The sequence below is a fragment of the Leguminivora glycinivorella genome, chromosome 23 (assembly GCF_023078275.1).
Source record: "Leguminivora glycinivorella isolate SPB_JAAS2020 chromosome 23, LegGlyc_1.1, whole genome shotgun sequence".
NCBI lineage: Eukaryota > Metazoa > Arthropoda > Insecta > Lepidoptera > Tortricidae > Leguminivora > Leguminivora glycinivorella.
In genome coordinates, this window is record NC_062993.1 from 7222266 (window position 1) to 7366444 (window position 144179).

The 144179-nt window shown below is 37.7% G+C and overlaps 3 protein-coding genes, 1 long non-coding RNA gene and 3 other non-coding genes across 8 annotated transcripts; 4 read left to right on the forward strand and 3 right to left on the reverse strand.

The window, feature by feature from the left end:
- Positions 1–3246: 3246 nt before the first annotated feature.
- LOC125238286 (luciferin sulfotransferase) lies at positions 3247–85362 on the forward strand. Its single transcript, XM_048145576.1, has 7 exons — positions 3247–3531; positions 3871–3947; positions 69354–69428; positions 70477–70596; positions 72666–72819; positions 84170–84294; positions 84470–85362. The coding sequence occupies exons 1-7, from the start codon at positions 3324–3326 to the stop codon at positions 84704–84706; spliced, it is 996 nt and encodes a 331-aa protein (XP_048001533.1). The 5' UTR covers positions 3247–3323; the 3' UTR covers positions 84707–85362.
- Positions 14163–47290, forward strand: LOC125238287. The gene is made up of 2 exons (XR_007178422.1): positions 14163–14282; positions 47092–47290. It is a non-coding gene; the product is annotated as an uncharacterized LOC125238287 (long non-coding RNA).
- LOC125238285 lies at positions 26709–33152 on the reverse strand. Of its 2 annotated transcripts, XM_048145575.1 has the most exons (3): positions 31822–33152; positions 31148–31316; positions 26709–27155 (listed from the first exon to the last, which is right to left on the reverse strand). In XM_048145575.1, exons 1-2 carry the CDS (start codon positions 32180–32182, stop codon positions 31174–31176), a joined length of 504 nt encoding a protein of 167 aa, XP_048001532.1. In that variant the 5' UTR covers positions 32183–33152; the 3' UTR covers positions 26709–27155; positions 31148–31173. The 2 variants fall into 2 exon arrangements, with proteins under 2 accessions (XP_048001532.1, XP_048001531.1); XM_048145574.1 differs by having other exon boundaries at positions 31148–33152.
- Positions 85363–90313: 4951 nt separating the features above from the next.
- LOC125238373 (soluble guanylate cyclase 88E) lies at positions 90314–140413 on the reverse strand. The gene is made up of 16 exons (XM_048145681.1): positions 140246–140413; positions 126853–127134; positions 123390–123595; positions 116146–116269; positions 114099–114240; positions 105717–105843; positions 102714–102918; positions 99852–99998; positions 96724–96856; positions 95885–96112; positions 95088–95315; positions 94229–94396; positions 93754–93853; positions 92436–92514; positions 91227–91314; positions 90314–90713 (listed from the first exon to the last, which is right to left on the reverse strand). Exons 1-16 carry the CDS (start codon positions 140411–140413, stop codon positions 90427–90429), a joined length of 2712 nt encoding a protein of 903 aa, XP_048001638.1. The 3' UTR covers positions 90314–90426.
- On the forward strand, positions 126019–126091 carry Trnaa-agc. The gene has a single exon. It is a non-coding gene; the product is annotated as a tRNA-Ala (tRNA).
- Trnaa-cgc lies at positions 128587–128658 on the forward strand. The gene has a single exon. It is a non-coding gene; the product is annotated as a tRNA-Ala (tRNA).
- On the reverse strand, positions 128936–129009 carry Trnai-aau. The gene has a single exon. It is a non-coding gene; the product is annotated as a tRNA-Ile (tRNA).
- Positions 140414–144179: the final 3766 nt, after the last annotated feature.

A 144179-nucleotide genomic window follows, 5' to 3' on the forward strand; every position in this document is an offset into this window, starting at 1 on the left:
TGTCCTTTAATACCAGCGGGTAAAAACGCATTTTATCCACTAGTGGGTAAAGTAATTTGACCTTGAATAAAGTCAAATTAACTGCTTTAAAATTGATAAAAGTAGTCGAATCTAGTAATTAAGATGATTTACTACCTGTGGAACTACTGGAAGCAGTGATAAACGCATTTTTTTGCGTTGTAGTTTCCTCGCTATACTTAGTAAGGGGAAAAGTTTTGAGTTACACTCGGGTGCAAATGTATTTTACTTCTCGTGTGTTAAAAAACTCGCAAGTTCAGGATTCTATTCTCGAACCACTCGCTTCGCTCGTGGTTCAACTATAGAATCCTTTCGCTTGCTCGTTTTTCAATTCCACACTCGGCGTTAAAATACAACTTTGCCCCCTTGTATAACAAATAACTATTTTTCATTCGCGTAACTATGCAACATCCGATTTTGAATTTCGAGCTCGCGAGTCACTCGAGACTCGAACAACTACGGAAAATGGCGATACGATACGAGCGATAGAAATTGGGAATATTAACCACGGTTTTAGTTCTATTACCTAGTAGTAGAATTGAAATGCCTAGGTACTATACCTAGAGACCTATAGTGGAGATTACCAATATTGACCGAAACCAACGAAATCGGCCGGTCAATATTCAAATGTTTGCGTCATCGTCAGCTAGCTTTAACGTTTGCCATCAATGTAATATTTTTTCATGTTAGTAATACTGAGACCATTATCAGTGCTGTATTATATAGGATAGGTATCGGTGAGTATAATATTAGATGAAATCCTATATTATACTCACCCATTTGAAGTTATAAAATTTAATAGAGAAATAACTAATTATCTAACGTTTAATTTTCCAGCAGGTATTAGTTGCCAAGTTGCGCAGATGCGCGAAACAGCTGCATGATTGTATGACATAACGCACCGCAGTTGTAATGCGGTTGGGCGCCACTGTAACTATTTTATCACAAATCGTACAGCCATTACCAAATAAGAAATATCTAGCGAAGAGTGTTTGACTCCCAACAATTACTATTTAATATAGATTGTGCCGTGTGGTGCCGGTATCAGAAACGAATAGCACCGTCCCATCTCGTCCCGTGGGTTTATAAGGCGACATTAAGGAATAGAAGAAGAGAAAGTTCTTCTAGAAGAAGAGAAGTTTATTCAAAAACGCTTAATTAAGGTGAAATACCCCATAATGGACGGTGATGCCATTATGGACAAAAAAACACAAATCCTTAAAAATAAGTATCTAAAATTAGTTTCTAATAACTGACGGCTATGTACCATAAACTAGAGTTGTAGAGCTGTTTCATTTTGAAGTTTCAATTAATTCGGTTATTTCTGAAGGATTTGGCGATAAGATAAAATTCATTTACTGAAAAAAATATCAAGACGAATTCTTAGTAATGTTGCTAAGAGAGTTGAGTTCATGTATAAAAAAATAAAAAAATAATACTCGGTGTAAACTTGAATGCGTTTTACTTACTGCATTAAGCATGAGATAAGGTATAAAACATACTAGTTTGTTGCTCCAAAGATATAAAGAAATGGCGTTATTTTGCGAGTGTCCATTACTGGAACAGAAAAACTGCCTACCTCCTATGATGGACAAGGAACAATTTACAAAACCAAAATTTACAAGAAACAATCCTATGTTAAAATAACTCAAACGAATTGTATTTATGGTATATAAAATTGACTCATTGAGTATCAGTTGGCTTTAAAAGTAAAATTTTAAACTTATTTCACTGTCCATAATGGGGGATCCATTACTGGAGAACTGCCGTCCATAATTGGAGAAAAATCACCTAGTTTTAATTTGTTAAGTATGAAGAAACTAATAGGAGTATCCATTCTGCAATACGCTTGAAATGTAAAAGAAGGATAGGACATTCAAGATTTAACACGCTTAGCGGTAGAATTTTTACATTTATGAGTGAAATATCAAAAACAGGCGAAAATTTTCCTTAAACTGTCCATGATTGGGTCCGTTACCTTAAAACTTAACTAATAACACTAACATAATAAATATTATTATTGTATTAAAGCGTAACTGAAAAGGTCTCCACTCAGCTTCATGCCAAGGGGCCCTGGAGGACCCTGACGCTGGTCTTCCGTGGAGACCCTTCCGAGAGCTGGCAGGTACAAACTACTCAAAACAAATCATATTATAGTTTTTGTATCTAAATTTATACAATAAATATACCTATAAGAAGACTTTAATGCTATTCACGTGTAATAGTCATACTCAAATGTTTTACAAAATAATCGCACAAAAATGACGTGATTAGATCAAAAATATTGGCGTAACCTATACTGGACATAAAATATACAATTAATTATTTTTGTTACATAACCTTAGCACAGGGAACTAATGGCAGCAGATACCTACGTATGCACATGAGTTTGTCCGTATCCTTAGCGAGGTCCTTGCTCACGAGACCTGAACACGCTGCCACCACAAACAAACAAAAAATGTATAGAGAAAAACTAAATAAATGCCTCGTAAAACGCTAGCAGTCGCTCACCTACTAGAAACAGAAAGCGGCCAGGAAGAAAGCATTGCAGTCGCTATTTACCCGGCAAACCTGTTTGCTCATGATGCAAGTATTGCAAGTGCACTGCAGGTTAGAGGTCTTATGGAGAAAAAATGTCATTTGCATGGGACAATAAGGGGAAAACAGAAACTTGAAGGCGTAATTACATACATATACTTTATAGGTACCCACCTTTACTTTATGTCTAGTGCATAGGGCCCCCCACATTTATCGTCTCACTAGGTGGGCCATCATTCGCTTGCCCCTTGTCCCAGTCTTTGGGGTCGGCGCAGCATATCCTTCTATTCCATACCTCTCTATCGCCCATTCACTTGTTTCAGTTTCATATCATTTTTTACACTGTCCATTCACATTTTCCTCGGTTTTCCTGGGTTGGGTCATTGGGTGGACGACATTCGAGAAATTGCGGACAGGGACCAAAATAAGTGGCGTAGGTACGTACTTGAAAAGCAGCCTAAACTTGGCAAAGTAGAAATATTGTTATTTGACGTGTAAGTACGAGAATCCTAGTTCATTGTCCTTTATTTCCTTACTTCATATACTTTATTTACACATCTCGTGTGTCCATACCTTTACCTATTTCGGTATTCCATCCTATTGGAAAGTAGTGAGAGTGGTGGCGCGCCGCACGCAACCACTCCGCTTCCGCGTAACGTTTGGAACGGACGTTCGAAAATCGAATGTTCAGTTACATTTGATTTTTTTTAAATTTATGGCCAGACCTTTCAGCCAAGTATTTTTTATTTGATATTCCAAATTTGAAAATGAGGGTCAAACCGAATTTGTCGTTTTCGAAACTGGACAACGAGACGGGGGAGCTTCTCGATAGAATGTTTGAGAAGAAAGATTGTATGGTTGAGATTAATCCTGGAAGAGTTATTCTACCGGCGGATTATATGACGATTGGGCAGGACATTTTGGATATGGAAGTGCTGGAGAATGATGTTTGGATGTGCTCGTATCCTCGAACTGGTAAGTTTATCAATCTCTAAATATTCCACTAACAAATATGCATATCCTAGGCCATTATTGAACTCTGTCTCATTGGCGCCGTGCTTTATTTGCCATAGAACTCACTTTGACGTTTACTGTGTAAAAGTTCTTCAGTCAGTGGCCTGGGATTCAAATTGATTGACTATTACCTACTCAAGTGCTCAAGCATTCCTACTTTGACTATAAATAGTGCAAAAAGTGCGCGAAATTATTTTTCAATTTGAATATTTTTTTATTAACCAATCATCCACTTAAATCTTATCTGATGGCTGTTTTTGAATAGTGCCTGGTTTTGGTAATTATTTTTTATTTGTGTAGGTTCAACATGGTGCCAAGAAATGGTTTGGCTCATCGGCCACGATCTGGACTACGAAGGCGCTAAATCTTTGCAACAGGTAAGTTATACCATAAGTTTTGGCCGACGACCGGTTTGGCTCAGTCGGTAGTGACCCTGCCTGCTAAGCCGCGGTCCGCGGGTTCGAATCCCGGTAAGGACATTTATTTGTGTGATGAGCACAGATGTTTGTTCCTGAGTCATGGATGTTTTCTATGTATATAAGTATATATTTATCTATCATCGCCTAGCACCCATAGTACAAGCTTTGCTTAGTTTGGGGCTAGGTTTTTAGTTTTATTTGTTTAAACTATCTAAAGCCAACAGTAGGTGAATCCACGTAAAAGTAAAGTCACGACTTCATTGCGTGTTTATGTGAACTACAGCTGCAAATGAAAGGATCTATGCATTATATCGGGAAAGTAACACTTATTTAGAGACAGATTATCACTTGAACTTGCATCGTGAATAAATGGAACATGCCATAAAATCGTGACTAATGTTTCTTTTGCAGCGGATTGACCCTAGTACCGTATTTGACTTTAACATGTTCGGGTCCGCAGCGCCAGACACAATAGAAAGACGTTAATAGACGAACGTGTTAAGAACAAGACAAGTTAAGAAGCAAATTCATTTAAAAATGTAAAAAAAAAAATCTGTTAATATATTTTTTTACTAATGTGGTTTTGATATGACTGGCAGTGCATATCGCGAGAGCCAATAGCAGTAATCATAGTAGTGATTTTGTTAGATCTTACCCTCCTAAGTCCCAGGCCAATTTTTCCGATTTTGAATTAGGAACTTTCTTTTATTTCTTTAGAGTACAACTAGGTACAGGATTCAGGAGGTTATTTCAGAAGCCGAAGTCCTAAATTTTTAGTACGAGCATGTCGCTGATCTGATAGCTTGACTTCGAAAGCGGTCAATTTTAGATTGACTATGAAAGCGGTCAGTTTTAAATTGACTATGAAAGCAGTCAGTTTTAAATTGACTATGAAAGCGGTCAGTTTTAAATTGACTATGAAAGCGGTCAGTTTTAAATTCACTATGAAAGCGGGCAGTTTTAAATTGACTATGAAAGCGGTTAGTTTTAAATTGACTATGAAAGCGGTCAGTTTTAAATTGACTATGAAAGCGGTTAGTTTTAAATTGACTATGAAAGCGGTCAGTTTTAAATTGACTATGAAAGCGGTTAGTTTTAAATTGACTATGAAAGCGGTCAGTTTTAAATTCACTATGAAAGCGGGCAGTTTTAAATTGACTATGAAAGCGGTTAGTTTTAAATTGACTATGAAAGCGGTCAGTTTTAAATTGACTATGAAAGCGGTCTGTTTTAAATTGACTATGAAAGCGGTCAGTTTTAAATTGACTATGAAAGCGGTTAGTTTTAAATTGACTATGAAAGCGGTCAGTTTTAAATTCACTATGAAAGCGGGCAGTTTTAAATTGACTATGAAAGCGGTTAGTTTTAAATTGACTATGAAAGCGGTCAGTTTTAAATTGACTATGAAAGCGGTCAGTTTTAAATTGACTATGAAAGCGGTCAGTTTTAAATTGACTATGAAAGCGGTCTGTTTTAAATTGACTATGAAAGCGTTCAGTTTTAAATTGACTATGAAAGCGGTTAGTTTTAAATTGACTATGAAAGCGGTCAGTTTTAAATTGACTATGAAAGCGGTCAGTTTTAAATTGACTATGAAAGCGGTCAGTTTTAAATTGACTATGAAAGCGGTCAGTTTTAGATTGACTCTGAAAGCGGTCAACTTTAGATGAACTAAGCCTTCTCCAAGCATTCTAGTGTTTCGGGTGTCCATGGGCGGCAGTGATCGCTTAAAAAGACTCTGAAAGCGGTAACTTTAGGTTGACTCTGAACGCGGTTTTCTTAGTTAAAAAACAAGGCTGTAAAGTAAGGTGCGTTGTATTGTATATAATTTAGTTAGAAATAAATACATTAGGTACATGTTGTTAAGCGATTGCAACGCCATCTATTATGTATAATTTTATTCCGCTGCGCTGCACTTCGCATAACACTGGCAGTCCGGTGATATAACTTCCGTAAATTGAAAAATAAACACGCAAATTAGTTATTTAATGAATCAAAGAAAGAATTATTTTTAAGTATCAATAAATAATAATGATTAATAGGTACCTATACAACGAGCTATTTAGATTTAATTTAGCTATAGGAAAATTATAATTACCAAAATCAGAACCGGTTAACCGGTATCAACTGTCCCCCACATGGCGGCATTTTGCTTCCGCGTTTACCAGGAGTACAGAAAACTTAGGAGTCAACTGTGACCTAAATACCTAGTGAATGAATGAATGAATGATTTAAGTCCTAAAAGCTGCACCAAGTGGCATATTGCAGCTAGTACGCATGTGCAATGTGTCTATAACTGCACTAAAATATTAAAACGTGATTAAAACGTAGTGAAAGAGAAAGTTTTACTATAATGGAGTTTCAATGCGTTAGAAAGAGATGGGATGAGGGGTAGTTTCCCTGTGCATAGGCGAGACAAGAGCTGTCTGCACCTACGACCCTACGTTGTAACGTAGCCTGCTTCAGGCCTATTCTAATAAAAACTTATCGATAACTGGATAGGTATGGTATGAGCCAAAAGTTACCTGCAAGAGATAACTATTAAAGCAATAATATTAGTTTTGTTATTATGTTAAGTTGTGATAGAAATACCTACCGCTGTATATAGGTAACTGGTCTACAGCTGTTCCATATTACGTCTGTACATCGATCAAATATATGAAAGAGGCGCGTTCCTAGCACACACTCTAAGCTCGTGTAGGTGAACGCGTACCATGCTTGTATGAGTGAGATATGACAAGTCGACTGTTCGCAATGACATTTTATATCTATGACTGTTCGCGTTTTTGACAGGCGGTAAATGTGAGGTAACCGACAGGGGGTGGGCCGCGCGGCACTTTCAGCGGGGAGCGGGAGTGGCCATACTGTACGTACAGCGAACTTAAGCTGACACATCGTATCCGTAACCGTTTTATAACAATACTAGCATTTGCCCGTGACTTCGCTCGCGTTAGAAAGAGACAAAAAGTATATAGCCTATGTCTCTCTACTCTCCATCCCTTCAACTATTTCCACTTAAAAAACGACAATTCGTCGCTCCGTTTTGCCGTGAAGGATGGACAAACAAACAGACACACACACTTTAACATTTATAATATTAGTATGGATTACAAAGTTAGAATGCTCTTCTTTTGACAGCAATTTATTTATATGGTTGCAGTCCCAGTCCACTATTTATTGGACTACCAGAATAACCAGTTAGCCGGGGTTCAAACTTTACATTGGTTATAAGGCGATGCGCTGGGTAGGAATAAAAGCGCTGAAAATAATATTTAACAATGTCATGCTGTCCTAGTAAACACGGAAGAGAAATGTCTTTAAAGCTCCAAGGATAAGGAATCTGAACTGGAAATTATATGAGATGATGCGAAACTGGGTCATACAGGAATGGAAGCGCTGAAAATCGATATCCTCAATTTTATGCTGCCCTGGTAGACGCGGAAGAGAAATTGCCTCTAAAGCTACAGAGGTGCTACGAGATGAATCAGTGGATAACTGGGTCATGGGTCATGGGAATGAAAGCGCTGAAAATCGATATCCTCAATTTTATGCTGCCCTGGTACACGCGGAAGAGAAATTGTCTCTAAAGCTACAGAGGTGCTACGAGATGTCAGATGAATCAGCGGAAAACTGGAACACAGGAATGAAAGAACTGAAAATCGATATTCTCAGTTTTATGCTGCCCTGGTACACGCGGAAGAGAAATTGTCTCTGGGTGCTACGGACGAGAATTTTCAGCTGACGCGGACGTCTGTGTTGTCCGGCAGGTTGCTCTCAAATAGTGTTTTATGGATGCTGTGAATGCACTGAACTGAAAGTGATATTTTGAATGTTATGCACCCTTGGTATACGCGGAAGGGAAATTCTCTCTAAAGCATCAAGGGTGCTACAGATACGAGAATGCAGCGGATGCGGATCGGATGTCTGTACTGGGTTGTCTATTGTTTGCCCGACAGTCATTTAACATAATATTCATTTGCCCGAATCTAACTTGCCTGAATTTCATTTGCCCGAATGATTTGTTTACCATAAAAATCATATGACATACTCGTTGTTTATCCGAATATTACCTTCCATAATCATACAATGCCATACTATTTGTTAGCCATATTATTAAGTGCAATAATATGGTTTCATAGAATATTCAAACGCCATAAGCAATTATTGCCATATTAATTGTTGCCCGTATTATTACCTAACCTAACCTACTTTCTGATAGCAGTTTCATTTTCCAGGGGTCACAGTTCTAACCTAACCTAACCTACTTTTCCAGCAGTTTCATTCTCCAGGGGTCACAGTTCTAACCCCGCAGTCGTGACAGACAGGACTTTCCTCTCTACCAATTCGGTGCAGGTAATGACCGAAACAGCCATGTCCGGTCATTATCTGCACCAATCTATAAGTCAGCCTCCCATGTGTCCTGTCTGCCCACGCCTCAAACGAGCCGAGGAGGGCCACCACCGTTCGAACCCCATAAGGGCTGTCCTCGAGGTCAACTCGCCATCTCTCCCTTACTCTTCGCTTTGCCTCCTCTTCGGCCGCTCTTGCTTCATCGGGAGCAGGGTACACTCCAGTTACCCTGCTTTCGACCCTTCTTTGGTGCGCCTCAGCCAGTCTTTCGGCTTCCAGTTCCCACGGCGGTGTGCCGGCCAAGGCGCACGCAGCCATCCATCCCACCGTGCGGTAGGCCCTGCACGCCCGTTGGGCAATAAGCCTTTGAGGCCTCCGCAACAGCGCCTTATTTGACGCCCCGAGCCTATCTACCCATATCGGGGCGCCATAAAGGGCCATGCTTTTGGCCACTCCAGCGTACAGGTTTCTGCACGCGGCAGAGGGCCCTCCGACATTGGGCAGGAGTCGGCCCAGGGCTGCCGCCGCCGCCACGATCCTCGGAGCAAGTTGGCGGAAGTGCTCCCCGAAGTCCCACCTGCGGTCCAGAGTAAGGCCCAAGTATTTGATGTGAGCCCTAATCTGGACCGCTTCGCCTTGCACTTTTAATTCCGCCCCTGCACGCGGGCGCCACCCCTTCACCCCAAATATGATAGCCTCGGTCTTGGGAAGGGACACACGCAGACCGAGGAGCGCGATCCTTCCCACGATATGCTCCGAGGCTGCCTCCGCCCTCCTCATGGTCTCTCTTAACTCCCTACCTCGGACAGCCACCATCGTGTCATCCGCATAGCAGATGACGGCTGTCCGGGGGAGAAGAACGGCGCGGATGGCCCAGTCATAGCCGATGTTCCACAGTAAGGGCCCTAAAACGGACCCCTGCGGAACACCGCGCGACATGGGCCAGTGCTGCGTAACGCCATCCTTCTGGTAGAGCACTACCCTGCGTGTGAGGTAGTGCTCCACCACTCTCCTCAGATAGAGAGGCACCCCGTGATAACGGAGGGCCTCTCCCAATACTGGGTAGGGGATGGTCCCGAACGCGTTGGCGATGTCCAAGGACACCGCCACCACCCCCTCGCCCCGCTCTGTCGCCTCCTCGCTGAATCGCTTGAGGGCCCCCAGCGCGTCCATTGTGGACCTCCCGGCTCTGAAGCCGTATTGACGGTCCGATACGTTTGGGCCCACCTCCTCTAGGTGCTGGACGATTCGGGAAGATATAATGCGCTCAAATATCTTCCCGATCTCGTCCAACAGCACTATGGGCCTCCATCCGGAGGGGGAGTCGTGCGGTCGAGTCCCCTTACGGAGGAGGCACAGTTTCCCCTCCTTCCAAGCATCTGGGAACCGCCCTACCCGCAGGCACTCGTTCATTAGGGCCTTGAGGCGGTCACCCAGGTGTTCCAGGATTGGCGGCAGCACTCTTCCTGGTACACCATCTGGACCCGGGGCCTTATTGCAGCCCCTCAGACGGTATACCGCGCGGCCAAATTCCCCCTCTCCCACCGGTGGCACCTCCTCGTTTTCCTCCACCACTGCCTGAGGCTCAACCATTCTCGGGGGGTTGAAAATTGGCTCCTCCGGTGGAAACAGGCCCTCGACGACGCGGTTCAAGAGCTCCGGCTCCAGAGAATCCATGGTGGGGCCCCTTTGCAGCTTGTTCCGCACAAGCTTATACGGTCTTCCCCATGGGTCCCTGTCAAGAGTGGCCAGGAATTCCGCATGCGCCGCGTCTTTGGCTCTGCTTATTTCCTTGGCCAGTTCTTCCTTTGCCCCTTTCAGCGCCTCGAAGAGCTCCTCCTCCTCCTCCGGTGTGTGCCTTCTTCTGCGGCATCTGGTGTACGCGCGCCGCGCCCGATTGCACGTGTACCGGAGGGCTGCAACTTCCGCTGTCCACCAATATACTCCTTTCTTGGGCCCAGCCGGGTCACAGTTCTAACCTAACCTAACCTACTTTCTGATAGCAGTTTCATTTTCCAGGGGGTCACAGTTCTAACCTAACCTAACCTACTGTCTGATAGTATTTTCATTTTTCGGGGGTCACAGTTCTAACCTAACCTAACCTACTTTTCAAGCAGTTTCCTTTTCCAGAGGTTCACAGTTCTAACCTAACCTAACCTACTTTCTGATAGCAGTTTCATTTTCCAGGGGGTCACAATTCTAACCTAACCTAACCTACTTTCTGATAGCAGTTTCATTCTCTAGTACTTCTAGTACCTATTATAGTAGTTTTCGATTCTGCCAAAGCACATTATGGAAATTGACTTTTCTGGACGCTAATTTGTATGACAAATGATGGTATGGAATGTGGTAATTACGGATTTCGATGATTCTGACAAATGACATTATGGAAACTGACTTTATGGGAAACAAAGTTTCTGGCACTAGATTAATATAGTAAACAATGATTATGGCATAAGATGTTATGAGAAACAATATTATGATTGTTGAATAGGATGGCAAATAAAATTATGGCAAATGAAATTCTGGCAAATGGGGGTATCCCGATCCTATAATAATTGATGCAGTTAAGGTCTTTTATAGATGAGTCATGAACGACCTGGGACCTCTGACTATGATGGCTTCATAATCTGTGGCAGTAAGGCTTAGTGCACACTTTTATTAGGCGCATTCCACGAGGATGTCCCTTACGAAAATGCATTTGTCTCGTATGGCAGCTACTTCAATGAAATCCGTAAAGCTCCAAACAACTGCCAATTTCTTAGACAGGCCCCGTAGTCAAATGGCATTTGTACGATGCAAAACGCCACCGAATCGCCGCAGAATGTAGTCTGGCTCTGTCGCGCCAACACGCAAGAGCGACAGAGATAGATAGCTACTAAAGAGATATTATCGTGAGCGTTTGTGCATTCGGTTACGAACACTGGTCATGATATATTATAAGAAGCAAAATCCTCCTTTTTCAAAAGTATTAAACACTCCATTTTGTAAGGGACATTTTCGTTAAATTTACTATTACTATTAAGTTCGTGGATTATGCTTAATGAAATGTTTTGCGTTAATTACCTAACCACAAACCTAAAACTATATTAATGCAAATTTGCAAAATGCAAATTTATTTAAGGAACGCAAATAAAATCAATGCTCGGAAGATTTTTTTATTATTTAGGCAGTGAGTTCTAGGCCTTATCATAAGGTCGCTCTCACACGATCATAATGCGTCGCGCGTGCGTGGCAGATTTAACGGTCGCTAACAGCGATAAGGGAAATTAACTTCTTAACATTACAGTATGTTCCTGTTCCTGCATACCTATCCATAAGTTATTTAAATTTTAGTTATAGGTATTTGAGAAACTGAAATTTCGATAGGTTCTGGGCAGATTTTTAGAATAGTAGTAACTTATTATGAATTTATGGGAAGTAACGCTTGATTGTTTCAGTGCCTAATCGATTCCACTTAATTCTAAATTTTACATCATCTTTAATTTAATTATTGTATAAGTACAACATGCCACGCCAGTAGATTAAAACATAAAATATTACCTTTCGATACATACATTAGTAATAAACCTGATTGGATAAAAAATGGTTGTTTCGAAAAAACAATGTGTGAAACAGTCAATTTGTATATAAAGACATGTGACACCCATAACAAGCATTCTTTTCACAATGGGTCTCACACAGATCACCTCCATTGTGATTCTCATTGTCCAACTTTCTGTATTCAGTTTAGCTGCCGATCTTCCTAAGCTACCCAATAACAGACTCGCCGAAGGACAAGACAGGGACCTCCCCAATGGAGTACCAATCCACTGCGGATCTGCATCTCCAAGGAGGGTCAGTACTACCACTTATAAAAATCCAGGACAAGTATTGACAAGTACAATCTTCGGAAGAGATGCGATCACTGCTGGTGCATTGGGAGATCCAAACGGCCCTAGACCGGGAGCTGGAACGCGCTATAAAATGGCAGAATTCCATGGAGCTAAAGTCTTGTACGCTCTCGAAATAGACCCCGCTGGGGAGGCAGCCTACTGGCTCCCTCAAGGCGGTGTCGTAGACATTCACCATCATCCGTCCGACAGACAACCAAAGTACGTGTTCACTCCTGACTTCAGTGGTTGCTCTTGGACCGTCACTCCCATGTCTAACGGGATGCTCCGCCTGCGGCACGTCGAAGGCGGCAGGGAGAGAGAACAGTTCAACAGCTTAACAGAAGCTCAGAAAGGAGGACCTACCACTTACGCCATGCAATACAAAGACTACGGGTACATCGTGGAGACCCGCAAGCTGACTAGCAACGTCCCGGCGTACGCTTACATGCACTACGCCAACGGCCATTGGACCCTCAACTTCCAGCGCAAGTCTTGCACTCCGGAAACTGGCGGGTACACGTTCAACAGTGCCCATATTTTAACTGGGTTGGTGATGAACGAATCGAAATCTACTTATCCTGCTATATCGGGTACCAAGTCTTACAACATTCCTTAAACGTCGTGATTTCGTGATATCAATTCTTCATCCTCTTGGCATTTATTTATTTATTTATTTAATCTTTATTGTACACAAAGAAAGAAAAACTTATAGTACAAAAGGCGGACTTAATGGCATCATGGCATGTTACTCTTTGATCTAAGGCCTGTGTACTGTGTAGGGGTTCCTAAATTAAAATTTTATTAAAATATTATATTTTTTCCATTCAGATACAAATACGCCTTTCTTGACACATTTTGTGTTATTGTTTTGTAGTTCTTTACCCATGTCTCATATCATCTCATATCTCCACCATGAACAAGTTTTGAGTGCTCCTTCTTCTCGGATATCGCGGTTCAGTCTGACGTTATGGGGTCCTGTTTTCATAAAAAAATAATTGGAATTTACCTTTCTGGATCCCTTATTTGAAATTATTTTTTGCGTTATCAGTTTTACTTTAATTAGCACTAATTTCACAAATTTATTTAAATTTACTGTACAAAAATGCACGACAGTTGATTTAGATATGAATATATCTGAAAGCAGATACATACATTAATTGCGAGTTAAACCTGATTTGATAAAACGCAATTAGCTGTTTAATAAACAATGAACTCGAAGTCAATTTGTATATAAGCACATGTGCCACCATCGCCTGGTATCATTTCAGCAATGGGTCTGAGACACATCACCCCGGTCGTGATTCTCATCCTCCAGCTTTATGGATTGAGTTTAGCGGCCGACCTGCCCAGACTCCCCAACAACCGGCTTGCAGAAGGCCAGGCCAGGGATCTGCCCAACGCTACTTCAATCCGTTGCGGCGCAGCAACTCCTAGAAGAGCCACCGTCTCCGCCCATAAGACTTTTGCCCAAGTCTTCACGAATACAATCTTCGCGAGAGACGCGATCACAGCCGGAGCATTAGGAGCTCCCAATGGACCCCACCCGGCAGCCGGTTCCCACTATAAAATAGCTGAACTTCGTGGAGCCAAAGTCTTGTACGCCCTTGAAATCGATCCCGCTGGCGAAGCGGCGTACTGGCTTCCTCAAGGCGGTTCTATAGACATTCCCAAAAACCCGTCTAATACTCAACCGCATTACGTGGTCACTCCTGATTTCAGCGGTTGCTCCTGGACGGTCACTCCTATGGCCAACGGAAATCTTCGTCTGAGACACGTCGAAGGAGGCAGGGAGAGAGAACAATTCAACAGTTTAACTGAGGCCCAGAAAGGAGGGCCAGTTACTTACGCTATGCAGTACAAAGACTATGGATACATCGTGGAAACAAAGCGGTTGGTCAGCAATGTCCCAGCCTTCGCGTAGGCGAACGCTACGCAAACGGTGACTGGTCCCTCAACTTCCAACGCAAGTCTTGTACTCCAGAAACGGGTGGATACGCATTCAACGCCCAACGTATTTTGACAGGATTGGTAATGAATGAACTGAGGTCTAGTTATCCTCCTATATCAGGTAACAAAAATTATAATGTCCCTGAACAATAAATAAGTTCCAATAGGCAAGTTCAAGTGCAGTTTAGTTTCATATATTTTGCGAAAACCCTCAATTTCTTCTTTCATTTCGGCATGTTTCTTTGTAAGTATTTAAAACCAATCATTTCAAATCAATTTTCCTTATTTTCATATCTAATAAACATTCATTTCATATTTTATTTCGTATTATTATTTCTTTTATATTTGTCCTTATGAATTAAATAGGTTATGTTTGATTGCATAAACATGTTTGTTAAATGCCGAGTTCCAGATGTTCAACATAATAATGTCAATAAAAATGGCCCGTGCAATTCACCACACCTGCTTCAACACAAAAGCAACTAATTTGACTTATATTGCGCAGATACAATCCAACAATGACTCTCCAAAGGTCTTAACAGAACCTGTAATCTATAACACTTAAGTCGTTTTCATTATTAGCAAGTAATACTTCATGTGGTGTTCTTAGAGTGCAACAATAGGCCACCTCAGAGAAACCACCAAAACAGTTCATTGTGGTCAAGGAGTACAAATGGGACAATAGATTTCAAGGGGCAACTGTAGGTACTTAACGTATGATTCACAAAGCTGCCCTGGGTGTCAAAGGACTATTGAGGATTTAATTGATTGCTAATATTTAAGGTAGACTTTGTATGTCTTTCCCATCACGGAACAATGGTATTCCGGACCTTTGGGAGGCGTGCGCGGGGCCGAAGCCAACACGTAGAGGCCCTTTCGACACTTTAATGAAATGTAAGGGGTACACCGAGCGGATGTTGCCCTTGCCCGTATCATGGGACACACGCAGAGGCAATACCCGCCAGGGTGTAAGGACTATTTGAGAGTTAATGGAATCTAAAATGAACTGGTCTATTTTGATGAAAGTGATGGACTAAATACTGGGCTATGGATAAAAAACCGGACGCCTGCCTAATAAAACGGTATCCAATTTTATTTCCGGCAGACGGTGACTCGTCCCCACAAGATGGGCCCCCACAAAAAGCGACATCCAAGATGGCTCAAGGGCAACACCGGTGTGAGAACTCAAGGGTGTCGAGAGGTGTACACCGCTTTCTGCCCAGTGGCTGTTAAGCCACTGCACCAACTCGCGTCTTATGCAAATTTTCACTTCCACCCCTGGGGCATATAGCCCTAACGACTCCACTCTGGACGGCCAGCCAAGGCAAGTCAGAGGTAGAGAGTACTGTCCCACCCACCCGCCTTACGGGTAACAGAACTCCCCAGGAGCACTCGGGTACGTGGGGTCGCTGTTCCCCAACAGCTCGCCACAAGCTGCCCTGCGTTGACTGATTGCACTGGTAAAACCAATGGGCGATGGGGTCGTCTACGCATAGGTAGACTTTTATTATTATATTATGTGGTTAAAACGGTTCAACTATTTATGATGAAGTATGTGAAACAGAATTAATTTAATTTACCTGACCTCAAACGCAAATTTTGATTTTACAAAACAATTTATTTTGTCTACAAACAAACAATTTATGTTGTTTCTAATTAACACAAGTCAAATTATATTCTATTGAAAATATTTCAACTTGTGCTTGCTATCTTTAAGTACTCACACCACTATATATATAAATTAAAACCGAAATAAATTACACATATGAAAGAAAAACCTCAGGAACTGGAGGCCTTGGTCACTTTTTCTTTCATATGTGTAATTTATTTCGGTTTTAATTTATGTTGTCTTATAAGATGTTTTATAGCTTCCTAAATTGTTTGTCGAAAACCGTAATAATATCCCCCGTACCTACTCCTGTACTAGTACCTAAAGGTTGTGCCTTAGAGCTTCATTTTCCAGCATTTATTACAATTGTAAAATAAAAAAATAAATCTGGTTTCTTTCATTTTCCATTTGCTACGTCAAACTTTCTTAATGTCTCCAATTAGGGAACAATTACCCATCCGAAAATAATGAACTAGATACAGTAGGTACCTTATGCTCCTCAACCTCAACCCTCAAAGTAATGGCAAGACTGAGCGGCAGTTTGAACATTAAGAGGCCTTATTCCTAAAGACGAGCGTTTTTGGCAAAATGTAACTTTTTCATTCAAAATTATAAAGAAACTATAAATGATTATTAAAGACTGATAATGTTCCTAAAAGAACATATCTTAAGCTAGGTAATAATTGGATAATATTTTAAAATATGTCTTTTTATACTTCAAAAAAATCAGTTTCTTCGGAAGACGTTTTCAAATTTCATAGTGGAATAACTCGTTTCGAATCGTGATTGTGCTGTTAAAAATGTCATTTGGGGTAATAAATGATCACAATCCTATTTATTATATCCTATACGAGGTAATCAACGTTTAACATTTTAAGATTTATTTGAAATGGAGGATAAATAACCTTCCGTGTCTTCCCCATTTTTTCGATAAAAAGAGGTTTACATTATGTATTTTTCCTGCGGTTCCTGCGTATATTGTAACTCTTAAACAAAAATATTCTAAACTAGAACTTCTTGTTGACATAATAAAAAAAAAATCATACATATAGGACATACCTTTCTGTCGATAGACATTTTTTTAAAGCACCTAAAATTCGAATAAAATACACTGTGCTGACACGGGCCCGCTCAGTCTGCGCCGAGCGCTCGTAGACAACGGACCTGCGTTCGATCGTCCGGCGCTCCTTGCTTTCGTAAGCAGCTAGATAGTTCCGAGAAATGCTGTATACTGCGCTGCGACTAAACAAATCTTGATCCTGTCTTGATGCAATTTTAGAAATCGATTTGCATTTCAGATGGTTATATGGATTTCAATTTTTACTTGAAATCTGATGAGAGTTTGAATTTTGACTATATTTCGGGACCAGGACGAGGTTCTGGTTCTCATGATGGAGTCAGGAGATGGTCAACAGAACTGCTACTCTACTCATCATAACTCCGCCGTGTTTGGGCTCATTGGATTTGGGCTGACGAGCAGAATCGATCTAGACGAGGTCCAAGGTCTCATGATGGAGTCAGGAGATGGTCAACAGAACTGCTATTCTACTTATCAGAACTCCACCATGTTTGGGCTCATTAGATTTGGACTGACGAGCACAATCGATCTAGATGAGGTCCAAGGTCTCATGATGGAGTCAGGAGATGGTCAACAGAACTCCTATTCTACTCATCGGAACTCCACCATGTTTGGGCTCATTGGATTTGGGCTGACGAGCAGAATCGATCTAGATGAGGTCCAAGGTCTCATGATGGAGTCAGGAGATGGTCAACAGAACTGCTATTCTACTCATCCTAACTCCACCATGTTTGGGCTCATTAGATTTGGGCTGACGAGCAGAATTGATCTAGATGAGGTCCAAGGTCTCATGATGGAGTCAGGAGATGGTCAACAGAACTGCTATTCTACTCATCGGAACTCCACCATGTTTGGGCTCATTGGATTTGGGCTGACGAGCAGAATCGATCTAGATGAGGTCCAAGGTCTCATGATGGAGTCAGGAGATGGTCAACAGAACTGCTATTCTACTCATCATAATTCCACCATGTTTGGGCTCATTAGATTTGGGCTGACGAGCAGAATCGATCTAGATGAGGTCCAAGGTCTCATGATGGAGTCAGGAGATGGTCAACAGAACTGCTATTTTACTCATCATAACTCCACCATGTTTGGGCTCATTGGATTTGAGCTGACGAGCAGAATCGATCTAGATGAGGTTCAAGGTCTCATGATGGAGTCAGGAGATGGTCAACAGAACTGCTATTCTACTCATCCTAACTCCACCATGTTTGGGCTCATTAGATTTGGGCTGACGAGCAGAATTGATCTAGATGAGGTCCAAGGTCTCATGATGGAGTCAGGAGATGGTCAACAGAACTGCTATTCTACTCATCGGAACTCCACCATGTTTGGGCTCATTGGATTTGGACTGACGAGCAGAATCGATATAGATGAGGTCCAAGGACTCATGATGGAGTCAGGAGATGGTCTACAGAACTGCTATTTTACTCATCATAACTCCACCATGTTTGGGCTCATTGGATTTGGGCTGACGAGCAGAATCGATCTAGATGAGGTTCAAGGTCTCATGATGGAGTCAGGAGATGGTCAACAGAACTGCTATTCTACTCATCGGAACTCCACCATGTTTGGGCTCGTTAGATTTGGGCTGACGAGCAGAATCGATCTAGATGAGGTTCCAGGTCTCATGATGGAGTCAGGAGATGGTCAACAGAAGTGCTATTCTACTCATCATAACTCCACCATGTTTGGGCTCATTAGATTTGGGCTGACGAGCAGAATTGATCTAGATAAGGTCCAGGGTCTCATGATGGAGTCAGGAGATGGTCAACAGAACTGCTATTCTACTCATCATAACTCCACCATATTTGGGCTCACCAGATTTGTGCTGACGAGCAGCATCGATCTAAATGAGTTCCAAAGTGTCGTGATGGAGTCAGGAAATGGTCAACAGAACTGCTATTCTACTCATCATAACCCCACCATATTTGGGCTCATTAGATTTGGGCTGACGAGCAGCATCGATCTAAATGAGTTCCAACGTGTCGTGATGGAGTCAGGAGATGGTCAACAGAACTGCTATTCTACTCATCGTAACTCCACATGTTTGGGCTCATTAGATTTGGGCTAACGAGCAGCATAGATTTAGATGAGGTCCAAGGTCAGGACTGTCAGGATATAATTCAAGTCCTGAAGTGTGGTTCTGGTTATCCTATAGTTAAGGGGCGTTCATTAATCACGTCATATTACATTTTTGGCCTATTTTAAACTGGCTGACAATAATAATGAAATCTTACTTACTGGCCTAAAAATCTTATCTTACTTGACTAAAAATTATTTAATACAATAGGGATCATCCACATATTACGTCACACCAAATTTCAGGTTTTTGGACCCCTCCCCCCTCCTATGTCACGCTTTTTTTGTATCCCTTTAACTGGGATTGTCACATTTAGTATGACACCCCCCCCCCCTTACACTGTGACGTAATATATGGATGACGCCAATTATCTCTACTCTATTTAATACAAACTTTGGGATTAGTTGACAAAGCGGACCCCAGGATCCCATAAGCCGTGGCAAATGCCGGGATAACGCAAGGAAGATGATGATATTCGTCTTTGGGTCAAAGGAACAACATATGTATGCAAAATTACAGTAAATCGGTTCAGTAGTTTTAGAGAAAATTGGCTGTGACAGACGGACGGACAGAGGCACGAGTGATCCAATAAACCTTTTTCCTGTTTGAGGTACGGAACCCTAAAATAATAGCGCCGAAATATGATTTTTTGTTTACTACCGTTTACCACTACAATCCATACAGTGTACAGTCACCGGCATAAATAAGTGATGATTTCTGTACCTTGTCATATACTCTTTGAAATGTCATACGAAATTGTCGAACGATCTATAGCGACTAGGTATAGAAATCTCATCACTCCTTTATGACGGTGACTGTAGCACAGAGAAACAAAAAAAGTAATATGTTTCAACCCCAACCCTCCCCCTTCTCCATCATGATGATAGTTGATGATTTTTCCATTTTTTACCCCCTTAGGAGAAAAGTATCCAAAAACGCTGCTGAAATCACTTTTCTCTTATTCTCTAATTTCAAGTCTACGAGTATAACAAAAAAAAATCATCCCCCTACAAACTTGCACCCCATTTTTACGCCCTTATGGGTGGAAGTTTTCATAATCTATTCTTATCTCTTGTAAACTTTTAAAGTCCCCATGTAAAACCAAAAGAATTGTTACTAGCGATTAAATTCAAAACTATCAAGATTATAATTTTAGAACAAAACGGGACTTAATCGCGTAAACACTTACATTTATATTAGGCCCGACGTTTCGAACATCACATTATGTTCGTGGTCACGGGTAGACTGGCGAGGAATTTATTATTTAAGTCCGAGGATTAATTTATTTAAGTCCCGTGTTCTAAAATTATGAGTGCAAATCGTGTTAGTCTAAATCAATATATCAAGATTATTCTTGCCTGTATTGAAACACGCGTTGCGTTGCCGGTGCTCGCGTACCGAGCGTCAACGCCATCTATCGATGGCTTTTTCACGAATTTGATGAGCGCTCAAAGGAATAAGGGCTCTTAAAGAAAAAACACTTACTATCAGGTGTGATCGTGGTCAAACGTCTACCTATTCATACTAAAAAAAAGAAGAAAAAGAAATCACAATGCACTAATTTGTTTCTAATGTTTCTTCGCGCCCACAGAAATTTGCCACCACCTGTCCTTCACCTGTTGCAAAATGTTGATTTATTGCATTTAATTGCCCCAGACTAATGTATACATTATATTAGAGATTGATAGAGCTAAGACAAAGCTAAATTTGCAAAGATTTTGATAACCTGATGACTAAAGTGTATTTTAATACACACAGTAACAGCTTGCGATGCGACGAAATCAAACCTTCTATCTCTATGGACGTGTCTTAGGTGGGCGACGGAACGCGACGGCGATGCGACGCGACGAACTAGCGATGAACATGCGAATGTTAAGCGACGCGATTCACGCGATGCGATCAAACCGCTGTGTTCATATGGGAGTGTCTTGCGTAAGTGACGGCCCGCGACGGCGATGCGACGCGATGCGATGGCGATGGGCGCGCGATCAAGCTATTTGATTTTTAGAAGCGAATTCAATACGTAGAGAGGTCGGACTAGAGAAATAACGATTGATTACTAGTCTCACATTTCATTCTTTATATTTTCTTATAATAAAAATTCAAAATATTCAAATTAGCATAAGTTGACCAAAGTAGTAATGTGCCTAAAAAGTAAGGAAATTACAACTTTTGTAACTTGTATTGACAGCCTTTGATTATGTGCACGGTGATACGTGATTGTCTGCGTAAAATATTAAAATTTAAGTGTGAACTAAAAATATGAAACACTAGTGCGATGACCTTGCAATATATGTACTAGCACTTGACTTTGGTGAATAGGATCACAAAATTAACTAGTTATTACAACGGGCTCGTAGCCTAGCGGTTTCGACGTCTGGACGCCGCGCCAGCGGTGTGAGTTCGAACCTCGGCTGAAGCGTGCTTTTGCAGTTTTATTTTTATTTCTTTTATTTTCTATTATTTGATTGTTTACTTTTTTCTTTCTGTAAGAATCTACATTCTTATTTTTATTTTATTTTTAATAACTCCGGCTTTTATACTAACAAGGAATGGTACCCATACAAAAAAAATATAATTAGACTACTCTTTAAGGGGCGTTCATTGTAATTCCTGCGATTCCTGCATTTATTGTAACTCTTAAATAATAATATTATCCTAAACCAGAACTTCTTGTTGCCATATAAAAAAAAAACATACATATAAGACATACCTTTGTGTCGATAGATATTTTTCAGTACAGATGGTGTTTTTTTACGCACTAGTGCGAGAAGTGGTTCATTATATGCCAGGTCGAAACTACGGAGGCTCATCTGTACTGAAAAACCTCGTACGATACACGTGCGAAAAGGAAATTCGTAACTCGTGTCGATTTAAAACACTCCCTTCGGTCGTGTTTTAATTTATCACCACTCGTTTCGAACTTCCTTTTTTACGCACTTGTATCGTAATGTACTATTTTAAAGCACATAAAATTCGAATAAAATACACTGCTGACACGGGCCCGCTCACTGCTCAGTCTGCGCCCAGCGCTCATAGACAGTGGACCTACGTTCGATCGTCCGGCGCACCGTGCTCTCGTAAGCATAAGCAGCTAGATAGTTCCGAGAAGTGCTGTATAGGTACTGCGACTAAACAAATCTTGATCCTGTTGGTGGCAAACAGGCATACGGTCCGCCTGATTTTTACACATGCAATTTTATCCAAGAAATTTTACTTGAAATCTGATGAGAGTTTGAATTATTATTATATTTCGGGACCAAGGGACCGATTTTTGAGTCTCACGCGTTCGAATGCAGAAAATTGTCACTGAAAATACTAAGCAATTCACTGTTTTCAACCGGTATTTTAGTGACAAATCCCATATGTGAGATTCAAAAATCGGCCCCCAGGATGAGGTTCTGGTTCTCATGGTGGAGTCAGGATATGGTCAACAAAACTGCTATTTTACTCATAATAACTCCACTATGTTTGGGCTCATTACATTTGGGCTGATGAGCAGCGTCGATCTCGATGATGTCCAAGGTCACATGATCGAGTCAGGAAATGGATAACAGAACTGCTATTCTACTTATCGTAACTCGACCATGTTTGATCTCATTAGCCGGGCCAATAACACATGTAATTTTTTGCACACAGCTCAGCTCTTTGAAACTGTTTATTTTAAGTTACTTACAATTTAAGTAGGTACCATATAATAATAATATATTCTTATCTCTTGTAAACTTTACAAAAAAGTTAACACATAAAACCAAAAGAATTGTTACTAGCAATTAAATTCAAAACTATCAAGATTATTCTTGCCTGTGTGTTGCGTTACCGGTGGCTCGCGTACCGAGCGCCAACGCCATCTATCAATGGCTATTTCACGAAATTGATGAACGCTCTAAGGAATAAGGGCTCTTAGTGTAGTGGTTATGCCAGTCGACACTAGATGGCAGCATTAAAAAACACTGGGTTACACTGTATGACATTTTTTTATTTCAACATTAAGTAAATAGCATTCGGTGCACGTGGAATTAGGTACAAATTATAATAATTTTATTGGATAACACTGGTTTGTTTGAGTCTGGACTATTTATTTGATGATCCCGTGTTCACGAGTTTTTGTTTTGTGTGTAAATAATGTCGGACACTGAATTGTTTATGCTCAGATTTATTTATTTATTTAAAAAGTTTAAATATAATAAACAATTTACATCACATTACATTAAATAATATTAAATTATAGTTATATTAATATTCGATTAAATTAAGTTAAATGTTACCTAATTCAGTTGATAATTTATTAATATTAAATATAATATAAATTTACAGAAAAATATTAATTAAATATTAATTAATTATTATTATTGTTTATTAGTATGGATTAAAATAAACATTAAGTTAATAAAAACAAAATGCAGTATTATTGTGTGCTACTTAAAACTTTCCTTGTTAGTATAAAACCCGGAGTTCTTAAAAAAAATTAAGAAAGTAGAATCTTAGAGAAAGAAATAAGCAGGTAAACAAAATCAAATAATCCATACTGATTAAATTGGAAAGTGTGTGTGTGTCTGTTTGTTTGTCCGTCTTTCAAGAGAAGCCGCGGGCAAAAGCTAGTAGAACGTAAAAGAAAAAAAGTAAATAAAAATGCAAAAAGATTGCGTGAGCCGAGATACGAACTCACGACACTCATGGCGCAAACGATTCCACCTAGAAGTCAAACCCGCTAGACCATTTGCACATTGTGAAAGACGGCGAATCTTGTGATTCTAATCACCAAATTCCAGTGCTAGTGCGGCGCAAGGTCATCGCGTATTGGATACGCGATGACCTTGAGCCATCGCCGTCGCATCGCGTCGCGTCGCGTCGCTCGTCGCTCACGCAAGACAGAGCGCAACGTTCCTTTCATCAAGAGCGTTGTTGGAGAGATGATGAGAGCTGCTGAGCTTAATCTGAAAAGGTCATTCATGAGACTTAGGACCAGTTGCATCAACCACATTTGACAGACACATCATCGTCACGCAGCAGAGGTCTATAGAACGTCCCATACAATAAAATTTAACGAATGCTTTAACGGTAACAGACGGTTTGGTGCAACCGGCCTTTAGAGTCAGATATCATATTTCCCAGTTACATAATTTCAAGTTTTACAGATTCAAATCGTAAAATTTTATTTTTATCTGAATATTTCATATCACACATATTTGGTCAGACAGAACGGCGATACGAATTCATTTCATTCTCTTAAAACACAATAGACGAATTTGTTTCTAATGTTCTTTCACGCCCACAAAAATGTTTCCATCTGCTTTACACCTTTTGTATTATGTTTGACACTAAAGATTTATTGTATTTAATTGCATGGTTGCATGATTGCATGGTGACTTTGAAGATTGCGAAATTAAATTTATTTTCAAGTTGTCATTGTTTAGTTTTTCACAGACCAGAGGAATGAAGAGAACAATTGAAATAAATTTACAAATGGAACCATTATAGTTTGACTTCGTCTGTCTGTCACATTGATAATTTTTGAACGCTAATTCTGAAAACAACCTGGAAAGACGGAAAACATCCAGAAAGCACAAATATATAGCTAAAATATTGTATAGATTTTACTGAGTCTCCGCCCCGCACTCTTCCAGATGCAAAGGAGTCATATGATGGACAAAGACATTGGACCACACTTATTCGGGCTTCTATCCACTAAAACTCTCGGCCTCGGCGCATCAACAGGGACAGATGAGTTTCACAGCATACTTATCCCGCTTTCGAGTTTCCGCTAGCTCAGCCGTTGCTACCGCCTGGTTAACATTCAGACTTGACTACGTCTTCGACTTACCTAACTATTTTAGCTCAGTGATCCAAAGTGAATATGTGTTGTCAAAGAGGACCCCAGGCTCCCGGCCGGCTCATGGGAATGAGCCATGGCAAATGCAGGGATAACGCAAGGAGGATGATGATAATCCAAAGTGAATATTGGCCTCTGAAATGAGAGATCGCCACCTGATTCTGCGCAGCCTCTTGTCAGTCACTGATTTGGGCTGATCCAGCCGCCATCCCTCCCAGCGATACCTGGGTCATACAGGGTCGACCCGCCGGTCGGCCGAAAACTCTCTTGACAGCCAGTCTTCTACTCCACATACATACTATTTTAAGCCTACCTTTTTTGAAAGTTATTGCAAATTAAATGCAACAAATCTAATCCTGTCAAACAGCATTGTGCAAAATTTCAAGGACAGGTGGTAGCAGATTTTTATGGGCGTGAAGAACCATTAGAAACAAATTTGTCCATTGTGCTTTTAAGTAATAGTTTTCGGCACCGTGCACCGCCGCACTGTCTGTCTGACCATCGGTTCGACTAATCTATTGCGAGGTTTGTAGATGCATTCAAATCTTTGGAAAGCTTTGGTAGAAGTAGAAATCGTGCCAAAAACGTCTCCAACATTTCTTTTAGATTTTTTTATAATATTGATTTGAACGTGCAACCTAGGGCAATTATGCCATCAACCCCGACACTTTACTATTAGTCTAAGTATTAGCGTGAAATACTATTTGGAAAAGGCCTCCCCTTTCCCTTTCCTATTCTCCTTATGCTGAGCTGAATTCCACCAATTTTGTTGAATTATGCATCGAAGTCGTTTTTTTGGTCCGTGCCTCGACTAATTCTGGTCTGGAGACAGCTAGAAGTATTAAATTAAATATACCAAATGAACATCTGGCAGCCTTGGGTCCAACCGGTCAATAGTGGTCAATAGTTCTATCCTTAATGAGTCACCAGATGGCGCCCCAGTCACGCCACCCACTGATGTCAGAAAATCGCCGCCATTTCACGCCTCTCACACCTACTATTGTTCGGCTAACTTTCGGCAATTCTGCGACCATTATTCGACTATTCCAAAACTATCGAAAGTTCTGTGAATGGCAAGTGATTTAAGATGGACCGTGAAATTGTGGAATTACTTTTCAAGTGGTCTTTTGTTAATGGACGAGGTTGGTGGTCAGTTGTTACAAGTAATCATCATAGCCTTTTGGCAAATTGAAGAAGTGGCGCTGATTGTCACAAATACACTTAATCTAAAGTCAGATTTTGGAATAAATAGTAGGTTATTATTTAAAATAGTAGAAATGATTAAAAACGTAATGTGGATTTGACATCTTTTTAGGGTTCCGTACCAAAAAGGTACAACAGGAACCCTTATGGTGCGACTCTGTCCGTCTGTCTGTCCGTCTGTCACATTCCTAAATATCTCGAGAACTACTAATGCTATCAACTTGAAACTTGGAATAGTTGTGAACATTGTAAACCTCTACAAATAGAAAGTATAATTTTTTTTAAGTATATTAATTTTAATTGTAGAAAATGGCCAAAATGAAAGGGGGGCAAACTGTAAATTTCAAGTTACTAGGTCAAGTGGGGTATCGTTGGAAAGAGCTCAAATTGAACGTAAATAAACTATTTTTATAATTTTTTTGTTGTGGAAAAAAAAAAGAATTTTGAAGGAAAATGTAAAAAAAATACCGTTCCCCCCCTTATCTCCGAAGTTTACCAACGAAAAATTATGAAAATTTTAGTAAACATTGGTTTTATGCTATATATTACAGGAAAAATATAATCGTGTTTGTATTTTGAATACTTTTTTTTTAATTCACAATAAACTTTTCAGATTTTTACTTTCAATTTACCCACCCTTGCGGATGTATATCGTACTTAAAATTAATACGAGATGTTACGTAAACCATCTTCTGTCCAATTGTTGTGGATTGGAGAAGGACCAGGCAGAATAAAAAAATGTTAAAAATATAAAAATCCTCTATTCTGCCACAAAATACAAAATAGGAAATAGGATATCGGTTGCTCGATACGAGTTCAAAAACGAAAGTCACGAAGATGGCCAATGCGCAAATTAGAGCGCATATTTTAAGGCAGAGGTCGCTCCCGTCGCCGTAGTGATGGTTGAAACTTTGCGTTTAGTTCCAACATGCCCGCCCACGTTGAAAGCTTGGTCTTTCAACCGAGGAATTACTTGTCGACTGGTAGTGGACATATCTTGCTGAACGCACGACGGATGATCCCGGATGACGTCCTGATGTCGGCCACGCGACTGATGCCATCGGATCCAGGAATGACGTTGACGATTCTGCCGAGCTTCCATTTCAATGGAGGCAGGTTGTCGTCCTTAATAACGACCATGGTGTCGACTGCAAGTTGACCCTTGGCTTGCCTCCATTTAGTGCGCTCCTGAAGTTCAGAAACGTATTCCTTGTACCAGCGGACCCAGTAGTGTTGTCTTAATTGCTCAATCCTCTGGTACCGTGTTAGCCTCAAAGGAGGAATCTCTGTTAGACAGGGAGTCGGAAGAGCTGTAAGTGGTCGTCCGATCAAAAAGTGACCTGGAGTGAGTGGTAACAGGTCAGAAGGATCGCTGGTTAAAGGGGTAAGAGGCCTAGAATTTAAGATTGCCTCTATTTGACACAGTGTCGTATATATCTCTTGGTATGTTAAGTGACAGTTACCTAGAACTCTAACTAAATGGTGTTTACAGGATTTCACCCCCGCTTCCCACAACCCACCGAAGTGCGCTGAATATGGTGGAATAAAGTGAAACCTAATACCGTCATTTGCTGCAGACTCAGATAACGTCCTTGCATTCGTGCTAAGAAACCTTTTTAAATCGTTATACGCCCCGACAAACTGGGTTCCATTGTCGGAGTAAATGTCAGAAGGCAGTCCGCGGCGGCTAACGAATCGCTTTAACGACGCCATGTAACCTTCTGCAGATAAGTCACTGCATAATTCGAGGTGCACGCATTTAGTTTTAAAACACACGAAAATCACAATGTAGACTTTCATTGTTTGACTACCACGACCTTTGCGAGACGCGGCCAGTATCGGACCGGCATAATCTACGCCTACAACCTCGAACGGAAAGCCTGGTGTTACTCGCGGGGAGGGCAAGTTGCCCATGAGTGGCGCTATAGTCGCACCGCGCATGCGAGTGCATAGGACGCATTTGTAATACGTTGACCTAGCTTGGATACGACCACCGATTGGCCAATACGTAGATTTGATATATACTAGCATGGCTTGAGGTCCCGCGTGTAACAAAATTATATGAACCGAGTTAAAATATGTCACCGTTATAAAATGCCCTTTTGGCAAGATAGCTGGGTGCTTTTTGTCAAAGTTAAAGGCCCATTTCTAAGTCTACCGCCTACACGCATAAGTCCTTCAGAATCCACGAAAGGATCCAGTTTTGTAAGCGGGTCTTTGGCTTTGAGCATAGTCTTATTTTTAACATCGTCATATGAGTGAAATGATTCTATTTGTGCTAATTTTACTAATGTGTTCATAGCCGTCTGTAGCTCTGTAGTGCTAAGGAACCCTGAACGTTTAACACTACCTGGTCGCGCGTTGTTAACGAACCGTAAAACGTAAGCTGTGACACGTTTAAGTTTAGTAAAATTAGAAAACTTCGTAAGTTTCAATTCTGATAAAGGTGATAGTGTGACATCGACCGCTACATGAGCCGTGATTACCTCAGCCTTAACCTCATCACTATCATTGCTCGCGTGGTGATTTTTGGGCCAGTCCTCTTCGTCATTACATAGGAATGCTGGACCATTCCACCAAATATCGGCAGCAGCAATAGACCCCGCGTCAAGTCCGCGTGAGACCAGATCGGCTGGATTGTCGTTAGTAGGTACGTGTCGCCAAGGCCAACCACCGGTGATTTCGAGTATATCAGCTACGCGATTTCGTACGAATACCTTAAGTTGGTTTGGTAGCATCCTAAGCCATCCTAAGACGATCATGGAGTCGGTCCAAAATGTGCAGCTGTCTGCTTTCATGCGAAGTGATGTTAGCGCTTTCTGGTAAAGCTGCGCTCCGATCAAAGCTCCGCACAATTCCGCACGGGGAATAGTTATCGGCCGGAGTGGCGCTACTCTACTTTTTGACATGAGTAACCGAGTAACTACTCCTGAACTAGTGATTGTGCGTACGTACAAACAAGCCCCGTACGCTGATTGAGACGCATCCGTAAAAATGTGGAATTCCACCCGCGATGCATGAATTCCTATGACCCTACGCGGAATACGTAAGTGGTTTAACTCTGGTAGAGACGTGGTAATATTATGCCACTTGTTATAAATCTCTTGAGGCACTTCATCATCCCAAGAGAGCTTTGAAAGCCATAAAAGCTGAAGCAGGATTTTGCCCTGTATTACAACTGGTGATAGAAGACCTAGAGGGTCGAATATCTTTGCTATCGTGGAAAGGATGTACCGCTTTGTTAACTTATCTGGGGTTTTCCCTAAATCGATGGTAAAGTACAAATCGTCAGTTCCACTTGTCCAACCTAGCCCTAACGTCTTACTCTCATCCAAGTTACCCAGATTAAGGTTTGTAGAGTCATCACTATGCTCATTTATGAGTCTAGGCTGATTTGAACGCCATTTGCGTAAATGCATACCGGCACTCTTAAGTACTGCGCTAACCTGAGCTATAATACTGGCAGCCTGTAGCTCAGTTTCAGACCCTGACAAAAAGTCATCCATGTAAAAATCATGGGCAATGATTTCAGCTAGCTGAGGCTCTGAGCATTCCAGTGCTAACTGTTTAAGACACCTAACAGCTAAGAACGGAGCACTAGCCGTACCGTAAGTGACCGTATTTAATTGATATGTGCACAAAGGATCAGATGGATCCTTGCGAAAAAGGATTTGCTGCAAATGCCTGTCGTCAGGGTGCACGACTATCCTTCTATACATTTTCTCTACGTCAGCCGTGTACACGAAGCGATATTGTCTAAAACGCAACAAGATAGCTATGAGATCATCCTGAATCGTGGGTCCCACGTGCTGAATATCGTTCAGCGTTACTCCGGTTGACGTACGCGCACTAGCGTTGAACACGACACGACACTTTGTCGTGAGGCTAGAAAGCCGTAACACGCAGTGTTGAGGTAGAAAGTTTCCTACCTTTTCATCGGAAGTAACCTTGGACATGTCTCCCAAAGTCTCGTATTCATTCATAAACTCCATGTACATAATAGACTTCAATTGCGGCTGCCGTTCTAGTCTGCGCTCTAACGACAGAAAACATTGCCTAGCCCGCTCGTAAGAATCGCCCAACAAAGATGAAGGCTGCTTTAAAGGGTACCTAACCATAAACCTACCGTCCGGTAACCGAGAGGTATTTTTAACAAAATGTTCCTCGCAAGCCCGTTCATCGTTGGAATAATAAGCCGTCGCGGGTTTTATTGTGGCTTCATCTAACTTCCAAAAACGCGTCAATTCGTCGTCTTGATTATTTATTTGAACAAAGTTGCAACAAATATTTTTTGAATAATAATTATCCATACTAGGACCAGACACTACCCAACCTAACTTGGTCTCGTAAACCACGGGCTTGTTTCGTCCCAATTTAATCTTGTCCCTGCCTACTAATTCCCAAAAGACTTCGGCACCTAGAAGAATATCGATAGGGGCCGGCGTGTGGAACTTAGGATCCGCCAAGACTAAATGTTTAGGTATGTCCAACATTGATTCATTTACCTTATACATAGGTAAGTCGCATGTTACTTTTTGTACTACATAAAATGACAGTTTCATGCTAAAACTTTTGTCCAATAAAGATGAGAACTTAGCATTACATATTTTACCTACGTCTGACTTTATATCTTTAATGCCAGTTAAAGACGCAGCTATATCCCTAATAGGTAAGTTAAGTTTTTTACAAAAGTCAGCTCTAATAAAATTAGGTGAAGCTCCGTTGTCTAAGAATGCGCGTGCCATATGTGGTTTACCATCACGATCATATACTTGTACTAGAGCGGTAGACAGTATGACTTGCCCTTCGCCTGACTCGACAGCCGGAAGGGCCGGCAACAACACGCCGCTACTAGCACTGCGACTGGGCCCAGGTTCATCATCGTCATGCTCACTAGGGTCGCTAGGACTCACTTCTATGACTGGCATTGCTACGGGAGCCGTCGTCGGCAACATATCTATATGTAGAAGCGAGTTGTGACGTAATGAGCATTCTTTGCACGGACCACGCCTACAATACTTTGCTATATGACCGGGTTTCAAGCAATTGAGACATACTTTCATCCCTTTAACCTTATCTGCGCGTTCTTTATTCGATAACGCGAGAAAGTCGGGGCACTCAAATAGCCAATGACCACGCTTACACAACGGACATTCATATGAAAAAAGTGGGCTACTCACAGTATTAGTTTGACGTTCATCTAGTCCTACGAAACACTTTTCCTTAACTTGTCGCACAGCGGAGCGCGCGTGCGCAGCGGAGGCAGCGCCGGCGCGAGCGGCGAGCGGCCAGGACGCGCGGCGCCCGGGCCCGTCCATCGCCATGGTTTCCAACAGATCCGCACGGTCGCTGAGGAAATGTATGATAGCATCGAAAGTAACTGTTTCGCAACTAGGCACAAACTCCTCCCACTCTCGTCTAGTAACATTGTCAAGTTTTTGACATATTATATAAACTAATAATGTATCCCAATGGGTGGTTGGTTCATCAAGGGTCGCTAACGCACGTATATTTTTACATATCGTATCTATAAGATGCCTAATAGCTGTCGGCGACTCCTTGGTAATTGGGGTTAAATTAAATATGGCCTTAATATGATTATTCACCAATAACCGCTTGTTATTGTACCTATCGCATAATAACTGCCAGGCTATTTTATAGTTACTACTAGATAAGGCTAAGGATTGTACAATTATCGCGGCACTTCCTACTAATGAAGCCCGCAGATAATGAAACTTATTTACATCATCAATGGAGTCGTCATTATTAATTAAACTATCGAATGTGTCACGAAACTCAAGCCATGTATCATACGAGCCTCCAAACTTCGGTAAAGAAATGGTAGGTAACTTACATTTTACATGTGGATGGCGCCGCGTATTGTTGTCGGAACCCCCATCGCTAGGCGCGACCTTGGAATGCATGGTTACCAATTCCTTAGCCGCCGCGACTGACGAGTAGTATAAATCCTCGAACTCAGACCTCTCGTCTAACTGGGCCTCGTCATCCTCTGCCATGTACTCCAACTTGGTTTGAATTTCATCATACGTGTTGTAAACACATTCCAATTTAGCAATCCGAAGCTGAAGTTCCGTCACCTGAGCCGCACACAACACTTTTTCGGCTAACTCGCGTATGTAACCTGAAAATTTAGTTAATCGCGACTTAATATGACCCCTTTTTTTAATTAACTCTTTCATCACGGCTTCTGACATCTTTAATTGTACTTAATATTTACCTTCTTAGCACTTAAACACTTTATTTCACCATAAACACCAGCACAATAAACCAGGAACGTAAACTTAACCACTTTCTTATGAATTTAATCCTAATTATTCCAATGTTGTTTACTTAATGCAAGCCGGCTGAGTTATGGCGATAAATACCTATGGCGGCCGGGCGTCCCGTTAGATATAGCAAAAAACGTTATCAGCGCTCGGCCGATTTACCTATGCAATTTTAAAACTGAAGATTTATTTGAGTTTTAGGTATGATTTATTTGTATAGAAATCGTAAATAGGTAACGGTTATTGATTTAATGTATGTTTAAAATAGGTATTGGGTTTTAAAGGATAGGTGATTAATTGATTATCTTAATACGCTGTGTCAAATAGAAGAATGTTTTAGAAAATAGGTATTTGTAGAATTTAGGATGGTAATTAAGGAACGGACTCACTTTTAGCTCTTCTTAACCTGTTCACTCCTTATGGACGTCGTCGAATACGGAATAATGATATGGGTCGTCGTATCCGGAATATAGGTAGAACAGTTGAGCACTTCGTAGCTGGATGAAGAAATAGCCGCCTCGGGATACTTCTAGCTGCACTCCTCACTGGAAAGCCGGTATGTTGGATGGGCAGGAAATATTCCACACGATGCGTTTCTCCTTTGTCTCAGCCGCAATGGAGGCCCTTGGTCCTTAATAGCTCGTAGCTCGCTGATTCCAAATTATCTGGCATCGAAGACCATGTTGTGGATTGGAGAAGGACCAGGCAGAATAAAAAAATGTTAAAAATATAAAAATCCTCTATTCTGCCACAAAATACAAAATAGGAAATAGGATATCGGTTGCTCGATACGAGTTCAAAAACGAAAGTCACGAAGATGGCCAATGCGCAAATTAGAGCGCATATTTTAAGGCAGAGGTCGCTCCCGTCGCCGTAGTGATGGTTGAAACTTTGCGTTTAGTTCCAACACCAATAAAGTAAAAACTGTTTAAATCGGTTAACATTATAAAGAATTATCCCTGAAAAACCAGGTCGCGTAAATTAGTTAGCAAATTGACCGGGAGATGGCGCTATACACTATAATACTCATTAGTGCCTATACTTTTGTCTTCTAGTCAAGTCATTAGAGTTATATGAAAATATGAGATTATTTTTACTAGGTAGTTTGAAAGAAAGTTTGTACGGAACCCTCGGTGGGCGAGTCCGACTCGCACTTGGCCGGTTTTTTATCTTTGGCGAATGTTTGTTTCAGCCCACATTGGGTGATTAGAAAAGGTGCAATTTTTTGCAAAATACTCATATGACTTTTTTTTGCATTATTCAAAATTTAACCCTTAAATGCATGACCTTGACAAATATTTATTCAAACTTGAATTTTGACACGCTGTCAATAGAGTCAAAAATGCATGATGCATATACATATACATCACTATGTATTTAAGGGTAAAATGTCAAAACTGCAGTAAAAATAAAAGATCTAACTGGATAAGAATCACAGACATTTTAACCAACTTCCTTTTATTTCAACCAATCATAATATCTACTCGAACATTCTCGTTAAACGGAGATCGGCGTCTTTATGTCTCTAACAAGCTTCTTTGATATATTTTTGTTACAAAATAATGTAGAAAAGCAGCTTTGAAGAGGTTATTTGCTTTATAAATTGAAAGAAAAATAATAATGTGCCTAAGCTGCTGGTAATGATATTGCATTATGTAAATCATAATGACATTAAATGAACTAAAGGTAAAACAGATACGAGTAGTATAAGTATTTGAAGGGTCCGTTTGACAAAATTGCAGAAACAGTACTAGGTAGTTATGTTTTTAATTATAGTATTTGTCAATCGGTCGTTCTTTCACCTGTCCTTCCGTTAATCCATCTATTTGTCCCTATCTATATAACTACCAAGGCAAGTTTACTCATACATGGAAACAATAAGATGTTATTGATTATTAATGTAACTGCACTTGGAACAAAAACCTTTGGCTCTTTTATTATTGCACATTATAAGCAGTTGGTGGAAAAAAACCGGCCAAGTGCGAGTTGTACTCGCGTTGCAAGCGTACACTGCAAGAAGGGCTTAAACGCCTCCTTTTTAGTAGGAACTTAAGTCATTTTTGCGAATAATCGATATTTTGAACAAAACGATGTAGCCGGCTAGTCAGCGGAGAAATGAAACAAAGGTTCTTCAAGTAAACAATATATAAATATATAAACTAATATATACAATAAAATGGGTAATATCTGTCAGTACGCGAGTAGGTAGTAAAAGATCGTCACTGGCCTCAACGTTCCTTCTGCTGGTCTTCGTCTATCCGTATAACGTGGTCTGTCCTCAGGTGCCACTGCGCGAGTTGTACAGAAACCAGGCTGAAGATGTTCCAGCGCTGAGTAGTATAAGCAGCGACGTTCAGCAAAGTTCTTCTTAAATTTTAAAGTAGAAGAAAGGACTGCAACAATCGTGCGTGCTTAGGTCTGCAGTCGGAACCTAGCCCAGGCCTTATTCGCTTTCGCGAAACAGTGACGTACAATAAGACTTGGATTAGGTTTCAACATTAATAGTTATTTGTTATACAAGGGGGCAAAGTTGTATTTTAACGCCGAGTGTGGAATTGAAAAACGAGCAAGTGAAAGGATTCTATAGTTGAACCTCGAGCGAAGCGAGTGGTTCGAGAATATAATCCTGAACTTGCGAGTTTCTTAACACACGAGAAGTAAAATACATTTGCACCCGAGTGTAACACAAAACTTTTCCTCTCACTATAGCGAGGAAACTAAAACGCAAAAAATGCGTTTGTCACTGCTTCCAGTAGTTCCACAGGTGGTAAATCATCTTTATTACTATATTCACCTACTCTTATCAATTTTAAAGCAGTTAATTTGACTTTATTCAAGGTCAAATAACTTTACCCACTAGTGGATAAAATGCGTTTTTACCCGCTGGTATTAAAGGACAAAACACGTGTTTCCGAGCTAGTGGGGGGAAAATGAATAAACTTAACTATTTACACATATTATACAATTATAAGTACCTGCATAAGAGGCAGCCCAACACAAACACACTGTTTTTACAATAGAAGTATTTCACAAGTTTTAAATGCAATTAAATAATTAGCACTTGAAATGTATATGAGCCTTCCCCGGCAGAGAAAATTTTGTGCAAAAAAACAAAAGACGCGTGATATGGCCGTACTTTTTCTTCTTAGCGGCCAGTGCGCGCGGCGACTGCAACATGCAGGTTTGCCATGTTACAGTACCCCTCGCGCCCAGGAGAATTTTCCAGAATAGAACATGAGGAAAATTCCAGAAAGAAAAATATATAACACTGTTTATAATTTCAAATCTTTAATGTGCCATCTCCCTATGGCACGCCCAGTGGAATCAGCTAATTCATACACAAGAGGAGAAAGCTTTTTTAAAACAGTACACTTTACAAATTTGGGAGCAAGTTTAGCAGTAAAATATTTACCAGCGTCACTTAACTGATAATTACGACGCCAAACAATATCGCCTTCATTAAACTCTGCATGTTTACGCCTTAAATTATAATATTTACAATTTTTTACATGAGCCTCCCAAATTGCAGCTTGCACTTTGTCAAGAATGGGCGACAAGTGGCCTAAATTCTCAGCGTATATGTCACGTGGTGCAAATATGAGGTCGTCATAATCGACTTCACTAGAATTAGGGGCACCGTAGAAGGAACCACATGGGACAAGCTCCCTTCCGAACACCAGAAAAGCAGGACTGAACGCAGTGACTTCATTAACACTGGTGTTGATGGCAAATTGGATCTTAGGAATATTAAGATCCCAATTTCTATGATCGTTTTCTACAAACGAGCTAATAGCTATCATTAAAGTCCGATTGTATCGCTCCACAGAATTCACTTGAGGACAATATTTAGGAGTAAAGTGTACTTCAGGAATCTGATATTTACTAAAAAGGTCTTGTAAATCATTGCTAATAAACTGAGCACCATTGTCCATTATAACAGTCCGCGGAAAACCATGTACTATGAATACGAAATCCTCCAAAATCTTACATATTATACTCGACGTTGCCTTTTTAATGGGAAATATTAAGCAGTATTTCGAAAAGCAACAATTGACAACTAAAATGTACCGATTTTGTTTACGAGTCATTGGTAATGTGCCAACAAGATCAATGGACAAACACTGAAACGGTCTGCAACACTCTTTGGGTTTGCCCATAATTCCCAAAGTTTGATGATTCTGGTACTTATACGCTAAACATGTCTCACATCTTGCGATATATTTACAAACTAGTTTTTTAAAGGTGCGCGGGGCCCGAGGGCCCCGCGGTGTTCTTAAGTCTTTTTGCTTTGGGGTGATCAGACTGTTGTATGTCTGACTAATTTGCCTCATGCACTAACTACTGTAGTAGTAGTAACCGTGGTAAGAGAAGACTATTACTTATTAGTATATAGTTTATAGTATGTAGTTTTAGTTTTGACTTGAGTTTACAAAAGAGTTAGGCGTGGGAGCACTGTCTGCCCGCAGCTCGGCCTGCGGCCTCGCGTGCTTGGGAGCCTCTCAGACACGCTCCGGGCTTTCGGCCCTCCGCGTAATTACTATGGGGGTTGTAGGGAAGTTGAAGCTTAAACACGACCCAATAGTAAAAGTGTCTTGAGAAGCTCACGACGGGCCTACGGCCTGCGGCCTCCGGCCCGTCGATTCGCTTCTCTAAGCCACTTTTACTATTGGGTCGTGTTTAAGCTCCAACTTCCCGGTCCGCCGGCAAGCCTATCAGGGACGCTCCGGGCCTTCGGCCCTACGCGGAGCTCGGCCTTCGGCCTTCGCTGGGTTTCGAAGCTCCGCGTCGGGCCTCCGGCCCGCCGCGTCGCTTTTAAGACACTTTAACTATTGTTTTCCTTGGGAGCACTGTCTGTCCGCAGCTCGGCCTGCGGCCTCGCGTGCTTGGGCGCCTCTGAGCCACGCTCCGGGCCTTCGGCCCTCCGCGTAGTTACTGTGGTGGTTGTAGGGAAGTTGGAGCTTAAACACGACCCAATAGTAAAAGTGTCTTGAGAAGCTCACGACGGGCCTACGGCCTGCGGCCTCCGGCCCGTCGTTTCGCTTCTCTAAGCCACTTTTACTATTGGGTCGTGTTTAAGCTCCAACTTCCCGGTCCGCCGGCGAGCCTATCAGGGTCATGAACGACCTGGGACCTCTGACTATGATGGCTTCATAATCTGTGGCAGTAAGGCTTAGTGCACACGTTTATTAGGCGCATTCCACGAGGATGTCCCTTACGAAAATACTTTTGTCTCGTATGGTAGCTACTTCAATGAAATCCGTAAAGCTCCAAACAACTGCCAATTTCTTAGACAGGCCCCGTAGCCGAATGGCATTTCTGCGATGCAAAACGCCAACGAATCGCCGCAGAATGTAGTCTGGCTCTGTCGCGCCAACACGCAAGAGCGACGGAGAGATAGAGAGCTACGAAAGAGATATTATCGTGAGCGTTTCGTGAGCGTTTGTGCATTCGGCTACGAACACTGGTGAATGAAATGACCTAAAAAAACATGACATAGACATAGACATAGACATTTTATTAATAATATTATAAATATTACACGTTCATCAATAAAATTATTTAACAACAATTAAATTAAGATTATTACAATTTCAGTCTAGTTATAATTTCGAATATTTAATTGAAAGATGCATTCATTGATTATATTACATATGATATGTCATTTAGATTTGTTAATTTAAATATTATAAGAAGCAAAATCGCTATCTTAGCCTCTTCAAAAGTATTAAACATTCCATTTTGTAAGAGACTTCTTCTTAAATTTACTATTAAGTTCGTTGATTATGCTTAATGAAATGTTTGCGTTAATTACCTAACCACAAACCTAAAACTATATGCAAAATGCAAATTTATTTATGGAACGTAAATAAAATCAATGCTTGGATTTTTTTTATTATATCGGGAGTGAGTTTTAGGTCTTATGTAAGGTCGCTCTCACACGATCATAATACGTCGCGCGTGCGTGGCAGATTTAACGGTCGCTAACAGCGATCAGGCCCCGTAGCCGAATGGCATTTCTCCGACGACAAACGAAAGCGATACGCCGCTGGCTCTGTCGCGCCAATACGCAAGCGCGATAGAGATAGATATCTACTAGCGCTTCGTTTCGTGAGCGTTTCGTGAGCGATTGTGCCATTCGGCTAGCCACCCTGGGAAATTAACTTCTTAACATTACAGTATGTTCCTGTATACCTACCTATTCATAAGTTATTTAAATTTTAGTTATAGGTATTTGAGAAACTGAAATTTTGATAGGTTCTGGGCAGATTTTTAGAAGAGTAACTTATTATGAATTTATGGGAAGTAACGCCTAATCGATTCCACTTTATTCTAAATTTTACATCATCTTTAATTTAATTATTGTATAGGTACAACATGCCACGCCAGTAGATCTAAATATATTATAAAAGAAGAATCTGACTGACTGACTGACTGACTGACTGACTGACTGACTGACTGACTGACTAACTGACTAACTGACTGACTAACTGACTGACTGACATATCAACGCACAGCCGAAACCGCTGGTCTTAGAGATTTCAAATTTGGCACGTAGGTTCCTTATACAGTGTAGAGGAGCACTAAGAAAGGATTTTCCAAAATTCACCTCCTAAGGGGGTCAAATGGGGGTTCAAAGTTTGTATGGGGAAACAAGATTAGTTTGACTATTTTATTCGAAACTTCACAGGAAGATTCCTTAAGACATATGACTGAATACGTGTTTCAGGTTTTTTGAAAATTTAACCCCTAAAAGGGTGAAAAGGGGGTGATAAAGTAAAAAAATCAATATGGGTATCGTTTTTATGGTTTATCGGGTCGCTGTTCACGATAAATACAACGTTTTTAAAATCTAACGAGGCGGAAGTGAAATACCTTCTCCCCTGTTGTAGTGCAAATAATGGGGTTTAAATATCAAAAAAATATATAAAAGAAGATATTGACTGTCCCTGTCCCTGTCCCTGTCCCTGTCCCTGTCCCTGTCCCTGTCCCTGTCCCTGTCCCTGTCCCTGTCCCTGTCCCTGTCCCTGTCCCTGTCCCTGTCCCTGTCCCTGTCCCTGTCCCTGTCCCTGTCCCTGTCCCTGTCCCTGTCCCTGTCCCTGTCCCTGTCCCTGTCCCCCTGTCCCTGTCCCTGTCCCTGTCCCTGTCCCTGTCCCTGTCCCTGTCCCTGTCCCTGTCCCTGTCCCTGTCCCTGTCCCTGTCCCTGTCCCTGTCCCTGTCCCTGTCCCTGTCCCTGTCCCTGTCAAGCGCGGATCCAGCTTCGTGCCCAGGGGGGGGGTCACGTGGTAAAGGCCCGGGGCCCCAGGGGGGGGGGGGGTCACGTGGTCTATTTGTATGGCCAACTTAGGCTCCAGGGGGGGGATAGGGATAGGGATACGGATAGGGATAGGGATAGGGATAGGGATAGGGATAGGGATAGGGATAGGGATAGGGATAGGGATAGGGATAGGGATAGGGATAGGGATAGGGATAGGGATAGGGATAGGGATAGGGATAGGGATAGGGATAGGGATAGGGATAGGGATAGGGATAGGGATAGGGATAGGGATAGGGATAGGGATAGGGATAGGTATAGGGATAGGGGACGGGGACGGGGATAGGGATAGGGGAGAGACGGGGGCAGGGACGGGACGGGAACGGGGTCGGGGACAAGGATAGAGATAGGGACGGGGATAAGAATAGGGATTGGGGTTGGAATAATCGGTCGGCAATCGATATCTAGGAAGTGTAAAATGCAGGTGGCTCAGTGGGAAGGGATTAGTATTTAAGTAGGCATCGGCGAGTATCCTGCATCCGTAATAACTATTACATTCAATGTGCTGTAAGAAGATCGTTGTTTGCTTGCCTTTTATATGTTTACGTTTGCAATAAGTATAAGCAAAATGGAAAAAATTGTAAGCGATAATGCAAGGAAGTACTTTTTACCCTACCGTCGTCGTCACCATAGCGTCGAGATACTGGCTATGTGGGTTGTATGAAGTTTCCCCAGTATAAATATTTATATAGGTAAAATACATACATATTCGTACCTACTACCTACGCTGTGGTCGCTGTGTAACAATTCTACAATCATTGCTAGAATTTCTTTTAAAACAAGTAAGTAAGTAAGTAAGTAATTTATTTATTGTAAGCTGTGTACATATAGGTGTTCAATATTTCAAAAACAAAGTATCAACAGTTGCTCGTTACATGCGTACAATATAGAAATTAGAAACTTAAAGAATAAATAACAACTATATACATTGTAACGTCTTAGAATCTAATACATTTCACTATCTGCCTCCATCACTTCGAAAAATTCTTTGAGGCTATAAAAAACATTATCCGTAAGAAACTTTTTCAACTTAAATTTAAATTTCTTACCATCTAACATTTTAATATAATTAGGCAAGGCATTAAATACTCTAATAGTAATATGTGTAAGGTACAGTCAGCCAAAAAGCAGTGTAAGGTTCTTGGCTGACCGTACAGCAAATAGATCAGTTACAATGGCCCCCCAGTCGAGAATTGCCCCGCTTTACCTTAATCGAAATAATCGCGGACAGATGTGGGCAAATTTTTTTTTGTTGTATGGTACCAAATTTGGCATGTCCTACCTCTTCTGACAAAGATTGCACAAATTCTATATCAATTTTTTACAGGCGTTTGATATTTATGCATAAATAAATAAATTGTATTTCAGAAATTATTAGTTTTGAATGAATATTAGTCATATTTTTAATAAAAACTTCTGTTTGAAGTCAACAAAAGTGTTGTTTTTCCCATGTCCTACTATGAAGTACTTATGTTTCATATGCGTTAAAATATTATTTTTGTATCATAACAATATGTTTTTATTTACTTAAATGTTTCTTTGTACATTAATTTCTAATTTAAATAACGCTTTATCTATCATAAATAGTTTTAGAATACTAAAAAATAATTTCAAACATAAACCACAAAAAGTAGCTCTGTGGAAAATCCTACTGAGTTACGGAGAAATTTCGTCAATATTTACTTATTTTACTGGATTTTCAATGGCTTACTGGAGAATGCGGTGGGTGTGGACAAGGCAAGGCTCAACGCATTGTCTAAACTAGAGTCCGGCGCGTGGCTTCAGGCTCTTCCTTCTCCCTATGTGGGTACCCTCCTTGACAATGACTCGATGCGGGTGGCCGTGGCTCTCCGCCTGGGCTGCAGTGTATGTGAACCCCATGTATGCATCTGCGGTTCCATGGTGGAGAGAGACGGTCATCACGCATTGAGTTGCTGTCGGTGTGCATGGAGGCACCCTCGTCATCACGCCCTAAACGATATCGTGCGGAGGGCGTTGGTCTCGTCTCGGCGAATACACCGTGCGTGCTGGAGCCACCAGGTCTCAGCCGATCGGACGGGAAGAGGCCCGACGGGTTAACCTTGGTCCCTTGGGAGAGGGGCAGATGCCTGTTGTGGGATGCCACGTGCGTCAACACTTTTGCTGCTTCCCACCTTAGCCGCACCGTGCGTTCGGCGGGGGCGGCGGCTGAAGCGGCGGTGGCTCGAAAGCGGGAAAAATACGCGGTCCTGTCCAATTATATTTTTGTCCCTCTTGCCGTAGAAACCACTGGCTGTTGGTGCGCAGAGGCCAAAACCTCCTTTATTAGAGAATTGGGCGGGAGGCTGAGCGAGCGTGGTCACGACCCCCGCTCCGGGTCGTTCCTGTTGCAAAGGTTGTCCATCGCGGTTCAACGTGGCAACGCGGCGAGCGTGATGGGCTCCTTTGCAGCTGGAGGGACTCGGAGTGGATTTAGTGAGTAGTTTATTTCTAATTTTATTTGTAATTATTAATTTATTTAGTTATTTGTATATATAGTATAAGTCTTAATTGTAATTATTTTATTTCCATATTGTAGTTGTTTAGAGACAAAGTTTTGCGGATGGCAATCGTGAAAACGAAATTAAACATTTAATCTACTAAAGTGGTAGGTTATTTTTTATTCTGGCAACATTATAATATCTTGCCGTGTACGCTATATTGGTTTTTTGTTGTCAGTCGCACGCCATAACTCGTGAAGGAAGGATTTGTTCGAGCGTGTTTTAGAGGTCCGTTTCTGAGTTCCACATAGTGACTACGTTTTCGAAGGTATATTGTATAGTTTATTAAGAAACTACCTGTTCATATTACTAGTTAGTTTATCTATTTTAATAATATATAACGTTTATGGGAAGAGTTTGTATAATTTAATTTACAACCAGAATTTTGTTTCTCAAAGGCGTAACCGTTACGTTCCATTGAGAAATATTGTTTCTCAGTGGATTAAAAAGTAACTCAGTGGAACGATAAAGCCGCGTTATAAGTACACATTTATATTTTTACGGTTTCCATCTTACTCAATACTTTAGTACTCTACGATACATGAGTGGAATTAAATTTTAATATATAATGAATAATATATTGTTACTATTTAAATAATATAATTATTGTGGTTGGTTTCGTTTCCTTTTCAAGAAAAAGTGTACGTTTCACACATTTTTTTCAAAGTATTTACATTATGGGCTCATTTTACTTTATGATTTAACTTTCACATCATATACATGAAAAAAAAAAATTATCGTCACTTTTTTATATGGAAGTTTAATTATTTTCATGAATGTGATGCAATATACAAAGAAAACAAATTACTAAATTAAGGGCCCTAATTTTCATACGTGAGGCGTAAAATGAGTCCAAAAAGTAAATATTTTGAAGACACTGAATATGTACACTTTTTCTGAAAAAGGCTCAGTTAATTTAATTTTTTTTTATTTGAGATATTAACATCCCCGTAAAAACAGTTTGCTTAATTGTTTGACGTAGTTAAATTAGCTCCATGTTAATCGCACCCTTAGTTTTATGTTACGTTCCACTGAGAAATTGTCCTAGCAATTTCTTAGACGTAAATTTAAATTTTTATAAGATTTTGTTACCCTTACCTACCTGTGAGTATGATATTATATAAATCTAACATCTTCTTTACATTTAAAAGGAGTTTATAGTTAATTTTTCTACAGATTTTTATGTTTTTACGAAAAAGTTTTGAAGTTTTTTGACCACAATGTCACTCAGCGGATATGTAAAAGTGATTTTTAGAGGGTTATTTTGTGTTTATTCTACTGTTTTTTGTAAAGTTCGTAACTCAGTGGATCACCCAGCTCCAGAAACACCGATTAAAGTTCATTTTTTTCTCAGTTCTTACAAAAATGCTATTACAGTGAAACCTGGTTAAGTGGGACCTGGATAAGTGAGATACCTCTTTAGCTGGGACCCAAGGTGCGGTCCCGACACTTTCGCACCGATTTACCTCTGTTAGTGAGACAAAACAGACCTCTATAACTGAGATTAGCCTTTTCGATTTTTTTGTCACATTTCCCTCTATTAGTGAGACAGATTGTGTATTTTACCTCTATTACTGATACTATATTTGAAATGTATATTCACTTAATTGTTTGTTAAGAATTTTATAGAAATTTACCTCTGTATCTGAGATACAGTCAATCTATGACCTCTGTAACTTAGACTTTAATCATCTCATCAATTTAAAAATCTATTTCCATATTTTTAATAATTCTTAGCCCATCTGTAAATTACGCGATTGATTCTTTGTGTTTCGGTGAGTTAAGGGTTTTCTTGGTTATTTTAAGTAATTAGAACTAAAATTTCGATTTGTAACATAAAAATTATAAAAAAAAATAGCATAATATTGAAATACTATTCTTTTTTTTTATTTCCCTTCGGGGTGTACTAGAGGAGGGGAAGAAAACTGCTCAGAGTAGTAACATACAAAATTTATTTAACTCTGCACCAAATGGGCTTGCTTATTGACAACTACTTATGGCTTAGGGCCTTTTAGCTTATAACTTATCTAATTACGGGAACACAAGGTGATATTTGGTCGATTGCGCTATAGTACGGAGATGTTACAGAACTACTAGGCCGGAGAAGAGAGCGGCAACAACGTTATAAGGCTGTTTGGTAGAGGCGTGGCCGTTGGAGGGCCAGACCCAGCGCTGCGGCTCCTCGTGGTTCCGACTGGCAGGTGCGGAGTGACTGGAAGCTCCGGCCAGCTGAGAGGGAAGACCATCGCCTCGCCGCTTCAAACCAGCTAAGCCTTATAACGTTGTTGCCGCTCTCTTCTCCGGCCTAGTAGTTCTGTAACATCTCCGTACTATAGCGCAATCGACCAAATATCACCTTGTGTTCCCGTAATTAGATAAGTTATAAGCTAAAAGGCCCTAAGCCATAAGTAGTTGTCAGTAAGCAAGCCCATTTGGTGCAGAGTTAAATAAATTTTGTATGTTACTACTTTGAGCAGTTTTCTTCCCCTCCTCTAGTACACCCCGAAGGGAAATAAAAAAAAAGAATAGTATTTCAAAATGGCGTTGGTCCATCTTCATACTCCAGCTCATCCTTCTTTAAGAGGTTAAAAGCTATCGGTCTCTCCTCCAACGCAGTCTCAGTACCCATTTTTACGAACGAAATAATAGTAAAGAATTAAAATTTCTATGACACAATGACATTAAAAGTCTTATATTTTATTTAAAGACAAAGGCTTATTTACCTTTTCTTTTAGTATGCAACTAATAATAACTATATGAAAAACACCTTATTACCTCTATAACTGACACATCCCCCTATTCTGGCCTCTATTAGTGATACCCTCTGTAAGTGAGACAAACATTGTATTATACCTATCTAACTGAGACCCTGAATAAGTGGAATACCTCATTAAGTGAGATAAATTTTGTTGTCCCTTGAAGTCTCACTTATCCAGGTTTCACTGTAATTTCATTGAATTTTATGTAGATGAATGACTAATGAACACGAAAAAACAATTGTATCATTCAAACTAACAACATTTATAAAATCACAAGTTTTTCAATACGCTATAACAAAATAAAAATCCACCCTGTACCTACAAAGAAATCTACGGATCCAAATGAAAATCTTATTTTTTGTAAACGTTTCAATAAGAATACTTTTATTACGCGGGCGAAGCCGCGGGAAAAAGCTAGTTAAAACATAAAATATTACCTTTCGATACATACATTAGTAATAAACCTGATTAAATAACAAATGGTTGTTTCGAAAAAACAATGTGTGAAACAGTCAATTTGTATATAAAGACATGTGACACCCATAACAAGCATTATTTTCATAATGGGTCTCGCACAGATCACCTCCATTGTGATTCTCATTGGACAATTTTCTGTATTCAGTTTAGCTGCCGATCTTCCTAAGCTACCCAATAACAGACTCTCAGAAGGAAAAGACAGGGACCTCCCCAATGGAGTACCAATCCACTGCGGATTTGGATCTCCAAGGAGGGTCAGCACTACCACTTATAAAAATCCAGGACAAGTATTGACAAGTACAATCTTCGGAAGAGACGCGATCACTGCTGGTGCATTGGGAGATCCAAACGGACCTAGACCGGGAGCTGGAACGCGCTATAAAATAGCAGAATTCCATGGAGCTAAAGTCTTGTACGCTCTCGAAATAGACCCCGCTGGGGAAGCAGCCTACTGGCTCCCTCAAGGCGGTGTCGTAGACATTCACCATCATCCGTCCGACAGACAACCAAAGTACGTGTTCACTCCTGACTTCAGTGGTTGCTCTTGGACCGTCACTCCCGTGTCTAACGGGATGCTCCGCCTGCATCACGTCGAAGGCGGCAGGGAGAGAGAACAGTTCAACAGCTTAACAGAAGCTCAGAAAGGGGGACCTGTCACCTACGCCATACAATACAAAGACTACGGGTACGTCGTGGAGACTCGCAAGCTGACTAGCAACGTCCCGGCGTTCGCTTACATGCACTACGCTAACGGCCATTGGACCCTCAACTTCCAGCGCAAGTCTTGCACTCCGGAAACTGGCGGGTACACGTTCAACAGTGCCCATATTTTAACTGGGTTGGTGATGAACGAATCGAAATCTACTTATCCTGCTATATCGGGTACCAAGTCTTACAACATTCCTTATCCACTTGACAGTCCTACGAGACCATAGTATCCAAAAAAAAATTCCGGTAGACAGTCCTACGATACCTTACTATCCAAAAGAGGGGATGGAGACACAGTTGATTAAAGTGACATCTAGCGAAATATTGCGGCATTATTTACTTATTCTCTTGATACAATATAATAATAATAATAATAAAGCCTCTTTATTCCTTAAAAAAAAAAACTAGCATAGTTTAAATAATCATTCCATAATTAAATAATTAAATATAAATTTTTAAATTAACATTCCTTGTCATGCTTTTAAATATAACATTACAATTAAAATTTAGATATTATTTCATTAATAATAATTAATTTAATTGAGAATAATATTTAATTTAATTTAATTTGTACATAATTATTAATTTATATCTGTATTATTATTTTGTAAAATATTTATTTAAGGACCTCTCTACGAGTGAAGGCCTCCTCCATATCGTTCCAATTGTCTCTATCCATTGCCCTTAGAATCCAGTTATTTCCAGCTGCTCTAACTATCTCGTCAGCCCATCGTCCTTTCGGTTTTCCTTGAGATCGTGTACCGAGTGGTCCTGGCCACGTAGTTACTTTATACGCCCATTTGTCCCGGTTCATTCGTGCCACATGGCCTGCCCACTTCCATTTTAGCTTTTTACAGTGTTGTAGAGCGTCTATTACGTTTGTTTTCCTTCTTATGTCTGTATTACGATGTCTGTCTTTTTACAGTGTTGTAGAGCGTCTATTACGTTTGTTTTCCTTCTTATGTCTGTATTACGATGTCTGTCTCTTCTGCTTATTTTTAGTATAGTAGTTGACAGGATTGGTAATGAATGAACTGAGGTCTAGTTATCGTCCTATATCAGGTACCAAAAATTATAATGTCCCTGAACAATAAATAAGTTCCAATAGGCAAGTTCAAGTGCAGTTTAGTTTCATATATTTTGCGAAAACCCTCAATTTCTTCTTTCATTTCGACATGTTTCTTTGTAAGTATTTAAAACCAATCATTTCAAATCAATTTTCCTTATTTTCATATCTAATAAACAATCATTTCATATTTTATTTCGTATTATTATTTCTTTTATATTTGTCCTTATGAATTAAATAGGTTATGTTTGATTGCATAAACATGTCTGTTAAATGCCGAGTTCCAGATGTTCAACGTAATAATGTCAATAAAAATGGCCCGTGCAATTCACCACACCTGCTTCAACACAAAAGCAACTAATTTGACTTATATTGCGCAGACACAATCCAACAATGACTCTCCAAAGGTCTTAACAAAACCTGTAATCTATAACACTTAAGTCGTTTTCATTATTAGCAAGTAATACTTCATGTGGTGTTCTTAGAGTGCAACAATAGGCCACCTCAGAGAAACCACCAGAACAGTTCATTGTGGTCAAGGAGTACAAATGGGACAATAGATTTCAAGGGGCAACTGTAGGTACTTAACGTATGATTCACAAAGCTGCCCTGGGTGTCAAAGGACTATTGAGGATTTAATTGATTGCTAATATTTAAGGTAGACTTTTATTATTATATTATGTGGTTAGAACGGTTCAACTATTTATGATGAAATATGTGAAACAGAATTAATTTAATTTACCTGACCTCAAACGCAAATTTTGATTTTACAAAACAATTTATTTTGTCTATAAACAAACAATTTATGTTGTTTCTAATTAACACAAGTCAAATTATAATTATTCTATTGAAAATATTTCAACTTGTGCTATCTTTAAGTAGTCACACCACTATATATATAAATTAAAACCGAAATAAATTACACATATGAAAGAAAAACCTCAGGAATTGGAGGCCTTGGTCACTTTTTCTTTCATATGTGTAATTTATTTCGGTTTTAATTTATGTTGTCTTATAAGATGTTTTATAGCTTCCTAAATTGTTTGTCGAAAACCGTAATAATATCCCCCGTACCTACTCCTGTACTAGTACCTAAAGGTTGTGCCTTAGAGCTTCATTTTCCAGCATTTATTGCAATTGTAAAACAAAAAAATAAATCTGGTTTATTTCATTTTCCATTTGCTACGTCAAATTTTCTTAATGTCTCCAATTAGGGAACAATTACCCATCCGAAAATAATGAACTAGATACAGTAGGTACCTTATGCTCCTCAACCTCAACCCTCAAAGTAATGGCAAGGGTGCCCGATTGATATTCCGAAATAAAATACGCCGATTTTCGGTTCGCTGACAACGATTCGCCGACGTCTTTTTTGGCCGAATAACGATTGGAAGATTCTCATGTCGCATAATATTCGTTCGAAAACGGAGTCGGTAGCCTGAGCTCCGGGCCTTCGGCCCTACGCGGAGCTATACACTATATCGACATAATCGACACACAGAAGTAAGAAAAAAAAACATACACCAACTACACAAAATATAACCTAAGTTATGTACAAAACCGTATATTATTTACAAGTATGTACATAACCCAATCCAAGTCCTTAAAGACCCACGTACTGACAGAAAACCCTATGGGCGCCAATGTAGCCGGCTAGTCAGCGGAGAAATGAAACAAAGGTTCTTCAAGTAAACAATATCTAAATATATAAAAGAAGAAGCTGACTGACTGACATATCAACGCACAGCCGAAACCGCTGGTCCTAGAGATTTCAAATTTGGCACGTAGGTTCCTTATATAGTGTAGAGGAGCACTAAGAAAGGATTTTCCAAAATTCACCTCCTAAAGGGGTCAAATAGGGGTTCAAAGTTTGTATGGGGAAACAAGATTAGTTTGACTATTTTATTCGAAACTTCACAGGAAGATTCCTTAAGACATATGACTGAATACGTGTTTCAGGTTTTTTGAAAATTTACCCCCTAAAAGGATGAAAAGGGGGTGATAAAGTAAAAAAATCAATATGGGTATCGTTTTTATGGTTTATCGGGTCGCTGATCACGATAAATACAACGTTTTTAAAATCTAACGAGGCGAAAGTGAAATACCTTCTCCCCTGTTGTGGTGCAATGGGGTTTAAATATCAAAAAAATATACAAAAGAAGATATTGACTGACTGACTGACATATCAACGTACAGCCGAAACCGCTGGTCCTAGAGATGTCAAATTTGGCACGTAGGTTCCTCATATAGTGTAGAGGAGCACTAAGAAAGGATTTTTCAAAATTCGCCTCCTAAGGGGGTCAAATGGGGGTTCAAAGTTTGTATGGGGTAACAATGTTAGATTCACTGTTTTATTCGAAACTTCACAGGAGGGATCCTAAAAACATATGACTAAAGACGTGTTTCAGATTTTTTGAAAATTTAACCCCTAAAAGGGTGAAAAGGAGGTGATAAAGTCAAAAAACTAATATGGGTATCGTTTTTACGGTTTATTGGGTCGCTGATCACGATAAATACAACGTTTTTAAAATCTAACGAGGCAGAAGTGAAATACCTTCTCCCCTGTTGTGATGCAATGGGGTTTAAATATCAAAAAATTATATAAAAGAAGAAACTGACTGACTGACATATCAACGCACAGCCGAAACCGCTGGTCTTAGAGATTTCAAATTTGGCACATATGTTCCTTATATAGTGTAGAGGAGCATTAAAGGATTTTTCAAAATTCTCCTCTTAAAACGGTGAAATGAGAAATGAGAAACAAGATTAGTTTGACTATTTTATTCGAAACTTCACAGGAGGATTCCTAAAGACATATGACTAAATACATGTTTCAGGTTTTTTGAAAATTTGACCCCTAAAGGGGTGCAAAGGGGGTAAAGTGAAAAACACAATATAGGTATCGTTTTTATGGTTTATCGGGTCGCTGATCACGATAAATACAACGATTTTAAAATCTAATGAGGTGGAAAAGAAATTTTCTCCCCTGTTGTTGTACAATGGGGTTAAAATATCCAAAATAGCCATAAGTATAGGTTTAGTTTTTATCTCTACTTCTGGTTCAAGAGATTTAAAATTAACACGGAAGTTCCTTAGAGGAGCACTAAGAAAGGATTTTTCAAAGTTCACCTCCTAGCATGATAATTTGACAGGGGCAGGGACAGGGACGCGCAGGGAAGAGATAGGGATAGGGATTGGGAAGGGATAGGGATAGGGATAGGGATAGGGATAGGGATAGGGGGATAGGGATAGGGATAGGGATAGGGATAGGGATAGGGATAGGGATAGGGATAGGGATAGGGGGATAGGGATAGGGATAGGGATAGGGATAGGGATAGGGATAGGGATAGGGATAGGGATAGGGATAGGGATAGGGATAGGGATAGGGATAGGGATAGGGATAGGGATAGGGATAGGGATAGGGATAGGGATAGGGATAGGGATAGGGATAGGGATAGGGATAGGGATAGGGATAGGGATAGGGATAGGGATAGGGATAGGGATAGGGATAGGGATAGGGATAGGGATAGGGATAGGGATAGGGATAGGGATAGGGATAGGGATAGGGATAGGGATAGGGATAGGGATAGGGATAGGGATAGGGATAGGGATAGGGATAGGGATAGGGATAGGGATAGGGATAGGGATAGGGATAGGGATAGGGATAGGGATAGGGATAGGGATAGGGAGGGATAGGGATAGGGATAGGGATAGGGATAGGGATAGGGATAGGGATAGGGATAGGGATAGGGATAGGGATAGGGATAGGGATAGGGATAGGGATAGGGATAGGGATAGGGATAGGGATAGGGATAGGGATAGGGATAGGGATAGGGATAGGGATAGGGATAGGGATAGGGATAGGGATAGGGATAGGGATAGGGATAGGGATAGGGATAGGGATAGGGATAGGGATAGGGATAGGGATAGGGATAGGGATCGGCGAGTATCCTGCATCCGTAATAACTATTACATTCAATGTGCTGTAAGAAGATCGTTGTTTGCTTGCCTTTTATATGTTTACGTTTTCAATAGGTATAAGCAAAATGGAAAAAATTGTAAGCGATAATGCAAGGAAGTACTTTTTACCCTACCGACCATAGCGTCGAGATACTGGCTATGTGGGTTGTATAAATTTTCCCCAGTATAAATATTTATATAGGCAAAATACATAAATATTCGTACCTACTACCTACGCTGTGGTCGCTGTGTAACAATTCTACAGTCATTGCAAGAATTTCTTTTAAAACAATAGTAATATGTATAAGGTACAGTCAGCCAAAAAAGTGGTTTACTTACCACTTTTCGATCAATAGAGTCGAAAAGTGGTAAACCACTTTCTTGGCTGACCGTACAGCAAATAGATCAGTAACAATGGCCCCCAGTCGAGAATTTCCCGCTTTACCTTAATCGAAATAATCGCGGACAGATGTACCTACAAAGAAACCTACGGATCCAAATGAAAATCTTATTTTTAATATATAAACTAATATATACAATAAAATGGGTAATATCTGTCAGTACGCGAGTAGGTAGTAAAAAATCGTCACTGGCCTCAACGTTCCTTCTGCTGGTCTTCGTCTAGCCGTATAACGTGGTCTGTCCTCAGGTGCCACTGCGCGAGTTGTACAGAAACCAGGCTGAAGATGTTCCAGCGCTGAGTAGTATAAGCAGCGACGTTCAGCAAAGTTCTTCTTAAATTTTAAAGTAGAAGAAATGACTGCAACAATCGTGCGTGCTTAGGTCTGCAGTCGGAACCTAGCCCAGGCCTTATTCGCTTTCGCGAAACAGTGACGTACAATAAGACTTGGATTAGGTTTCAACATTAAATGAATAAACTTAACTATTTACACATATTATACAATTATAAGTACCTGCATAAGAGGCAGCCCAACACAAACACACTGTTTTTACAATAGAAGTATTTCACAAGTTTTAAATGCAATCAAATAATTAGCACTTGAAATGTATATGAGCCTTCCCCGGCAGAGAAAATTTTGTGCAAAAAAACAAAAGACGCGTGATATGGCCGTACTTTTTCTTCTTAGCGGCCAGTGCGAGCGGCGACTGCAACATGCAGGTTTGTCATGTTACAACGAAACAGAAATGAGTTTATATGTAATATTCAAACGCGCTCACACAATTTCAAGAGATTTGGTAACTCCTTGCAGCGGCAGTGAGTGAAATTCGTAATTTGAGTTTTTTTCTTTTAAGTCCGACTTGTGCTTTACTGTAGATTTCTAATAGGTTTTCCTGTAATCTATAGATTGAAAACTATCTCGTGTATTTTCTTGAAAATTTTACGCTTAGTAGTTTCGGAGATAAGGGCCGAATGGCAATTTTTTGCCTATTTTCTTAAATTACTGGAAAATATTTTTGAAACACTTACAAAAAGCTCTTTCATTTGATATGTAACACAATATAGTTCTAGAAACTTTGATTTTTAATTTTCACTTTTACCCCCAAAAGTGGCTCCTATAATTGAATTTTCTTAATTTAAATTACATTTTTTTTATACTACGTCGGTGGCAAACAAGCATACGGCCCGCCTGATGTAAAGCGGTCACCGTAACCTATGGACGCCTGCAACTCAAACAGTGTCACATGCGCGTTTCCACCCCATTAGAAGCTTGTACATTCCCTTTTGCTGTGTTAAGTACATAGCAAAAAGGAGTGTACAAGTTCCAAGGAGGGTTCGGGTTGCCGACGGATGACGGACAATAGACGGAACAAGTTAGTTCCGTAAGTCCTCCCGTCATCAGCACACCGCACCCTCGTTGAGCTCTGGCAGCCTTACTCACCGGCAGGAACACAACACTATGAGTAGGGTCTAGTGCTATTTGGCTGCGTTCTTCTGTAAGGCGGAGGTACTACCCCAGTTGGGCTCTGCTCTAGATTCGAGCGAGACGATATTCGCTGTGCTGTGTCCTACCACACAAAGCGGAATATCATTCGCTATGCCCTACCTCCTCCTAGATTACATGTCCGTCTTTGGGTCCCAGGTTTACATATGTGTGCCAAATTTCAAGTTAATCGGTTCGGTAGTTTCGGAGAAAATTGGCTGTGACAGACGGACAGACAGACACACGAGTGATCATATAAGGATTCCGTTTTTCCCTTAAAAACTAAGCTCTGGTCGCATGAGGCTTATAAATACAATAGGGCATGAGAAAGAGCCAATAAAACTGAAATGGATGGATTTAAAACACTTACATTTGGGTCCGTTAAAAGACACGTACAAACTTTTAAAGACAGCTCAAAAAATATAACTGTTTGCCAAACTATGCCGCGAAATACCTTCGCAACTGACATCCCGAACGCGACAATTTTAATTAAACCAAGCCCAAAAAATATATGACGTAAATATATGAATGTAAACAATGAAACAAAATGAAATGTAAACACGTAAACGGAACTGTCAGAAACTAAATATAGGCACTGAATAAATGGGGCGAATGACCAATGAAAAAGACGGAGATGGACTGTATGGAACTAATTACGAATGATAACTGCTGTTTACCTTTTAAATGTATATTTAATAAATATTATGAGATTACAAAACCAAACACAATCAATGACAATTTATAACTAAACAAAAAACATATGCCAAATTGACAGGAAAAATCTATACTACATATTTCAATTCTGCAAAGAGTTTGGAACAACGCTCATGAAACGAAACGCTCGTAGATATATATCTATATCTTGGGTAGGTATTGGCGCAACAGAGCCAAACTATCTTTCAGACTACGTTTCGTTTTCGTTTCGCGTCGTAGAAATGCCATTTGGCTACGGGGCCTGATGTCATTGGGAAGTAATAAATTCGGAAATAAACATGAAAATGTGAATAATTTGCTTTTCTAATTCAGTTTAATTGAAACGGAAATCAGCCACTGTATCTTAAAAACAGAACGTTTTGTACTGAAAAGTCCGGTTAATTCGTCAAACTTATATTGATTAGGTCGAGCTCAAAATGGTCACTTTTTTCATTAATTGTAGTCTCTGTCTTTTGCACTCACGGGATGTTCATATACGTGACAGATTCTGTATTGTACTTCCTCCTTGCTTCGCTCTGCAGTGTCGTGATCTCCTACCTGGATCAATTTACTCCGGACGACAGATTTCCAGGCCTTTCGGTCCCTTGCAACTTCTAAGGCATCATGGACCTTGACGGAACGCGATTTGCTGATTTGGTCGGACCATCGCGTTGGACTGCGTACAAGCAGCAGTTCTGTATTGCACTAGTCATTAAGCGTAACCAAAATGATGTCTGTGGACGTAACAGTCTGTGTCGCACCAATTTACGGAAAAGCGATAGATAAATATGAATTTCGTTCGTCATGGAGCGTGAGCGATTTGCTACTTGTCTACGAGATCTACCAGTATAAATTCTGTCTCATACAACTTGTAGCTCTACTATAAAATCAGCGGTAGAGTCTGGGTAGAGTGCGCAATAACCTGAGGTTGTATAGAGGCATTAAATACGCGATACCAGGAGCGAATAAATGTTAGCGCGCCCATGATTAAGATCGGAGGCCTAATTAACGAGGTTGTACTGCTTATTGATGGTTTTACCTTTAACGCTAAAAGAAGGTAAGTAAGTGGTGATCATTTTGTTCTGTGTAATTTTAAGCGTTTTTACCACATACAATCACGCCTGTATCCCATAAAGGGGTAGGCAGAGGACATGAAACTGCTCAAGTTTCAGTGCTACTCTTGGGAATCAAAGCGTTGAAAGAAAACGAAATTGTGACATTGCAGTGACAGGTTGCCAGCCTCTCGCCTACGCCACAATTTAACCCATATCCCACAGTAGACTTCTACGACACCCACGGGAAGAAAGGGGGTGGTGAAATTCTTAACCCGTCACCACACGGGACCCGACGGGACGGGACGGGACGGGGTTTTTACCTTCCTATTTTTTGTCGACCATCTCTTTACTCCATAAAATGAATAATGAGGAGACGCATTCTCATTCTCAAAAGAACGTCTTTATCCAAAGGTTTCGAACTCGTAAAGGCACTAAAACTAATATTCGATTAAAATTCCCAACGGAGGTAATCTAAATCTATACAAATAATTGTCGCTAACAAGCTAAAGACGTCAGTCGTAAATTAAAAGCGTCTGAACGTCTGTAAGCAAAAATCATTTCACTATTCCATCATCTCTCAGCCTTTGCTTTTAAATTTATGAATATTACCACCATCACGCCTACCCTCAAAGGAATCAATGGCAACGTCTCGTATAGAAGATTTATTATTTATTAGTCTCTATTCGAACATAATATACACTAATATACCGTAGAAAAACGAACTCCAAAAGCCACCTGGATCGGCCATTGTCGAAGCTCAATATATTTTAAATTACTCTCGGCGGCTCAAAATGCTACTATTGTGACTTGATGGACTTCCTTTTTTGAAATAAACCGAATTCCCGAGTTCGAAATTGGAATCATAAACGTTTATAGATTCTTAATTTTATTACCGTGTAACTTTTTAATAGCGGCCAGATGCAATATTTGTATTTAGAACGCTGGCTGGTTAGAATTTTCTTGCGAAATTTTTAAATATGGAACCTCCGGACTACCATTTCTCTTAGCTTTTTAAACAGCTTTTTTTAGTTTTATCGATGGCCAGTGCCGTCCGTGTCAAAAGCGGTATGAAAGGAGTCTGGTTGTTTTTTTCTTTTTCGCCTTCTGTCGACTTGTGCCGCATTAGGAGGCTTTTGTTGACGCTCGCGAACGAAGTCGAATATCAAATGAGCTGTCGATATTACTTTTGTAAGTGTTACTACTTCGTGAAGTGATTATTATGGATTCATTATTTTCATATCTAAAAATACAAAGTACTTGTACTTTCAAGGTAACATAGCAAGGACATACGTCCTTAAATACTCTTAGTTCTTATAACTATGTGAACACCGTAATTATGGAGTATATCTCGTTGTCATTGTTAAATAAAGAATAAACTGCAGCGTCCTGTGTCATTTTTAACCGACTTCAAAAAAGGAGGAGGTTCTCAATTCGACTGAATGTTTTTTTTTTTTTGTATGTATGTTACTCGATATCTCCGAGAATCGTGGACCGATTTTCAAAATTATTTTTTTGATCGAACCGGTATAACCCCGAGATGGTCCCATTGGCACCAAGTCAGGGTCTGATGATGGGATCCTGAAGAAATCGAGGGAACTCTTCAAATGTTATAGGCACATGTAATGTTTTTAGTCTATTTTTCAAAGGTACACCAGTATTTACGTCTAATGGTAATAATTTTATGTGGCTGAGCTGATGATGGAAGGTCAACTCCTCAATGGTTAGGAGTTAAAGGATAATTCTTTCACTACTGTACATGTATTCGGACGGATACATATAATATCACTAGGAACCACTAAAAATCAACAAATAAATAAACTTTTTAACAAAAAATAAAACCGCCTTCAAAAATAAGCGCGTTACAAAACACGGAGAAACTAAAAAGCCAAAAATAATAAACCTTTCAATTCAGATTTCTTATCGTATTGCAATAAGCTAAACATCCAAATTATAAACAAATCAATTATTTTTAGAGTCAAGACAAAAAGTAGCCTATATCAACTACCTCCACTTAAAAAATCAGGTCAATTCCTCGCTCCGTTTTGCCGTGAAAGACGGACAAACAAACAGACACACACACTTTCCCATTTATAATATTAGTATGGATTTTCTGTTTGCTTACAATCTCGCACGACAACTTGCGGATGCTAAGGGTCTTACTCAGGGCAATTAGCGCTGTGTCGAGAACGCTTAAAGCCTTTGTGTTCAGTCTTGTCCTGACTTAAGAAGATATATTCCAAAACAATTTGTTTTAGAATATAATCTATGGCATCTGTTGACCGTAATTTAAAAACAGTTCACCATGTGGTTTCATAGAAATTTCCTCCCGCAGACTCTCGGAAAGTAGATGAAATCTCGGGTACAGGATACCAAAAGTTTTCAGGGGACCACAGAATTTTGGACACTTTTGATAGCGTTCTTAGGTCGACCGGCTGGTGGCCGTCCGGTGGGTCGACCCAGGTATCGCTGGAAGGACTGTGTGGTGGCGGATCTGCGTCGGCTTCAAGTCAGTGACTGGCAAGAGGCTGCGCATTATCGGGACAGGGGGCGATCTCTCGTTTCGGAGGCCATGATTCACTTTGGATCACTGAGCCAAAATAGTTAGTTTTTTTAGTTAGTTTTCCTAAAAAGGAATTAGTACCAATATGTATTCTTTTTTATTTACTTCAGATGTGGCAAGAATAATAAATTATTCTAAATGGAAATTTCAGTTTAAATACTCGACAACTTTGCTGAATTTTGAATGATAAGGTTCTTACTAAGCGCGGCAATTAGCACTGTGTCAAGAACGCTTAAGGCTGCTTTCAAAAAAAACGTCAAAAGAATGTAAAATTGATAGTTTTAGTCGGTGAAATACTACACTTTCCGTTATCCAATAGATTTATTTAATTCAAGTTCCAGTTAGAGCATCTCATTATCTTGATTTTTATAAGACTGGATTTTTGAAAACTAACTCACTAAATTAATTATGAATATTTCTCTAATGCACGTTTAGAAAAACGCACGTATAGAGCTGAATCAGTCGATCTTATTTGTAAAATTTGGACAATTTTGAATATTAAAACGGGTAAATTTATAATTCGTATATCCTGTACCACAATCATTTCAGACTAGATTTTTATTTTAAGTTTTTGAAAAAGAGTAAACTAGCCTAAGGCGAATTCAATTTTTTTCAGAAATTACCTAAAATTAAGTGACAATTTCTTTGAAAATCTACATCACATCGAAGTAAGTTTTGTACTAAATTAATCTGCAACGTTTACTTAAATTGCTGTTATGCCTTAGTGATTATAAATTGTATTATTGATTTTTGCCAATTTTTTGAAAACGAGCCTTCACCGGTACAATTATTACCACTTTTGGACATTTTCTCATATTTTGTTAGACCAAGTAGAAAAAGTCCTGTAATGTGATATATATTTATAAACTACTCGCAAAGCCCTTTAATTTGATACCACACACGGTATGATCAAGCGCTCGGTTGCGATTTCACTATTTTTAACACGAAAGCCCTCTTAATGACTTTGTGTCGCTCAATCTTGTCCTGACTTATGAAGGACGGAGTTGCGATGTTCTATTGTTTTGGAATTATAATTTATGTCATAAAAGTAAAGTAAAATTCTTTATTTGCATTAAATGTGGTTAAAAATAGGTATCATAATAATTGCAAGTATCACACATTTAGCCTTATTTATAGCATGCAAAAATTTCAACTTAAACCTAAAATATTTATTTACATTTCATGCAACAACACAGAAATGAAAGTAGTTTACAATAGTAAAAAGTACTTACAAAAATTTCAATTGATAAAATTGAATGTCATTAGTCAGTTTGGTAGTCAAAAAAATCCTTAATGTTGTAAAAATTATTATTCAATAGCCAATTACGCAATGTCCGTTTGAATATTTTTATGTTACAAATTTCTTTAATATCTAATGGTAATTGATTGAATACTTTAATTGTCATTACATGGCAGTTATTTTTGAATAAAGCACTTTTACACATTGGTCCCATTAATCTTGTAGGTCCCATTAATTTTTACACATTGGTCCCATTATCATATGCAAATACATTAATCGTTATGGAAGAGATGTAGTTATTTAATAGCAGGATTCTCAACCGTGCGATTTCAACGGAATTTCCTCACGCGGGTCCACTACGCTGAAGTTTTCTCTAGAGGCAACATAATGGATTTTGAAATGGAGTGTACAGGGTTTCTAAAGAGTCGGCAAAGCTTATTTATAACACCAGTTAGAAGTTAATTATTTGAGCTGGTAAATATACCTACATGCAGGCAAAGATTTCCACCCTTTGTCGCACTAAGAAAAGACGCAAAGCGCTTCGTGCGAATTGGTAGATTATTTTATAACAATAACTTGTTACTAGAAGAAGACAATTGTCCCCCAGCCCTTCTGAAAGGCATATATCCCTGATGAGGAATAACGGGATTTCAACATCATCATCATCATCAGCATAATTCTGCCGTCCTATCACTAAAACCCATCTAACCCACAAATGATAGTTTTGAGATATGGGCAAAAAACATAAAAACCCATATCTCTAGGAAATGTGTCGATTTAGTCCAGATTTCTTTTATTCTTAAATTAAAACTAAATTCACGATAACATTATTTAAAATCAATTTAATTAAATATTGTTTAATTTATTAGAAATTCGCCATTTTGTGTTTAAGTTATGCAAATAATTCCTAAAATATGTATGATTTTACTATTAAAACACGGTTAAGTATACTTTAGCCGTTTTTTAGGATTGAATAATACATAAAACATGGCTTAATAACGGCAAAGTAAATTTACGTGTTTATAGTAATCGTAACATTGCATAATAATCTAAAAACATAGCTTAATAACCGCAAAGACACTAAACAATTTTATACTATCGTATATGCTCTAAAAAAATGCTGTAACCGTTTTTAAGCTATGCAATGACTACTAACATCGAAATAATTTGTATGCATTCCTAATCTAAAAGCCCGCTATATGACAAACCAGCGACGATTACTAGGTTTTAGCATTGTCATTCTTTTTAAAAGGAGTTTATCATTTTAGCAATGTCCCGTTTACCTGCAGTACCTGCACTAAGTTTCAAGAGCAATTCAATTTGTTAAATGAATAAAAGACAACTGAGGTAACGAACCCAATCATGGACAGTTTAAGAAAAAATTTCACCTGTTTTTGATATTTCACTGATAAATGTAAAAATTCTTCCGTTAAGCGTGTTAAATATTGAATGTCCTATCCTTCTTTTACATTTCAAGCGTATTGCAGAACGGATACTCCTATTAGTTTCTTCATACTTAACAAATTAAAACTAGGTGTTTTTTCTCCAATTATGGACGGCAGTTCTCCAGTAATGGATCCCCCATTATGGACAGTGAAATAAGTTTAAAATTTTACTTTTAAAGCCAATTGATACTTAATTAGTCAATTTTATATACCCCAAATAAAATTAGTTTGTGTTATTTTAACACAAACTAAACTAAACTAAACTTTGTTGTGTTGTTTCTTGTAAATTTTGGTTTTGTAAATTGTTCCTTGTCCATCATAGGAGGTAGGCAGTTTTTCGGTTCCAGTAATGGACACTCGCAAAATAACGCTATTTCTTTATATCTTTGGAGCAACAAACTAGTATGTTTTATACCTTATCTCATGCTTAATGCAGTAAGTAAAACGCATTCAAGTTTACATCGAGTATTATTTTTTTATTATTTTATACATGAACTCAACTCTCTTAGCAACATTACTAAGAATTCGTCTTGATATTTTTTTCAGTAAACTGATGAATTTTATCTTGTCCCCAAATCCTTCAGAAATAACCGAATTAATTGAAACTTCAAAATGAAACAGCTCTACAACTCTAGTTTATGCTACATAGCCGTCAGTTTTTAGAAACTAATTTTAGATACTTATTTTTAAGGATTTGTGTTTTTTTGTCCATAATGGCATCACCGTCCATTATGGGGTATTTCACCTTGTATGATATTGTAACCATTTATTTGCATGCATAAAAAACCTCGTTATAAGTTATGTTACAAATTAACATATTTAAACTTAATATAATATTCTAACATTAGTGAAAACTAACATAACATTAATATGAAACAATAAAATTCGCTTTTTACATTGCAACAAATCAATTTGCTATACCGACACGGCGAAAGGTGTCGCTCTTGGATATCCAAAGTTATTCGTATTATTACTATAATACACTATTAAAATAATGTTTTTATTACCGAGTTATATAAGGTTAAAAACGGTTGACATTGGCAGTTCTTACAAAAAGAAACACGGATTTCATTTATTATTCGCCAAGCAAGTGAAAATAGCAATCTTTATTTATTTTATACTTCAAAAATTCAAAATACATTTAGGATTGTTTGACATAATAATTTTCTCTCTTTCCGCTTGATTCCGTTCTTCTTAAAATTTATTTTTCTTTTTTTGTGCGTTTGGTTTTCGACAGTTGTATTATTAATATTAATATTACGAGTGTAGTGCTCTATATCGACGGTGGTTCTACATCGATAAATGGTTATATGTACTTATGTGTAGGCCAGTCCTCCTTTTCTGTATGTAAAGCTTCTGGATTTGAAGGGTCTGAATGAATTGGTACAGCAGAATACTTATATATCATACATCTTTTTTTTTTCTTTAAACTAGAATCAATATAGATATAATAATGACATTTCCTCGCTGTATCGCAATGCTGATACGTTGTGCGAGGAAGTCGCCAGCTCTTCGGTCACCAGTTACCTCAACCAGACGCTTCGCGATTTCTGTGAACAACTTGTTCGCGCTGGGACCCCATGGACCTAGAGTTTCTACGCCAAAGGGTACAAAAAGGTATCCTTTGCCCATTCCCTTACCCTTTCTTTTATAAACTGTGACTAGATTAAGTATGCATTTACTTTCTGCCCCTTTCGCTCGTCGGTTAAAAATAAAAGATCCTGTATTATGACAGCGCCGGCGTCGGCGGGGCGCCCGCTAATTGCCATGACCACCAATATTGACTCCAATAACTACCGGCTTTTAAGTTTTTAATTATTCCATGTTTACCGAGAGGAGACCTTAAGCTGCCGCGCTACGCAATGAAGCTACTTAAGTCCGTGCTGTCACAGTATAGTAAAGAGTACTGTCGTGCTGTGGTAGAACACTGTCCCGATGTCGACTCGCATGGCTAGGTACAGTCACTGGCATAAATAAGTGATGATTTTTGTACCTTGTCGCACGTCTTGTTTGAAATGTCATACGAAATTGTCAAACGATTCAAAGCGACAAGGTACAGAAATCATCACTTCTTTATGCCGGTGACTGTACGTAGCAATTGGGTCTCTATTGGTTCCCAGAAAATCTTATTTATTTAAAACATATTTCAATGACATTACAGATAAATCCAATGCGTCATGAAACTTAAAAAAAAACCAGTAAATTGAACATGAAAAAAAACAAACAATAAAAGTTTACAACTAAACAATTGATTTGGGCGATGACGTAACAGCGTGGCTCCGCGCGTTGCGTCGTTTGTCCCGGTGTAGGATTCGGCAGGTTGCCCAGGAACCGCCGAAAAACCACACCTTTCGGCCAGAAATAAGATCTTAAGTCATAATGTATCGTTTGTCCACATTTTCATTAGTCAATCAGAGACGCGAAACTTTTCAGGATTGCCATAAAACAAACCTAACCTAGCCTAATTTATTTAATGGCTGACAGACAGCTGAAAAGTTACCGGTTTCAGAATGCAGAGTTGCAGACCCTAGGGGACCTCTCATGAAACATGGCGAATACCGGGATAACGCAAAGAGAATGATGATATTATATGAAATTCCAAAATTCGCCGAGTTGCAAAGTTAACACCAATTAAAACATACTTAAACTTCACACAAACCTCTTTTTTAACCCCCGACGCAAAAACGACGGCGTGTTATAAGTTTGACGTGTCTGTCTGTGTTTATGTCTGTCTGTCTGTCTGTTTGTCTGTCTGTCTGTCTGTCTGTGTGTCTGTCTGTGGCATCGTAGCTCTCGAACGGATGAACCGATTTTGATTTAGTTTTTTTGTCTGAAAGCTGAGTTAGTCGGGAGTGTTGTTAGCCATGTTTCATGAAAATCGGTCCACTATGTCGCGGTCGGGGGTTTTTTAAAAATTTTAATTTTGTGGTTAGGTTATTACTGTTATTAGTTGACAAAGATACCAGTATGGGTCGTAGTTTAAATAACTTTTAATCCCGATTCATGTCAAAAAATAACACTAACTTCCCATACAACCATTTCGGTCGCAAAATCTTCAAATCAGTAACTAACTGTCAAATGTGACAAAACGCGTGGTAATGTCGTGCAAACAATGCGACCGTATTGATACAATAACAAAATGTAGTCGGCGTGTGCACTTGTTACGGTAACAAAATGTGTACGATTCTGTGGCTGTCAATGTCACTGTCAGAACGATTTTTAACGACACTTTATTAGTCGACGTATGCACACATAACGGTAACAACATGTGGACGAATTTGTGGCTGTCATTGTCACTGTCAGAACGGCTTCTGACAGTGACATTGACAGAATTTGTACACACATGTGTAGGTCTGATTACCGAACTGCTCCTAAACCACTGTATCCGCAAATGACAATCTGAAATACGAAGGTTTCTCAAACTGTCTTGTGAAGTTGTGGACTGGTTGCTTTGAATCATTTAAATATGAGCGAATTAAATAATAATAAACAACGACGACCATTTAAGCACTCTTCGACATTTTACAGAAATGTGGGAAAGTTAAGAAAAGTACAGAACGATAATACAAATAGATAAGCACTTTATAGTTACTTAATGTATTAGATATATAATTTTTAATTCTTATTGATAAAAAAGATGTGTAGTATTGCTTTACACAATAAAAGTACTTTACTGTGATATTTATAGATGTCTTGTGAAGTGCATACTAGAGTAAATTCCTATACATAACGTAGTTAGTATTATTCTAACCTTCATTATTTTAGGCAGAAATGGCACAGAAGTTCAGATCGCTGAAATTAATGTTGATAGTAATATTAATGAAAATCGACGTATATTATATTGTTATGAATGCTGGTTACTACTTAGTATTTGTGACGCAGTTTTACATAAACGTATTGGGTTCTTCTGTTGCGCAATAATAGTTTTTTTCAGTACAGATGCTGCTTTTTTTAACGCAGTAGTGCGAGCAATGATTCATTTCTTGTCTGGTCGAAACTCTTAGCTTAGATTTAGGTACTGAAAATCGTCGTACGATACACGTGCGAAAAGGACATTCGCAACTCGTGTCGATTTAAAACACTCCCTTCGTTCGTGTATTAATTTATCGCTACTCGTATCGATTTTCCTGTTTTCCGCACTTGCATCTACAAGTATTTTGTTTGGGTTACAAAAAAAACAAATTATTTACTCTACTACGTTTTATTTATCTCTCTTTAACATTTCAAATTTGTGGATACTTTTATCTCTACAAAAATCTTGACAAAAGAAGTTCAGATCGCTGAAATTACAATACAATACAATACAATACTCTTTATTGCACACCTTGATAAAATACAACAATACAAAACAAGGAAGAAACACGAACAAAGGTAAACAACAGGCGGTCTTATCGCTAAAATAATCTTATCGAAATTAATGTTGATAGTAATATTAATGACGACTACTTCAACAAGTGTCAATTGTAAAATGCCGCAAAATACTAGTTGCTCTATAGAAGACCATAATAATATGGTCCCCGATCCTTTACAACCCAGCAGCTCGGTACGCATGTTACAATTTTTTTAATCTTCTTCAGTGAGGACAACTGAGTACGACGGCATATTTAATTGTTTATAAAGTTTGAGGATACCTGAAAAAAATGAATGCAAGAAGCCATTTTGTAAATCCAATAAAGATTCACTGCTTTCGGTCACGCATGTACGCTACGACCATTCTGCGACCGTTTGTTGACCGTTTGGTGACCGTTTGTCGACTGTTTTTTACATAGAATATTACCCAGTCTTAATCCATATTTTAACAACTTTATTGGTTTTCTAGGAATTATTTTTATTATTTCAGTATAGTATATGCACCGAAGCACTAAAACTTCACCAATCAATACAGTTATGTTATATATGTACACAAACACCGAGTAGTCAATAATATTATTGCTGGTTAAACTGAGATAAATTGATGGCGCGTTGATAAATTTAGACTTATTTTATGAAATCACTCGAGCAATTTAATTGGCCATGGTAATTAGCCCACATTATATTACAAATGAAAACAATATTTATCTTTAACAAATTCTTACGCCATTACATTTTAATGTCAAATGTTTTTATTTCTTTTTTACTTTGACGTCACTGACAGTCGCCATTTGAAAAGAATGAAATAAACGAATGATTTTGGGAAAGTAGTCGCCAAACGGTAACAATGTGTGCACGCGCAGTGCACACTTCTGTCACTTCTGTGACCATTTGTGCCTGTTACCAATCGTCCCCATTTGGGTCGCCTCGACTAAACGTCGACCGTACTGCGACTAAGCATTGAGACGCGAAGACCTGTGTGGACACAAAATAGGACGATTTGCGTAGGAACGACGACCGATTATGGTTATATGGGTCAGTAAGCCTAACATAGTAGTATTCTTTTTTTAGCAGATAATCGAAGCCTTCTTAAGGCTCTTACTTCTTATTTTTCTTAACATACTACGTATTACACTGTACATTCAATATAAAGCACACTTTTAAAACAACCAATTAAAGCAAACAATCTCTCCATGAGACCGTTTAAGCGAGCCATTAGCTAAAAGTGGTTAAACTTAACTAGGGGTTGACCTAACACATCGGGTTCAAACTGGGGATTGGATCACCACCAATAGTGTTTGTGCTGCGTTTACACTAGCAATAGTGATTATGCTGTCTTTAGACTACTAGTTTTAAGGCTAATTGAGACCGTGCGAGACTTGTGTGACGTCATTATTCCAGTCGATTCAGCCGGTCGAAATGCCACATTCCAATGAAATTCTCATTCAAGAGAATTTTAGTTACGAAAGTGCTTAAACTTAACTAGGGGTTGACCTAACACGTCGGGTTCAAAGTTCAAACTGAGGATTGGACCACCTCAATACGGACCACCAATAATACGTTTGTGCTGCGTTTATTTAGGATGCAGGAGGTCATGGGCAGCATAAAATAACTTAAGATACTTATCTTTCTTTTTAGCCATGCTCATGCCATTCTTAAAATTATGCATAAAATATAACTCACAAACATTGACAAATCATAAAAAACACAGTTGAACTAACAAACATTGTAATAACATAACCACAAAATTAAAATTTTGAAAAACGCCCGACCGCTACATAGTAGACCGATTTTCATGAAACATGGCTAAGAACACTCCCGACTAACTTTTAAACAAAAAAATGAAATCTAAATCGGTACATCAGTTCGGGAGCTACGATGCCACAGACAGACACACACACAGACAGATAAACAGACAAACAGACAGACAGACACATCAAACTTATAACACCCCGTCGTTTTTGCGTCGGGGGTTAAAAAATTTAACAATGGCAGATTTAGCGCTAATTTCAGTAATTACTTTGAAGTCATTGCCATTGATAACGTTTATTCACAAAAATGTTAAATACGATGATAAACGAACGCGCGGAATAATTAAAATTATAATTAATGCAGTCATTATCGGTGCCGCAGCTACAGGATGAAATTAAATACATACATACTAAAAATTTCCTAATTATGTCAATATTTTTTGTAGAAAAATTTATATTGCTTTGACAGGGACGATACTACGATAGTGCCACTATATAATTTCTACTCTTTTTTGCCAGATTGTCATAAAAAACTTGTAAAAATAGTACTGTCCAGCGGTTCAAGCGAAGCACGAGCTGGTTGTGACCTATCGAAGCCTAATAGTCGTAGCGCACTCGATGCCGAGATACTGCGTGGTACTGGTATCTCAGGAGTAACAGGAAATAGTACATTACGATACGAGTGCGAAAAAAAGGAAAGCGAAACGAGTGGCGATAAATAAAAATACGACCGAAGGGAGTATTTTTAATCGACACGACACGACATAATTATAGTGAAGCACTCCCGCACTAGTGCGTAATAAAAAATACCATTTGTACTAACAAAGGAATTTTTATACCTTTTTACTATTGTTTTTCAACAGTTTACTTTTTATTATTTGTCTTTTTTTCGTCACGAGTCAACATTTGTTCTAAATATGTCGCATGATGATGAATAAAGCCACTTCAACTAAATCACTGTCCAGCGGCGGTTCAAACGCAGCACAGGCCGGTCGTGACTGGTCGGAGCCTAATGAAGTCGTAGCTCGCTCGATGCCGAGATACTGCGTGGTACCTCAGGTGTCGCGGGAAAGTCTATTTTTAAATTTGTATTTTCTTTGTTGTGAATTTTTTTTCTGGTCTGTATTTCTGGTGTATGAGAAAATAGGTACTTCATACGTACATAAAACAAGTAGGTACATGTAAATACATGGAGCCTAAGCTTGATATAAATTGTATAAAATTCAGTTCCCAGCGCGCTAAACTTCAGTGTGCTCAAAACGATTTCATGTTACAAATATGCAAGTTTGGAGAAATAAATTTTTTTAGTCAAACTTTAGATACTGAAAAATCAAAAGTTAAGTCACCAGCCAAGAGTAATCTTATCGTTATTGTACAAAAACCGAAGGAAAAATTGAGGAAGAAGGCCTAAAACCGTAGGCAAATGAAAACGGCCTAGAAGGTATATAATATTCTGTAAATGCTGAAATTCTATTGTACACTTCTATAACTGCTAATCTCTACCGTTATATTTAAATTTCACATTAAACAACATAATTTGAACAATGATCGAGTACCGATTATCATTATCATATTTAATTCGACGCCTATACGTGAGTAATCACGCAGTCATTATAACTGTTCTATTCTTGTATTAAAGTCTTATGATCCTATAGGGATACCCCCATTTGCCAGAATTTCATTTGCCATAATTTTATTTGCCATCCTATTCAACAATCATAATTTTGTTTCTCATAACATCTTATGCCATAATCATTGTTTACTATATTAATCTAGTGCCAGAAACTTTGTTTCCCATAAAGTCAGTTTCCATAATGTCATTTGTCAGAATCATCGAAATCCGTAATTACCACATTCCATACCATCATTTGTCATACAAATTAGCGTCCAGAAAAGTCAATTTCCATAATGTACTTTGGCAGAATCGAAAACTACTATAATAGGTACTAGAAGGACTAGAGAACTAGAGAATGAAACTGGTATCAGAAAGTAGGTTAGGTTAGGTTAGAACTGACCCCCTGGAAAATGAAACTGCTATCAGAAAGTAGGTTAGGTTAGGTTAGAACTGTGAACCTCTGGAAAAGGAAACTGCTTGAAAAGTAGGTTAGGTTAGGTTAGAACTGTGACCCCCCGGAAAATGAAAATACTATCAGACAGTAGGTTAGGTTAGGTTAGAACTGCGACCCCCTGGAAAATGAAACTGCTATCAGAAAGTAGGTTAGGTTAGCTTAGAACTGTGACCCCTGGAAAATGAAACTGCTATCAGAAAGTAGGTTAGGTTAGGTAATAATATGGGCAACAATTAATATGGCAATAATTGCTTATGGCGTTTGAATATTCTATGAAACCATATTATTGCACTTAATAATATGGCTAACAAATAGTATGGCATTGTATGATTATGGAAGGTAATATTCGGATAAACAACGAGTATGTCATATGATTTTTATGGTAAACAAATCATTCGGGCAAATGAAATTCAGGCAAGTTAGATTCGGGCAAATGAATATTATGTTAAATGACTGTCGGGCAAACAATAGACAACCATCCCGTCTGTACATACTGTCCCGATTTCGAATAAATAGTGGTTGGATATGAAATATATGAATGTACTGAAAGAATATGTGATTTTTGCTGAACCGTTTTGCATTGATATAAAGTTCAAAAAGGGAATGTTATGGTTTGTTTTACGGGCTTTGGCTTTACTGCGTTTTAAATAGAGGCAATATTAATTATGCCTAACAGTTAGAACATTGTCAAAACGATTTCCTAATATGGGAATACTATAAAATACTGAGTAGTGACGTTACGGTCAATTCATTTACTTTATATCTCTTTGACTTATTAAATAGAAATTATGTTTAAACGTAACTATGGTCCATATATTCTTCTAATTATGTGGTGCTTTATTTCGTGCACTGCATAAAATATTTTTCACCACACCAACTGGTAAAGGCTTACTTTGCTATTCGAAAACAGCTTAGCAAAATTGCATTTTATCCACAAGAGTGCAAAGTAATTTTATACAAATTTTAACTTGATGTCTTGAGCTGGCTGGTAGAAATTACCTTTAGATGATGTTTTTGAATCATAAATATTGAATAAATTTATAGATTTGATTTAGTTTGATATTTTATAGTCAGTTTGTTCGTGTTAGTGTGGTGAAAAATTTTGTGTTTCACTCGGTGGCAAAGTTTGTTTAACCGCACGTGCCAATATTTGTGCCAAGGCACGAACTACTTTGCCCCCTTGTAAAACAAATAACCATTATTGTAAGTATAGGAAACTAGCCTATTATTTTTTAACGCATTGTTTGATTAGATCCGCTGTCCGCTGGTGGAGCTGTCATGCATCATGGTGGCTGGACATTCGGAATGGCATGACGAGTCTGTAAAGGTAAGGTTATTTGAAAAACAGTTAAATATGATAATTTGTAGTGTTCTATGCCTGGGTCCCATTTCTCAAAACTGAAAGTTACAAGTTACAAGCATGTTACAAGCGGAAGTCTCTTTCCGACTTGTCATATTAGACATTGACAACCATTTGTAAATTGTGTCGCTTAACTTCAAAACTGGGTAAATCCATTCTGCTGTAAGGTTGAATATCTTTCAGATCATATTGTATTTTTTATATATTCAACCTTAAAGCGGAATGGATTTACCCAGGTTTGAAGTTAAGCGACACAATTGTAACTTGTAGCTTCGAGGAATGGGGCCATTTCTCGAAGCTGGTAGTTTCCGAAGTGAAGAATAAAATATTATGGAATTTACATCATTTATATAACAAATTAAATAAAAATATAGCAAATAAAAAAAAAAATAGATCAATCTTTAGCTCGTACATTTATTAAAACTTGCCGTATTTTCTGCTTACTCGTACACAGAATGCATTATTTACATACTACTTCACAAGTGTATTTAATTTATTTTTATAGTTCTTATGAAAAACTGGTGACAGTTCAACTAATATGATGAAATTGAGCTGATCTGATTACCTTATCAGCAGCGGCTGGTCCATACAAGCCGATTCCCACCGGCTTTCCTAAAATTGATTACTAGTAAAGTACCTTACTGTTAAAGTAGGTTTTTTTTGTTCTGTGTTGCCTAGCAGAAATTTTCACCAGCCGCCGCTGTTGTATTTTTTATAGATTAAGTATATTTTACATTTAAACAAACATAACTTTGGTGCAACCCACCGCAAGCTAGTAAGCTGTGAGCTATCGGCTATAAAAACGAACAAAAGATAAGCTCCCCCGTGCAAATAAAAGAGACACGGCTATTTTGATAGCTCACCGCTGGGCGAGTAACTATAAACATCGCCGTGTCTCTTTTATTTACACGGGAGTGATTATCTTTTGTTCGTTTTTATAGCCGATAACTCACAGCTTACTAGCTCGCGGTGGGACCAGTGCCTTACCTATATTATTTTTATTTCATTTTGGAAGGGAACATCGGTGGACCTAGTAAAGTACCGGCTAGCCAGACCTCGGTATATCCGCAGTCACCTCCCTTGGGACCTGCTACCCGTGGACATACAACGCGAAGATGGACAGGCCAAAGCCAAGGTATAATTTATTTATTTAGTCGTATGGCATAGATACATTCACAGGTATACAGGGTATCCAATTATACATACATACATACAATCACGCCTGTATCCCATAAAGGGGTAGGCAGAGCACATGAAACTACTAAATCTTCAGGGCCACTCTTGGCAAATAAGGGGTTAAAAGAAAACTAAACTGTGGCATTGCAGTGACAGGTTGCCAGCCTCTCGCCTACACCACAATTTAACCCACATCCCACAGTCACCTCCTACCCTGTGTGGTGACGGGTTAAGAATTTCACCACCCCCTTTCTTCCCGTGGGTATCGTAGAAGGTCCAATTATCCATTTTGATATTATAAATGGGAAAGTGCAGTGTCTGTTTGTTTGTCCGTCTTTCACGGCAAAACGGAGCGACAAATTGTCGTGATTTGGGTGGAGGGTGACATAGGCTACTCTTTGTCTCATTCTAACGCGAGCAAAGCCGAGGGAAAAAGCTAGTACAATATCACAATAAATAAATACCTTGTTTACATATTATGTTTCAAATGATTGATAGGTGATAGCCCTCGTAACATACAATATAGGAAATTCCAAAGGACATCTTGCGTAAATCTGCAACGAAACTAAAATTCCCGGGGCAACTTTTTAAAAATGGAATATAGCGTTAAAGAACGAATTTTCAAAAATGGAACGCATCTCTTGCGAAGAACGTTTGCTTCGATTCTAAAGAGCGCTCCGACTGCAGACTACTTAGGCCCACTTGCACCAACCACTTAACCACAGTATAATAAAGAGTACTATTGTACAATGGCCACTCCCGCTTCCCGCAAAAAGTGCCGCCCACCCGCTCCTGGTTACCTCACAGTTACCGCCTGTCAAAAACGCGAACAGTCAACCTGTTATATTTCACTCATAATAGGATAGTACGCGTTCATCTACACGAGCTTAGACTGTGCTAGGAACGCGCCTCTTTCATACATTTGATCGCCAGTGTCCGAGGTGTGACTTAACTCAGGGTTAGTGGGCTGTCATCTTTCAAATTCCATGTAACCCCCATTTTCGTTGGTGCAAGTGGCCCTAATGGCCGCTGTACAGAAGAATAATTGGTTTACTTTTAAAAATGGAACTTAGCTGTTGTGTTGTGAAGTAATAAAGTTCGCTCCGGCCTCAGTCAGCTGATGCCGTTATGACGGTTGGGTGAAGCGTGGCTTCCTCTTCCTAATGTTCGGTAACGCGTTTATGAAACAATTTGCGGCTGAGTTACGTTACCTACGTTTGTTTTGTGTAATTTCGAGGAATTAGACTGTTAGCTACTGGGGGCTGTGGTTTATGAAATTATAACTTTATGCTTATATTATACCGGCACGTAAATTACGTTCATATTTTAAAATGACGAGCTAAATTTTTCTGAGACTCTGTAGGTAAAGACACTCCAAACCACACTCCAAACTAAGTTGGCAGCTATTTTAACAGCCTTAATCGTGTTTTTAAGAAATTGTGATGCTTATTACTTAGGACAGGTACATAATACGTTGGATTCACAATAGAGGAGTGTCTTTTCAAAAGGACTTATTTCTATAAGTCAACAAGGTCTATTTCTCTAGGAAGACATAGATAAAAATAACCTCTGTTGACTTATAGAAATAAGTCCTATTTATTTATTTATTTATTTATTTATTTTAGTTTTGAAAAGACACTCCTCTGAATAAAAGATAGAAAGCCAATTACAGGATCACACTTAAGCATCTATCAAACTATTAATAAGGCTTCATAGAACATTCTTTGACGACCGGTTTGGCCTAGCGCGTAGTGACCCTGCCTGCTAAGCCGCGGTCCCGGGTTCGAATCCCGGTAAAGGCATTTATTTGTGTGATGAGCACAGATATTTGTTCCGGAGTCATGGATGTTTTCTATGTATATAAGTATTTATTCATCTATATAAGTATGTATATCGTTGCCTAGCACTCATAGTACAAGCTTTACTTAGTTTGAGACTGGGTTGATCTGTGTAAGGTGTCCCCCAATATTTATTTATTTATATTCTTTGGGAATTTTTATCATTAGTCTATATTTTACGTGTCGCCAGGTGATCTACACATCACGCAACCCTAAGGACATGGTGGTATCGTACTACCACTACTGCACACTGGTACACGGCTTGAAGGGGACCTTTGAGGAGTTCTGTGACCTTTTTATGCGCGACCGAGCGCCTTTCGGGCCTGTATGGAACCACATTCTTGGTAAGACCATTGTGATTTCACTATAAGCGCAGTATAATAAAGACAAGTACACTCTCTGCTTTCCCCTGCCCACCCGCTATCGGTTACCTCGAAGATTTACCGCCTATCAAGAACGCGACCAGTCGACCTGTCATATCTCACTCATACAAGCATGCTACGCGTTCGCCTACACGAGGTGTGTGTGACTGACTACGAGAAAGGGAAAAGGAAAAGATACGGATAATACGGATATCCGGCAACGTCAAAGAACATTCGAGGCAAATTTCTCTTCCGCGTATCATTTATGATAGGTATTTGGAATAATATGACTTTATATTTGAAAGCCATTATGTATGTAAAAATTACAAACTCATAGATAACAGAATAGACAGACAAACTGCTGAGGGACAAGCTAATAAAAAACAAACATTTTTATTTTAAAACAAAATGAATTTACAATCTTGCATTATATTGTGAGCTATTTATTTTAATTTCCTCACAATATATTATTTACTACCAGTAGGTATACAAGGGACCAAAAATATATATAAAGTCATAAATGTATATGTCGAGTTTGTCATTTGTCATAAATAAACATAGTTAATATAAATTCCTATAAGCCCTACTAATCCCAAATCAATAATTGAACATTATTAACTGTAAGCCTTCCTGAGCCTACCGTAGGACTCATACAATCCGTGTAAGAACGTCCTATAATATTTATTTATTTATTTATTTTTAAATTCACTCACACAGTTAAAGTCTAACATATTAAGTAACCAAATCCCGTGTTAAAAATGTATAATTGAACTTTCTAGAAAATGAATAAAGACTTGAAAAGGAGAAAACAATTTTAATTCTAATATTTCCTATACCAAACAAAATCCTAGCCCTAACAGCTAAACTAACCATCTACTCTACCGACATATTAGCAAACTAGCGATCCGGATCGCACATTTAATTTACTCGCGTGATTTTCCGAAAGTGCAATGGAAAATCTCTAGCTAAAGCTAACTAAGACGGGTAAAGAATAACCCTTAGACCTGACACCCTATTTCTTCACGTGGGCTGGTTCTCACACTAGGGATTGGGACAGTAAGAAGTCAGCCAGACGGGTAAAGTAAAATAGGAAAGTTGGACAAGAACCTGGCAAATTTAAGAAGTTTAGATAACAACTCAAATCGTCCAGATTCCAGGAGCAAAATCCTGTCTTAATAAACGCAGGAAACTGCCAAGAGCTCACTTGGACTCTACTAAAATAACCCAAGAAATGTCCCTTGGTTGACTAGGGCTGTAGTTGAACACCGTTAGGTTACCCGCCCTATCCCTCCAAAGAACTGCAAAATATCAGACCAGTTCATCCTACTAAAATAATCTACCCCAATAATTAATTACAAAAGTTATTAATTAACTAACAGAACTAAGTAATATATGAAATCCTTCAACAAAGATTATTCTAGCTTAAAATACCACTAAAGCAATCCAAGCTAAAATATTTCACACATTAAAACACAATTAACTCTTTTACTAATAAGAAACACTCACAGATCTAACAAAACTTTAAAAACTTTAGCAATACTATTGTTCTACAACTCTAAACTCTACTAGTACACTTTATAATACTAGCAGTGATCGAGCTCCAAAACAATAACAATTAAGACACTTAAATTTACACCAATTAAACACTGAAATATACGCTTATTAACAAAATACTCTATATTATTCTCCAACCCAAACTATACCAGTATCATGAAATACTAGCAAAATCTAGGCTAGGGTATAATATAGGTAATCTAGACACCCAAATAAACCTAAATAGAACCAGTCTGACGGTCGAGCAGAAGGCTCTCTCATCCCCGAATCCCAATGAAAGAATCCAATGCAATCCCATTTCGAACATCCCTTCCAAGATTTTGAAATCCCCACTAGCTCCCACTTCCTCACTCCTGATTGGTATTTCTTAACCAACGCTGAAATTCATAATTTCATACAATATTTAAATAAAACATGTTTTATTTCCTGATCAGAATAAGGTCCAATTTGATCTACTCATAGGGTGTGGCCGAACTAAGTTTTTTTCCACATGTTTGGACACAGGATTGGCTCACTAGACTTTTTTCCATTTGCACATGCTTTAAAAATTGTCTCAATCAACGCTCTTTGTAATATGGTTCAATATGGCTTAAATTTGTTTTATTGGCTAGTAACATTTAATTGTACAGTTTGAAATTTGACACAACTTCTTGTAGATTTGAATTTGACCAGGCAACATTTCTTAAAACCCCTACTGCAAAACCTTTATGACTTTGAAACAAGGTTCAAATTGAGCTACAAATAAGCATCTAAATATTTTGGTTCACTATAAATCTCCAAGCTCTCCATCTCGTATTTCTAAAATATGATCTACTTGAGACAAACAAAATTTTAATTATCGTGAGACCGAAACAGAACTTTAATCAACTAAACAAAAAATATAATTATTATGCTTGCATATGATGAAACATGGAAGTAAGTTTCTGACATGTTACAATCGCCTCCCAAAATTTACTGTAGCTTAAATATATTAAGGATATATATTTGCAGAAGTAAATTTTCGAACAAAAGTATACAAAATTCTGAACAAAAATGATAAATTACTGCAAGTAAAACTATTAATAAAAATCTCTTTTAACATTCTTCCCTTCGTGTAAGCCTTTTTTTTTTTTTGTTGCGGCTGTGTGTGTGTAGTGTGTGTTTAAACCAAACTGAAGAATGAACATTTCTGAAGGAATAAGTTTACAGGGCCATTCATGTTAGAAATAAACAATTAAAAATGCAGCCAGTTAATTTTGCCTCAACAAAAGAATAGAAGTTGTGCTGTGTATGCCAATGGCCTACCCTTCTACCGATCCGACTGATACATACGAGAGTTTCCGACTTGAGTCTATATTTTAGCGACCAAGAAAGGAATCAAACGGTATCTCTTTTTAAGACAAAATTGAACCTTTTACCAAGGAGCATTCTATGCCACTCGAGGGGTTACCATCTTTAAAAGATTTAATTCCAACACCGTATCTGATGACTTATTTCCCCAAAAAGCCTTTCCTAGTCTGGAGCATGTTCATCAATAACGGGATGTCAATTATAAAAGTTTAAGCTATGCTATGCTTAAACTTTTGATTTCCAAATGAAATGACAAATTAATCGATAAGTAAACAATTTGTTATACAATTATTAAACAAATAATACTAACCAATAAAAAAGCACAACTAGATTGCAAATCGAATCTTTTGAAATGAGCTAAATTACTGAATATTATAAGAAAATACTAAGCTCACTTCATGATTATGCTTTTCCATATGAGAGAGTACTAAACACCTCGTTACTGATGGGTGTGTAGTGTTTCCTGTTCTGATGTTGTGTGTAGTATAGAGATAACACGGCGGCAGCTTAAACCTGCTAATATGCTCTTTTTTTTTTTAGCGAGCCTAACCTAACTCCAAACTACCGTATTACCTCTTTTGTGTGTGTGTGTGTGTATTCCGGTCAGAATATCAAAAGAAATATCGTTGTTTAGTTTTGTTATTTTTTCAGGGCCCTGCATAAATAAAATAATTTTTTTTTTTTTTTTGCAATTTAACATGTTTTCTGACAACCATCATATTTATTCATCTTCATTCTCACTTTCACACATCCCCGAAAATGTACCAAAACTTTTCCCTTTTAAAGAATTGAAACTAAAATAAAAATTATAATTATTGTATTTTTTAGAAAATCTACCATTAGCAAATATATACCTAATATATTTATAATAGAGATATACTAAAAAAAACAACTATTCTTTTTTTTTCATATCTATTGGAAAATGTTCCCCAAAATGATCTATCAAGAAGGAGAAGGAAGAAAAAAAAATATGGAGAGCCCAGTTCAATAGCAATAAACCTTTGTAAAATAAGAAATAGCTAAATATAGTTTAAATATTCAGAGAAGTATTTTTTTAATTGAAATTATTTTAAAATAGTAAAAACAGTATTTTTTTTAACTAGGAATGTTTTTTGTCTAATTTGAATATTATTATTTTTAACATACTGTTTTTAAATATAATAGTAATTTTAAAAATCTACGTGTTTGAAGAAATAAAATGCTGCTATATAATCTATATAATAACGCTTCACTACTAATTTAGCATTATAAGTCAGTTATGAATATGTGTATTTATTTTTATATATTTTAATAACTTAAAATAAAATTGAATTTAAAGATAGTATGAAGCCGCCTCACAACCCCTCCAAAAACAGTTAATACACACTAATGAATATAAAATTCTTGAATAACTTTCTCAAATAAAAACAAACGTTAATATATTATGTATAACCCGCATAAGCAAAGGACCTTACACAAAACAATAGCATTTTAACTACCTTAAATAGCAAAGGACGTTTACAAAAGTATATACATATGTGATTTAAAGAAACATAATCTATTTACATAAAACGTAAATGTTTTATGGTCGCAATTATGAACATCTAACCCGAAACAGTAGCTTTCCTTAATTCATAAAATTTAACAAATTTACTATACGAATACTGTACCACTAATACCAAATTTACCAGTAATCAACGATCTACTATTACCATATCTTCAATATTTTGAGTACCTAATTATATATTGGCAAGGTCCTACTTTTTTTTAACGACGTCGCTTTTTACTAACTGACAGTCATGACACGCAAGGATAACTCGTTTTACTAAAATGGTGTTTTGCTTTTCTAATAGAACCAATCTCTAATATACTTAATAACTTTGTACATGCCTTGGTGACTCATTACTTTATGTATCTGCTCAATAAATCTATTCCTAAAACTTCTGAAAAATAGATGACATTTTCTTGTGATTTATCTGGCTTGAAATATAATATATAATTATCAAAACTACACTTGAGTCACTCAATGCTTAGCTATGAAAACCTTTCAATAAAAAATGTAATTTCTTCCTTGATCGTCTAATTAGTACAAAACCCCTACTAAAACTATGGTAGTGCTTACGGTTTGCAAATAAAATTCTTTACTAAAGTCAGCGTTATGTAATTGTATTACGTTAATAAATTTAACTTTTACTTCGTAAAATGCCTGCTGTTGAATAATATCCTAATTCCAAAAAAATTTTTTTTTTGTTAATAATTCAAATAATATAAGTATTGTATTATATAATTATATTTCCCACAACTAAGTATAAACCGTCGATAAAAGTTCATGAGCCTAAAATGTTTTCAATTGTTTTATAACTTTAGGTACTGTAAATTATGTATCCGAGCATATCTACTTCATTACATGAAACACAAAGTGTTACTAATCAACTAAATATAACCTTCCCTTTATCTTTACTTCAGAAACTGAAATAAAACATTCGTTTAAACTGAACGCAACTACTATTATTACTATAACTGCAACTATTATTACAATTACTTTCTGATTTCAACATAAAACAGACGGACCGTATGCTTGCTTGCCACAGACGTAGTATATAAAAAAAAACCGGCCACCTTGTCGGCGTGATTGATATACATACTGGCACCAAACCTCAGCCCTCCAGTGCCCACGGCGTCCGAGATCATCCGCGGACGGACGGACGGACGGACGGACGGACGGACGGACGGACGGACGGACGGACGGACGGACGGACGGACGGACAGACGAACAGACAGACGGACGGACGGACAGACGGACAGACAGACATGGCGAAACTATAAGGGCTCCCAGTTGGCTACGGAACCCTAAAAAATACTATATTAAAAATTGGTATCCCGCTGTCCAAAATAACATACTGAATTTAGTTATATATTGAGTATCTACAAAGTAATCAATAGGTATAACGAAATTTAAACATGTAAGAACAAGTATAAAACATAAAAAATAATATTCCCTACTCGAAAATAATCAAACTAACTAACAAACGCTTACGTTTTTATGCAAAAACCGTTTATAACACTTGTTCTATCGTCGACAAATGGTCAAGTGGTTGGCGCGACAACTTTTTGTTAGATTACAAAAACAAAGGGACTTAAGATTGTAACACGTCTAGTCGAACTATAAGTGTTCTCAAGAATTTAAGTGACGCCAACAAAGATGCCATAAATAACAATTCAGAATGGTAACTTTCATTTTAGACTACTTCAAAATGATAATTTCACACGCAAATATACTAAAATGTACGTCGTGTAGTATCCTATTTAAACCGCTTCAATGTAAGTACGTCCATAACGTAATAAACTATTTAAAACACTTTTATGTACGAACGAAATGTAATAAACTATTAAAAACACTTCTATGTACGAACGTAACGTAATAAACTATTAAAAACACTTCTATGTACGAACGCAACGTAATAAACTATTTAAAACACTTCTATGTACGCCTCCCCATGTAGGAAACTTTACTTAAACTTGAACAATATCTGATACAAATTACAATATGAGTATGAATGAATTACAATTGACGGTATACCTACTAAATAGACGTATGAATAAAATTTACAATAATAAAATTAAGTACCTATTTCATAATATGCTATCCGTCTTCACAACAACAATTGTGTTGCTATAATCAATCCACTACACGAATCAACTATAACAACAGCTTTGATCCAATATAAGATATATAACTCAATACTATAAAAACTAAAATGAAGAAATTAAAAATAATGAATACCACTGTAAATGAACTCTAAGATTTATATAAGACTAACCACTTTAATCAAAATCTACTTATCCTAGGTACGCTGGCGTCAAATATACTATATGTACATCGTGGTAACGCTAGCGCCAATTGCACTATTATGTACATCCCGAGTCACGACAGTAAATAATATATATATATATATATATACATCCTGGTCACACACACCAATTGTAATATTCTGACCCTATAAATACCTAACTAACATCAATTACCTATTTAGTTAACCTACATACCCATAGAAAAATTGAAACTCTAAAATTTATTAAATAAAATTAATTACCATGAAACAAAATCAAACAATTAAGTTAATATCTTAAATTGGATCAGTATTTTGACCTAGTGATCGTTTAGTGTCTATGTAGAACCCATTGTTGTAGCCGTAAATAGTAACCAGTCCTTTTCGCATATTATGAAACAGTAATGTCCTATTACGCCCTAATAACCCTAAAATGTCAATAACCAAAATAGATGGAATAAAGACTACGACAAAATCAGAATGAATAATAAGTTGTAATTAAAAGATGGAGTTTAATCAAATATAATTAGATTGTTTTAGTTAAATAAAACACAAATAAACAAATGAGCATAATTATGTCAAAATTAAAATAACTAATGTTTGTCAGTAAATAATCTAAAATGTCACCATTATAATATAGAAAGTCAATAGTAAATATAATACATTTTAAAATATTTTATTTTTGGGGTTATAGATGTCGCTCCGCCTCCGCGACAGTCCATGGCCATCATCCAGTTACGGGTCAGACCCCTGCCCCAGTTCTGAAGGAACTATTTTGTGGTCCTGAAGGGACATCTTTTCATAATGACAGGACTACTTTCATTTGCCCGAGCCATTATGTTGTGACACTTTCATCACCATAGAGAGGATTTTCAAAGGGACAATTTAAAATATCAAATACTGGTAGTAGAGCAGTGTATCTGACCACTCCAATTCTCCAGAATTCTGTAACTTTGTACATCATTGTTTTTTTAGGTATTTATCAAAATAATATTATCCAAACTGTTAATGTAGTCATTTTGTATCACCTTTCGGACCAAAATAAACCACGATCTTGCAACTTTCTGCCTCGATCCAGTCTAGACAAATCATTTATGATAGGTATTTGGAATAATATGACTTTATATTTGAAAGCCATTATGTATGTAAAAATTACAAACTCATAGATAACAGAATAGACAGACAAACTGCTGAGGGACAAGCTAATAAAAAACAAACATTTTTATTTTAAAACAAAATGAATTTACAATCTTGCATTATATTGTGAGCTATTTATTTTAATTTCCTCACAATATATTATTTACTACCAGTAGGTATACAAGGGACCAAAAATATATATAAAGTCATAAATGTATATGTCGAGTTTGTCATTTGTCATAAATAAACATAGTTAATATAAATTCCTATAAGCCCTACTAATCCCAAATCAATAATTGAACATTATTAACTGTAAGCCTTCCTGAGCCTACCGTAGGACTCATACAATCCGTGTAAGAACGTCCTATAATATTTATTTATTTATTTATTTTTAAATTCACTCACACAGTTAAAGTCTAACATATTAAGTAACCAAATCCCGTGTTAAAAATGTATAATTGAACTTTCTAGAAAATGAATAAAGACTTGAAAAGGAGAAAACAATTTTAATTCTAATATTTCCTATACCAAACAAAATCCTAGCCCTAACAGCTAAACTAACCATCTACTCTACCGACATATTAGCAAACTAGCGATCCGGATCGTACATTTAATTTACTCGCGTGATTTTCCGAAAGTGCAATGGAAAATCTCTAGCTAAAGCTAACTAAGACGGGTAAAGAATAACCCTTAGACCTGACACCCTATTTCTTCACGTGGGCTGGTTCTCACACTAGGGATTGGGACAGTAAGAAGTCAGCCAGACGGGTAAAGTAAAATAGGAAAGTTGGACAAGAACCTGGCAAATTTAAGAAGTTTAGATAACAACTCAAATCGTCCAGATTCCAGGAGCAAAATCCTGTCTTAATAAACGCAGGAAACTGCCAAGAGCTCACTTGGACTCTACTAAAATAACCCAAGAAATGTCCCTTGGTTGACTAGGGCTGTAGTTGAACACCGTTAGGTTACCCGCCCTATCCCTCCAAAGAACTGCAAAATATCAGACCAGTTCATCCTACTAAAATAATCTACCCCAATAATTAATTACAAAAGTTATTAATTAACTAACAGAACTAAGTAATATATGAAATCCTTCAACAAAGATTATTCTAGCTTAAAATACCACTAAAGCAATCCAAGCTAAAATATTTCACACATTAAAACACAATTAACTCTTTTACTAATAAGAAACACTCACAGATCTAACAAAACTTTAAAAACTTTAGCAATACTATTGTTCTACAACTCTAAACTCTACTAGTACACTTTATAATACTAGCAGTGATCGAGCTCCAAAACAATAACAATTAAGACACTTAAATTTACACCAATTAAACACTGAAATATACGCTTATTAACAAAATACTCTATATTATTCTCCAACCCAAACTATACCAGTATCATGAAATACTAGCAAAATCTAGGCTAGGGTATAATATAGGTAATCTAGACACCCAAATAAACCTAAATAGAACCAGTCTGACGGTCGAGCAGAAGGCTCTCTCATCCCCGAATCCCAATGAAAGAATCCAATGCAATCCCATTTCGAACATCCCTTCCAAGATTTTGAAATCCCCACTAGCTCCCACTTCCTCACTCCTGATTGGTATTTCTTAACCAACGCTGAAATTCATAATTTCATACAATATTTAAATAAAACATGTTTTATTTCCTGATCAGAATAAGGTCCAATTTGATCTACTCATAGGGTGTGGCCGAACTAAGTTTTTTTCCACATGTTTGGACACAGGATTGGCTCACTAGACTTTTTTCCATTTGCACATGCTTTAAAAATTGTCTCAATCAACGCTCTTTGTAATATGGTTCAATATGGCTTAAATTTGTTTTATTGGCTAGTAACATTTAATTGTACAGTTTGAAATTTGACACAACTTCTTGTAGATTTGAATTTGACCAGGCAACATTTCTTAAAACCCCTACTGCAAAACCTTTATGACTTTGAAACAAGGTTCAAATTGAGCTACAAATAAGCATCTAAATATTTTGGTTCACTATAAATCTCCAAGCTCTCCATCTCGTATTTCTAAAATATGATCTACTTGAGACAAACAAAATTTTAATTATCGTGAGACCGAAACAGAACTTTAATCAACTAAACAAAAAATATAATTATTATGCTTGCATATGATGAAACATGGAAGTAAGTTTCTGACATGTTACAGCGTGTACCAGGATCCCATCGTTACAAGGATGTTCCTCTGTATTTCTCGCGCAATGCCATCTATCTCAATCGCTGTGCAATAATTCGCATCGATAGGGACTTGAGGGAGTACTCGTAAGGTCTCAGCAAAAAGGTTCGTTTCTGAGTTCATCCTAACAAAAATGTTAACGTCATAAATGTTATCAGTTGAGGTGGTGAATATTTATTGGTTTGGAACTTTTGTTTAGTACAAGTTTAGTAGAAAAGAAATCAGTTCTAAATCCGCTATGTAGGTACTTAAGAGCTTACGGAATTTTAGCCAGCCGAATTACTGCATATAATGAAAGGAGACCAGTGCCGTAGCCCAATGGCATTTCTGCGACGCGAAACGAAAACGAAACGCCGCGAAAGGTAGTCTGGCTCTGTCGCGCCAATACGCACGAGTGATAGAGATAGATATCTACAAGCGTTTCGTTTCGTGAGCGTTTGTCCATTCGGCTACGAATTTCAGTACAGATGTAATGCAAAAAGGGTTTCCTTCATATTTTTCCGGAAACATTCATATTTGTCATGCTAGCTCAGTCAATGTCGGTACATCTTGTACTGACAATGACTGAAATAGCATGACACGTTCGTATGTTTCCGTAACAATACGAAGGCAATTTTTTTCGCACTCTACATCTGTAAGTGGTGCCGTGCTATTCCTATTGAAGTTGTGGTTTGAAGTCTGTATGTATCGGTCATTACTTCTGCCTGTTACCATAGAGGAATAAGTACGGAAAGAATTGTAAACTCCATACATCAGTAAATGCTGTTATTTGTAGTAGTGACATCGATTACGCGTCAATCACGCGTCAAATAGCGTAAATTATCAGTAGGTACCTACTGCTACTTGTCAATAGATGTCGCGACGAACGAAAAGTCCAATGCTCAACAATTTTTAGCTAATATTACAATAGTATTCATTCTGTTTTCAATTCTTTCTGCTTGTGATGTAAGTTGTAAACTGTTTTAATGTGGTTTTAATATTATATTTTTGGCAGACGAGACACTGTTAACATCTAGTGTCGAGTAGTGGTATTGATAATTTACTCTATTTGACGCATGATTGTCGCGTGATTGACACTAGATGTCACTACAAAATTACAAATAACTCTCATTTACTGATGTAGGTATGGAATTACAACCCTTTCCTACTTATTCCTCTATGCTGTTACTGATATTAAATTAGATTTTCCTATAGTTCTCCTAATATTTCAAGCAATCGAATAGATTTGACGAAATCGCGACACCATTTATAATAAACATGACGATATTAAAACTTACGTGCAATCTTTCACAGGCTTCTGGAACCGCCGGAACGACCCCAACGTCCTGTTCATCAAGTTCGAAGAAATGAAGCACGACTTACCCTCCGTGGTCAGAAGAACTGCCGACTTCCTTGGAAAAACCATGACTAATGACCAAGTACGTTATTCTTTAATAATAAACCTATGACTGACTCTACTGACAGTTCAGTCTCCGTGGATAGAAAGACTGCGTTTCTTGGAGAGAGAAGCTGGTGAATTTTCGTCGTCGAATCTGCTGTTTTTTCTGGGGCTTTTAAGTCTACCGTAACTGAAAACCCAATGTGTCTTTCCAGGTGGACAAACTTTGCGACCATCTCTCCTTCAAGAAAATGAAGAGTAACCGAGCGGTGAACCTGGAGCCGATCCTCCAGAAATCCTTCGGCAAGGGCTACTTGGAGGGAACCAAGCTGAGGTTCATCAGGAAAGGGGAGATCGGAGATTGGAAGAACTACATGTCGGATGATCTTTCGAGAAGGTTCGATCAGTGGGCGGAGCAGCATCTGGAGGGGACTGGTTTGAAGTTTGAATAAGTTTAACAACGGGCGTAGCACACTAGTTGGATAAACTTTATCGCATCGGTGCGTCTCTATCGCACTTAATAGTACGAAAAGGACGGCCTGGCGTTACTTATATCGTTTATCACGCGACCGTGCTTGCCTGCCTAGTATCTTGATTCTGATATACTGAAATGTTTAAACAAGCATTAGACCCATTAGCTTTACATCAGAAAGCGTTATAGCCCATATATAAAGAAAGGTATCTGTCGTTGAAATTTGTAAACATTCAACCTGTTAATTTTATTGCTAAGGGTTGCCACTCTTGAGTAGTTTCACGTATTCTGCCTTCTTTTTTTGACGATACATAAACATGTATGTATGTTATAGAAAATGACAATCGAAGTAGGTATAATAATTATGAAAATAATCACGTGAGTTGTAGTGCCTGCCATTACAATTGAATTTTTTAATATTCGGTTAGCGTTTCTCTGTAAACTTCTTTTGTTCAGAGCATTTTGGCGTTTTCACAAACCGTGCCCAAAAACCTTTATCTACTCAGCATCGACTGGACTATACAAAAAAAGTCAAATAATTTCCGTTCCACTACGTCACATTTTTAGTAAAAATATTTTTTCAGTACCTACAGATGGTCGTTTTTTACGCACTAGTTCGAGAAGTGGTTCATTATATGCCAGGTCGAAACTTCAGAGGCTCATCTGTACTGAAAAACGTCGTACGATACACGTGCGAAAAGGAAATTCGTAACTCGTGTCGATTTAAAACACTCCCTTCGGTCGTGTTTTAATTTATCGCCACTCGTTTCGAGCTTCCTTTTTTACGCACTTGTATCGTAATGTACTATTTTGCAGGTGACGTAGTGGAAATTACAATTTTCGTACAATTTTTAGAGACACTCGCACTCATAGGCGACGATATGAATGAAACAAGATGAAAATATGTATTTTGCTAAGTAAATTAGTTGACAGTTATTTTAAATATTTCAATATGTTTGAAGAACTTTTTATCCTATGAAATATTAATATAATTATGTTACTATGTAATTGTTGTTCTTGGTATTAATAAACGTTTTTATCATAACTGACTTTTTTCTTTACTGTTTTTTTATTTAGGTTACTTGGAGCTGGGGGCCGATTTTTGAATCTCGGCCATTCGATTTCGTGAAATTCGTTCAATAATATCTCCACTACTAGCGATTTAAATTCTACTAACAGAATCGAAAACGAGTGGTCATTAGTCATTACCACTAGTTTTAAAATTACTAGCCGTCCTTTTTCAAAAATAGCATTACGTCGTTTTCCACAGACTTTCGAACGGCGAATTTGTGCATTCGAAATTCAAAAATCGATCCCCTGAAGTAAAAAACATGCTGTAACTTTCGATGCATTTAATTTCACAAAATGAAGTTTTACAAGTTTGGCAACATAAAAATTGATATGGTGTTTTAAAAGAACAAAAAAAAAGATAATTTAGTATCTATTACATTGTTAAAAAATGTAGGCAAATACTTATTTGGTTTGATCAATTTGACTTGTATAATCATAAAACGCAAAATATACAAATTATGTGTATAAAATAAACATTGCACTAAACTATTCAGATACTCTGTTTTAATCGTGCTAAAAATAAAGCGATTCATTAAGTTGTATATCAAAACAAAAAAGCTTTTTTTTAAACCCTGTAATTTCTAGCTAACATCTACATATACATCCAACGTTCAAAAACGCATCAGTGAAACGGTATCTTATCAAATAAGATGGTACCATAAATATTACAACTGGCAAGATGCAACAATGATTCAAATCAATTAAAAAAAAAAAACATTTTTTTATTCATAAAAAAATACCACTGTTGCACTTTACCAGCCAGCATTTTTGAATTCCCAATAAGGAATACCTACTTAACGTGTACAAAATATATATCTTAAAATGTAAACAAAATAAGTACATTAGTAAAGAATGAGTACAACAATAATAGACTAGATAAAATATTATTCTTAATCAAATAATCATAGAGGAAGGGAAGATTTGTAACTCGATACATCAGTAAATGCGGGTTATTTGTAGTGACATCTAGCGACAATTACGCGTCAAATAGCGTAAATTATCAGTACCGCTACTTGTCAATAGATGTCGCGACGAACGAAGAGTCTAAGGCTCACCAATTTTTAGCTAATATTACAATAGTATTAATCAGTATTCTGTTTTCAATTCCTTCTGCTTGTGACATAAGACATAAGTTGTAAACTGTTCTAATATTAAATTTTTGGCAGACGAGACACTGTTGACACCTAGTATCGAGTAGTGGTACTGATAATTTACGCTATTTGATGCGTGATTGACGCGTGATTGTCGCTAGATGTCACTACAACTAACCTGCATTTACTGATGTATAAGTTACAACTCTTCCCTTACCTAATATGTTCTTAATTGACTTAGCATACGACATTGAAACTGTGATTTAATACGGAAAAATCACTTTGGATCTGGTTGGATAAAGAAAAGCTTGTTGTTTAATTTTAAATTACATTTGAGCATGCAACTTTAACGAATTTTTGTTTTAATTTTATTTTCTTGCAAGTAAATGAGTTGGTATATTTTTTGCTAGATATAAATTCACCATTACATGTATAATTTCACAATAACCACAAGATTTTCTTCATCCTTAACCCCCAAGAGCTATCTATAGCTATCTAGTTATCTAATTGTGATGTTACTGCATTCACATTGCTTTTAAAATCGGCTATATCGGCATTCGTAATTTGTTGATATAAAATTAAACAAAGTGCTGTTGTTAATAAATCTAATTTAAAAAAAAAGTGTAAGTAATTTTTTATTAGGTACTCGTGCATTAGTAGAAAAAAATCTAGGATATGTAATTAGATTGGTTTTCTCGAGTAAATTCTACGCTAAAAATACATCTCTTTCATAAATAATAAGATTAATAAGTATAAATATAGATATCAATTATGATAGATAATTTAATCATTAAATCAAATGCCGATATAGTTCAACTGTAACACTTAAAACAATTGTGAACTTAATATATTTTATAATTATTTTAATTATAAAAAATACTTTACATTGCGACACTTATTACGTGCCACTCTTGAATGAAAATATTGAATAGGTACTACAAGTTTTTTGTGTCTAAACACTGACACATCAGGAACATACAGAGTCAAAACATTGTCTAACTTACAAGCTAAAATACCGAAAATATACAATATTATATATTTTTCATAATATCTAAATTTGGAAAAATAATCTCATTAGGTAAATCACTTTTTTCCACCTAGATAAATAAGAATCTAGCTAATGATCAGAAATATGTCGATTCTTATTGTTATTTCTCTCTTATTTATAATTTTATTTCTTCTTTTTCTAATTAAATAAAAACTATATTTCGTTGCAGACTACAAATAATTCTATAGTCCACAATGCAGATAAGTACAACGTTTATAAAATATTAAGTATCTATTTTTTATTCCAAGTATACATCAATCTATATTAAAATTCTATTAAACCACTGTTACACAGTGTCAATAACTTTATGATATTTGGTATTTTATTTCTATTGTCATAGTGTAAAGCTCTTTTTAACTTGATAGCTACAATTTTTGGAATTATCTTTGGAATAGTAATGCACCATAAAATTAGAAACTGAGTTATTAAACCGTTAAAAATAAATTAAATATGACTTTATTATAATTATATCCATTCTTAGTGCTTTCAATATATTACTAAGTATCCACAGATCGACCTAAGTATCTCTTACTTAATAAAAATGATATGGATTATGGCTGAACAAGTTTTGTTACGATTCATCAAATTATTGTAAAAAAAGTAACACAGGAGAATTTTCTTATAAGTACAAAAACTAAAGAATTGCTACTCGTATATATATTTTTTTATTTCATTAGTCATTTGTACGGCGTTGTACGTATAATAATATTTTATTTTATGATCAGAATCAATAATATGCCACAAAATCTAAGCTTACATCTTACAAAAATATAATATATAGTACCTATATATGTATATAATATAATAATATAATCCATGTAACGAAAGTTACGCATTAAATAGAAATGTACGAGTATTTTATAATTCCATTGACAACAGATAAAAAATAATACTTTTTGGGACTAGATCATTAATAATAACACATTTATTTATAAGTAAAAAAAAAACGATTGTGAGACATTAGTAGATTTTCATACCACTAAAATTAATTTTTAAAGTCATGGAATGTCACTCTTTAATCATGAAGCCAGAAATCTGTCATATAATCTGGTACATGGCCATTTTTGATAAAAATAAGACACGAAAAATTTAAAAAATAAGCTGTGACGACGGAATCGGGTCATGCGTAAGGGCATTTTCGTGTGAAGAGTTTTTTTTCTTAAATAGGCAAATTTTATGTTTTTCCTACTCAGAATCACGAGCGCTTACGATCCTAAGACTAATTGAAAATAAAACGTCCTAAATTTAATTTTTCCTCTTCGTCACCATTTTCCAAACACTGTACAGCGGTCACAAAGTGGAAAGTATGCAATAGAAGTTTTTGGGACCATTTTTTGTCCTAGATCGAAAGGGCTCGTGAGGAAGAACATCAAATTTACCCACCTTAGAACATATTTTCGAGTAAGGCCGGTAACAGACAGTCTTAAATTTCATAATCTTAAAAAATCATAATCTTATAAAATAAGATCGACTGCCTTGCCACATTCTTAAAATTCAGATTATTCGCAATCTGTCAGATCAATCTGAAAAAAATCATAATCTTAAAAAATAAGACTGTGTGGACAGTTGCGAAATTGTATGGAAATCCGTGCACTCGATCTGATTTCATAGGATTATGGTTTTTTAAGATTATGAAATTTAATTAAGACTGTCTGTTGCCGGCCTAACGCAGTGGAGTGAGATTCAGTGATGTATTGGGAACATTCGAGAAATGCATTTTCATAAATAGTCACGTCGTCTTCTACTTATTACACATTTTTTCTTTAATATCGTCTGATTGAGTTATAAACCAAATTTAATTAGATAAATACTTATCAGCTATAAAATTTTGCTTAATGTGATCAACAACATCAATTCTATTATCCTTAACAAATGGACTCAATTTAAATTTCATAATAGCACAGCACACGATTTTTGTGACCACTACAATTATCAAGAAATAAATTTGACATTTCACTTTCGTAGATGTTTAACCCAAATACTACTTCACTACGTATAACGTCATATTATAAAGCCTGTGACTGAGCAGAAATACCTATATCGTCACTACTTTTAAAAAATCTCGTATCTCACGCTGTTCCTCAAAGTTAAAACGCAGTAAGTCTATATGCATTCCATACATACTTACTACAATTTTCTTTTTATTGACAGACGAAGATACAAGTTTTTTTTAAAGTAGTGACGATATGACTATTGTCAAGAGGGCGCTGTTATCCTGATATTCTGATGTATGTGGTGACAGTTCAATATAGTATGAAGAAAATAATTCCGATGAAAGTCAGCAACATGGCGCGTAGTCTTATGTATATAAAATATCATATATTTTTCATTTATAACTAAATTTGGAAAAATAGTCATATATTTCTGGTCAGGATTTACATAAATCTAGTGGTTTCAGAAAATTGATCAATAATCTGCTGTCATCAAACAAAAATTGAGCCTCATCACAAAGTTTTCAATGATATCCTATTTAAAGTGTTACCCGTGTACCTAAATAAGTTGACAGCTAGAGTTATTTTTATGTCTCACGTGCGGGTTACCGAACGCCCCACAACACTGATGGTGATTCACGTTTTTCGTATGATGGTGTCCATGAACTGGGGGGTTTTTATCCTTTAGGGAGTCCTTGTGGGGTTTCGCGCAGGACTTGTGGGGGGCTATCCGAGCTTTGAAACGGCCTACTTTGCCTGGCTTGGGGTTTTCGGTGATGGCTTCGGAGACTGTGCAGATGTGGGGGTGGCTGAGCTCGTGAGCGTCTTGGTATTCTGTGTCAGTTTCTGAAATCAAATAGTTATTACGATATTACACTTGTACACCTAAAATATCGCTAGTGTGGAGGTTGACCTCCGTGAGCTTGCTCGGCGTCGGTGAAAGCTGGCGCGATACCGCTCAAGAACGAGCAAAGTAGCGTGCTCTTGTGTTGGCGGCCAAACGTCATTTTGGGTTATCGCACCAACCAAGCCAAGTAAGGAAAAAGTGTTTAATAAATCAAAAATTTACAAGATTTTACATACGCATTATTATATGTATACTTATAGCTAATTTTTGATGACCACTTATTAAAGATGATAGAAGAAGAATAAATAAAGAAGAAAATAACCGAGTCGTTATTTTAGTTGGCGCAGCCGATAGGATCCCGATCCAAGTTTCCACTACAAACCTAGAAGTAGCTTTTAATCGTGGAATCGTGGAAAGAATATAAAAAAAGGATAATCGTGTAGGGAATCCTATTTATCAATATACTGCCGATAATTCTGCGTATAATACAAAGCACAGTACGTTATAATTACCTATTTCTTCTGCGCTGAGTTGATGTGTTGAGTCTGTGACAACGCACGCGGGTGGCGCCGAGTGTACTGCGGACATTCGAGCTACGCACTGTAACGCAGTAATATTTGTATAGCCAAAGTTATACTTAGAAGTAAGGCTGGTTTCAGTGTCAGGCGAACCGGATTAATTTGTATGAAGTTGATGTAGTCGTCCGCGCGGCCCCTCTGCTTTACCCTAAAACGCTCCCTGAACATATTTGAACATTTCTTTTTTTTTGCCTCTTTTATGAAGTGTGATATTTTTGAAAAAAAAAATGCTATTTCTACTCAGAATTACTAGCTTTTTCAATCATAGTAGTTAAAAAAATTGTCCCATATGATTTTTTCTTATTTTGTTACCATTTTCCGTACATGTTGTATGGGGTAACAAAAGAGGAAAGTAACAAAAATGTATGGAAATTCTGGGACACTTTTTGTCTCCCAGTGAGATTGAAAGTACTCGTGATTCTGAGTACAATTGACCCAAAATTCCCTAAAACAATCAAAACTTTTTTATTGGCAAAAAAAAGAAATGCTTATTTGCCCGGTGCGGATCGCTCCGCGCGATCGGTCCGCGTGACACTAAACCAACCTAACACACATAAAACTAAGCTAAATTATACTTCTGTATAACTAAACTAGCTGATTACTATATGGGTACAAATATTCAAGGTTCATTCTCTTGAGACCCTGGTGATGGTTAGAACTTTTAGTTATTCAACAAAGTTTAGAGTAGGTTGTGGAATGTACAATAATTTTCTACGCGGGGACTCAGAGGGCTCATGTATCTCACGTTCCAATGTTGATACCCGAGCAGGCGAAAGATTCCAATGACCATGAGCGTAGCGAGTGGTTCAATATTGGAATCTTGAGCGTTGCGAGGGTTTCAAGGCACGACGGTTAAAGAAACTTTGCCACTGAGAGAAACACAACATTTTTCACCACACCAACACGAACAAAATACTGACTAGAAAACATCAAACTAAATCAAATCCATTCAATATTTATCCATCCAATCTATTCAATATTTATGATTCAAAATCATCATTTATAGGTAAATAAATTCCACCAGCCAGCTTAAGAGACCAAGTTAAAAGTATGAAATTACTTTGCACTCTTTTGGACAAATTAATTGCAATTTTGCTATGTGGATAAAATGCAATAAACTATAACTTAGTATATAAAACTTACAGCTGTATCGCCGAAACTGTCCTCCCTTTCTTTGGAGGGGGGCGCGGTGCCGTTTCTGCAAGGGGACGTCGCACTGTAACTACAGATGGGCAGATCACAGTTTATTTGAACTTTTTTTTTTGTTTTTTAATTGTAGTTACATATCGTGCATAGTACAAAAAAAAGTTGAAATAAGTAAAAAAAATATATCTGAATGCACCTTTAGAAATAGAAATATTTATTAACTTAAAAACACATACAGCCTTTGGGTTCTGAGCTAGGATATAGTATACTGTGTTATAGAACCCATTTGTACTTAAAATTAAATTAACTAATCTAAAATTAAATATACCTTACTTAACTAAGCACTCTTTTTTTAATTTATTTTTGTCAATTAAATGCAGTAGGAACCATGATTAGAGTAAGTGTGTACTACATTTTTCGGAAGTCGTTATTTCCAGATCGCAACCTTTATTTCACGCAACTTTCACCATTTCACTTTTTCACAAACGCGTCCCTAAAAGCACATCTAACCATTCGCCGGTTGACGACCGGTCTGGCGCAGTCAGTAGTGACCCTGCCTGCTGCGCCGCGGTCCCGGGTTCGAATCCCGGTAAGGGCATTTATTTGTGTGATGAGCACAGATATTTGTTCCTGAGTCATGGATGTTTTCTATGTATATAAGTATTTATATATTATATATATCGTTGTCTGAGTACCCACAACACAAGCCTTCTTGAGCTTACCGTGGGCCTCAGTCAATCTGTGTAAGAATGTCCTATAATATATTTAATGTCCTATAATATTTATTCGCACACTCCCCCACTCCTTACATTCACCAATATCCCATCCCTCTGTTAGGTTTTCTAACCATTCGCACACCCTCCCGCCCTTCGCACACTTTCCCATTCCGTGCACCCACCACCAGCCATCCTCCCATTAGACCCTTCAACCTTTAAATTTATGTTAAAAACAACCATATAGTTGCGTATTGGTTGCTTTATTTTGGTTATTTCCACTACGTCACCAAATGGTTACGCTGAGGATCATTTTCGTTAGTAACGCAGTTTGTACACAATACCGTAGTACCTCTATACAGATGAGCAAAATATACCTAGTTTCGTTAAATTTTATTTAATTTGGGTTACTAAGCAATTTATAATTTAGAAATCAATTCAATTTTTATTATGAATGAGCATAACCACGGACGGGGTTCTGGGAGCACGAACGTTTTGTGAAGTAAAAGTTTAGTCTCTAAAATTAATTTTTGGCTTCCTAAAACCCAAACTCAAGGCTAGCCCAAAATCATGAAAGAGTTCTGAGCTCGTTGTTGTCTTACCAAATAGAGTTGAGGCTGTCGATGGTCCGCGCAGGATCCGTGGCGAGAGACTCCGCATCAGCCCAGTTGCCACCCAGGCTTGTTGAGTTTGACCTCGAATCTGCAATACAAAAGGAAGTGCTCTAGTGCTCGAGGGCGGATTCAAAGGGGTTTCTAAAGTTTCAACAATTAAAGCCAAAGCCTAAGTTTCAGCTGGTTCCATTTACTTATTGAAAAGCATAGGCACAGTATAATAAAGAGTACTATCATGGTGGTATAGAGGACCATTAGATTGCTTATGCCTTTTAGATCAAAAGTTCAAAATTAGCTTTAAAATTTACTATTCGTATCAATCTGTTAGCTGTACAGTCCGGATGAATAAGTCAAAAATAAGAAAAAAAACTTACTCCTGGAGTAGCAGACCCTCTGCTCTTAAGCAGTCGATGACGATGCAACTAATATACTCTAATACGAGAGAAATAAATAGAAAGCCTACCTCTAGTCTTTTCAGTCCTGTTCGGCGAGTTAGCTATGCTCCTTCTCGCTACATCTTGAAACGTGACGGGAGAGTACATCCGACGTTCTTCCACTGGTGACGTCACAGTTGGAGTGGCGTGTCCCTGGCTGCGAATTGTTGGGGTGGAGGGTTGGGCTAGAGTGTTCCCTGAAAATTAGAAAACGAAAATGACAACATGTTGTAAAATATTTCATCCAGAAAAGTTTATGAAGAATGTAGTTGGCATTGTTCAAGGTCAAGTTTCACAAGAAGGATCAGTAACTCATTGCATGTGTTTTTGATATGACTTCAAAAAGACTGGTAAAAAAGAAAGAAAAGGATACAACTGCGTTCCAATTTGCTAATAATTACTGTAGTCTCATATTCACTTGATGCCTTATTAGTTTCAGCTGCTGCCTTGCTCTGAGGCTTTCGAAGAGTCGCGATTTTCGGGTTGAGGTAATGTCTCCACTTGTACGATCTTAGAGCGAGTTTGCGTCTTGTGTAATAGCACTAACTATTTACCTACCTGACAAATTAACTAACGAGCTTGGTCTGGACCAAGCCAAGTCTGGACTTCTGCACAGCATTTGCTTGCAACCCATTGCTCTCTTTATTCAAGAACCGCTGTGCAAAATACTCTGCAATGGAGACTGACAGTCTCTCGATCAACTAAAATATGACAAATGACATGACATTACCTGATATACTGACCAAAGAGCTTGGTCCAGAATTCTGCACAGCATTCGCCTGCAACCCATTGCTCTCTTTATTCAAGAACTGCTGTGCAGAATACTCTACTATCGAGTCTGAAGTCAGCCACCCTATCAACCAAAATGTGACAGTGACATGATTTTACCTGATAAACTGACCAACGAGCTTGGTCCAGAATTCTGCACAGCATTCGCCTGCAAACCATTGCTCTCTTTATTCAAGAACTGCTGTGCAGAATACTCTGCAATCGAGTCTCTGACGTCAGCAGCTCGCTCCCATTCTGGCTCCGTGCCTGGTTGCAGTTGCGGCGATATCACCTTGGTTAAGGAAGGTCTGGACTCTCTTCCTTCGAGCCAATAGGTCTTCATTGAGCCTGGAAATTGAAATTAGTTACAGTTAGAAAGCGTCAGAAGTTGAAATTACTAATTCAGATGACACAAAAATGGATGGAGGAGGAGAAATTTAGTAGTTCCAAAGTTTGTCGAGAGTTTTTCTTCGCTTTGCATGACAAATTCCCTATCATCTGAAATCATGACATTCTAGAAAGAAATAGGACGGAAGGTTTGACGAACGTTTCTATTGAAGCAGTCATATGATGACTCGAAGTCACTCATGAACCATTTTATACAAAATGAGCCATCTTCTCGTCTCTTCTCTTTTTAGCTCGAGTCACCCTTTCTCTTTTGTTTAGGAGGGGGAAAATGCATATACTCGTACTATTCGGGTGCGGGGCAGAACCCGAGTGGTTTATGTGAGGCTCCTTGTCAGGGGTAATGAAATCCCAAGTCTACCCACTACACTGCTCAGCTCTTCGTATGCCGCCATTGTTTCTGTAGGAATGCAGTAAATGGGACTTTTAGGACAGTGTTGCCTGCTGCAGCGGGAAATATTATACTTATAATATTATGTTGGTATATTTGTCTAAGCAGTCTAAGCACTCACCTTTCCCTTTAACCTGTATCTCCCCCCTCTCCTGCATCATATAAGACGGCGAGAGCAGCTCCTGCGTCGTCTGCGAGATATGGATCCTCATGGCTTCAGATGTGGACTCCATTCTCGAGGCAGTGTTGACTGAGTCTCCGAAGAGGCAGTACCGAGGCATCTTGAGGCCGACGATTCCGGCCACTACTGCGCCGGAGTGGACACCCACTCTGATTGAGAGATGAGAACCTGGAACAGTAGATAATCTTGAAGTTTTAACTTTTTTACGTTTAGAATAAAGTTAAAAGTGGAATATTAGTACCTTCAGTGAGATGGCCACAAGACTGGCCGCATTGTCTCACTGAATAGCAATGCCAAGGACGATATAACCGGGCCAGACAAAGTCCATACAAAAAAACGAACCCCTGAAATATATAGGCCTTTTAGGCTTCAAACTAGATGGCGCTTTTTTGCAGCCTGGAAGTGGCCAAAATGTGTTTTTATTTTTTATAAGAACAAATGACATGCTTCTTTATTTTAATATCATGATATTACGTCAATACACATTAAAAAAAAAAATTGTAGGCATCATCAGTGTAGTTACGATAGTATTTAATAGGTGGCGCTAAAAAATGAGGTAGGCACATACGATTCTTAGTATGAAGATTGTAAATCCTATATAAATCATCCTTGCCAATGCTTATTTTCTGAGCAAAATACTGGCCACCAATACCAGCCCTCTTGTCACCCGTCAAATCCACAAGTCAAGATCAAGTGCTACTGTTTATCTACTGTTGACAGCATTTTTCAGTAGTTTTCTATCACTAATGTAATGCCACGTTGTTTTATTCGTTCGGTACCTGTGCTAGGGTCCTTAAGGTCAGTAATTGCTTCCACCATGTCAAGTGCCATGTCGCAGACTTTCTCCGCGTGGTTGTCCTCTTTTTCTGGCGCCCCTGACACCACCATGTAAGCGTCTCCAATGGTTTCTACCTGAAATTATTTATTTCTTCTTTTTCGGCAGATTTTTATTACGTTGCCTATTTTATCTTTTTTTCCTAATTTATTAACTTTTTCTACTCAGAATCATGAGCTCATTCAATTTCGCAGGAGAAAAAATAGTCTTACTTTTTTTCCACCGAGTGACACTTTGTCATAGAACTTGTATGGCCGCAACTCAGGGGAAAGTGAAAATTTTTATGAAAATTTTGTGACATTTTTGTCTCCCATCAAGGGGGCCGATTTTTGAGTCTCACTGTCACTAAAATACCGGTTGAAAACGGTGAATTGCCTATTATTTTCAGTGACAATTTTCTGAATTCGAACGCCGTGAGACTCAAAAATCGGCCCCCTGGATCGAAAGAGCTCATGAATCTGAGTAAAAAAAATGTGAAATCGGCAACAAAATAAAAATCTGGCCATTGTATAGTTTTACCTGCTGATCCCACGCGCACCTTAGAAAGATGCAAATAAATTGAAATTTGGAATTTGTTGCCCGATAATTCAGAAAACTGTGGGATACTTTGATCACAAAATTTCTCCCGCATTTTATTTTATTTCTTAATTTTATTAAATTTCTTCTCTGATTGCTCAAAGTCGGGACTGAATCTAATTTAAATAGATAGTGACAAATATTAAATCCATTTAATTTATCTTCTGCTGACAGTGTGGAAAGTCTCTAGCGTAATAAATGTCTCACAGATTTCATTAAAAAGTCACCACCTAACCACTCAGACTTTAGACATGTTTTCGACGAAATTAGACATGTTTAGTAATTGTTTTTGTACGCCTTACTGCGCCCTTGAAAGTGCACATTAGTTTGCCCTTGCCTTTGAGAAAACTTTTAAGAACTCAACATAAAATTCCGATTTCTTTTGTCCTTATTGCCGGAAATTACGAGCGGGATAAGATAAAAAAAACTTGTATTTTAAGTATAAGTATTGTTTTAAAAATTGTTTTTCTTTTTTTTTATCATGCAGTCTGCGTCTGCGAGCGATACATATTTTTAAATTAAAGGAAAAATTGAAAAATTCTCACCTCCTCAACCTATTGTTCCGGCAAAGCCATAGGTCGTAGATTCGAGTCCTGCCGGGTGAGGATTTTTAAATTTTTCCTTCAGTTTAAAAAATATATATTGTTTTAAATAAAGTCTAATCTCGAAAATTGAGAGGACTATTTAGGAGCTATTAAACTTGAAACTTTTAATTAACAGTTACCCAACTTGTGGCGAACATTGGCCCGTTCGTTATAGGGGTTAGATAAACATTGTGGTTTCGCCCTCTGCAATCTGTCGTGTAGTTTTTGTGTTTATACTGTGTATTTTGGTCGTATCTCGTATGATTGCGGGGTTAGTTAATAATAACACCACTTTCGGTGGACTTTTGATTACAATTTCCGCAATTTGTTACGCGACTTAACCCCTCATATGCGACCTGTCAATTTTGATCATTGAAACAGTGGGGGACGATGCTGCTCCACGTCCGTAGGAATTACCTTAGATAACCCTACACGTGTCCCTCGGGTGGTGCCAAGAGCGCAGCAACCTTTGGCAGCTGCACTATCTATACGATCTCGCAGCTTTCTCTACTCTATACAACAATTAATTGAAACAGTGACCTTGACATTTAAAACAATAGATTAAAATTCCCTCGCATGGATCCGATCCGTGTCTAAGCATACGAGGGCTTAAAAGTTTTTTAAGAATTTAGATTTATATGTTTCTACTCAATTGTTCTACTGGTTGGGGTGGCGTCATGGTAGAATTTTTGAGGGTCCATTACGCACCCTTGAATGGGGCGGATGAAATATTGTAAGAAACGGCGATATGAGTTTGGTGTGTAGGCTTTTTCTCCCTCTTTCACTGTAGGAATGGCTATGAGAGACCCAACAACCCCCAAAATGGGCCAGGAGACGATTCCCATACCGAAAAAAGAGAATTACTTTATGGGGAACACATCTCCGTGAATATTACGTCGCAGAAAATACAAAAAAAATATAAAATACAAAAATTCTTTATTTTTTAAACAGAAAGAACCCGTTGTTGAATGTTGATCTCTTAGCAGCTACCCGCAGCAACCCGGTTTCGTTCAGTAAGTAGCAAAGATAGCATCAGATGAAAACCACTTAACTAGCAGCTACTAACGTCGAGATTAATATACATACCTTGTACACTCAGTTTCATTCAGTAAGCGTGTCAAGGATGAAGTACATAGCGTTCAACATGGATATCACTTTCATAGGGGTGATGCGAGAGCAGATCTCCGTGAGGCCGTTTTCACATTATTCGATCCGATATGTCGGATAATGTGAAAACGGCCTGTGTGTCAAAGACAGAATACATGGCTTTTAAGTAGTATCTAGAGAGTTGATTTCCTAGCCCTTCTGATTTCAATCATACAATATACTTACATACCTTATACACCCGGTTTCGTTCAGTAAGTGTGTCAAAGACGGAATACACGGCTTTTACTATTTAGAGAGTTGATCTCCTAGCCCCTTCTGATGTCAATTATACAATATATATACCTCTTATACACCCGGTTTCGTTCAGTAAGTGTGTCAAAGACAGAATACATGGCTTTTAAGTAGTATCTAGAGTTGATTTCCTAGCCCTTCTGATGTCAATCATACAATATGCATATACCTTATACACCCGGTTTCATTCAGTAAGTGTCAAAGACAGAATACATGGCTTTTAGTATCTAGAGAGTTGATCTCCTAGCCCTTTCTGATGTCAATCATACAATATACATACCTTATACACCTGGTTTCGTTCAGTAAGTGTCAAAGACAGAATACATGGCTTTTAGTATCTAGAGAGTTGATCTAATAGTTGGGCTAATAGCCCCTTCTGATGTCAATCATACAATATATACCTTATACACCCGGTTTCGTTCAGTAAGTGTATCAAAGACAGAATACATGGCTTTTAGTATCCAGAGGGTTGATCTCCTAGCCCCTTCTGATGTCAATCATACAATATACGTACCTTATACACCCGGTTTCGTTCAGTAAGTGTATCAAAGATGGAGTACATGGCGTTCAGCATTGAGACCACTTCCATGGGCGTGATGCGAGAGCAGATCTCCGTGAAGGTTACCACGTCGGAGAAGAGAATAGACACGCTGTTGAACATCTGAGGAAGATGATATTCCAATTAGTGCATAATATTTTTTTCCCCTCACTAGCTCGGAAACACGTGTTTTGTCCTTTAATACCAGCGGGTAAAAACGCATTTTATCCACTAGTGGGTAAAGTAATTTGACCTTGAATAAAGTCAAATTAACTGCTTTAAAATTGGCAAAAGTAGTTGAATCTAGTAATTAAGATGATTTACTACCCGTGGAACTACTGGAAGCAGTGATAAACGCATTTTCTTGCGTTGTAGTTTCCTCGCTATAGTGAGGGGAAAAGTTTTGTGTTACACTCGGCTGCAAATGTATTTTACTTCTCGTGTGTTAAAAAACTCGCAAGTTCAGGATTCTATTCTCGAACCACTCGCTTCGCTCGTGGTTCAACCATAGAATCCTTTCACTTGCTCGTTTTTCAATTCCACACTCGGCGTTAAAATACAACTTTGCCCCCTTGTATAACAAATAACTATTTCCTACTCGTCGACTTTAATCTGTCAATTAGGACACCACAGACTAAACTGTAAGTGCTGACTTTTCAGTGTTAGATAGTCTTCATGACACTAAGACAAGTATAATATTTCATTACAGTTCACTTTTAGTTAACTGTAATAATTTCAAAAATCGAACTTTATACAGGTTCTATACTAATTTGCGATACCTGGCAAATTTGTCTGCATCTGAAACACTTTACCTATCGCGTTATTGACCAATCACAGATGTTTATTACAAACAATTGGTTGCCAAGTAATTCGATGTTGTTGAATACGACGGTGAACGACGCCATTAACATTAATTTTAAATTGGATTATGATATTTTTCGTCCATTGATGATGAAGATGATGACTAGTAGAAAAATATTGTATACAAGTGATATAATTAAGCTTTTCACTTTCGTACCATACTATTAGGCCACTCAGCAAGCTTCGTGGCCTAAACATGGTACTCGACTGAAAAGCTTTGTATTATATCACGATTGTATAAAATACTATTAAAGACACACGCGGGTCCAACGCGATATAAATAAATAAATAAAATATAAATATATATTGAGGACACCTTACACAGATCAACTTAGCCCCAAACTAAGCAAAGCTTGTACTATGGGTGGTAAGCGACGATATACATACTTAAATAGATAAATACATACTTATATACATAGAAAACATCCATGACTCAGGAAAAAATGTCTGTGCTCATCACACAAACAAATGCCCTTACCGGGATTCGAACCCAGGACCGCGGCTCAGCAGGCAGGGTCACTACCGACTGAGCCAGACCGGTCGTCAACAACACCTTATAACACACAATAACAACACATAACATTATTACCTTTTATGATATGATATGTGTAAGGTGTCCCCCATATGTGTAATATTTATGAATAATATTAGTATTTTATTTACCCAACAACGTTTCTGAAACAGTGTTTTGTCCGTGGTCGCGGAAGTAAAAACGGTTTAAATCCACTAGGGCATGCTAAATGAATAAAGTCAAATTACCACGCCTTTAAAATTGATAAAAGTAGGTGAATCTAGTTTTTTTTACCAATGGGATAGGAGGCAAAAAGCAGCGTTGTAGGGATTGTAAAAGTGGAACAGGGTGTGGTTACACTCGGGTGCTAGCCGAATGGCAACAATCGCTCACGAAACGCTCACGAAACGAAGCGCTAGTAGATATCTATCTCTATCGCGCTTGCGTATTGGCGCGACAGAGCCAGCGGCGTATCGCTTTCGTTTGGCGTCGGAGAAATGCCATTCGGCTGATTGTAAAAGTGGAACAGTGGAGAATTAAGGTGGGGAAAACTTCTATGTGTATGAGTTTCAAGTCACTTTAAGGGTGTATAAAATGTATAAATGATATTGTGTAAATGTTTACGAACGCTATGAAATATTCGACATAAATGTTCGTGAAATGTATCTTCGTTTCTGTCTCAAACTGCAATGCAATCTTATAATCAATATCTATGCTAAGCAGATACTAAAGTTGGAGAACTTGAATATAACTTTGTAATTTATGGACACATTTCTGATAAATTGAAACTTAAGTTTTGTAACTTAAGGTATAAAATATACAAAACAATAATCTAGTTACTTAAATTCACTTTAGATATTGAGCGGGGAGAAAAGTTTGCATGATATGCTTTGTAACTTGAAATATATACAGGGATACGCTTTGTAATAAATAAGTCACAAAAGAAATCGAAACCTCCAAATCTAATAATAAATGAATAAATATTGGGGACACCTTACACAGATCGACTTAGCCCCAAACTTTCGTCTAAATAATTGATGTGAAAGAATCCGTCTATTTAGACTAAACAACAACGCCGCTCCTGTGTTCTTTCCTTGAAAACATTGATCAAAACCAATAATAACTTACCTCTCAAATATCAATAGGATTTCCCCCAACGGCCCCAACTTTACTAGGTCAGGATGTCGCTTTGGTATTATCTGTTACAAGAACTTGTCAGTCCTTTTCATCTACTAGTTTCTCCTCAATTTTGCTAGATAAGTGTCCCGTCCTCCAATAACTTGCAAAACATAGATAAAAACTTACCTCACAAGTATCAAAAGGGTTCTGCCCTTTCTCAGTCGATCGGCAACTTTTTTGGGGTGGGTAATTAACTGGTATGAGAGCTCATCAGTTTTTTCATCTCCTTATGTAGTTTTCCACAGAATCCTTTAAACCCCTATTTCAAATTTGTTCTTAAAACTTACCTCACAAGTATCAATAGGGTTCTCCCCCTTCCTCAGTCGATCGGCCACTTGCTTGGGTATCATCTGGTACAATAGTTCGTCAGTCCTTTTCATCTCCTCGTCTAGTTTCCTCATGGATTCTTCTAGCTTTTTGCTCTTCTGTTGCTCCTGGTCCAAGGCTAGTTTCAGCTCCACGGATTGCTGCGTTCCGGCTAACATCAGGTCTCTAGGAATTAAAAAGTTGGTTCATGAAAGTCTATTAGAATTTTTGTCGTGAAGGTATGTGTGTGTTTAACTGGCATAATAACCTAACCACAAAATTAATATTTTGAAAAAAGCCCCGATCGCGACATAGTGTACTGATTTTCATGATACATGGCTAAGAACACTCCCGACTAACTCAGCTTTCAAACAAAATAAACTAAATCGAAATCGGTTCATCCGTTCGGGAGCTACGATGCCACAGACACAGACACACAGACAGACAGACAGACAGACAGACAAATAGACAGACACGTCAAACTTATAACGTCGGGGGGGGGGAGGTTAAAAACAGCCTAATTATGAATTTTTAGACTTCTTATTAGTTAGGCATGGCATGATGGTAATTATATTCTGATTTTGCTATTTAAAAGGTGTTTTAAGCTAAAAATTATGATCGGTTTTCAACCTCTCTTTTTTAGTTGTCCTTGAAAGTGTTTTCTATATACAATTGGCTGGCTGATTATTTACTAGTTAGGTAAGTACATTTTCCTTTTTCTTTTAGGCAAATACTTAATACTTGTATAATGAAATTAATGAATACTAGTCGCTAATATAAAATATTAAGCTAGAAAAGCCGATGACAAAATATTATATTTCACTGATTAATATGGCCGTTCATTATCTAGAAATTACGTCAATGCTTATAAGATCGAAAATATTAATATAAATTTGATAAAGCTCTCCTCAAATTTCGTAAGATAATTTTATGAATAGTCCCAACTGATGTCTTCTCAGTATTACCTTACTTTTGATATCCTTTAGAGGATTAAAATGTCTGGAATGATCGAAGTTATATAACAGAATTTAGTTAGGTCTTAGTTTGTTGTAAACAAGTTCTATCTTCATTCAATTTGTCCTACTTGTCTTACCTGTATTAAATTAGGCGAAAAACAGCAAGAAAATTTGATAGTTATTAGGTCTCATACAGATGGGTTATATTGCAAGTTCTGACGCAGTCTAAAAAGGGCTTAAGAGTTATTTAATTTTAAAAGTTATTGCATTCTATCTAACGACATTTCGGCATTGCTATCTACTTAAGACGATAAGAGGGGTCAATTCTCTATACAAACGCTCTCGACTATTTCCTCCCTGATTTTTGAAGATAGAGCAATGATTTTTTTCAACACAGATTATTATTATTTTTATCTGTGTCGGACCGTTTTCATTTTTTTGATTTTTTTTATTTTTAAAGATGCTAGAGCCAACGAAAAATTTCCAAAAACGGCCTTTTTATTTTCATTATGGCGCAAAAAAGGTGTGATACTCAAGATTAGTAACAATTAGCCAAAAAAACTAAACGGTCCCTTTCATTGTTATTCACAGACTATTTCATTGTTATTCTGATTCTCAAATTTCGTTCAGATTGATTAAGTTTTGAAGGAGGAAACAGTCAACTCGAGAGCGGAAACTCGATTTTAAAGAGTTTTTTCTACTCCCGAACTGTTATTCGTCACTTAAGTACAGGGTCCAGCATAGATCGTTAAAACCCTACATAAAAGATACCCGCCCCCGCCCGGCGCCCCGCGCACCCGCGCATACGATATAGCTCTTAAAGTATTGTTAGGTAGCCTTTAAGGGATATAGCGTGGGTGCGCGGGGCGCCGGGGGTTGCGGCGGCGCGGGGGAGTGCGAGCGACAGGGTGAGTGCAGGATCATTACAGAGGACAAGTCAAAATACAGGGAACAGTGCGAATTTCACGAAAGTTATTCTAGAAAACTATTAAAAACTAAGTGCATGGTCGTAGAAAAATACTTTTTCTACGACCATGCACTTAGTTTTTAATATGCAACGGTGTTTAACTGAGTCAAAAAATACTCGTGGCGTTAAGACTTCGCCTCAAATTGTTACCCACGCCACTCGTCTTTTTTGACCTTTTTTAAACGCTTGTTGCATAAAATACTAATTCGCAATATCTTTTAACTGAGTTGTTCTTAATGGACTATTTTTTTTGATAAATCTAGTTAATAACACTAGTATATTTAACTATAAAATTCCCAAATTGAAACGAGACCCCTTTTCCATTTTCGCATGTTCGCTCCTGTATCGTCTTAACGATAGCATACTACTTACTCGTAATACATGTAATGTACATTGATGAAGTTTTTGATACACGTAGGCACTTAGAGAGATTAGGCAAATTACGTAAGTTTTGAGGTAATTTAATATTATAATACAAATTGTACGATATTATCAAATTCAGAACAATGTATTTACTTTGTAATTAAATTTATGTGCCTAAGTGTATACTTAGAATTTAGAATATTAGCTGTATTTTAGGCATTTATGTTATTTACGAGAAAGCATACCTACTTAACATTAGAATAGAAATAATACTTTTTAAGGATTCTTCAACTTTATGACTAACTCTAAATTATTTAGCTACATAAGAATAATTTAACTGTATTAAATAACAAACAACAGTTATTTTTAAGTACAATTTCTATGTCTTAATTCGTACAGAACTATACCTATACATACAAAGTAGGTAACTTCAAAGTATTTATTGCTCGTGTAATGCTTTAAATTTCGTAGTAACGAAACATTTTTGACAGTTCGACAAAATGGAGAACACAAACAACGAACACTAAGATGTGTTTGTGAGCTGTTAGTGATCGGCATTGGTGTCGGTTTCGCACCATGTTTAAAGCACGTTCGACAAACAGGAACTTATGGCAAGAGCGTGGGGATGACGTGGTGTTTGGCATTTGTTTAGTGTTTGTAACAAACACCAAGCGTGTGGTGCTATAACATAGTCTTACCTGCTGAAGTCATGCATAGACAAGTCGTTGATGTAGAGGCCAGTGGAAACTAGAGCTGAGAGGTCCGGCATCACAGGGGTTCCCAGGTACATCATCATCCGCCAGTTGTCCATGTAGATCATTTGACCTGGATAAAATAATTCCGTTAGGCAATGTTCTTACCAGTGTGCGTAGCCGAATGCACAAACGCTCACGAAACGCTCACGATAATATCTCTTTCGTAGCTATCTATCTCTATCGCTCTTGCGTATTGGCGCGACAGAGCCAGACACAGACCACTGGAGCCAGACTACATTTCTGCGGCGTTTCGGTGGCGTTTCGTATCGTAGAATTGCCTCATGAGCCTCATGGCTACGGGGTTTGGAGTCAAAATAAATACGTTTTTTTTTTAAATTATAAATGGGCTTACTCTTGACCACAGACTAGCCAAAGGCAAAGACGTGGCCTACGATGGAGTGAGCTCTCCCAGAAGGTATTTTTTTTGAAAATTATTTTATTCTCATTTAAGACCTCGGCAATTGTCAAAAACTTCTTAAAATAAAACGCTTCTTGCTTTTTAAAAACTTGACGCTGAGGTACCGTAAGATTGACAGGTACCTAAGCACTACGAAGACAAGAATACCTAAACATTTTATAAAATAAATACCTATGTAACTACAGTAGAGGCAAGATGTCAAATAACTGAAACTGGCAAACATCATCGGTAAATACCGACTTATAAACAGTACACCTCGACGGTCACCAAAAAAATAGAATGTGATATGAGTATTTATCTAAATTGTGCTTAAAATATCTTTGTCCGCAAGATATTTAAAAGTGCTTAAAAAGTAGTGACGTTTAAATTGAAACAAGTGCGAGATTGTGATACATTGACAACATGATGTATAAAATGTGATACTTCTTGATTGTTAATAATAATTATAAATTAAATAACGTGGGTATAATGAACAAGTAGTAAACATACTATACACAAGCCTCAGGACTTATTTACGTATATTATATGTCTAACCTTCGCTATAAGTCCTTCAGGCGAATTTCCATCAGATAAAGCTTTTGATAAGGTTACCCGAGGTAAATATCGTGGAACATATACTTCGCAATCTAATTTCCTCATACATGCCAATGCCAAACGTGTCTTTTACACAATAGTACATAATAATAGATATTCGTAACAATATCAAAGAAGAAGAAGTGAGAAATCGTCACTACTTTTAAAAAAACTTGTATCTCCGTCTGTCAATGAAAAGAAAATTGTAGTAAGTATGACTGTATGGAATGTATATAGACTTACTGCGTTTTAACTTTGAGAAGCAGCGTGAGGTACGAGATTTTTTTAAAGTAGTGACGAAATGCTTTTTGGTATTTGCCAGTCTCTTTTCGGTGAAGGAAAACATCGTGAAGAAACCGGACTAATCCCAATAAGGCCTAGTTAGTAGTTACCTTTCGGATGGGAAGGCCAGCGTGCGTAGCCGAATGCACAAACGCTCACGAAACGAAACGCTCGTAGATATCTATCTCTATCGCCCTTGCGTATTGGCGCGACAGAGCCAGACTACCTTTCGCGGCGTTTCGTTTTCGTTTCGCGTCGCAGAAATGCCATTCGAACGAATTCATTCATACGAATCATTGTTTTATTTTTTTCGGGGACCTCATTATTATATATAATAATTAATAAATAATATAGGACATTCTTACACAGATTGACTGAGGCCCACGGTAAGCTCAAGAAGGCTTGTGTTGTGGGTACTCAGACAAAGATATATATAATATATAAATACTTATATACATAGAAAACATCCATGACTCAGGAACAAATATCTGTGTTCATCACACAAATAAATGCCCTTACCGGGATTCGAACCCGGGACCGCGGCGTAGCAGGCAGGGTCACTACCGACTGCGCCAGACCGGTCGTCAATTATACATACTTAAATATTTTTTGTATTTGTGTGCATTGTGCAAAAGTACTCCCATTTAGGTATACACGTCTAACGAAAAGTGACAGAAAAAACACATAGATGCTTATAATATATCAGACACCTAACGCTATATTTGTTTCCTTTTGCGTCATTTCTTTCATCAATTTGGTGCGTTCTGTACACATCTGATAAGTGAAAATATTCTTTTAAAATATTGTGACATAGTGGTCATATCATACTAACAATATCACCAGTGATCATAAACAAAGTGGAATCTTGTTCCAAACCTTTAAGATGTAAGTTAATAACGTCAGGTAGCCGTCTTCCGTCATACGCATAACGTTTCTTCTTGGGCATTCCTGCAAAATATATTTAAAAAAACACCTTTTATTTCGTTTGCCTACCATATTTTAAATAGGTATACTACGACCACCAGACTACATTGGAAATTTAGCACTACGATTCTCCATCCCCGGTAAGAGAGGCAGAGGAAAACAGAAGACAAGATGGAGGGACGTAGTGCTAAAAGATATGGCTGAGTGCAGAGTGTCCGAAGACGACGTCAAGGATAGGGCGAAGTGGAAGCGGATGACAAGGAAAGCTGACCCCACCATCATGTGGGATTAATAGCTTGGAAGAGAGAGAGAGACTGTACTTATCCACTTGACAGTCCAGCCCGCGCGACCATATTCCGGTCAACCGTCCGGGTTTTTAAGCGACGCGCGCAGCGCGCTGCGCATTCACAACTTTTTACAAAAACGTCTGTATCTTCTAAACTACACAAGGTATAGTTCAAAAAGTACAGTACTTGAAATAAAATTATAGTGATAGTAAAATATGTATGATTATATATTATAAATCAAGGTTAAACTTATGTAATCGAAAAAAAAATGAAGAAATTTTTTATTTGACTATTACTTAAATTACAGGAAATTTTGAGCGATGACCCCCGTTTTTTATTACGTATTAAAAAAATATACTATTTTACCTTTATAATGATACCACAACCAACACATACAGTTCTCATGAAGATATCCAAAAAAAATTAAACAAATTCAAAATCAAACACAAACACGCGGAGTTTGACAAGGCACTGCCGAATTTATTTTTTCATTCACTAAGTAACGAGCGTACACTGCCATCTATACTTTTTGTAGCAAACTATGTAGTTAGGCTACGTTATTGTATCAAGAGAATAAGTAAATAATGCCGCAATATTTCGCTAGATGTCACTTTAATCAACTGTGTCTCCATCCCCTCTTTTGGATAGTAAGGTATCGTAGGACTGTCTACCGGAATTTTTTTTTGGATACTATGCTATCGTAGGACTGTCAAGTGGTTATTTCAGAATATCGTTTTAAAACAAATAAGAGTTTTTCCGTCGAATAAATATATCTACCAGATAAAGTTATCACTATCCTTTTCATCACACGTATAAATGACAATGACAGCTAACATTTACCTGACAGATATTATTTATCTGGCGATTGAAAAACCAGCCCTAAATTGTATGATTTGTACGTCAGGTACGTACCCCTACCACCCCTACATGTCAATATGGCATCAAATACTACTCTATTTTTCGACACATTACTTTCCTTGAAAATGAAGAGATGATGAACTAGATTTTTTTCGAAGTGTGGTCTGCGCTCGGATTAGTTACGATACTTGCAAAGTATTGCTGTTTGATCTAAATTAAATTACTTTTAAAATCTTGTAGCATATAATAAAGTAAAAAAAAGACACTTTATTAATTGCAAAACCTGTCCCGCAGGATAAGTAACTTTTTGTGTAGCTTAATACACAAGTCGACTTTACAAGTCGACTTTATACCCAAATAAATCCTGGTTATTTTGACATGTCTCTTGAAATATTACCACAGAATATATAATAGTACAAGTACAGAAGGCCCACTGCTTTGATGTTCACGAAATGCCGCCTTTTTAAATGCCTACAAAATTCTAACAAAGAAACGAGCCGCACGTGTGCAGCGTCGGACGATAGGGTTGCTTATGGATTAAAACGAAAATTAATACTCAGATAAAATGTTATTAAGTACTATTATATTCAAGTCTTAGGTACTTTCTATATAGGTACCTATAGTATTTATATATTTTTGTTTAAGTCCCAACATCACAAGCCTTACACGTTAAACTTCCGTGAGACATATTCAAATAATTAATTGAAATACGGTTGTACTCACGTTATTATATCGCTATTGCTGCGACATGTTTCGGGCCAATTCGGAGGCCCCTCTTCAGGCGTATAGGAGTTCACGCGACGGCTAGACTCCGCAAACTGAACGCGCCGCTCGCCGCTCCGCCCGCTGCGCGCGCGCTGATAGGACGGGGAGGGGGCGCAGAGCAGTCTGCTGCTGTAGTTGTTGTGTAGAGTTCTGGTAGCGCGGCTGTGTCGACCGATGGAGGTAAGCACACTGCACTCACTGTGTCCACACGATTGTCAAAACACATTTTCTGCTTCACATTAGGTATTACCGGTTTCCATGCTGGTGGCAACATCCAGCCTCCGTCCCGATTGAAATTAGGGCGGCGTCCGATTTCAATGGCCTCGAGAACTTTGCGTGGTACAAAACATTTCTCCCGTACCAACAACCTTGCTCTATCGAAGCGTATAAAATGGGACGCGCCGGTATCGTACGCGTGCTCTGCCACTGCGGAATTCCTGGTGTCCATGTTCTTCACGCTTCGTATGTGTTCCGACAACCTCGTGGAGACATTCCTTCCAGTCTCGCCGACATACGCTCTACCACAGTCACAAGGTATCTCGTATACCCCCGGGCTACCCAGTGGGTCCTTATCTTTAGGAGAGCGCAGCACCTGCCTTACCTTTGTGTGGGGGCGGAAAATTGTCCTCATGCTAAACTTACGGCGTAATAGGCGTCCAATGGTATCCGTTACCCCTTTAATGAAAGGCAAGAAAACAGGCGCTCTCTCGACCGTATGTGTTCGCCGTAACGTGCTCGCAGCTTTTGTATACGAAGCGTGAAGAACATGGACACCAGGAATTCCGCAGTGGCAGAGCACGCGTACGATACCGGCGCGTCCCATTTTATACGCTTCGATAGAGCAAGGTTGTTGGTACGGGAGAAATGTTTTGTACCACGCAAAGTTCTCGAGGCCATTGAAATCGGACGCCGCCCTAATTTCAATCGGGACGGAGGCTGGATGTTGCCACCAGCATGGAAACCGGTAATACCTAATGTGAAGCAGAAAATGTGTTTTGACAATCGTGTGGACACAGTGAGTGCAGTGTGCTTACCTCCATCGATCGACACAGCCGCGCTACCAGAACTCTACACAACAACTACAGCAGCAGACTGCTCTGCGCCCCCCTTCCCCGTCCTATCAGTGCGCGCGCAGTGGGCGAAGCGGCGAGCGGCGCGTTCAGTTTGCGGAGTCTAGCCGTCGCGTGAACTCCTTTACGCCTGAAGAGGGGCCTTCGAATTGGCCCGAAACATGTCGCAGCAATAGCGATATAATAACGTGAGTACAACCGTATTTCAATTAATTATCACAAGCCTTATTGATCTTTTCCGTGGGACTGAGATCTGTGTAAGATTGTCCTATTTTATTCATGATGTCTATTTAACTAGGCATTATTAGCCATTCCACACGCGGACATCGCATATGAACCTTAAAAAAACTTGCGACGTAAAGTAACAATAGAAAGTGCGAACGTGCGTTCCGTGAGAACGCGCGCCACCCCTGATTAGGCCGCGAACTCGCGGCCGCCAGCACGTACTTGTAGCGCGGCGATAGAATCGCAGAGTGAGCCGCCCCTGATATTACCACAAATTTGCAGCTTTTGTATACAGACTAGAAAGAAAGACAGCTTAATATTATATGAAACACACAACATATTATACAAAATAAAAAATTTAAATTTAAAGTGGGTGTCGTAGAAGGCGACTGTGGGATATGGGTTAAATTGTGGCGTAGGCGAGAGGCTGGCAACCTGTCACTGCAATGTCACAGTTTCGTTTTCTTTCAACCCCTTTTTTGCCAAGAGTGGCACTGAAACCTGAGTAGTTTCATGTGCTCTGCCTACCCCTTCATGGGACACAGGCGTGATTGTATGTATTGTATGTATGTATGTATAAAATTTGAATTTCTTTGTGGATATTTGAAGTTTTTTTTCGAAAGAAATACGCCACTTATTTCGTCAGATATCCCATCCATATCGTATCTAGAGTTAATATTTGAGGTATTTTAACATCGAATTGGGCTGAATTACTTTGAAGTTTCTCTGAATGTCTTTAAACTCTGTGTTTCTATAATTTAGCTTCTCTGGTAGATGTCTTTGTTACATTTGTTCCTAATTTAGGAGCTTTCACTTTGGTTATTATGCTTTGATTTATAAACAGGCTCAGACTTAAGTTTAAGAATTTGAAGAATTTGTAGTTGACGAATACTATTTCTAAGTATTTCTTGGTTGAGTGGTTTGATAGTTGATATATTTACATCAGACTAACTTTTGCCCGCGGCTTCGCTCGCGTTAAATTAGAACATTACGGAATGCTCCATACAAACTTCCACTCCCCGATTCAGGGAAGCGGGGGTTATAAAGGGACAAAAAGTAGCCTATGTCACTTTCCATCCCTTCAACTATCTCCACTTAAATAAATCACAATTCGTCACTCCGTTTTGTCGGGAAAGATGAATAAACAAACTGACACACACACACACACACACACGTGGATTTTCTACCTGTAGTCATCAACATAACCATTAAATGTTGAAATGCTCTGTAGTCAGTGTATCTACAGTTGCTATCAGATACCTCAGAGCGGGCAAGGTGTTCACAAATATCGGAACTCCCCTCTAACAACGCGGTTCAGTGAATGTTCACTGTGTTCAGATACATAATAATATGTGTTATTTTGGTAATAATAGATTGTTGTGAGATGGTTATTAAGATAAAGTTTAAAATCAAATATGAGTTTTAAAGTCTTTTATTCACAAGATATATGATTTATATGATAATTGATAATTGCCGTATCCCAACAATGATTTTAATATGTGAGTAGAAGGAATATGTGAGGTATGGGAGATCATTGCAATTGATACTGAGTTATCAGTATCGAACAAAAATGATTTTTTTGACACAGAAATATCAAAAACGTACCTAAATCTCTAGTGTTTCTCGTGAGAATTAATAAATATTTATGTTTTTTTTATTTTATTATTATAAACTGGCCAGTAATTGACCTTAGTCGCACCTGATGGAAAGTGACGAAGTTGTAGCTCACTGGTTCAGTAATAGCCTATTCACTCTTGACTTGAATTCACCCGGATTGTATTTGGCAGGGAATACAGATGAGGGGAGCATGTTCCATTCCTTAACAGTTCGCATTAGGAAAGAAGAGGCAAACCTCTTAATCACAACCTTAACTACTGGTGACATTGAATTTAGAAAATTAGCTTTAAACAGGAAGTCAAAAACTTTACTAACCTACAACTTAACTCCATAAAAAAAGTTCTAAAATTACTAAAGTTGTAAAAAAGATCAATAAAATTAGGCCTGATCTCGACAAATTCAATTACTATGATATGGGTCGACGGGAGGAACATGGAATATTTTTATTGCCGACAGGATTTTGAGGACCCATGTCTGAAGTTAATAGTGTTTTAAGTATGTGGGAACTTTATCAATGGGTTTGGCTTGGATAAAAACAAAAAAGAAAACCGTTGAAGTGTTTTTTGGAGTTGTTGATAATAGTCGTCAGCATCAACGACATCTAGTAAACAGCGCTACAAAACAACGGGCGGTTATAGCTAAAAAGCGACCTCTTCCAGATAACCTACCCATTGATTGTAGGTAATTCCCTATCATTATTATGGTTATATTTTTTTTGCAATCATGATGATGTTCTCTCTGTCTACACTTTATGTCATGGACAGTCGGACTGTAACTAGGGGGCCGATTTTTTAATGTCAACTATTCGATTTCGTGAATTTCGTTAAATAATATCTCCACTATTAGCGATTTAAATTATACTAGTAGGATCAAAAACGAGACCCACTTTACCACTAGATTTAACATTACTAGCCGTCCTTTTTTAAAATAGCATTACGTCGTTTTTCACAGACTTTCGAACAGCGAATTCATGCATTCGAGATTCAAAAATCGGACCCCAGATCCTAAACTGTGCAGTCTATATTCGGCTTCCTTATTACGGTCAGGTGGCACTCGAAAATAGAGGATCAAGGGTCTTATTAAAAGGGTAGGTAAAATTTAAGTTGGCATACCTTTAAGCCTCAAATTCGTAAAATTTAACTTGGCATACCTACCTTTATGCCTCAAATTCGTAAAATTTAAGTTGGCTTACCTTTATGCCTCAAATTCGTAAAATTTAAGTTGGCATACCTTTAAGCCTCAAATTCGTAATATTTAAGTTGGCATACCTTTAAGCCTCAAATTCGTAATATTTAAGTTGGCATACCTTTAAGCCTCAAATTCTTCTCCGTGGTCCCATCAGACTCATCTGAAAGCTTTAAGATCTCGCTCCTCTTATCTGTTGCCTTTTCATGTATGACTGCCTCCACGGTCACAAGCTCAAAGATGTTGTTTGTGCGGTTAAGAATCTGTGGAAGAATGTTTAATTTAGTAAACGGGCCATTTTTTCAAAGTTGTCCATCCCACTTTTTTGTATTTTTTGCACTATTAATACTCAAAATCGCGAGGTCTTTCATTCCTGATAGGAGAAAAGAAATGTCCCAAGATTTCTATACATTTTGTGTGCCATACAAATTGTATGAAAAAATGGTAACGGAACGGGAAGAAAACCTTGGGACACTTTTTTTCTCCTATTAGAATTGAAAGAGCTCGCGATTCTGAGTGGAAATTACATAAAAAACAAAAAAAAGTGGGGTGGACTACTTTGAAAAAAAAAATGGCCCAAACGCCGCTTCTTGTTTTCTCCAATCGACCGAAACCATTGTTTTGTTGTTTCTTTTTTTATCATTTAAATGAGCTTACTCTTGGCCACAGGCTAGCCAAAGGCAAAGGACATGGCCTTTTAGGAGTTACCCAGAGGGTAAACTGGTTCGGTTTCCGATATTTTCACTTAACATTATGAGCCGGTTGAGCCGAGGTTTGACCCAGCAACCTCTGTATTAATATTCGAAACCCATTTACCGCTAGGCTACGCCAACAGCGCTTTCAGGGTCAAAAATATTTGTCTACTTTACATATTTGTCTAGCGATAAGACCGCCTGTTGTTACCTATATGTTTAATGTGATTCTGCTATTTGTATATCTGTTATTCAGTTAGGCGACTATGGGATATGGGTTAAATTGTGGCGTAGGCGAGAGGCTGGCAACCTGTCACTGCAATGCCACAGTTTCGTTTTCGTTCAACCCCTTATTTGCCAAGAGTGGCACTGAAGCTTTAGTAGTTTCATGTGCTCTGCCTACCCCTTTATGGGACACAGGCGTGATTTTATGTATGTATGTATATCTGTTATCTTTGTGGTGCAATAAAGAATATTTACTAACTACTTTATTTCATAATAACATTTCCACTAGGTACTACCAACAAACCCCCTTTCACTACTTAGCTTAAATTACTTCCATTTGCAACTAATAGAATCCTAACTATATGGAAATTGTCTACGACCACATAGCACTTTCACACGCTTCACAACTAATGGGAGCATTTGCAAATCCTGCAGATAAAATAACTATTTGTATGTAAATTTTGGTAGGGCAAGTGTCAAAGCCAAGGTCAAAGTTATTTAGATTATAGGCTCTCATAGATGATCAATTGAGGCCCCACATGTTCATGCTCTTTACCACTGTCAATCATCAGTGTCATCAGATTAAAGTTTTCCTTTTTATTCAGATCTTTTTTAATACTACGTCGGTGGCAAACAAGCATACGGTCCGCCTGATGGAAAGCGGTCACCGTCACCTATGGACGCCTGCAACTCAAGGTATGTCACGTGCGCGTTGCCAATCCATTAGAAACTTGTACACTCCTTTTTGCTGTTACACAGCAAAAAAAGTGTACGTACAAGTTCTAAAAGGGTTTGGGTTGCCGTAGGTCCTTCCGTCACCAGCACACTGCACCCTCGTTGAGCTCTGGCAGCCTTACTCACCGGTAGGAACACAACACTATGAGTAGGGTCTAGTGCTATTTGGCTGTGGTCTTTTGTAAGGCGGAAGTACTTCCCCAGTTGGGCTCTGCTCTAGATTAGAGCGAGATGATATCCGCTGAGCTGTGCCCTACCACACAAAGCGGAATATCATTCGCTATGTCCTACCTTTTACACTACATCTAAGTCTAAGTACATGTAAATTTACACCCGAACCCAATTGGTAAAAGCCCGAAAATTAAATAATTAAATTATTGTTCTCTTCGGGATTTTACCAATGTTAATTCGGTAAGTTCAAGGTATTACCATTTCTTACCGACCAGGTCAGGTACCAATTGAGAATTGAGGCTAGTTGAGTTAGGTGACACATCCTACCTAAGAGTAAATACTTACGGTTTGAAACTTGAAGGCTATGAGAGGCCGGACCAGATCGAACCAGTTGGTGATCTTCTTGCCTACCAGATCGGGCAGGATTACCATCAGGGAGTTGCCGATGCTGCGAACCACCATGTCGGATCTGCAATCACAGGTCATCATCAGCATTTTGTATAAATACCTACTGATATGTATGTTAGGTCATAACTATGCTAGATATCAAAAAGACTGCTGGGAGGAAGTGGATCCAGATTCGATCGCACAGAACCGTGATCAGTAGCACATGTTAAAGGAGGCCTACACCCGAAAAGGATAGAATCAGGCTAAAGAGAGAGAGAGAGAGATTTGTGGTTGATTTATCATGTCATGACGGACTACCATGTCAGATTTACAAGTACACATGGGTAGTATACTGGACATACAGTATCAGGCAGACAAAACTTGCTTCATCACGTGATGACGCTGATCACCACGGAGTTATAAAGGTGATACGAGTATAGTAACTTCCTTTGGCTATCATTATATTGAGGCGGTAAACAACAGCGATGAGTCGTGATAAAATACATATGTATATTTATAATCCTATTGGCTGCTCCTCTTTTCAAAGGTTGATTCCTAAACACAATTTTTTTCACCACACCAACACGAACAAAATACTGACCACAAATTTATTCAATAGTTATGATTCAAAATCATCATTTATAGGTTATCAAGTTAAAATTTCTAAAATTTGTATGAAATTACTTTCCACTCTTGTGGATAAAATGCAAGTTGGTGTGGTGAAAATAAGGTTTTATACCCAGTTGGGTTTATGCAGCGATGTAACTAATACGTATTAAACAAGGTATCTTATTATCAATGACAACTTGACAAGTAGTTTTCATCTATTCGAATTTCGAACCCAAAATTTAAGCCGCTTCTAACTTTTGTGTTTGGAATAAGTAGTTACATTTATTTGAATTCAAATCTTGAGCTTAACACTTGTCTTTGAAATAAATTAATGTGAGTTTTCGCCGTAGTTTGAGCCTATAGAAAAGTAGATCCCTAACTAGACACAGTACCTATCGAGTAGACATAGAAAACTTTGGACCTAAATAAGTTCAGGTACCTACAAATTTAATTATCTACTCAGCCTAGAAAAGTTTGTAGCCTTAAGTTTAATCATGTTTAATGGAGAGAAAAGACACTGGACAAAAACTTCTTTATTTTGCAAAGATAATCCTGACATGTAATGTCCTGAATGATAGTGCTGACGACGGTCGAGTGGATAAAAACCAGGGGAGGCCTTTGCCCAGCAGTGCGACACTAAAAGAGTAGGCTAATAAAAGAAAAATCCTGACATGTCTCTTTATACTTAGGTATCTAAACATAAAACAAAATGTGGGTTAATTTGGGGGAGCTGATGATATCCTCATCGATTTTTCTATGCTCATGGTATGACATATGTATGGTATGGTATGACTTACAATTACAAGCAACTAATTTACGTGAGCACAAAATAGGAGCAAATGTCGAAGTTTAGTATCGGAGCGGAGGCCAAGATCCACTTCGGGTCACTGAGCCAGTATGTACTTATGTAAATTAAATGCTGACAATTCAGGCTTCTAGTTTTATCCACAACGGAGTAACAGGGGGTTGAAAATGGTGTGAAATGCTTCGAGAAAAGGATGGTACGGCCGTGCCTCTCTTTGCTCGACGTGGCGGGGGCACTGCCGTGCCCCCAGATTTCATGGAGTAAAATTAGTTCTATCCGCTGCCGACTAGCATTAATGTATGATTTTACGTAGGTATACTTATATTTGTGACAAACATTCCGTCATACAATTTGCCTATTCAGATTATGCACGTGTACAAAACCCTCATAAATAATCATGGAAATAAAAACGTCATATCAAATCCACCTGTTGATCTTTTCGGGGAAATCATGAATAGGTAAGCGCACAAACACAGGTGCAAAAACAAGATTAAGGTAAAGCTTTTTCATTCTAATTATTCTCATTAATTTATTTATTATGTTTCATCCCTTTGTGATTTTTAATTTAAGTACATTTTCTAGGGCTCGAGACAAAAGCGACATCAAACAGAATTTTAGACACTTCATCTTCCTTTTAATTAATTAAAAAAATACATGTGTCTCATTGTAATATTTTCTGTTCATTTTGACAAACTCAGCATGTGGCATTTTGAAATTACAAAAAAAAAAACACCAAAAATTTAAAGTGAAAAGAAAATAAGATGATGAACAGCCATAGATGATTATAATGGCCATCAATCAAAGCATAACTTAAAATACCTTTAACTTATCAGTTAGGTACATACCTAGATATCAAGATCTACCCAGACAGTTGGTACTATGACATATTGCGTACTTTAGCCAAGACATGCCCGAAAGTGCTTTATTATGCGATAATATCCGAGTGTGCCATTATCTGCTCTAAACAGGATCAAAACCATTTCCAAACATGCAAATTATATTTACACAACTTAGTTTAAATCTCGCGAAATGAGGCATGAGTTCTTGAGTAAACTTATATTATATCACAGTATATCACACAATCACATGGACTTGCTAGTCCATCTTAATCTCATTAGGTTAAAATATAGTTTAGAAGAGAAGTTACTTCAGTTAAGTTTTCAAATTGTTTAAATTTCAATGATTCAAATAAATCATTCTTGTTTAGATTACCTACTAGTTTTAAGGAAGAGCGGTACCCCTTACCACAGGTATTTGTTTACTTAAAAAGGGGTATCCACAACTAAAGTTATGTAAGTAACTCTTAAAATGAATAAAGATTTTTTTTTAAGTATAATAAAGAGTACTATCGTACAGTATGGCCACTCCCGCTCCCCGCTGAAAGTACCGCCTACCCGCTCTCAGTTACAGTTACCGCCTGTCAAAAACGCGACCAGTCGACCTGTCATGTCTTACTCAATACAAGCATAGTACGCTCATACAAGAATGGTAGCACCCGTTCGCCTTAGACTGTGCGTATAGGAACGCGCCTCTTTCATATATTTGATCGCCATTGTCCGAGGTGTGCATATATTGAGCGGGATATAAACAGTGATTACCTTTTTGTGTTTTTAGGGTTCCGTACAAAAAACGGTACAAAAGGAATTTTTATGGCGACGCTCTGTCCGTCTGTCTGTCTGTCACATTTCTAAATATCTCGAGGACCACTTATGCTATCGACTTGAAATTTGGAATAAGTAGGTAGTTATGAACATTGTTAACCTCTACAAACTGAAAGTATTATTTGTTGAGCTTCCGATATTATTGCGACGTAGTTGCATGCATCATGGTCATTGGGCAAAGGGTAATCACGGTCAATAGTGTAGGTAAGGTAAGTCTAGTGAAACTGACCGTGAATCATTTTGACGTTTTAGAATACGTTAGTGGGTTTTTACATTATCCCATCCAATATCGGAAGTAGGGCCGATATCCTATAATATTAAAAGTAGTTTAGATCGATGTGAAACTCGTTATACGAGTTCTCGCATCATGTAAATAGGCCATTAGCCGATGGGAAAAGGCCCGAAGTCGGGGACATAGAATAAAATATAGTATTGTTAGCAAAATAAGGATGAAACACGTTATTTCTCGTATCTTGCCGACGGCGTTGACATATTACGCGCAACTCTGAAATTAATTCCGCAATTTGTTCAGAGATTCCTCTTGTGTACGAATTTCAATCTTGCGGAAATGTTTTATGAGAGACCTCTGTTTTCTGAGAGTGGGAAATTAGTAACAGAACACGAAAAAAATGTTTTAGGTGAGAACATTATATTTGGGAATATTTTACCTTTATTTATCTTCCTTCTTAAGTTACCTCTTATTTTACCTATTATTAAGTGCAAAAAGAAGAAGCGTGCCTTCGTGTAAGAAGACTGTACACGTGAAAGAGTGTTTTTAAAGTCACATTGTGTCAGAATTTGGATCTGGAACTCTTAAAAGATAATAGATAATCTCTAGCCGTCCTAATTTGCATAATAATATAAACAACGAGGAAATGTCGCCAGCATCCTTGGTACAGTCAGCTGCAGAGAAAAGTAGACCCCCTGCCATACAAATTTGTATGTAAAGGGGTCTACTTTTTTCCTTAGTTTATTATGTAAATATGTGTACATAAACAAATATATAACTTTGCCTTTATGTTAATAAATGTTTTAATTAAGACAATACAATGTATTATCGCTTTTACTATTAATCGTTTGACTTACTTTTTATTTATAACTTGCTTCACTTACTTGCGATTTACGCAAATTAAGATTTAACTTTACCTCCGAGGTTTTGACACTACTTGACGGGGTTGACTGAGTCTTCCGAGACCACACCATCTTTGAAACGTCGGAAGGAAATTTGAAACTTAATTTTGTAAGTACGATATAATCGTGAACATTAAAACATTGACGAATCTAGTACTGATGTATTAGGTAGTGTCAGATAAATAAATAAATAAATAAATATAGGGGACACGTTACACAGATCATCTTAGCCCCAAACTAAGCAAAGCTTGTACTATGGGTACTATAATAGAAAAATACATACTTATGTACATAGAGAACATCCACGACTCAGGAACAAATATCTGTGCTCATCACACAAATAAATGCCCTCATCGGGATTCGAACCCAGGACCGCGGCTTAGCAGGCAGGGTCACTACCGACTGAGCCAGACCGGTCGTCACTTGTTTTTCCTTCGTGTTTTCACGGAAAATATTTCAGCAAGTCGCTAGTCTTCTAACGTTGGACCGAACTATTAGCACGACAAATACGTAACGTTTCCAAGTACCTAAATAATAGAAAACTATTCTGCACTACAATTGTAAAATCGTTAAAGCCATACTATACTGTAACCTACTTTAAGTCTGTAATAAATACTTGTATTGAAAAATCTACTAAATTATGTTCTTTTATTTGACAGTTCGTTTTCTAGTATCAAGAAATAGTAGAAAAGGCGTTGAATTTAAACAGCGCTGCGCTGGGTGCAGTATAAATTCAGGTTTAACAACGAAAGAGCAGAGACGTGCGAAATATCTATTGAAGACCTGCAGAATAGGTTTTAAAGTAACGAATATTTTATTGGAAAATGGTAATTTGTTTTACAAGGGGGCAAAGTTGGTGTGCCGCCCGTGCCGTGCCACTGCCCTTACAACAAGCAAAAGATTTCAATTACTTACGGTTCAAATTGAAATTTTTTGCTTTTGCCGTAGCAAGTGGTTCAGAATGTGGAATCTTGAGCGTTTACCAGAATTTTAAGGGACGTAGGTCAAACAAATTTAGCTAGCGAAACATACAATTTAATTTTTTAACGACCGGTCTGGCTCAGTCGGTAGTGAGTAGTGACCCTGCCTGCTGAGCCGCGGTCCTGGGTTCGAATCCCGGTAAGGGCATTTATTTTTGTGATGAGCACAGATATTTGTTCGTGAGTCATGGATGTTTTCTATTTATATAAGTATGTATTTATCTATTTAAGTATGTATATCGTCGCTTAGCATAGTACCATAGCTTTGCTTAGTTTGGGGCTAAGTTGATCTGTGTAAGGTGTCCCCAATATTTATTTAAGTATTTATTTATTAATAAATATAAAATTACCTACTTTGGACTCTTGTGTATAAAATGAATCTTTCTCATCTGTTTTCGAAGAATCAAGACAGCCCTTACTGGATGGTATGGTGAAAATTTCATATATTATGTAGACCGGTGTATGCTTGCGCCAATGAGTCCACAACTTTATCAACGGATCAAAAGTACAAGGGGCAGGGACTAGTGGCGTCCACTAGGCTCGCCGAGTCGAGCCTCGTTAATTCGCTTTCTGCATTTCTTATGAAACTGCGTCCATTAAAACGATACGGTAGGGGTCAATTCTCCATACAAACGCTCTCGACTATTTCCTCCTTGGTTTTTGAAGATAGAGCAATGATTTCTTCAACACAGATTGTTATTATTTTTATCTGTGTCGGACCGTTTTGATTTTTTTAATATTCTGGTTTTTAAAGACTCTAGAGCCAATCAAAAATTTCCAAAAACGGCCTTTTTCATTGTGGCGCAAAAAAGGTGTGATACTCAAGATTGGTAATAATTAACCAAAAAAGCTAAACGATCCGACATAGATTATTTCATTGTTATTCAGATTCTCAAATTTCGTTCCGATTGATTAAGTTTTGAAGGAGGAAAGAGTCGAGAGCCGAACCTCGATTTTAAAGATTTTTTTGAAATATCTTTTGACTGAGTTGTTCTTAATGGACAATTTTTTTTCGATAAATCTAGTTAATAACACTTTTATATTTAACTAAAATACCCAAGTTGAAAGGGGGGCTCCTTTCCATTTTAGCATTTTTGCTACCGTATCCTCTTAAGGCGGAATCGAGCCGCGTCGAATCGCATTCAAAATGTATGAGAACTCGATTCGACGCGCCTCGATTCCGCTTTAGTGGACGCCTGGCTTTAGTGGATTTATCTGGCTGTCTGTCTGTCATGTTAAATTGTATCTTGTTATTTAATGCCTGTTAATTATAAGATGTAATGTTTTGAAAAGAAGTGACCCGCCGAGTTTCTTGCCGATCCCATAGCGGATACCCCCCTCCCAACTGGGGGGGGACTGAAATCTTCTCGAGGCTGAGGCGTAGGGTTAGAACCGGCGTAGATTTATTTGACGTTCATATGCGCATTGTAATATGCCTACTTGAAAAATTAATATTTCATTTTCATTTTCATTTACCATTGTGTGACAGGGACAGCGCGATGGCATTGACATTAGTCCGTCCTTGTCACACAGTGTTTTATAAAATAACAGCCAGTGTGGGCACACCGTGAGTGTAAAGTCTGTAGAAGAGACTAGTCTCTAAGAGGATTTATCTGGCTGTCTGAGTGTAATTTAATGAAGACTTGTGGCTTCTCCAGCTGAGCTTACTGTCGCGACATACACCCATTTATTGGTATACGTTTCAGTGCTTATCTTACGTATAAGGTATTTTATGTACTTAGATATAATATATATAATAATGGGAAAGTGTGTATGTCTGTTTGTTTGTCCGTCTTTCACGGCAAAACGGAGTGACAAATTGTCGTGATTTTTTAACTGAAGATAGTTGAAGGGATAGAGACTGACATAGGCTACTTTTTGTCTCTTTCTAACGCGAGCGAAACCGCGGGCAAAAAGCTAGTATCAGTATAAAAATCACTCTTACATACACACGTACAAACAAACATAAAAGCACAAAAAATATTCAAGCGCCTGCAGAAAAATAATAGCACTCACCCAAAAACGATGCAAAACGGAAATATCTCGAACAACACGGAGGCGCTGATCGGCAGATGTTTTTCCTCCCGAGTCATGGCTAAGGACGCCAGGGTGAACGCCCGATTGTCGAAGGTCAACTGGAAGGTCACGTGGACTGTGTCGAAGAGCAGTTCTTCCCGGAGTAACTCTATTCGCATCTCTTTGTGGTAGAAGTGACGGGCTACCTGGAAAAGTAAAAATGGTGTAGACTAAAATATTTACCCCTATATTCATAAACGTTCACTAAAGTTATCAACCCGATAAATATTATTTGTCCCTTTTTTGTGATAAAAAAGGACAAATGTTTTTTAACGGTTCGTTAACTTTAGTGATCATTTATGAGGGAACAAGGAAATTCGAAACGAGTGCCAATAAATTAAAAATCGTTTTAAATCTACACGACTAACGAATTGTGTCTTCGCACGTGTATCGTATGACGTTTGTTCAGTAGCCCTACATATAGCCCTTTAACCCTTAATTTAACAACGGTAACCAGGATGTTCATTACCTTTGACCGTCTTTTTGTATTTTTGTCTGCGGGCCGATTTTTGAGTCTCACGCGTTCGAATTCAGAAAATTGTCACTGAAAATAATAAGCAAGTCACCGTTTTCAACCGGTTTTTTAGTGACAAAATCCTGTATGCGAGATTCAAAAATCGCCCTCTGTCTGGGTGGGTTTGAACGCATGACCTTCAGCACTTTTTGCTAATATAAGGGTTCTTTAAAGTTTTGACCTGACAATAAAAATAGTACTACTTTGCGAACTATTGCGGAAAAAACACCATGTGTAAAATATACGGATTGATTATTTATTTCAATTCTAGAATACGGTTGGTCCTAAGTAATGGTTTATTCTATGTTACGTTTTATTTCCAAATAGCTCCGGTTTTTCATGTCTTTCATGTCGGCAACTTTTGTAATTTATGTTATATAAAAATATAAGAACTCAAACACACGCAAATTTTTAGTTACATTTTATATGGCTTATTTTTTATCATTTATTTCTAAGCGTTATAATATACGCAACTATGGGAACAAATCAAATTATTTTAACAAATATTTTTTATTTGTGTTCAAGGCCGGAGCCCGTCATTTTTAGGGTTCCGTAGTCAACTGGGAACCCTTAGGTATAGTTTCGCCATGTCTGTCCGTCCGTCCGTCCGTCCGTCCGTCCGTCCGCCCGTCCGCGGATAATCTCAGTAACCGTTAGCACTAGAAAGCTGAAATTTGGTACCAATATGTATATCAATCACGCCAACAAAGTGCAAAAATAAAAAATGGAAAAAAATGTTTTATTAGGGTACCCCCCCCTACATGTAAAGTAGGAGCTGATATTTTTTTTCATTCTAACCCAACGTGTGATATATTGTTGGATAGGTATTTAAAAATGAATAAGGATTTACTAAGATCGTTTTTTGATAATATTAATATTTTCGGAAATAATCGCTCCTAAAGGAAAAAAAAGTGTGTCCTGTCCCCCTCTAACTTTTGAACCATATGTTTAAAAAATATGAAAAAAATCACAAATGTAGAACTTTATAAAGACTTTCTAGGAAAAATGTTGTGAAGTTGATTGGTTCAGTAATTTTTGAGAAAAATACGGAAAACTACGGAACCCTACACTGAGCGTGGCCCGACACGCTCTTGGCCGGGTTTTTTTTTCTTTAATATATGATATGACATCTTATTTCGATTTTTTTTTTCATTATAATATAGTTTGTACCTACATAATACATAGTTATAGACGATTCTGTAGAAAACAGAAAATAATTTATTGTAGACTATCTTCTTAACGCCCACCGTACTCAGTATGAGAAATATCGCGCTCGCAAGGGAAATCAGGGTGGCTAGCCGAATGGCACAATCGCTCACGAAACGCTCACGAAACGAAGCGCTAGTAGATATCTATCTCTGTCGCGCTTGCGTATTGGCGCGACAGAGCCAGCGGCGTATCGCTTTCGTTTGGCGTCGGAGAAATGCCATTCGGCTACGGGGCCAGGACTTATTAAATACATGAGTTTAATTTACTTACTTACTTACTATGAATATTTTTAGTAAGAAAATCAACTTTAGGTTTAAGATGATTTATTCTCACTAAGAATTACTTTAAAAGTTTACATGTATATGAATACTTAATTCAATATATGTATAAACGCAAAACGTTTTATTGGCTTGCTACGATAACGATATTATAGTAAGCGTCTGTGCATTTGGCTATATCCATTACATCTACTGCACATCTACGAGTAATATTGCTAAAGTCAAATTATAATTGCTTCAATGGAACACAAAATTAAAATAAAAAAAACTAGAACCACATTGTTTTCCTTGAAAGCACGAAAGTGTTATAAACTGATAATGACCGCATACATCGCCATCTAGTTACAAAACTTCCAAACAAACGCAAGCTCGTGTTTCTCTTATTAGCATGGTGTAGATATAATACTATGATAAGATTAATAAGTTGTACGACATGTATTTAGATTAAAAATTATTCAAATAACTAAATAAAACAAAACTAAATAGTTAAAACAAGAAAATTACTAAGTAAATCACGAAATATATTATTCCTTGAACATGACCTAGTATTTCGCCCGTGCAGTCATCCGGGGGTGTAGCTCAGATGGTAGAGCGCTCGCTTAGCATGCGAGAGGTACGGGGATCGATACCCCGCACCTCCAATCTTTTTGCGTTTTTTATTTTTTTGTTTTTACTTTTTCTTTGCAATTTTTTGTTTATAAAATTATTAAAAGTACTATTTAATGTGTTTTCCGTATTATTTCAGTTCTTTACGTTACAGCTGATCTGGTAAAAAGACAAGACTAGCTAATCCTGTTTCAAATATAATCTTATTTAGAGACTAAAAGGAAAATTCCATTAATTACTGAATAGACGGTTTCGCTGCTTTATTGTCTACTTCTTTATTACTTATTTTAGTAAAATAAGTTATCAAAAGCTTTGATCCACCTCTGAAAAATATGTAAGTTAATTAATTAAGTATACAGAAGTGTAAAAATAGGACACCTAAAATATTTTCTCTTTTAGAATTTAAATATTTAAAAACCAGAACAGTGAGATATTTAGGAAGTTTGAAATTGCTCTAATGCTATGTCTTTTTTTTTATTGCACATCAATTATTTATTTCATAGCCTACTTACACAAACTCTCTCCTCTTCGACCTATTTATGTATAATGCAGCGTCAATCCCTGGCGAGTCTCATTCTCGCATATAAATCTAGGCGCTCGCATCCTAGGGTAACTAGACTTTAGTTATTTGCGAGTGTGTTTAGTAAAACGTCCCACTTTGTCGGTGACCATTAAGGCGAGATTTACTTGTATCTTTATGTGAATAAACTGACAAAGCGGCTTTATAGCAATCGACAAACTAGGATGCTTTTCCGTGCACACTCACATTTATCTAGATTTATACTTTTATACTCACCTCTCGAATCTGTCCCATAGCGTAATACACGAACCCTCTCCTTTTCGACCTATAATGCAGCGTCAGTCCCTGACGAGTCTCATTCTCGCATATAAAACTAGGCGCTCGCATCCTAGGGTAACTAAACTTGAGGTATTCATGTAGATTGTCTAGGCCGTTCAGGAAATCCCTCATGTGGCGACCTAGGACTGACAGGACGCGGTCGTAGCCATATTGGGAGACGAATCCGACGAAGTAAACGCCCATTTGGTCCATGAATTCGCGCTCTGTTATGCCTAGGACCTGCAACAAAAGGGTTTAGTTAGTTTTTTTAATACTTGGGTTTGTAAGAAACGTGTTAGTACTTAAAGTGGGACAAGCAGAATTAACGAGTTTGATACAGTCACCGGCAATAATACAGAACTCTTCGAAGGCCGCAATAATAATGTGGCACGTTACATATGATTCTATAAACAAAATCCTGTCAAGGGACTGTACCACGGAGGGTTATTAAGAAACGTCAAAATTATTAAATTAAAACGGGACTTTATCGCGTAAAACTTACGCTTATATTTAACCCGACGTTTCGGACATGACTAGGGTTGTAAATAGAAAAAAAACCAAATGTTTTTTTTCAGAATTGTGAAAAAAAACATGAAAAAAAACCGAGAACCATGGTTTTTTTTCTAAATATGATTTTTTTTCAGATGAACAAATAATACGACAATAACGGTTTTTCGTGAGTTGTAACGTGTTTCAATAACAATCACGTACATTTTAATTCAATTACCATTCAGTATACAAACGTTTATTGGGGAATCCCCGATGCTGCGTGTAGCGTGGAGAGGCGGTGGTGTTGCCAACAGTAAATAGTGATAACTACCAACTACAGATTTCGTAAATGTTACTTTTATAAGACCAGAAATTAAAGTTATTTGATTAAATTCGTTTAATAGTTAACATTAAGTCTAAAAAACTGTATAAAAGTATTAACTACTTTGCAAATTTTGAGATTTAGTACTTTAGAAAAAAAACATACTCCAGAAAAAAAACTGTTTTTTTTCACGGTTTTTTTTCATGTTTTTTTTTCAAGCCAGAAAAAAAAACCGTTTTTTTGCAACCCTAGACATGACATTATGTCCGTGTCCGTAAATATAAACGTAAGTTTTACGCGATTAAGTCCCGTTTTAATTTAATAATTACGAGTGAAGATCGTGTTAGTTTAAATCAATATAACGTCAAAATTCTCTAAAATTATGACGATTTTTAATTAACACGTGCAAAGTGGTGTGCGGTGCTATGTAGCTATAGCTACCCTATTAAATCACTGTCTACTTAGCTTGGTCAGGTTTTTTTAAGCGTTTAGTTTAGCGATGTAATGAAATAAATATGTCGGAGTTATTATAATTAAAGCACATTAACATTACGCGACCGTTCAAAATTTAACTTTTCGGTCATGCTCATGCACTACAACGACCATACCTAGAATAAAATATTCTATGCAATATTCATTGTACCATACAATTTTCTTAACGCCGTTATTATACAGGGGCTATATTAGGAATATTCCACTACCTAAAGTATGTATGTAAGTAGTTTATTATGTTTTTTTTTTATTTTAGTTGTTTCCTATTGATTGTAATTTGTATAGTAACCCAGTGTGACAACCGCCTTACATTCTAGCATAATAATCGACAAGTATCGGTTTGTGGAGAGCACACAACGTGACGCGTAATTTCGGCTTCCTCTTCAACCGGGGGTGTAACTCAGTGGTAGAGTGTCTGCTTCGCATGCTGAAAGTCCTGGGTTCAAATCCCAGCACCTCCAATGTGATAACTTTTTGCAAATTTTATTTATTCCTTTTTTCTTTTTTTTCTTTCAGTCAATCTTACTTTTTGGTACTGATAATCTTTTTTTAAATTAGTAGTATTATACGACGTAATAAATAACAATTACAAAAAATAATCTTTTTAGACGTGTTGTTCAAAAAATAATAAAATTGAAAACCACTACTATATTAATAAAATTCCATAAATATTATTAGAAAACTTTTTATTGAAAAAAGCGTTCATCAAAAAAATAATAAGAAAAGCAAAAAGAAGAGTGGCCCATGAGGGGATCGAACCCGCGACCTTCGCGTTATTAGCACGACGCTCTAACCAACTGAGCTAATGGGCCGTTGCGTAGCGGGGCGAAATATTCTATTAGTTGCCGTTCAACATAAATAGCATTACGTCTTCATACAAGTTTCGGATTAGGACATGTTTATATTTTTTTATAAATAATAATATAAATTATCTTATAATTTGTACGATTACCTAGATTTATAACTGAAATATTGACGAGTGACAGAGATGTATGGAAGAGATGTACTGGGATAAAAGGGCAAGAGAATGATGGTAGCTGCAAGTAGCGGTAAGTAATCAGTTTCTTTTATTTAAATCTAATTTCCTGTTTTTAAGGGTTAATTAATCCTATTTTCAAAGTGCTTGTTACGCCATCAAAAGATAATTTCTACAAAAATATGTCCTCGAAAAGTAATTAAAAGAAAAACATAATTCCACAGACACCCGACAACCATCTATTGTAATCAAAACAATGGACAAATAAAGGTTAATTGAAATGTAAAGACTACAAACGTCTTAATTACAAAACGCAAACTTCTTCGCAAATTAATACACACAAAACAATTTGTTCCGAGGTCAAACAACATGTTTTAATTGCGAGCGACACTACAATACAATAAATTGATAACTATTTGTACTTAATTGGGTAAGTAAATTTCCAAAATGGGTCAAGGCGTTTCCGTGCGAAGCGGAGGAATGTAGCATTATTAAAGCTACACAAGTTAGGAGAATACATTTTGTTGTTTTGGTGACCTTAAAGTAAGGTTTACTATTAACAATTAATTTTGTTGTGAAAATAAGAACAACCAAGCAGCAATTATTTGTTACTAAAATTGTACCAATAGGTGGCGCTACTTTATATAGCACAGCGCCATCTATTGCGCTTTTTGTGAGTGAAATGTATAACATCGCGCCATTTTTATAAGGGCTCAGTCCATACTAAGTGGCGCCATCTACAACAATAATGTGTGCAGCCTTTTGTTTTAGTTTTGTACAGAGTATTTTTCCGTTGTATGTGTCTCCTATGAGTTATGTATGAGTTTTATCTGGGGGGCGATTTTTGAATCTCGCATACGGGATTTTGTCACTAAAATACCGGTTGAAAACGGTGACTTGCTTATTGTTTTCAGTGACAATTTTCTGAACTCGAACGCGTGAGCGTGAGACTCAAAAATCGGCCCCCATGATTACAATAAGTAGAACACGATAATGGACTAAAATACAGTATTTATTTGGTTTTAAAATGTCTTGACCGAGACCGACTTAATCAATCATGCGCACTCTTTATTTGACTTTGTTTTGCTGACGTGCTCATATTGGGAATGAACTACATACACATATTATTATACTAATGTAGGTTCCAAATAGGTAGTAAGTATACAAATTTATTTGGTTGTCGAGTTTTGATGGATTGCTATGCATTAGGTATAAAAGTGTAATTTTTCAATTTAATGCATTTAGGACGGTTTTCAATAGCATAATATACCTGTATGTTTTTTTGTATTTAATTTAACCTAAATTGAAAGATACACATAATTTTCATAATGAAATTCATGTGATACGATATTATTTACCAGTCATCTATACAGTCAAAGTTCGATCTATTAGTCTATTGCAATACTTTTGAATCTCGAAATACATGAAAATAGAAAAAAAAAATATCATACAATTGTTCCCTAATCGACACAAGTATTTAAGTGCATTAGGGTAATTACGAATCACAGAAATCCTCGGGTAATTTCGAAAGGGGAATCTTGATATGATGGAAATAATGGTGGTTTTTATACGACTTTCGAAATTAGACGACTTTCGGAATTACCCTCTAATGCAACTTACCTAATCATATTTTAATCACAGTATAAATCTAATTTAAATCACAGTGAGATTGCAATACCCAATCATTAGCATCATATTGGTATTATATTTATCGATTCTGAATACGTCTATAGTTTTATTTTTAACCGCTTCAAGTTCGTTGAATCGCGATCAATCTTCTATACTTTTAGCCGCAAAATATACAGTTAAGTATATTTGCTGAATGACGAGTTCATTTATTTTCGATATGATGAATTAGGTTGGCCATTCTGATTTATTTTTAAATAGCGATTGCCCGCGGCTTCGCTTGCCTTAAATTGGAAAATTGCGGAAAGCTCCATACCAACTTCCACCCCTCATTTTAGGGAAGTGCATGGTTAAAAAGAGACAAAAAGTAGCCTATGTCACTCTCCATCCCGTCAACTATCTCCACTTAAAAAATCACGTCAATTCATCGCTCCGTTTTGCCGTGAAAGACGGACAAACAAACAGACACACACTTTCCCATTAAAATATTAAGTACTAGCTTTTGCCCGCGGCTTCGCTCGCGTTAGAAAGAGACAAAAAGTATCCTATGTCACTCTCTATCCCTTCAACTATCTCCACTTAAAAAATCACGACAATTCGTCGCTCCGTTTTGCCGTGAAGGACGGACAAACAAACAGACACACACACTTTCCCTTTTATAATATTAGTAAGGATTAGTAAGGATGGATACACTAATAACGGCATATTTAAAAATATTTTAAGCGGGTTACTCACGTATTAAGTCGATATAAGGCTCGACATGTTTCACTCTGTTTCCGTTTTCGTTTCCATTTTCATATTTTTAAATATGTCTGAGTCTCACGGGAGTTTTATAGTCAAAACACTAATAACGGGTTGAAAGAAATTAAAATTGATCGCAGCGTATTGCAGTGACAGATGGCCAGTCCATCCTCCACACTACAAGAACCATAATCGACTTTTAAGTATGACCCCTTCGGTGGCTATTTTCTGAGAAGGTAAAGGTGACTTATTCAACAAATTTTTGTGCCACATATTTATTTCTGTAGGTATCAATTCACGAGATTCAAGTTCTTCGAAGCCTTCTAAGAAAACATGTTTTTTAAGATTATTCCATTTCGATGATTTCGGAGTTTGTACATGTGATGGAAGGATAGAAAAATATATAAAAGGTATGAAAAATAGGATATTATTTTCTACTTAGAACAAAAAATTGTGAGATAAATTGCACTCTTTCGTTCACTAAATATTCCATTAAAAAAAAAAACTAAATCTTGTACCTAGTTTCTTAAATAATCTTGTATGTATGTACCATTTTAAAAATTGTGTCTTGCCCGTATATATGTCGCAGGGAAATGGTGAAAACAGAGATTAGATCAAACCTCTAAGGGATATGATCAAATCACGCAAGATGCCAATGGCGCATCCATTTCATCATTTCTCTAGAAAATTTCAGTCATTTGACTAAATCCCTGACTCTATTTAGTGAAATCACAAAATCGGCTAATAGACACGCCACGTTTCGTCCTTTCACTAGATTTGTTTAGGAATTTGATAAAATCCCTGAACCACGACAGTAAGTTACTAGGATAAGGACAATATTGAAGGAATTTAGTGTATTTCTATATTGACTCCATAATATTAGGTCAAGAAAAAGGTCGTTTAATAAGAATTTATAGACAATACGTTTACGGACCCCATGGCTATCTCATGGGAAATCTAAGGGGTAACCCTTCAATGTTATGTTATGGGTAATATATTTTGTGATCATACCGATAAATCACACTCTCACACTATTGGTTTTGATACTCGTTTGCTTCAGTTTGGCTGTTGGCGACTTTTCCCATAATAATGTAGTACCAAGTACATTACGATACAAGTGCGGAAAATAGGAATTTCGGAACGAGTAGCGATAAAAGATAATTCCCTCTTCGCACGTGTATCGTACGACGTTTTTCAGTATTCAGAGCAAACCCTTTTGACTAGGTACCTACTCGGACAATTGGCAAATCACTTTGTTCGCTAGAAGAATGTGAACTGGAATAGTTTCACAAATATACATTTAGAACTTTTTATCAATAACATACGTAAATACTTGTATTTATGAAACAAAAAATATAGGTACTTACCAATGGCGACGCGTGAAGATTTTCATAGGTAAAGCCGGAGGGGTTTATGGGATCTGTTTTGTATGGACTTCTACAGGCACTGCAGAATTTTAGGGAACCCGTTGGGAATCGAGTTGTATCGACGCTACGCCACTGACTTACTCAATCTCCCTGAACCCGTGTGGTGTGGTGACGGGTTAAGAATTTGTGTGTATGTGTGATGAACTAGCAATTACCTGTCACTGCAATATCACAATCTCTCTTTCAACCCGTTCTTTGCTAAGGGTGTAGTGCAGTTTCATCTCTGCTTACAGAGCTTACGATTTTTGGAAATACAGTCGTGAATGTATGTAAAATCTGAGTATTATTCCATATTAGTTTAAATAAATAATATCAGAACCAGCTACATAACAAGTATTTTGCAAAACAACAGATTATATTCGCCATACTTTTTTTAAAAAGTGATCCAAAGTTGGTGTCATACAACAAAATAATAAGCCCTTTCAAACGAGCTTTGTCCCACCTGTATACACTCATGGGACAAAATGCCCATTCTCCTTTATATATTCATCAGTTCCTCTTTATAAAAGAAGGGTATTGCATTATCCAATTTCCGCCTCCCAAATTCGACAAAAGCTGTCTTTTAATGTTTTACACGGGCCTTATTGCAATCTCCTTCATTTGTCATGGCAAGCGTCGAAAAGTTTTCAAAGTCACGGCCAGAGCCCCTAACATGAGTTTTTGATGTCTTAAGGTACGATACTTTTTTTTTATTAACTGTCATGTTAAAGATGAATGGCCCTCGCTAGGAATACGGGCGACCATTCAGGTACGATACTCGATAGTATAAAATTAATGAAGTTTTTGGCCGTAAGCAAAGACATGTAAAACTCCGTATATACAGATAAAGTCTGAGAAATAAACGTACATACCTCGGAACCATCAAGAAAATGTACGGTCAACAATTTGTTGATTATCGACAGATGACGCTACTATTAATATTTGACTATTTGACATATTTTGTATAATGTATATCAAGCAAAGAATATACCGGGATTAACAAAGCCAATACAAAAAAGTGTACCCCTGAAATGTTAGGCCTTTTAGGGATAAAACTAGATGGCGCTGTTTCGCAGCCTGGAAGTGGCAAGAATCATATTTTCCCCAAATATTTTTGCGCGTTTTTATTTTGGATAACAACAAATTACATATTTGTTTATTTTTAAATCATGATAACACGTCAATAGACATTTTGAAAAAGAAAATTGTAGGCATCATCAGTGTAGTTATGATAATATTTAATAGGTGGCGCTAAAAATGGAGGTACGATTCTTAGTACGAATATTCTAAATACTATATTAATAGTACATTACTACAGAGGCCGGGACAAAGGGGGTTGCCGGACGAAGACATATAGACGGATAGGTCTGAGGCGGGCAACCCCATTTCCCGCCGAGGTATGTATAGTGCTTTTCTCAAACATGGTATGAAATAAATAAAGTCTACTGAAAATAGTAACTTTGGATAGCTGTATCTCCTAAAGGGTGCGTCGTAGCGCAAAAATAATCGAATTTTCGTTCCCCTTTGCTACCCCGTATACGCTTATAAAAAAACAAAAAGTTAAAAAAAAACGAAAAAAAATTTTTTTGTATGAAAACGTAACCAAAATCAAATATTGTCTAGGGCCCGTACCAGTTGCAGTCGGCACGTCTATAAAGCCCCTTATAGTTTTTTTTTAATTGGCTGAATACCTGGATGTTATGTCACAATTATCTGTGTTTGGAAATTAAAAAAGAAGACTTTGCCGGCCTTGGCCTGCAAGGTTTGTATGAAATTCCATTATCTATCAATCGTCCTAGCCGCACCTGCATCGCCATACTTCGCTGCCAATTATAAGGCACATAACATCAATATTTCATACCATGTTTGAGAAAATCATCTTTGCTATAAAGGAATGGAAACCCATGGGTAGGGTTTGAGATACCTATTGAAGCTTTTCACGCCCACTGGCAACAAATCGAGAGAATCAGGGCTTAAACGAAGTTGAAATTACTTTTTCCACGGGGAAACATTGAACTTGTAATTGATTTTTCGTTATTTGTGGTAAGCGTGATGATTAGTTTCGGGTTGTATTTATACAGGGTGAAAATTAAATAGTGAACCGTAACATGTTTTTACATGCTGTTATTCAACATGCCTTGTATTGTGCCATGCCTTGTGCGTCAAAACTTAGAAGCTAAATTTGATCCACTTCCCGGTTTCCCATTGAGTTGAAAGTTTGCACACATATGTAAATCACGTGATAATGCAATATTATGGTATCATGGAGCTTGTCTTATGATGGAGCAGAAAGGTGGTCATAGGAACTCTGTTATGAAACGTCGTATCCCCATCGAGTAAGGGGACTTTAGAAATGTCTCGGAGAGCAGTAGATGACTGTTGAAAGAAAGGTACAGTCGGCAATAAAAGCGTGTGCCAAAAATGATTTTTTTGCTAAAAACTTATTCCTTCTGTAACAACAATTGAGGAATGAATATCCCGGGTGTCGCTTTCTTTTTTCCACTATTTTATTTTTACAATGTATTATAATATAACGCATGAAAATCCTAATCATTTACATACTTAAGACGACTTCCTATATAGCTACGCTAAGGAAAAATAAATATTTCATATTATTTTTAACCGTCGCCTCATATCTCAAGAAGGACGGTTATCAAGTCGTCTGTATGTTTTTATTTTTATTTTTTATGTTTGTTCCTCGATATCTCCGTCGTTCCTGGACCGATTTTGAAAATTTTTTTTTTGATTGAATGTATATACATACAGATTGGTCCCATTTTTCTCAGAACCCAGTTCTGATGATGGGATCCTGGAGAAATCGAGGGAACTCCTCAAATCTGAAAGGCATACATACGGTGATTTTTGTGTTAATAAAGGAACAGCATGCATTTAGGTACGGAACAGTGACATTTGGTGCAGTGGAACTGCTGATGATGGCCAGAACGGAACTCTTCAAATCTGAACGGCACGCTTATAGTGACTTGGGTATTTTTATACGAACAGCATGCACTTTCGTACAGAACAGTGACATTTGGTGCAGTGGAATTTCTGATGATGGTCAGAACCGAACTCCTCAAATCTGAACGGCACGCTTATAGTGACTTTGGTATTTTTATAAGAACAGCATGCACTTTCGTCCAGAACAGTGACATTTGGTGCAGTGGAACTGCTGATGATGGCCAGAACCAAACTCCTCAAATCTGAACGGCACGCTTATAGTGACTTTGCCATTTTTATAAGAACAGCATGCACTTTCGTCCAGAATAGTGACATTTGGTGCAGTGGAATTTCTGATGATGGTCAGAACCGAACTCCTCAAATCTGAACGGCACGCTTATAGTGACTTTGGTATTTTTATAAGAACATCATGCACTTTCGTTCAGAACAGTGACATTTGGTGCAGTGGAACTGCTGATGATGGCCAGAACCAAACTCCTCAAATCTGAACGGCACGCTTATAGTGACTTTGCCATTTTTATAAGAACAGCATGCACTTTCATCCAGAACAGTGACATTTGGTGCAGTGGAATTTCTGAAGATGGTCAGAACCGAACTCCTCAAATCTGAACGGCATACTTATAGTGACTTTGGTATTTTTATAAGAACAGCATGCACTTTCGTCCAGAACAGTGACATTTGGTGCAGTGGAACTGCTGATGATGGCCAGAACCAAACTCCTCAAACCTGAACGGCACACTCATAGTGACTTTGGTATTTTTGTAAGAAAAGCATGCATTTAAGTTCAGAACAGTGACATTTATTTAGTTATGTTTGTTAAGCATATGTTTTGAAGTCAAAGTTTGTCAAGCTTCGATTTCTTATAATATAATCGGATTCATGAGGAATTGAGGAAACTCCTCAAACCTTAACGTTATACGTATATTCATTTGTGTTTCCATCTAATAATTAAAGCATTAAAAGCAGTTTTAAAAAATACTTACACATTTCTACATAATTCAACATTCGCAAGTAGCTTTCACCAGAACCCGAAAGGCGACGGTTTTTTTTTTCTTAAAAATTATATGTTATTATACTGGCATTTCTTGTTTGACCCACGAGAATAATTCTCAAGCCAAGACTTCGTCGTATGTAATAATTACTTCAGAAATATTTCTCGACCTTATATAAAGGTCAAATTTTCTTTCCCAGCCAGTATTGTATTAATAAAATTTTGTATAAAGAATGGAAAATTCCATAAACAGTAAACATTCTAAACTAAAAATTCGCTTAAAACTTATTTCAATATCAAGTTATTACGATTACCATTTAAGTAAGTACCTATATTATTTTAGTGCCAGCTTCATTTTTATTAGGTACTTAACTAAACAAAGAACAATTATAAATTAAACAAAAATATTTTCGTAAAATTATGAACTTGAATCAAATGACAGTATATATTTAAATGTAAAAAAAATAATTTTGATAAAATCTTAATTAAATTGGCGAGAACAAATGAGATAATCTCGAACTCGAACTAATTTAAATATAAACGGGCCTATACAATTGTATTTTAATACAGTCTGCTATTTTCAATATTAGCGTAGGGGTGGGCCTTAATACGATAAAAAATATTTTTTTACGTTACTCGTGCCTAATGTATTTTTATACGCCGTGTTTGTTTTGTGTTCCGTTAAATTCGACACGTCGTTAGGATCATTATCATCGATTCACCCGGGATATCACTTTTTGTTAAGTTGGAATAATATTTTTTTCACCGTTTTTATACATAGTAAGTACCTACATTAATCAATGTGAGAGACCTTTAGGCACTGGTTGGGACAAGCCGCGGTGGCCGCGAGCTAGTAAGCTATGAGCTACCGGCTATAAAAATTAAAAAAAAAACCGGCCAAGTGCGAGTCGGACTCGCCCACCGAGGGTTCCGTACAAACTTTCTTTCAAACTACCTAGTAAAAATAATCTCATATTTTCATATAACTCTAATGACTTGACTAGAAGACAAAAGTATAGGCACTAATGAGTATTATTGTGTATAGCGCCATCTCCCGGTCAATTTGCTAACTAATTTGCGCGACCTGGTTTTTCAGGGATAATTCTTTATAATGTTAACCGATTTAAACAGTTTTTACTTTATTGGACAGAAGATGGTTTGCGTAACATCTCGTATTAATTTGAAGTACGATATACATCCGCAAGGGTGGGTAAATTGAAAGTAAAAATCTGAAAAGTTTTTTGTGAATTAAAAAAAAGTATTCAAAATACAAACACGATTATATTTTTCCTGTAATATTTAGCATAAAACCAATGTTTACTAAAATTTTCATAATTTTTCGTTGGAAAACTTCGGAGATAAGGGGGGGGGGGACGGCATTTTTTTTTACGTTTTCCTTCAAAATTCTTTTTTTTTTCCACAACAAAAAAAATATAAAAAATAGCTTATTTACGTTCAGTTTGAGCTCTTTCCAACGATACCCCACTTGACCTAGTAACTTGAAATTTACAGTTTGCCCCCCTTTCATTTTGGCCATTTTCTACAATTAAAATTAATATATTTAAAAAAATTATACTTTCTATTTGTAGAGGTTTACAATGTTCATAACTATTCCAAATTTCAAGTTGATAGCATTAGTAGTTCTCGAGATATTTAGGAATGTGACAGACGGACAGACAGAGTCGCACCATAAGGGTTCCTGTTGTACCTTTTTGGTACGGAACCCTAAAAACGAACAAAAGATAAGCACTGCCGTGCAAATAGAGGTACAAGATAGACACGGCGATATTTGTAGTTCACCGCTGGGCGAATAACTTTTGTTCGTTTTTAACCCCCGACGCAAAAACGACGGGGTGTTATAAGTTTGACGTGTCTGTCTGTCTGTCTATTTGTCTGTCTGTCTGTGTGTGTGTCTGTCTGTGGCATTGTAGCTCCCGAACGGATGGACCGATTTAGATTTAGTTCTTTTTGTCTGAAAGCCGAGTCAGTCGGGAGTGTTCTTAGCCATGTTTCATGAAAATCGGTCCACTACGCCGCGGTCGGGGGTTTTTTTTCAAAATTTTTGTAGTAGTTTACTAGCTCGCGGTGGGACCAGTGCCTTACAAATAAGATTCAAGTCTTCAAGTTCGTGTCAAGTACCACCCGTGTCAGCAGGTCAGCACCGACAGCACCGTGTTACTGCAATGTCACAATTTTGTTTTTTTTTTTTTCTTTCAACTCCTTAAAATTGCCAACAGCGGCACTGTAACTTGTGCAGTTTCATGTATTCTGCCTATCCTTATGGGAATACATCTCACGCTATTTCTCATATTAGTTTGATAGATAGACGAACCTAAAATATCTTATTAATCCTCTTTATTTATAAAGACGAGACGCGTGTCGAAATATTTATTATTTTCATTTATATTTGCTTTGATGTATCATCGTCATCGCGTTCCGATATTCGTAATATTGCTCAAGTTATGTAGGGTATTAATATACCCAGGTGTATTTTCTTATTAATTCCTCAAGCAAATTAAATAAATATTTCATAGATGTGTACTTGTGTAGACAGGTAAGTATGTATAGTTATACAAGTATAGTTTAAAGTAAAATTATCTAAAATAAGATATATTTTAAATTATTGACTAGGAAGTCAGAAAGATGGCGCTGAATGTATACGGGCAATTTCTTACTTTGTTTTCTTACTAACTGTGATAGATACATTATACGGTAGGTACCCTCTAATCTGTAAACTGTACATTTTTCTCCGAATATTGAAGTCGGTCTATTATATTACGAGAACTAAATAAATAGAACTTTTGTAACTTTTTAGTATTGGCACAGATTTGGCTTCAACTTACTCCTCGATGAAAAGGAAAGAAGTTTCGAACCCAAATAATATACAATCTCAATAAAACTGTCAATAGCGCAATGAAGAAATCTTTGCTCCATGTACAGCGCCAGCTCTTGTGACTGAACAGTGAACAATTTCACAAAACAATTCTGAACCCTTATATACAATCCCGATAAACAAATCAATAGCGCGATGTAGAAATTTCCGCTCAATGTACAGCGCCATCTCTCGTGACATTCAGTAAACTAACATGAAAGCAGCCTTACTTCCTGACGAACCTTCTTGGTAGGTCTGCCGGATTTATCCCGCCATGTTTTCTTTAACTATTGCTTCGGGAATTTCGGAATTTGTCATTAATTTACTGTAAGTATCTACCTAGTTACCTAACTCGTTCGCCCTGTGATGAATGTATCCCAAATCCTTATATACAATCCAAATAAAAATTTCAATAGCGCGATGTAGAAATCTCCGTCACGGGTACAGCGCCATCTCTCGTGACATTCAGTAAACTTACCTCCTGGGCTTTCTTGGCAAGCCTGGTGATGAGGTTCTCAGGGTACACCTGGTGGACTGAGAACGAGGGTTGCTCCACGCCGGCCTGCCTCCGGATATCCTCCCAGCGTTCCTCGCCGTAGGTTTGTCGGATGTACTCCGCCATGTTTTCTAGAAGTAGCCCGTACATTTTGAGGCCTGGGGACAAATATATGTTTTGAGCAAGGATAATTTATATAGGATTGACAATCTTCATACTAAGAATCGTACTTCAATCTTTTAGCGCCACCTATTAAATAGTGTCATAACTCCACTGATGATGGCTATAATTTCTTTTTCACCACATCAACTGATAAAGGCTTACTTTGCTATTCGAAAACAGATAGCAAAATTGTATTTTATCCACAAGAGTGCAAAGTAATTTCGTACAAATTTTAACTTGATATCTTGAGCTGGCTGGTAGAAATTACCTATAAATGATGATTTTGAATTATAAATATTGAACAAATTGATAGATTTGATTTAGTTTGATGTTTTATAGTCAGTATTTCGTTCGTGTTGGTGTGGTGTAAAATTTGGTGTTCCACTCGGCGGCAAAGTTTGTTTAACCTTCGTGCTTTGCAACCCTCGCAACGCTCAAGATTCCACTTTTTGAACCACTCGCTACGCTCGCGGTTCAATATTGGAATGTTTCGCCTGCTCGGGCTTCAATATTGGCACGTGCGGTTAAACAACAACTTTGCCCCCTTGTAAAACAAATAACTATTTTTCAAAATGTGTATTGATGTGATATCATGACATTGAAATATAGGAATGTATACCTATGTCATTTGTTCTTATAAAAATGAAAACACGATATATAATATGATTTTTGCCACTTCTAAAAGGCCCATACATTTCAGGGGTATCACTTTATTGTATGGGCTTTGTCAATCCCGGTATAGATAGGTATACGTCCTTGTTGTAGGGTTATATTACATAGCAGTGGCGGGGCGTGAAAAATTTCGTTGGTAAAGCCGGAGGGGTTTTTGGAATCTGTTTTGTATGGGCTTCTACAGATTCTAGAGAATTTAGGGAACCCGTTGGGAATCGAGTTGTATCGACGCTCCGCCACTGTTACATAGGTAAGTGTTTTAAATGATTGGGTTGGCCACGTCTATCGCAAGCATCCGGATAGGTGGACTAACATAGCAACCAAGTGGATGCCAACGAAAAAGCCTGGACGGGGTAGACCCAGGCAAAGATGGCAGGTCGACCTTGACGCCTTCCGGAATAACTAGTCCGTAGAGACGGAGAAACGTCCATCTTCATGATGAGACAGGGGAGAGGACTTTGCCAAGCAGTGCGACACTCAAATAGGCAAAATAAAAAAAAAAGTTTTTTCATTATGGTTTTCTTATACAGGTGTAATTTTTATAATCGGAAATATTTAAGGACAACACATTGTTATGGTTTCAGTATCAGCTACAACCTAAATTTCCATAAATTACTTATACACAGTTACAGGGTAAAAAATATAAATATACATATCAAATGCTTGCTGCATTATTAATATCTGTATTTATCTTATATCTTTAAACGAGCAATTCTTGTATATTTATTTATTTATTTATATATTTATTTATACTGACGATCTCGGAAATTAACCGCTCTAACGATTTCGCTGAAATTTGTTATGTGGGGGTTTTTGGGGTGAAAAATCGGTCTAACTTATCCTTAGGTCCCGGAAAACGCGACTTTTCGAGTTTTCATGTGTTTTTCTTCGCGCGCCATCTCGTGTGCAGTAGTTGTACTGTTAAGACAGAATTCTTTCGGTCGATGTAAGTACTATTTATTGCAAACACTAGATGGCGACACAGGTCAAGGCTAAAATGAATAGAAAAATACACTGAGTTTTTGTGGCGAATCGCGCGCCATCTCGTGTGGAGTAGTTGTGTTGTTAAGGCTGAGAATTCTTTCGCTCGATGTAGGTACTATTCATTTTTGAACTAGATGGCGACACATGTCAAGGATACGAAACAGAACCGAGCGAAGCTCGGTCGCCCAGATATTTGTGTTTTATACATATATAAGCATCGTTAAACTAAATTGTAATATTTCACGTCTATTCAATTGCTCTAAAATTTTTAATGGATTCTATTATTAGGTAAAATAAAAGTGACAGCTGGTAACTAGAGCTACCAAAAGCAACTGAGAGTAAAACAATTTCATTGTAAAGTAAGTATTAAATACCAATATTACTTCCAAAAGTCGGAAACACAAACGGAAATCATTCCTCTGCCGGCCTTTTTTTTTTAAGGAGGGGAAATGCTTTACGCATACCATCCCAGGCGTAGGTACCGGCCTGGAATGGTTATGTGGGACTCCCATATAGGCTAATGAGACCCATGGTTTACCCACTAAAACCCCTCGATTGCCGCCTCAGGGCTAGAGGACGAGGTCGCAGGCACGTTTCGGCACTCCTCGGCAACTTTCGGCACTCCTCCGCAACAAAAGAGTTCCGTTCGTGGGAAGCGAACCCGGGCCGCTCGCTTAGCCGCCGAGCACTTGCACCCCTAGTCCAAACCAGCTGACAAAAGCAGTGACTCCATTTGTCAGATTTCTGCTCGTTTTTTTTATGAGATAGGAGGTGTTCCGTATTTTTATGAGTACGCACAAGTATTACATTTTTTTTATGTCTTAATTTTAAATCGATTAAAACTTAGTCGAATAGCAGATTTCAAAACGGGACAAACCTAAAACAGAACGCTTTTATCAAAGCGAGCAACACTGAAGCTCAGTGTTACCACACACACTTCTTCTAAACTGAACCTAACCGCCGCTAGCTCGCTCCTCGGAAGCTTGAGCCTATAATTATTATAAAATACGCTGCAGCCACGAATCACAAGGAGATTTCTACGTGCCACACAGCCTGTGGACATATGTCTAAAATATCGAAGGATTGGGGGCCCCCTGGAAGCTGGCATTCAGAACCACATCAGGTGAGTCCTATTATATTTGAAGTCTGCTAGATTTCTCACACAAAATTAGTTTTCGAGCCGGATACCACTCTGGTATCTGGCATTTTATTAATTTTCTTGTGATATTTGTGCGAACTTGTAGTAAAATTTCCAATTTCCTTGTTCCGTAAGTTAGCGAGAATCTACCTCCACTTATAAATACAAATATCGAGTTTCCGATCGCGTCGGACGACATTTCCTAAAAATACCGATACGTATAGTTAGATCTCAACGAGACGATTCTAATTATATATAGTTTCATAGGGTTTTGAGCATTTTTTGCGAAATTACATTCGTTTATATTTCCGTCGAGCGGGCGGTAGGTGTGCGCGCGTCGAATCGCCCATTGCATACCTAGGTCTAATTAAAATATTATATTTTGTCGCAATTCCTTTCTTTCATTTTGTACAACGTACATTATATAAGCATTTAGTATTTGCGTACTAAATTGTAATTTTATGGTTCTGATATAACGTATCAGAAAACCAAGTTAATCGGTGCTGTCACAATACAGTATCGAGTAAAACTGTCGCTCGTATTACGTACGGCACAGGGTTCAAATTTCTGTTGCTCGGGTTCTACCGACCGGAAATCTTATCTTTGTAATTTACTTACTTTCAATTTGCGACAAATTATATTATTACACATTTTACTAACTAACTAACTAACATTGTGCTAGTACCTAGCCAGTTTAGAGATCTTAACACTTAACATAAACAACATATTTACAAGTTTAGTCATATTTATTTTGTGACAACTTTATTAATTCTCACAGTACAATAATAGGTACAATGACCGCAATGGAGATTGAACAATTAACTTTCGAACGCGATTTAGCAATTAATAATATTCAAAAAATTGTAGACTGTTCAGATAATGTTGCCGAATTTAGAGTTCGAGTTAAAGAATTAGCAGCAATAAAAAAATCATTTTTTCAAGTTCAAACGAAAATTGAAA

Excerpts from the sequence above, each read along its gene's own strand:
- LOC125238286 (XM_048145576.1), top strand. The coding sequence starts at position 3,324 with ATGAGGGTCAAACCGAATTTGTCGTTTTCGAAACTGGACAACGAGACG. Across the intron at positions 3,948-69,353 it reads GCGCTAAATCTTTGCAACAG|ATCCGCTGTCCGCTGGTGGA; the intron begins GTAAGTTATACC and ends TTGTTTGATTAG. Across the intron at positions 69,429-70,476 it reads GGCATGACGAGTCTGTAAAG|GGAACATCGGTGGACCTAGT; the intron begins GTAAGGTTATTT and ends TCATTTTGGAAG.
- LOC125238285 (XM_048145574.1), bottom strand. The coding sequence starts at position 32,182 with ATGTCAGAAGCCGTGATGAAAGAGTTAATTAAAAAAAGGGGTCATATT. Across the intron at positions 27,156-31,147 it reads ATGAACGTCAAACTAATACT|GAGCGCACTAAATGGAGGCA; the intron begins GTGAGTAGCCCA and ends TCTGAACTTCAG.
- LOC125238373 (XM_048145681.1), bottom strand. The coding sequence starts at position 140,413 with ATGTACGGGCTACTTCTAGAAAACATGGCGGAGTACATCCGACAAACC. Across the intron at positions 105,844-114,098 it reads GAAGAATTTGAGGCTTAAAG|GTCAAATGATCTACATGGAC; the intron begins GTATGCCAACTT and ends TATTTTATCCAG. Across the intron at positions 91,315-92,435 it reads ACAGTTTCGGCGATACAGCT|TGCGTAGCTCGAATGTCCGC; the intron begins GTAAGTTTTATA and ends ACTGCGTTACAG.